General features: G+C 41.2%; 1 protein-coding gene across 2 annotated transcripts; it reads left to right on the top strand.

Moving 5' to 3' along the window:
- Window positions 1-27,074: 27,074 nt before the first annotated feature.
- LOC137294392 (transmembrane protein 151B-like) lies at window positions 27,075-91,803 on the top strand. Of its 2 annotated transcripts, none has more exons than XM_067825395.1 (2): window positions 27,075-27,140; window positions 89,408-91,803. In XM_067825395.1, the coding sequence occupies exons 1-2, from the start codon at window positions 27,108-27,110 to the stop codon at window positions 91,226-91,228; spliced, it is 1,854 nt and encodes a 617-aa protein (XP_067681496.1). In that variant the 5' UTR covers window positions 27,075-27,107; the 3' UTR covers window positions 91,229-91,803. The 2 variants fall into 2 exon arrangements, with proteins under 2 accessions (XP_067681496.1, XP_067681495.1); XM_067825394.1 differs by lacking the exon at window positions 27,075-27,140 and adding an exon at window positions 86,754-87,094.
- Window positions 91,804-127,328: the final 35,525 nt, after the last annotated feature.

The following is a 127,328-nucleotide window of genomic DNA, read 5'->3' on the forward strand; positions in this document are numbered from 1 at the left end:
TGCCCCAGAGAATATACTAAATTTGTGAATGTAATACAGAATCTGATTACAGCCACAATAATCACAACTCCATTATTCAGAATACTGTTAGTCTGTCAGATATCGGGAGATTCTCCGCCACCCTAACACCAGCCGGAAATGTGCGGTGCTATGACAACCCCAAGGGACATTGCTCAGTGCGATCGGCAGTACTGTGGGCGCCATGTGGAGCAGATTAGCTGACTATTACCATTAAAGGTCGAGCAAACTTAAGGGATCACATATACAGTAATTCGAGATGCTGAACTTCACGGGTTTCCTTTCTTGTTTAGGCTCCAGGAAAACTAAGTTACGATCACTCATGTTTTGTGTGGAAATATCGTGAGCTTTACCACTATGATTACACAGTGACATTTTAGAAAGTGGTCAAATGTGACTCGCTCAGCCACAGCCATGGAAGTCGCCACAGAGAAAGAAGTGCTAGAATTTGTACTTTACTAAGACAGTGTAAACTCAAATTGTTGATGAAGAAAATCCAGCACTTCTCTTATCAGATGGCGATATGTTCATTCATGTTCTGATTTAAAACAAGCTCAGCCCACAAGAACAGTGCCTGACTTATTTACGCATAATACCCCCTGTAACGTGTTAGAAATCTTTCTGCCCCATAGCTTAATCCAACAGCATGGTATGCAGCATTTATTGCCCATATATCCTGAACAAGTCGCTGCACAGACAAAACATATGAAATATTAACGAAATATCAGTAGGCGGTATTTTAACCACCGACGTCTGGCGCCGAGAACTATTATGTCTCTTTAAAGTGCTGGTGAAAGTAGCAGTTCCTCCAATGGTTTAGGAACTCTGATCAACCAATATGTATCGCTTTTGTACACAATGCCAGTGTATTTCGTTACGATCATATGAAATTATGAGTCATCGATTGGTGTCCGTGTCTCATATAGTGCTGAACTACTGACCATACCATGGTTGCGACATTCACGCCTGGGGTAACTCCTCGTCTAGGTACAGACAACCACAATCAGTGCGACCATTAATAATCTCTCTTGCATGTCACGCTAATGGATTGCATGTTTGAGAGCACCTCAAACTTTCATGTTTTTCGTTGCCAGCGCAATGGATAGTTGTTGAAAGACTGAGCATAACGATTTCCCTTTACTGTGCACAGCTGAGTGATTACACACCAAATGCAAGGATGGACAGGCATGTTTTGATCTCATGCATATCGAAGCGAGTGGATAGTTTTAAAACTATTTCCATTCTCTTTTATTCGACTTTAATCTGAAACCTACGCAGAACTATTAAAACTCTTAGAACACAGGCTTCTCTCTGATTGTCAGGACACTCAAGGATGGTGCGTTGAGAATCGTGAGGGTGGACACTGAAGGTTTGCATTAGCGGGTGGTGCCGAATGATTGATACAGGTGACGTGTATTGGCGAGTGGTGCCCAGTGACTGATGCTGGTGACGTGTATTGGCGGATGGTGCCGAATAATTAATACAGGTGATGTGTATTGGCGAATGGTGCCGAGTGACTGATACTGGTGACGTGTATTGGCGGATTGTGCCGAATAATTGATACAGGTGACGTGTATTTGGCAGTTGTGTCGAGTGATGGATACTGGTGCCTTGCATTAGCTATTATCAACATGCACAATGTATTTCAACTGGAACATTGAATCGTAATGAATAATACTTTGACTTCGTCTGGCAAACAGTGGTGTATGTCTGTTGACTCAGGCGAACACTTGCCGCTTGTATTACGTATTTTGTTTCAACTACCAATTTGTCGAAATTACATTTTCTCACTCGACATGGAAGCACTGTATGCAATGTTACAAATACGTAAATCAGGAATGTCTGCTTGGAATGCAACAGCCCAAAACACAGGAAAATGGAAACAGAATTTGTCTTTGATTATCGTTAGATTGTACATAAATACAGAGAATACTCTAGGCACCAGAGCGATTTCGTGAGGATTTCTTCAGTTACTTTCAGAGTTACTACAGACAATCATGCATGACTAGTTTTGCCTTGACAATGAATTCATGACACAGAGGACGTTTCAAAATTGCTTTTGTTTTTTCAGTTCTGATTTAATCAGTTCTCCCAGGCTTTGAAGTACAATATTGAAACCTGGCTACCGTGTGTCAGACAAGGGTATGTTTGACCTGATGGTTAGATCAACAAGGAAATTGGATTGTAAGTCTTCATTAAATGTACAGCGAAGACCTTGATCTGTTGGAACATCAATTACGTCGCCCGAAAAACTCCGACCGAGGATGTTTCATCGATTTGTAGGTAGACTGCGTTGATATTCAAAATATAATCCGTGACATATTCAAAAATCTTTTGTAACAGCATCTCCAGATCCTAAGTTGTTCACAAGTGTTTTAATACTAACATAAATCAAGGCGTCTAGTAGTTTGAGGAATATTTATCACACTTTGCATGTTTAGAACAACTGAGATGACCTCACATTTTGGGGGAACCTACGTCACCATCGGTCTCAGAACTGACTAATGCTGCACACGACGCCACCGTTGTAAAGGACAAGCTTCATATCAGTTGCGTGAAAGAAAACAAAAGCCAAAATATGAGATGAATAGTTGAGAGAAAACTGTTCTTCGTTACACATTGAAGAATTAGTCTGTGTCTCCTCCCGAGATGTACCTGTCTAACCATTGTGGATCTTCTAATCATCTACCGCCATACCTTGCCACACAGTCTGTTGACATACTAACACTGTCTGTAATCTAGTAGCATGACAACATTGTTACTGGCAACATAAACATCAGAGAAGAGAGTCTGTCCCGACTCCCTTCCGGCAACTAGATGTTGAGTTCAGCGGCGTATCACTGAAGTAGATTAAACCAGATCTGCACCTAGAATTCTCGCGTGGCATGAAGCTGTCTCTGGTTGCGTGACATAGCTTCGTTACGCATGTCACATAAGAGAAGGAAGAACCACACGTCAATATAGAATCCTTACGGAGTCCTTCCAAGAAAACTACATGCTGGTAATGGTTAAAAGAGACAGAACTCATGGGCAAAACCGAAAAATACAATAAAAGTGGTCCTAACTAACCGTGACAAATATATCATAGCTGTGGTTTATCGTTACGGGAAGGGTCGCCATGACAACAAATGGCAATGAGGTCATTTACTTCTTTACGGCTTATTTGCTAAGTTTAATTCAAACTTGCTTACTTATTTGAGTGTGCGACAGAAATGTTTTACAATTGAGGGAATTCACAATGGCAGCAGAACACGTTCTATGATCCTGTATGAACACCTCAAAAACATGTTCTATCATCCAATATGAACACCTCAAGAACATGTTACATGATCCTATATGATCCTAAAAGATCACTTTCTATGATCCTGTATGAACGCCTCAAAAACACTGTCCATGACTGACGTACTATCTTGCATCATCCTTCCAAAACAGATCACAGTTGATAATGTTGAATATATTTCAAATTAACATTCCCATACGTCAACAAACAGGCAAACAGCTTAAGGTGGGGACCAATGCTGAACAGTCGGCAAATAAGAAACGCTGTAACCACAGCCATGCAATGCGCACCTAGCACTACCTTAGGTTCCCCGGGATGAAAGGTCACTTTCCCTGATATACACATAGTTTGGCGTATATATGTGTCTCTTTCACTATGATACATAGCCTTATGCACACATCTTGTACCAGGATTTCAAAGAGCGTCTTATGACTCTTGACTTCAACATTCGGGGCCTCTCTACAACCTTCAAAATATTTTATGTGGAGGACATTTAATAAATTTATGAATCAGTGACAAAAAACATGTCCGATGCATATCGTTATTTTGACTTGTAATGTACGTTCCCGAGTTGCTTCAGGCAAACGTTTTACTAGTTTTCACGTGTGGGTGATGTCAAAGGTGAGGCACGATACGCTCACCGTTTCTTTGTGGCTATATTTAACCAGCCGTTCGGGGTATTTAGGTGTACTCTTTAGTCTACTAATCAAAAGTTTAGTGTGTCTGAATTTTGTATACAATGTGAAGGAACAACTAATTATAACCAGCAACTATACTCAAAGACAAAAGTCACGACACACAAACAACAATCAGTGTTAAACCTTAAGTGGCCCGAAGAAAGCGTTACGGACATTCAGATGTTTCAAGGTATGCCGAAACACTGGCATGTATAAATGATGCAGGAGTGTCACCTCCACTTCATTCGTCTTGACGTGGATTCGTAACAAGTCGACGGTCCCTAAGACAATTAATGCTCAATAACTTTAATGTTTTACTGAAAACGTCGCCAAAAGTACCAACCATTCTATGGATGGTGAATCGACGAGTAATGTCACGCACGGGGATACCGGACCACAGCTGCGAGCTACTGGGGTTTAGCTGAGAGGTACTTGAATATCGCTGCGACCTACTGGACAATAGCTGCGAGGTACTGAACTATAGCTGCGAGGTACTAAACTATAGCTGCGAGGTACTGAACTATAGCTGCGAGATACGGAACAATAGCTGGCAGATACTGGGCTATAGCTGCGAGGTACTGAACTATAGCTGCGAGGTACTGGACTATAGCTGCGAGATACGGAACAATAGCTGGCAGATACTGGGCTTTAGCTGCGAGGTACTGGACAATAGCTACGACATACTGGGCTATAGTTGCGAGGTATTGGACAATAGCTGCGATAAACTGGACTATAGCTCGAAGATACTGGGCTTTAGCTGTGAGGTACTGCACAATAGCTATGACATACTGGGCTATAGTTGCGAGGTATTGGACAATAGCTGCGATAAACTGGACTACAGCTGGGAGATACTGGACTTTAGCTGTGAGGTACTGGACAATAGCTACGAGTTACTTTGCTTTAGCTCCGAGCTACTGGACAATAGCTGCTAGCTACTTGGTCTTTATCTGCGAGCTACTGGGCTATAGCTGCGAGGTACTGGACAATAGCTGGGAGCTACTGGGCTTAAGCTACGACTCACTGGACAATAGCTGCGAGGTACTGGACAATAGCTGTGACCTACTGGGCTTTAGCTGCGAGGTAGTGGGCTATAGCAGCGAGGTACTTTGCTTTAGCAGCTAGGTACTGGACAATAGCTCCGAGCTATTGGGCTTTATCTGTGAGGTAGTGGGCTTTAGCAGCGAGATACTGAACTATAGCTTCTAGGTACTGGCCTATAGCAGAGAGGTACTGGGCTTAAGCTGCGAGGTACTGGACAAAAGCTGCGACCTACTGGGCTTTAGCTGCGAGTTACTGGACTATAGCTGACATCTATTGGGCTTTAGCTGCGAGGTTCTTGAATATCGCTTAGAGCTACTGGACAATAGCTGGGTGCTACTAGGCTTTAGTTACGGGGTACTGGACAATAGCTGCGAGTTACTGGAGTTTAGCTTCGAGGCACTGGGCTTTAACTGCGAGTTATTCCACTATAGCTGCAAGGTACTGGTCTATAGCTACGAGGTACTGGACAATAGCTGCGACCTACTGGGCCTTTGCATGCCAGGTACTGGACTATAGTTGCGATGTACTGGGCTTTAGCTCCGAGTTACTGGACAATAGCTGGGAGATACTGGGCTTTAGCTCCGAGCTACTGGACAATAGCTGGGAGATACTGGGCTTTAGCTCCGAGCTACTGAGCTTTAGCTGCGAGCTACTAGTCTTTAGCTACGAGCTACCGGACTATAGGTGCGAACTACTGGACAATAGCTACGAGTGGGCTTTAGGTTCCCATCTGAGATTCCCTTGATCTACTCTGCAGCGTATGCTGTACATCAGCAGAAACATTGTTCCAAAAGGGATAGCCTTGTCCTCATAACAATACAAATATGTTTGTGGCCAGCCTGTTTGTTTACATCGATTGTATGAAACAATTAACATACTCCATTCTGAAACAAGCGCAGCAAGTATATAAGATAGTAAACGGTAACTACACATATTATTGAGTTAAGAATCGATTTTGGCTGAACATTTAACATTTATGATAGTGAAAAAGATTAGATGGATGAGCGTCACTAGACTTCATGGAGATATTCAACCAACAGATCGCGTGATCTTACATAAACTTCCCATCCTACTTAAAATCGCCATGGCAACGCTAAAGGAAGCTTTTAACTTAAATTTGAGGATTGGGTTCTTGACGTAAAGTCATAATTAGATAATGGATATGAGTGTGAGGGTCTGTGGATATGAGTGTGAGGCTCTGTCGTACGCTTTAAACGCGTATTCTGAAAGGCTTTATACAATGAACTAACGCGTCAATCTAAATATTAGGAGATGAGGTGCGCCATATGTTCTTCATAGAACATGGTTGACACGATTTATAGAAATACATAGAAATACAATTCAACTTCAAAATGTGTACAAAACACCCAATGTTTGCCCAGTGTTGTGTCGACCTAGGTATACCTGACTGAAAAAATATGTTTACATGACTGTGTACAGTCAAAGACGATGACCATATCCGTGGTAATTTCTTGCCGTCATAGTTTCAGATAATTACTAGTACGAAATGCAAGTGGGAGATATGTGAGCGGTTGCTTGTAGAGAGTTGCCCTGCTTTGCCCTAATTTTGGGTTACCATTCTAGATTCACAATGATTACCATCCTTGGTTTGTTTTCAACATGCCCGCTGTCATACCGCTGTCACACCCGGGTCAGCGACTTGTGGATTTCTGCTTCAACGGCGACTACTCCACATCTAGCTGATGTTACTAAACGTCTGGTCAGAGGGGCATCACACCCTAATCACTCCTCACCCAAGACCTCTTTATCTTGAAACACAAGCAAACTGTAGCGCAAATAGGCTTGTAAACAGAGAGAAAATGACCAGTCTTCTTATATTCGCGCGAAGCATATATGAATACAGATCATTTTCTCTCTGTTTGCGGAACAGTTTGCCTGTGCCTTAAATTAAAGCAATATGCTATCTGTGTGACGCGTGTGGGGCGGTGTCAGTTTAGCATAGTTCTTGGAGTTCAAAGCCATGTGCTCGCTCGCTCGAATCTCGGACTGACCATGTTTATGTTTCTTGAGATGTCAGACACTTAGTTGTTATCATGGGCGTCAGATAAGTGATGCACGCCTGCTGGCTGTATCACGTCTGGCGTGATACAGCCAGTGCTAGGCTGCCACGCCGTGGTATATCTGCTCAAAGCGGCGTTAAAACCCAGCTCATCCAGTCATTAGAATTGCGGTGCTGTGCTCAGTCATAACATATGGCCAAATGCCATAGCAATTCAATACACTTGTCTACATATACATTACACCAATTGCATTCATTTCATAATGAAGTTGCTGGCGAGATGCTGCTGCTTCTCCTGCCGTGGACAATGATTCCACCCAGCACTATCATCATGAAAAGCCCAGACAACACTATCAGACAACCGATTTTCTCTAAGATCCCCAATATCAGTCGTCATCTGACTGGGTATCAGTGCAATTAGGTGATTTTATTGTGAAAGTGTCTACAGAATGCAAGACGTTTTCCACCATCCTCATTTGTTTAATATAGAATAATTTCGACTGTCATTGATTCGTCTGGGGAAACGTGCTTGTATTTGCTGCACTGACAAGTTCTTCGGGAGCACGGCAAAGTAATTGGAAAGAAATGAAAGATCTTAGAGCACGACGTCGAGAGGAAGGGTTGAGCTACGAGCGTTTATTCAGTGCTCAAGGCGTGAGGAACTTGTTGTCATATAAGTCCTTGTAGGGATGGGGTTGTAAATACAGGCCGCTGGAAGCACCCTTGAACCGCGCTGGATAGTGGAATAGACGACTGAAAGTTTAATAGGCTGTTTAAACACTTCCGTACATTCCCGATTACAGAACCCTTAACTTTCACCTGTGTTTGTTTTGGAAGAAAAATTTGTCCAAGGGTCACGCCTATAACATACATTTCCTGGTTTATTTAACATGGTTCAACGCGAGTGGGGCTTAATGCTGCTTTGTGCTCTACTTCAGTTTGTTTGTGCATGTCATTTTAGTTTTAGTAATATGTCTAAGACTTTTATCACTTTAGTGACTTGACGGGTGTGGCAATAGTGCACATGCTCCAGGAATCCTCGCCCACCTGAAGAGTAATGCGAAACAATGACTAAGAGAATTACACCATTTATCTCCCGTGACCACATGGGAAGGCCAATGAGCTATATCTGTAATCCATGCATGGAATAATACGACAGACAGTGTGTTCGCCCAACAATAATGTAAGAGTGATGAGAATATTTGTAACCCGTCCTTTCAAGAGTAGATATCCTGCTCAAAGCGCACAATCTGGTCACTATTTTCCTGGATAACCCAAGCTGCCTGTTAGCGCTAGAAGCCCAATAGTCTCACGACGTATTTAAACTGGCACACAGTTTCAGATGGATGAACACAGGCAATTTTAAACAAAGTCACTTTCCTGAGAATGTGCTTTGTTGTGGGGAAGGACTGACGGCTCTCAGGAGTCAAACTGCCAAACACGGTCACCAGTGTTTAAACAGTTGAATGTGGCCGTTAGTGTTGCAGGTATTGACTGAATCCCAGGTCTCTCAAGAGCACAGTGTATTCTAGACTACACCATCGCTACGGAATCTGGCTCACTGAAACAATTATCAGCGACTGTTTAGATCATTTAGGCTCTACAGCTGGTTAAAATGTAGTTGATTCTGTCTGTCAAACAGGCGTATCCGTTCACAGTGACATGGCTTTTTCACGTGAGGAATGAAGACGAAGAAGGGTTTACTTTGTATAGAGGACATTGTTCAAGGTGGTACAATACTGATTTTAGTTACCATTTTCACACAGCAACATTAATAGAAGCGGAATAAATATGTTCAAAGAACATGACACCATTATTTATGATGCTAATGTGTGATGGTGTGCATATGCTGTGGAGAGATCTATAACATTCATTGACAGTTTCCGGAATACAACGCTTACGAATATCTTCATAGCGTAAAGTAGGAATAAGTGTTTCTCTACACGTGCGAGTGTAATTAAACCAACAGAAGCCACGTTCACAGTTCGAGTTAGAGATCCTGTAGTTAGTGTCTCTGTATGATAGGTATTGTTATAGTGTTTGGAACTGAGCGGGACCGCATCCATCCGTCTGCCAAAGCTTCCAGTAAGAAAGGCCTCATCAAACAGCTACAAACTGGTTCACGAGAGTTCGCCCAGGGCTTTAAATTAAAACATTTATCAATTCTTCATACCACATGCTGAGATAATATTGTGCAGAACTGAACCTTAATTTAGTATGTAACACGCTTCTCAGCAGAGTACTACGTTAGTTGTCTCTCCTCACCGCCTCCTGATGTTCCTTCTCATCCCTCACGTGATGAATATTTCACATTTGGAGAAGAAGTAATCAACGAAAGTGTTTTCGTAAGACTCTGAGTCGTGGTTAAACCATGCTAGATACTTCCGGTCTCATCTGCTCAAATGACGTCCCTGTTATCAGAAACACCGAATATGCTGAATCTGAACATTGGATCCCCGGGCGGGCGTTTGGGCAGAACAGGTCGTGACCTGACCTTATTGTTGGTGTGAAATTCTACACCCTCCAAGCTCATCGATCCTCTACGGCACTTCAGAAAGTAACTGTATGTCCGGACTGTGGAGAACGTGATAGCAGCTTACATTTCTGACATTTGCTTTTCAGATAACTAGTATTAGAAGCAGAGAGCATTCCTCAGTTCATTTCTTATGCACAACCACACAACTGTAAACGATCCCCAGGATATACACACACACTATACCCGGTATATCCAGACTAAACGCACAGCACAAACTCACAGGACAAATACCCTACACAACACATACACAGTAAACACACCAGAGACCACACCCTCGAGCTCCATGTACACAACACACATGCACACAAACATCTCTCTTTCTCTCTCTAACACACATTAGACACACACACATACACACACAACACCTTATACACATACACCACTCACACACACCATACACTATACACGTCTCTTTTTCCTCACTACACACACCATAGTCTACACAATACCTTTGTCCTCCCTCTAACACACACTCCACACACACTACACACTCAATGCACACTACACACAGAAACACACACACATACTCACACTACCCATTCTGTCTGATCACAGCCCATTATGCAGTGTCCTTGATGCAATTCATCGACCCATCGACCCGTGCACAACCAGCAAAATATAACACTGACAAGTCTAAAATATTCAATATTTTGTATTGGGCAGCAAACAAAAGCAAGATAAAAAGATTCACAATATAGGTTTCATGTTCAATGCAAAGTAGCCAAATCTAAAGTAATGGGTCACAAATATGATTTCAACTCACAAAAGTCTTGGTTTGACACGGTGAGCGGTCAGGTCGATCGTTGACAGAGGCAGGCAGTTTGAGGTACTCCAGTAATCCACTTGTGTGTGTGTCCCGTCGTCAACACACTAACCAACCTTCATACTGATTCCTGAATATTCGAGCACATGTGCCACCATCGCCATTAACGTACCTAAAAGCATGCTGCCAAAGTGCGAAAAGCACTGAACATTTATGACATAATGACAATCACTCATAACTCCAAACATTGTGAACCAATCACAGCTATCACTTTATCAATAATGCAGTTTACAGAAAACACACTCTTTTAACAACAGTTAGCATAATACAAGACACGTGGTCAAAAATAAAAGTTTCATGCAAACAGGGCGATGTCTACCTTTAAGGAACTCGTAGAAGATGGTAATTTCAGGATCTCCCTGAGCAGGCTTCAATAGAGCAATAAATATTGTAATTATACGTCCAAGTATAGGCATTGCGAATCTGTTATCCCCTAGAGTGGTTTGTGAAACGAAGCTATGGGACCTAACTGAAGACAGTCAATACTAAACACGGTTTTTACACACCACTAATTGAGGATCGACTTCAGGTTGGCCATAACCAGTGCCAACTCCTAATGAAGCCTAATGAAACCGTGGTTAATCGTTGATGACTGTTTCATGGACCGCAAGCAGCCATAGGATGGCTCAGCTATTGGTGTTCAGCACGGTTGGTGACACACAAGCACGAATGTGTCAAGTCAACCAGATTGCAATGAATGATTCGTGATTTTTCTTCTGTTTCCAGAGTTCGTACTTGTAATAAACTTGTGGAGTCGCGGAAGCGTTATCCTGGTGTGGGAAAATCCACTTTTTGGTTCGATTTGAACATTTTATTACTCGATATTGAGTGAGTAGTGTTTAGTATTACACAGTGTAGCGTTTACATAGCGAAGTGTTTGTTGTGTAGGAGAGAAATGGCCGGGTTGACATGTTCACCACTGAGGTGCGGGTATACCGGCGACCAGGGGTCGTACTCGGAGCCAATAGTGACAAAGGCCTCTCTGTGTATATGGGACTCAGTTTTCTCTGCTCAAGGAGATTTTAACTTTATTGCGTGCATGTGATTAGGAATTACTTTCAAATAGAGAACATGGCGAACCTTGAAAATAATGTATCCTGTGGCAACTCATTAAATATCTAGTCAAACGTTAACCTGAACCTGCTAGACCATGCGACAGACGACAGAGTGAGTGAGTGAGATTAGTTCTACCCCGCACCCAGCAATATCCCTGCTATATGACAGCTGGTTTGTAAATAATCGAGTCTGGACCAGACAATTCAGTGATCAACAACAAGAGCATCGATCTGCGTATTTGGGAACGGATGATATGTGGCAACCAAATGAGCGAACCTGACCACCCAATCGCGTTAGTCGCCTCTTACGACAAGCACAGTCGCCTTTTGTGGCAAGCATGGGTTGCTGAAGGTCTATTGTACCCCAAACAGAGAATTCCATAGGATGTAATCTGAAAATTTAACATACAGTCTGCCATAATACGTTTTGAGCCACGTGGGTATTTCAATTGCAAACTTTAATTCAAGCAAAGCCTTTAGGTATCACATGTCAAACTTGGGATTACTCTCTCTTAGTAAAGTACAAATTCTAGTACTTGTTTGGGATTCGGGATTTGAACCCGCACCCTCAGAGTCAGGCACCTAATCGCCAGCACACAACGTCAGCGGCGTAGCCCACTCAGCCACCGCGACTCCCACTAAGCCGCGTTTAAGGTTAGTCGGTTTGTTTAACGCCGTACTCAGCAATAGTCCATCCATATGGCGACGATCTGTAAATAATGGAGTCTGGTCCATACAATCCAGTGTTCGCATCATGAGCATCGATCTACGTGATTAGGATACAACGATTTGACTTATATGTGGCATTGCTAGATCTGTAACATTTCAAATCACATAAGGTGAAGTAGTGGTGCTTACATCAAATGCTTAATATATTATTTGAGACCTTGTCACTTTAACTAGTTATTCTCCGATTTTGTTTGACGGTATACATACCATAGGCACATATGTATGTGACAGTTCACAAGTATGATAGTGACAATATACATTCTCCAAGGCATTCTCCAAGGCATCCGTATGATAAATAAGCAGGCACAGAATGTACTTTTGTTGGTGTTTATTGATTGTGGCAGGTATCTCATTTAATAGATACGTTTTTCCAGTAGTCACACGTCTCTCTGGTAGCAGCTTAATCCTCAGTTAGCATCATAAGTATCTTGTAGCACATACAAGGTAACAATGACGTTGCCCCCTTTATAACGTGATCATGTAAAGGAGAGTTTCATGTGCACATATTGACTGGTGCCGCCCTGCTTCATTATCTTCAAACCGCAATAGTTTCCATCGAAGTCTCACTAACATACTTCTATGCTATAATAAAGATATATTTCTGGTTTGAACATCTATCAAACGTTTATATTCGATAAAGGGTTAATCTTAGACTGCTAATAACAGTGCGTATGAAGCAAAATGACACAATCCTTCAATATACATTTTAAACATGATTCTTGTTTCAAAGTATTACTGACAACTAAACAAAACCTGAAAGATCAGCTAATTCAGGCCGAGCAATTATGCTTGAAAGTTTCATCACGAAATATAGTTTCAAGAGAATGTTTGCTCTGTAACAAATGCTCTTATGACTATAACAAGCGTATGATACGGTATTATGAAAATTATTACAGCTTTTTCTCATCTCTCATCTATTTGATGTTGAATCTCACGTAAACTTTGAAATGTTAGAAGATGCTGGAATGTTGTCAGATGGTGCAGATACAGAGTTGACCTAACACATGTTCTGGACACATATTGTTACAAAAGTGTATTTTCTGTAAATCGTATTATTGATTAAGTGATAATTATTATTGGGTCACATGGCTTAGAGTTTGAAGTGATAGTTATTGTGGGTCACATTTCGTATCATAGATGTTCAGTGCAATTAGTATTTAAGCTTCAAGCCTTTCGGATAGTTTCCTAGAGTAACCTCCCTTTAAGAACGTTTTGAGTGGGGCAAACAGGAGGTTGGTCGAGAAATTTCTAAGTTAATCGTCGAATTGAGCTCGAATGTTCAAGAATCAGTGACTGTGTATATAAAGGCATACACGGACACACAAGCCTTGACTTACATGACCGCTGTCTGGACGCTCGCCGCGTTGCATTCAGTATAACCGTTTCTCACTGTCAAACCAAGACTTTGGTGAGTTGATGTTATATATGTGACCCGTTACTTGACCCGATTTGACTCAGTTTCATTGTATATGAAACCTCTGTTGTGAATCTTTGTATCTTGCTTTTGTCTGCTCAATACATATCTCATGAATATTTTAGACTTATCTGTGTTATATTTTACTGGTTCTGGGGGAATTTCTTATGCTTTTTGTCACGGTAAATTATTTACCGCATCAAAATCATGAAGTCATGGTAAACATAGTTATCATTTGAAACCATGTCTTGAGTTTGCATTCTTATGTAGATGTTTGCAAGTTTATGGTGATGTTTGTATTCTAACGGTGCTGTTTGTATTCTAACGGTGATGTTTCTATTCTTATGGTGATGTACGTTTTCTAGTGTAGATTTTTGTATTCATATGGTGATGTTTGTATTCTAGTGGTGATGCTTGTATTCTAATGGTGATGTTTGTTCTCTTAGGGTGAATGTGTATTCTATTGGTGATGTTTGTATTCCAGTGTAGATGTTTGTATTCTAACGGTGATGTTTGTATTCCAATGGTGACGTTTATTTTCCAGTGTAGATTTTTGTATTCATATGGTTATGTTTGTATTCTAATGGTGATGCTTGTATTCTAATGGTGATGATTGTATTCTAATGGTGATGGTTGTATACTAGTGTAGATGTTTGTTTTCTTAGGGTGATGTTAGTATTCTAATGGTGATATTTGTATTCTAGTGTAGATGTTTGTATTCTAACGTATACGTTTGTGTTCTAATGGTGATATTTTAGTACATTTCTGTACCTATCAAACGTCAACTATGGGTCGAATATCAACTATGAATGACCGTACTCTATGTAGAGGTGTCCGTTACATTCTGTTAAATTTTACATCATTGTCTATAAGTGAACTGATACATCTACTGGGTAAAGGTCAAGCCATGAACTGCACCATAATGTGTGAGTGCGAGACGTAATGTCTTCTTGAAACGTCTTAAACCACAAAGTGGACATCATCAGGCCATAAGTACGGACAAAGTCCCCTGTTGTCTTATTAAACAAAGGAAGTAGGAGCCGCATGCTGATCACTACAGTCAGTGTGTTTTCAACTCCAACTGATTTTCCATAGTTTTTATTTGTAAGAGCGTTATGTCTTTCTTCAAATGCTGTAGAAATGTCTGAAATGACCTCCTCGCCCACACTTTTCTGCCCAGGTCTGTCACTTCATTCTTTATTTTGAAAAGAATATTTTATCAGCTTAAAAATGATAAAAACCCCATCACTTTCAAAATGCTTCTCGACTTGTTCCCGTGTTACTTTTACTCAGTTTTCTGTTGGCGGTCACGTTCCCAGTATCTTCAGATATTTGTTACTCGACTTACAATGACTTACTCGTAAAGCAGATATTCACAAGTGTCATGCAGAGCAGCAGCACTTTAAATGAAAATACGTATTCAAGAGATGTTTCATTCCAGCTAATTGATTGTACATGAAGAATGGTATTAATACCATTTTATGTTTAAAGGTCTGATTTGAAATGTGAAGCCTGTCTGAATTTCCTTAAAAATACTAGCGAGCGTTACTTAATTTCAGAACTTGAGCCAGGAGCACCCCAATGCGGAAGACTAAGTATTCTAAAGAAAGCGATATTGGAGAGGAATTGCATGTTTATTTATCCTGCCTTGCCCGAGAAAGCCTATTCTAACAGCCGTTTCTGTTGAAACGCCAATATGTACTAAATGAGCCAACGTTTTCAGTTAAACAAATTAGAATATATGAGGAAATTAGCAACATTTTGCAAAGTAATAATGTCTCTGTATATGCGCCGCCCCCACAAAAGATAACCAATAACACAAGAGTGAAACATTGTTTTCTTCAACTGTTTAAATATATTGTTATGAATATACATAGATGAATAAATATTGAAACAATTTTATAGTAGATAATAATATTTTTTCCTGGGGCGAAACAACCTCTAAATGGAGTGCAACAACCCGAATGAAAGGACTTGGGGTGAAACTGTGCTGGGATGACCGTGTTTGGGGTGAAATTACCCGTTACCATTGTGCAGCTACCGAACACGGACCGATGGATACAAGCAGGTATAATCTGCCATTTGTAGAAACCAGTGAAGTTATGTGAACGTGAAATACCCCTTTTGTAAATGTTAAGTGTATATTTTAAATGCTTCCTTGGATACTACTGTGACAATTTCCTCCTTCCATCGGAAATGAACGCCATTGCTTGACAATCAAATACTTTCAAATCTCATTCAAAAATACTTCAGCCAGATAATTCTGTCAACCTCATGCGTGGTGTGCACACGTTTGATGATCGTCACTCACTATTAAATGATTACCAATATAATCTATGTAAACCTTTAGTTAACACTCATATGTAATTAGCAGAAATGAACGACGAGGAAACTGCCACGCGATATCTGAAGATCGAGATGGTAGTGACAGTCTGTAATCACGTTGTCGGCACTTAGCGAAACATCACCTAACACCGCAATTTGTCCATGGGACTCATTTCAGGTTTCAAGGTGGCGAGGCCGAACAGGCCTGGCCATGTGCAAGTAATCACCTTTATTTTTGTCCCTCTCAGCGTCACGTTGTGTTTCTTATTAAATATTAATGCCGTAGCTAGGCTGTAAATAAAACATGAACGACAGTTAAGATGTGTGTTTTTATTGCCCGCCAATTCACATATTAACGATGATCTGCTGTGCAATATTTTCAAGGCATGAAATCATGTTCTCGCCCATTGGCTGCCATTCAGCCAAGATAATTATAAGCTTGTTCTTTGGTTGGTTTACAGCAAAGAGGGAGTGTTGACAAGTATTGGAAACCAAACTCAGTTATGTTTACAAGTATATCCCTCATGTTGATCTTTCACCTTGCAGAGACAACACAGAGAAGGATGGCACTGAGAGAATGAAAATAGATGGTCTTACAAGAGTGTGTTTTTTTGTAATTTTGTATTACCATTGATTAAGTAATAGTTATCATTAGGTCACAATATCTAGAGATTTGAGTGTATATTTTGGGTGACTTTTATTATCATATATGTTCAGTGGAAGAATATTTTTAGCGGCAGGCCTTTTTGATAGCACTCCAGTTACCTGCCCTTGGCAAGTCATCGTTTACTTCCTGTTCGCGAACGTTCTGGTTGAAAACTCACAGAGCCATACTCTGATCGAATGTTCCCTATTCTGTGTCAATATATGTAAAGGCTGGTTGTTGCGTTGACGAACAAACACTGACTTACACTCGAAATTAATGCCACGATTCTGGTGAGTTGATATTTTATTTGTGTAACCCATTACCTTAGACTTGAGACTCAACTGCATTGTACTAGGAATCTGTATTGTAATTCATTGAAACTTGCTCATTGTTTGCTCGATATATTATTGAATGTTTTAGACTTGTCTGTGCTATATTCTGCTGTTTCGTGTGGGATTTCTTATACCTTTTGTCAATTTATTAACCGTAACAAAACGGCTTTCGATAATGAAGACGAGGAGGATCTAGGGTTGTTGGTTGTGAAGAGGATGTGATACTGATGATAACGATGGTGGTGGTGGTGTAGTTGTGGTGTTTCAAGATTATACTGATGATAGCAATTGCCATGTTTATAGAATGTGAAATGATTGGACTTACTGAACAGCATACCTAAGCAAATACTTGGTAATAATGGTGATCTGCAGGTGGTGAGGATGGCACTTGAGGATGGCACTTGAGGATGGTGCTTGAGGATAGTGCTTGAGGATGGCACTTGAGGATGGTGCTTGTTAGGGATGCTGGAGATGATGATGGTGAGTATACAGATGCTGATGTTGTAATCATCGGATGATAATGCTCATCATCATCATCATCATGACAAATATGCTTCAGAAGAGAACGATAATAAGAGCAATAAAAAAGATGCATGTTGGAAACACTCAAATCATACTGATTACATGACGACATTGGACGTCCAAAGTATACTTCAGAACAGCAGGGAACACAGACAAACACGTCAGCCTTCCCCTGACAGCACGCTAACGCAAAGACAGGGATTGCTTGTGATTGGATTAAGTACTGACTTCAGTATTAGTTCAGGTTAAGGAAGACACGATGTACATCACATCAAGCATTTGTGATCAATAATCCTTAATGCTTATTGGATATGTAATGATTTGTGGTAAAGTGATTCCTCTTAACATAGACCAGCAGCATCGCAGAAATTCTGCTGTGGAGGCATATAGCCAGTAAGTCTTACAGTGTTTGATCCTGGCTGAGGAGTATCAGTATGAAGTACTGCACAACCTGACAAAGCACACCTAACAGCTGCTATAAAAGAAATCAGGCAACAAATGTTTTCTCGTGTCATGTGGTTTTAATTCGAACGAAAAGGAAATAGTATGAAGCACAGTCCAAAGATCTCTCTGATTGTCATGACGAAATCGTCGTCATTGGTATCAATATCAAAAGCTGCTCTCAGCTCAAGCGCCATCGTGTCTCCGCGCTGAATCCTTGTGTTGCCCCATGGCTCCAGATGAGAAGCCACTCACAAAGCGTACAAGAGGATCAAACTCGTATTACTTAATACTAAAGGCAGGTATTACATCTTATTATACTCTGTAGTCGATGTGTCTCCTCCGCACACTGGGGCAGATGAAAGAGGTTAAATTGATCCAAATATCATCAAAGTTTCTTGTCGACATTGGACAGCAACTGGTTGGCGTGAAACTCCATGACGATACTGTCTGATGGATGCAACGTCCATTGATTGATCAAGAGAGTGATCGTGTGACAGTGAGTGATGGTTCAATAGAATGAGTGGTTGAGAGAGTGATAGCGTGAAACAGTGAGTGATAGCATGATGGCATAAGAGTGAGTGATAGCGTAATAAAGTAAGTGATAGCATGATTGATAGCGTGATAGAGTGAGTGATAGTATGTGTGACAGCGTGACATAAACTTGATATGAAAGGGGAACGAGTCTTGTATCCTATTTATTATCCACGTTCTGAAAAGTGAAAATATCGTTAAAATAAAGCAATATTTTGCTTTCCTATATAGAACCATGTAAAGCGGATTAATACATCATACTGGTTATTGGAATGTCAACTGCTTCACTCCAGAAAAACGTCCGCTGCGCAGAGGCAATGTATTTCCTATACGGCGCCTAATCACAAGAAAAAAAATAAGACAGAATCAAGTCGTAATCAAAATTTAATTCTTTTCAGTTGAGGATTTGGTTTCAAAAGCAATAATGTAATTCATCAAAACACTTGTGAAGTGTAAATATTTTGAACCTGACTACGTGACCTAAATCTTGCCTGAACATCAGTCGGCCATCACCGTCGGGCTAGTCGTCATGTTGAGAAGTGTTCACAAAGAAGAAGATTATAGGGAGCATTTAATTAGGAGCGGCAAACTCAGCAACAAAGATGAATGTGAATAACAGGGAACTGTATGTCTCAAATAGTTGAGCTAATGTTCTTCATCGGAGGAAGAGTTACTGCGCTTTGCGCAGGATGCCAGTGACGCCTTCGCATCTCGGCTTTGAATTCACTCTTGTCGAGATTCGATGTTTATGTTGAAGACTCCACCGTAAATAGGATCTGAAAACACAGCCTACAACCTCAAACGAAGACGATTTCAAGCCTATTGTGTTCAGATTCTGGGAAGTGCCCAGACCCCTACATATTAAGAAACAACGGGAGGCATGGCAGTGACATGGAGGACGCGAATGGATGCTGCCGACAGTGGCAGTGATAGAGATACAAGAGCGCCTCTAATCCTTTGATGTTGTGTGTTACTGTGCAGTTCTGACAACATATACGCAGAAGGTATTCAATCTCCTGATAATATTCACAACTCTTCCAACCAATTGTCCATCAATTTTGACAAAATCAATAACTTGTACGGGCGACGCCATATTTCTTTACACCCATGAGAAACCTACCAGACGTATTTGTTTACTTATTTTTATAGATTGTTTTATTTTCGTTTTTATTACAGAAACTTGAGTTATTATAGAATTGAAAATAAATAATGCTTGTAACCACACTAAATGAAATAATTTTTTTTCTAATTCCGTAGAAGTGTTTTCGTTTTACATGCTCTCAGGTGTGAAAACTTTTAATGAAAATCATGAGTTGAATGAGGGATGAAAGTAGTACCAGTAAAGTCAAAGATCACGTATTAGCCAATCAAATCACTCACTTTGTTAGGAAACACCTTTACAAAGTACCGCGTGGGTAATAATGAATGTTAGTATGAGTGATAGCGTGATGGAGTGAGTAGTAGCATGAGCGATAGCGTGTCAGATTGAATGTTAGTGTGAGTGATAGCGTGATGGAGTGAGTAGTAGCATGAGCGATAGCGTGTCAGTTTGAATGTTAGTATGAGTGATAGCGTGATGGAGTGAGTAGTAGCATGAGCGATAGCGTGTCAGTTTGAATGTTAGTATGAGCGATAGCGTGATGGAGTGAGTAGTAGCATGAGCGATAGCGTGTCAGTTTGAATGTTAGTATGAGTGATAGCGTGATGGAGTGAGTAGTAGCATGAGCGATAGCGTGTCAGATTGAATGTTAGTATGAGTGATAGCGTGATGGAGTGAGTAGTAGCATGAGCGATAGCGTGTCAGATTGAATGTTAGTATGAGTGATAGCGTGATGGAGTGAGTAGTAGCATGAGCGATAGCGTGTCAGATTGAATGTTAGTATGAGTGATAGCGTGATGGAGTGAGTAGTAGCATGAGCGATAGCGTGTCAGTTTGAATGTTAGTATGAGTGATAGCGTGATGGAGTGAGTAGTAGCATGAGCGATAGCGTGTCAGATTGAATGTTAGTATGAGTGATAGCGTGATGGAGTGAGTAGTAGCATGAGCGATAGCGTGTCAGTTTGAATGTTAGTATGAGTGATAGCGTGATGGAGTGAGTAGTAGCATGAGCGATAGCGTGTCAGATTGAATGTTAGTATGAGCGATAGCGTGACAAAGATAATTGTAGCATGAGTGAAAGCGTGATAGAGTGTGTGATAGTATGGCTGACAGCGCAAGTGAGTGAGTGAATAAGTGAGTTAACCGCCACACATTGGTAACCGAGGTTGTGACTGGTTCACTGGGTGACTATGACTGGCTAGTCAGTTACCGGAAACTGGCGAAACGGCATTGCAATCTGTACACCTCGTACAGAACTGAAAACTATCAATACATACCCGTTCTCTCATCTTGTATGATCATTTCAAATCGTCACATGTACCAATCCCAGCATCTGTATCATCATCTCAACGGGACATTGATGATATTGATAACCTTTACTCGAACATGCCCCATAAGTATAACCTACTGATACGAGGACAGGATCATAACAGCGAGACATAGCTGTCTGGTAATAATACAACAATTGAGTCTCATATTCAAGCAATGTGAACATATGCAAAAACAATTCATCTGCCGTCAACCCGCATATACGTAGCGCACAAACTTTCAAACAAGACGTACACAATAACTGTATACCCCAACGTACACACAATGAACATAAACTCTATATAATTGAAATGCAAAACACATCTCCCTGTCACGGGATGTCGTTGCTTTTACATTTGTAGCGCTCAATGACTGTAAACTAGAAGGCCCTCTGCCCTCAGCTCACACAAACATCAGTGAGACACGGAACTAAAGCTACAGCTACCACATGTGGTCTTGTAACGTTAACGTACAACAAATACAACCTCCTGAGTCAGTCTCTGGTATATCTTGGCTGGCATGCGTGACCTTCAATGTTTTACATTGACCTTTAGATGGTAAATGACGTTGTGTCCAAAACATACATTTGTATCTATAGGGACATCTATAGGGGATCTTCTGGGCTGCTTCCAAGTCCAGAGGTGGACAATTAAGAATGGAAATTGTTCATGGGACAGCCAAAAAGGCCAAGGGTCTTCTAAACCTAGCATCAATGTGTTCTGATTCAGCCGCTGTCTGAGTCCAATATACAACGTGGAATGAGGCAAACCCTTCAGAGTTGATAAGAGGTGACAAACTTATACCTACATCGGCCAGTGATGGTGTTGGAAATCTGTACTGGATGACCTCTTGATTCAGGATATAAGTACATATCTGAATTGTGACTGTCAGTTTGATATGATTAGCTGAAACCCATTGTTATTGTTTCTTTGTACACATCTTCAGTTCCTCAATGATGTATGCATCAAGAATATGTCTAGATGAGTAAAGGAAGGATTTTCTGAAATTCATTAACTGATCACCATAAAAGTAAATTTAGTATAACAATATTTCTACCATGATTTCAGTTACATAACTCTTTTCAACACAGTGTGATTTTTTAACCGTAATATTACTGTTATGGTAGAACACAGTACGTTCATCTTCTAATCATCAAAATTTGTAGTGTGTAATTGGTTCTGTGCCCTACAACAACACCACTGAAGCCCGTTCCCTACCTTATCCTCCGGTATACTGATATGTTTGTTTGAGATTTCATGGACTAGACCGTGCCTAATGTTACGATGCTGTTTATAATGGCAGACTGCCGTGGTAAATTCCTCTGTCCAATCTAACTATGTCGTCGGTGCGAATGTAACACATCAGCTAAACCCGATACTCACGTGTCAGCCATCTACAACATCGCTGACATCAGGCGGTTCTAGATCATTAGAGCCATAAAACAAATTAACCATATAAACGTCAGGCTACCTCGTCTGCTTAATGGCGTCCAGTTGATCGGAACTACAACAGAATACGTCACTGGCAGTCATTCCAGCTGAACTGATGTGTATCACGCTAAAGTCCTTTTAATACATTATCACGGTTGACCTTTTTGATAAATAGTACTTATAGTGAAAGCGACTGAAAATCTGTGTGATTAGCACACTTGAATATGGGAAAATAGACCCGTCAGGCTATTGGGATCAATTTGAGGGTGACACACTGTAATCTTCTCGTCCGACGTGTTGAGAGATCATCTGTTGCAGTTATTTATGTCCAGGTTTCAGTGTGACTAAAGGTTAGCGTATCGACAATGTTCATGTCTCTGCAGGTAATGAGGAGACTCAGGTTTGTTCTATATTTAGGAATGCATTCATGCCAGTCTGTCTGACCTAAAAGGTAAGTGTGAGGACGTCATGCTGAAGCGAGTAAGCCGAGATACGGTCATTGAAGTGGGCAAAAGAACTGACAAATGCAACACGCTGGCTGGGCTGCCATCGTGACACATTGGTTCGACATCAGACTGGAGGAATCCAGATGTATACACGTGTACTTAACAGGTGAGGTAGGGGGTGTGAGGGTAGTTGTAGGGGGAGTGCGTGATGGTTTGGGACCATCATTCATAGATACGCAATCAGTATCTAAGTTTTATCTCATTGTCCCGAACTAAAGTAAATACTTTTTTTCAACAATTGTAAAAGTTCAAATCTAAATCTATATACATATATATATAACCACACACACACACGCACACACATACATGGGTACATATATTATATTATATATATATATATATATATATACACACACACACATATACATACATACATACATACATACATACATACATACATACATACATACATACATACATACATACATACATACATACATACATACATACATACATACATACATACATACACACACACACACAGAGATTTTTACGGAAAATGTGAAATACGCTTGCTAATCACCACCTTTCATTACTTCCAAATGGAACACTCACTAACGTTCTCGTCTGTGGAAACAGCAAAGTATTTAATGGCATTTTTAGATAACCTGATCTTTTATGCTAAAATCAAACTTTGATTTTCTAAGAATATTATTACTTGTGAGAAATATTATGCAACGTCATTGCATTTGAGTGTTTACATATCAACGTTGTTATAAGAAATACCAACCATATATAGCCTTGTGTTGCATTTACATCAATTGGCAGTCATTGAAAACTGTACTCGTTGGTAAAGCAATAGAACACCACTCAAATTACCACAAATCACGAAGTAAGCCCTACACAAAACCATAAACTTCTGTTCATCTAGTTTGACTAGTATTTAACACATAAAATGTTTTCAACACATTTGTAAAAGACAGGTCAAAATGAATAAAAATGGCCTCCTGTTTTTTCTCCCATAAGCCTGATTTTAATTAAAGCTATATTTAATCATGTTATATATAATCCGTCTCACTTGTGCAGAAATAGAAAAGGATCGTAGTGCTAAAATGTTATGGGCCTAAACATGTTGTGCACACGTTTCGGTGGAATCGACAGTATACATTTCAGGTTGTTGTTTTGACTTACGTTGTCTACCAGCCATAACTATTCATGCATTTCTTTCCGTTAATTATTGAATTGTGTTGATTTTATATGACCATGCCATCATTGACTCGGTGTAATTTCCCCGTGTACATGGCTTTCCGTCGTTGTGTAATGCCGCTTTGTTCTAGCTTCCATGTATATGTCACAGTCATTTTGTGAAATCAGTCTCGTGAAATGACTAAGAGGGTCAGCCATTTGGCGTCATTTTGTGTACCAACAATCAATATACTTCTGTCATTTCATGAAATTTCATGTCATCTATATGTGGTGGACAGGGGTTTGTGAGGTGTGGCTGCACTGGACACAGCAAGTGGCAAACAAACAGGTGCGAATGCTTCAAAGCTAAGCTGAAATGCAACAGTCGCTGTTACAATAGATTTGTTAGTGACAATAACTTGTGATGTGGACCTTGTGATACACTTTTGTAGATTAAGTTATGAAGTGAAATTGCATGCTGATTGCTTATGATATTGTATTAGTGTCGCTTTCTGCAGTTCAGTTGGATAAGTTGAAACTGGATAAGTTTGCAATACCTGGGGTTTGGAAGTCCGTGTTGATGAACCCAGTATTGTTTAGAAATAATGCTGTTATTGCATGAGTTAAAAAAGTGATGCTATGAAATAGAGATCTGAAACATATAAAATACAGAAAACAGAGTTACGAATACAGACACGAAAATGAACATTTTCAAAATTGTGAAAGGTGACAGTTTCTGGTGAGTGAATTCTTGACCCAGTGATCAGCAGCATGAGCATCGATCTGCGCAATTGAGAACTGATAACATGTGTCAACCAAATCGGCGAGCCTGACTACCGATCCCGTTAGTCGCCTCTTACGACAAGCTTGGGTGACTGCTTGTCACAATTCTAACCCGGACCTTCACGGGTCCAAGTTTCTAGTAATAGTTGTATGGTGATAATGACCATATTAGAACCGACCGGAAGTAAAGTGCTATGCTTTTGAAAAGTGATATGAGTAATATTGGTCATTTGAAACCTTTAGGTACATAGACAATGCATTACTGATCAATAAACATCAAATAGCAAATGGCCGTCCAGTGATCTACACACCATAACAACAAATAAGAAGGCCGGTGACACATTTCACATTAAGATCATTGAATAAAGATTTCGAGTGACAGGACACTCCCCACAAGACTACCTAATTGCTTTTGCATGTGTTTATGATGGTGCCAATTATAGGGAAGGATACGCCGTCGCGAGCACCTGCACCATCACTGGACAATGTTCAAAATCACATGCACGCGATGCAGTTTGGGAGCACAATGGACTTCGTATCTTACAGAGTTTGTCTGTTTATTATTTTGGACAGACGTCGCCGATGTCGTCGTTTTCTTGACTATGATAATGTGTACTTAATCGAGGCATGTCTTTCAGAATGAAGCCGTCTGTACGGTGAGTCTTAGAATCAACAGACATGATCTGAACCGTGGTAAAAAGAACATTTAGGAAAACAGATTTCTGTTTGCCCCTTCGACGAAAATATTTCATGAACAGTAACAGCAGCCGTCGTCGACGTCCACGACGACGACGACGAAGAAATTATAACGTAATCATGTGTATTCATGTGTGTATCAATACGTATATTTTAGATGATACTATCTTGCTTTCACATGTTTCACATGAAACGTAATAATAACATTACGTGAAACTGCTACTTAACAAAGTATATACCGCTCGCCAATGTCAGATAATAAGTCTCGGATATTTTACAGAAACAAATTTTAATAAATAAGGCGTGCGCTGATCCACTATACATTAACATGGTAGTGAACAGTAATTACAATACTTACTATATGCTCAAATATCAACAATACTGAATATATTACTGACACGTTCTTATCATTTGAACACCTGCTTAAATGGTCTAAGATGCACGAGGTGTCAATGCTTGGGTATTTTCATACTGAAGAGGTCGACAAAGGTGATAACGCACTCCATGTTGCCACTACACAGTGCATTGCAGGGCTCAAATACACACCTGTGCGTTCAGGAAGGGCATCATTATAATTTATATGCTATACATGATAGTAGAAGGACCCTGCAGGACATGGCATACACATACGGGCTACTTCATATCGAAATTCCTAATTATTGATTCTGTAACGATTACTCCCGTTGTAATGCATAACCTCATTTTATTATAAGGTTGTACGATGAATGTAAACTAGTACCATGTACAGAGTACCGAACAAAACCTTGTACACAACAGGCCTGTGAAGCCAACATCTCACATCTCCACGCTAAAACTATCTAGAGAAAGAAAACGAGACAGCGATCTAAAGAAAATTGAATGTTAAAAACGAATTGTACGAAAGATGTAGAACTATAAAAACAATGCCGAGAAGATGTTATCCAGGTTCAACCATTGACGGTTTGCCTGATGGAATTTGCTGCTCTACAAACACCCTTCTTCCAAATTTCAATTAGTTTTTTCAAGGGAAACAAATAGTGATTATGTGCTTTTAATCCCGTTTCGCTCGATGCAGTCAGCAAGGCCGCAAAGCTAAGAAGAGAGCTGATTCGATCCGGACTCACAGCGTTCCGATGAGAAGGCTTCCGTGAATGGCCAGCTCAGTAAATTTGTTTTGAGAGGAGGTAGACAGTTGTGGGGCTTCCATCACTGTCCGTGGAGATTCTAGCAGGCTAGAAGCCGAAAGGCAAACCCCATGACTACATTTACCGCCAATTTAGAGAGGTAATCAATGAAATATCCGTGACATCCGTCAACAGTACATTATAAAGATCAATATGGATCGAATTTTATCGTTTACATTGCCAATATAAATGATCACGCTTAACATGCTTGTATTGCCTGGCGAACCATTAGGCGAAATAAGGCGAGCCAGAACGAGCTCAGAGCGCCCTCACTTTGTTTCCCTTTGCTGCCTGAAAGGGACCGTAAACGATGATGCTTCTGCGAAGAGGGCACGGAAGAACGCTCAGTAGGACTGCCTGCTTTAACTCTGTCATCATCCGAGGATTACCTTCAGACATGATGTGAAGATAACAGTGATGACTCCTTTGGTCAAAGGTTAAGACCTTTTCAATGGATTAAGTGCTTCCGGGTCATGGTAAGCCTGTGGCAGACGACCAAGTGTTGTGCGCGGGAAACTTGGCTCTGCTGTGTGTGAGTATTGATTGAGAAAGGCAGTTAGGAGAAGATGGGCAACAGCATGGCTTGAGAGGAGGGGTATGCACTATGCAGACGGAGTTGGGGGCACAGGAGAACGAGGTAGGTGTCATTAGATACCAGAAACTGATTCCCAGAGCACCAGGCGACAGGATTAGTGTTATAACATGTGTAAGCTCTGCTGAAGGCTTATCTCCGGCTACCCGGAAAAAGCGAGGCCGTGCTCTATAATGGCCTAGCTAGCATTATCAAATATTCATCGAATAGTTTATATTTCTAACTAATCGATGGTATCGGCAGTTAACTTACAATATGACTGACTATAGATGGCATGTCAAAGGGTTGTGGTTTGACAATTACGTCACAGTCGCACAAAATATAGTTCTCAAATTACCATTGAAAATTTAGACAGAAACATTTTAAGTTCTAAATAAAGGATAAACACTGTCAGTACATACTATACTCTCTAGTCAGTAACATGTAACGTGCAGGATTTTGTTGAGTAAAAATTCCGTAAATAACATTTTAATCTTACACCTTCATTATATACCCGAGAATATAAGGATGTCAGCCAAAACCATACCCTTGTATGTACGGAAAGAACAGAATTAAAATGTTATAATATATATATCTAATGCAGTATGTTATATGATATATGGGACTTGTCATAGAGTACGAATCAAGTAGTTGGGGTTCAAAGGAAGCGTTGTCTGGTTTGTTTACAGACCGGAGATGCATGGTTACAGTTCAGGTTACAGCGTCAGGCATCCAACATCGAACTTTTGTCTGAGCGCTGGGTACTCCCGGGCGGGTGGACGCGCTTACCATTTTGTCAAACACCCGGTGTCATCGCTGACTTTCAGTGATCCATGTCTGCAACTTGTTCTCTATGCTGCATTGTAGTCTCGATGGAACCTGTATCCACTGATAATAGTTATTATGGTTATTCAAAGGAAAAACTTTTGCATATTTATCTGCCAGGTGGATGGAAACATATAGGCAATAGGTATGTTCTAGATGGGAAGGATTGGGTATTCAGAATTTATTATACAACCAGTACTTGTTTCTGATTCCCAGCACTTCCATTTGTGGGTGTTACAGGTATGGAGTACATACCTGCAGCCATTAGACCCTCTGTCAGCCTCATGATGTACTTAGCTGTGGTGCTATTCACTGGGCCGTCCGTGTATATATGGAAACACAAATGGCAACTGTCAACATATGTCATTGTTATGACAGTCTGTGTGTTTGTGGCGCTCTGTTGGTGATGATTATGAAGTAGTGTATAGAGATATACAACCGATCGATACAGGGGTGTATGGGCCAAGAGCACTTCATAGAGGACATCGAGTCTCTATCTTCTCTCGGGATCTTGAAGAATGTGGGAGTAGATCTTGATGAAAATATAATTTACAGAAACAAACGGTTGTTCGATTGTCTGAGTATGTCATAATATAAACGACCAGAGATAGTGGCTTCATTTCTGAAACCCATAATATTGGCATACAATCTGTCAAAGACGCATATAGACGGAATTGAATATGAGTGTTCCAGGGTCGGTATGTTCAGCAGAATGTGTTCCTTGTGTTATGAATAACGATAACTTATAAGCAGATGGACTCTTAATTGCCATCAATATGTACACCACACATGCTCATTGAGAAGGGCGGCGTGTATCTTAAATATGAGATCGATATGAAAATGTTTCATGACTTAGATCAGTTCCAATGAAGATGCAAAGACATCACTTTTGACATACGAACAAGAACAGAACATGTTTATCTTTTCCAAGCAGCCCGTCGGAGTGGTACATATCTTCTTCTGTTATTACATACACATTATCTACCTCTTCAATACAGCACATCCCCAGCCATCCTATCTCCCACCCGACGTCATTACTCCAGCCACCCTATCTCCCACCCGACGTCATTACTCCAGCCATCCTATCTCCCACCCGACGTCATTACTCCAGCCATCCTATCTCCCACCCGACGTCATTACTCCAGCCACCCTATCTCCCACCCGACGTCATTACTCCAGCCATCCTATCTCCCACCCGACGTCATTACTCCAGCCATCCTATCTCCCACCCGACGTCATTACCCCAGCCACCCTATCTCCCACCCGACGTCATTACCCCAGCCACCCTATCTCCCACCCGACGTCATTACCCCAGCCACCATATCTCCATCCCGCAACCTAATGCCCCCACCGTGCGACTGTGATATCATGTGTCAGTTACACTGCAACCTGTCAGCATGACTAGACACATACTTATATAACTGTGATATCAGGTGCCGGTTACACTGTAACCTGTCAGCGTGGCTGGACACATGCATATATAACTTTAATATCAGGTGCCAGTTACATTGTAACCTGTCAGCATAACTGGACACATGTATGTGTAATGTAACTCGGACATCAGATGTCAACAGTCAACATAATTTGACATGCAAATGCAACTGTGATATCAGGTGTCAGCTACATATATATATGTCTGTAACTATGATATCAGTTGTCGGTTACACTGTAACCTGTCAGCATGACTAGACATATACAGCTGTAACTGTGATATCAGTTGTCTGTTACATTGTAATCTGTCAGTATCACTAGACACATACAGCTGGAACTGTGATATCAGTTGTCTGTTACATTGTAATTTGCCAGTATCACTAGACACATACAGCTGTTGCTGGTGCATTGTGATTCAATACACATACTCCTGTAGCTGTGAGAAATGGTGATCTCTACACTGTAATAATTCTGTATTCGTCATGTATCTCTAACAGGATATCTAACGCCACGGAGATATAAAAGTGTTTTGTAATCAAAGAAACTCAGCAATGTTCTATCGCTCAAATTGGAAATACATTGACATATGCAGTAAAGATCATATCACCCCGCTTAAGCGCTGCCCAGAGACCATATGGGGTCGTGCTTTCTCAATAAGATCACGACAAAACAATTTTGTTGCCATGTTTATTTGTATATTTACGGGATGTGATACACCAGCATCCAAATGGGTAAGTTGATAAAGGCGATAAATCTATATTTCCGGAGCTAATGGCAAAGATAATCTGGAATAGCTTGCTGTCGCTAACATGTAGGTGGTTTGACATAAAACATGTCAATATGATCATTTAGAGAAGGATCTTTTTAACGTGATTATACAGTAGGCCATTACTGATCGGTTTATCGAACCATTAAGACATACACAGAAGTAAAGCCACATTTCGGTCATTTATCTTTTAGTTTGATCGTCGCATGCCCCCTTGACAACCTATATTCTTTCACAAGCTGAAAAAAAACGTTTAATTTCCTAACGCTACAGTTTGTTTTCCCCAAAAAACATGTGTTTCCGTCGGGACAAACACATATCACACGTTTTATTGTGCAATGAAGACGAAGGTAATGAGAGAGCCATGGATTGCGACCAGACACGGTTTTCCACACCACTGCTTCCATTCAATGTGGCAGACGAATCTATAGCAAAACAATAGTTGATATATGGTTTTCTTTTAAGAGAAATGATTCATCCACTAATTTCACAGGAATCCATATCAGATATTGACATGATGGCGTATGTGAGTTTATCACTCGGTGAAATGACGTTATCTGTTATATATTACAAATCAATACTGTTTGATTGTTTAATAGCATAGTGTTTGCATTACGGTCACATTCGCATCTGCATCTGACACTCATGTGTTACATGTAAAATATATCATTATGCATATGCTCCTATATCTATACAATAAAAGTAGATCTTTCGTGGACCATGACAAAACCTAATACTGTGTTTGAAGCTAGCGGTGATAAAGGTAAAGTCATGTGTTGTCGGGGAAAGTATATCCTGCCTGATGTCGCACTAACAAGAAGTGCCGAACTGGTAGCTGGTTAAAAGAAAAGTGTCTGGGATGTTATCTAAAATACGACTCTTGGTAATTGCATCTCTTCTTATAGCGAAATCCCATCCCGTTGTGGTATTTCCATTAAGTTAAAAGGTGATAAAGCTGTGTGATTTCGTTACGTGGCAGTCTCAGCGGAATTCATGTGAGAGTCTTGGATGCATATTCCATCCTTATTCCATCCTTACCTTAAGTCCGATACCACTCACACCATATATCAACCATAGCATACAAGCATTACTGAATACCCACGTACACTGAGGCCATGACAACACTATTACAAAATGCGTGTTCACTGCACATGCAAAGAGAAATCTAGAAGCTGTTCATAGAATGAACGAAGGGATTTGTAATTGCGCAGAAGCCATTGCGTCATTAAGCTGATATTACAGAGCGTGGAGTGACGAGGTTGGACTTCAACAGCCTTTAGTTATCACTCTGAATGCGGTTTCCTTTGATTAAAAACTCCTTGGAGCTGTAATGAACGCGTGCATTCAGTGCTGCGCTTATGGTTGTACGTTGTTCCTGAGCACGTCTATGTAATCTGCGCCTAATTACTGTCCTGCTGTGATTTCAGGGAAGAGGCATTCTGTTTGGCCATGGGTTAATCACGATTTTGCGTATGATTTCCTCTTTGCTGGCAGATATACACAGACTTAAATAACCAGACCCCTTAGATTCATTTCTTACAGTGGCCGCACTCTGCAAGGAAACTTCAAGAGGGACCAGGGACCAGCTCACTGACAGTCGTAACAGGTTTCATTGAAGCAATGCCCTTGGTAGTTCAGTCAGCTCACATTGTATGATGTTGATCATTCCAGCTTTTAATGATGAACATAGTTAAATTGCCACAATTCCACACAAGGTATCAACGTCAGACTAGAAATATATACGAGACAAATAATGGTGGATATCTCAGTCTTACACATAGCAGGGGGTATACGGACACGTGTTGTGGTTTTTAAACGTTACTGTATCTTGCTTACACTGCAGTAGTTGCCACGCGTTACTGTTGTCGTGCTATGTCGCCATAAAGCACAACTATGGTTTTATACACGCGTGAATGTGCTACTTTTCCACTTAAAGACACGCGCTGGAACTGCATAACAAGCAGAGAATAATTCTGAGGGCGAGCGCATGGATAGTTTTGTGTGAATAATGTGCACGCTATGTCGACTTTTACTGTGGTCTTTGCAGATGAGATACACATTACATTATGGCCGAGATTCAATGGCCTTTCAATGCAGTTTTGTCAGTCAAGTACAACATAAGCAAGGCAGTATGTCACCCAAAACACATGCGGCAATCGACATAATGAACATAATGTGTAGAGCGCGTACTATATAATCAGACATTGTTACCTCAGTTACCCCAAGCTGCTTTTGAGGCATTAGGAGGTTTACTGTCATATGATACCTATCCCACCGGTACTCATTCACTGATGGACAAACAATCTTATAGGTGCCATCACACGTGTTGCCTTGTCGGAATCCCTAAAAACCTCAGGAATAAATCTGTCTGCACAAGACTACACACCATCACTGATTTCTGTTTAGAATCAAAACCTTGTTGATATATGGAAAGATAAACAAAACAATTGTTGTGTGTGGACTGATCAACATTGCTAAAACACAACAGCGTCCATTCGTCCTGTGGTCCGCAGGTTCTGTTGGTCAGGTACAGGCTACAGGAGTCCCTTTATTGCTAGATGTCCGGTACCACATAAACGTGTGTTTTGGGTTAGCACAAATGCACTAAATTATGATCACTGATCTGAAAGATCTAATACTAGTTCCATCAAGGCCAGTCCTTGGGACGTAATTATGCAATAACTACTTCAAAGATAATGACTGAAATTATTGGACCGCCATTTTGAACTGCATTATGTCTTGTCGCCTTTGAGAACAAGCATGAAATATGAATGTGGTGTTGTAGGCAAATGAACACAAACAATGACAGAATGAAAACTGATGTGATCAATAAACGATTTAGCAACCTAATGCAGTCAAGCTAAAGGAATACAAGAAGTATTGTTTCCGCCACGGTCCTGGAACACGGGAGAACTTCTGTATGTGGGGACTATTGATTGCTGTGTGAGCTACAGACCTTTCCTAACCAGGAGAAACAACAACTTACGTCACACATAGGTAATCCTGAGTAAAGACACATCTAGTAGACAATTATTTCATAGGTTAAATATATGATTTGATCATTGAAGATGACATACAGAATTTCGACTGTTTCCATTAATGGAACTTTACACTGAGCAATATTGGAAGCTCTCTCTCATCTGCAACCCAGAAGCTGTTTCATGTCTTTCCTCTGATAATGTATACTGTTTACACGAGGTACACATCGTGATCAAGTCACATTTAGAGCTTTAGAGTTACTCCCTACTCAATGACAAGGAATCGCTCGCAGACAGAGGACAAGGTCAGCCGATTTTCCTAAATACGATGACATTGCACTACCGTAGCAAGGTGTCTTCTTCTGTTTCCATGTAAGACTCTTCTTGCATCTGCACCAAGCAGCTTTATATCCATGGTCATTCAGCTACAGCAATAACCCTCTTGACGTGCTTGGATGTTTCCTAGTTACTGTAGGAGAAACAGACAGCATATCGTCCATCTGATGGGAATGAGTGGACAAAGTGGTCATTCTATTTCATTAGGTTAAATAATATTGTCACTAATTCCCCACGGGGAAGGAGAAGCACTGATTTTTAGACGGCTAACTACGGTTTCTACATGCCGTTCAGGACTCAGGACTCATCAGAAAGACCACTTAGATAAGGAAGATATAAAGCCCAGCACGTTATTCTATTCTTATGTATGTTCTTCAGGTATGATTACTATGTTTCTGACAAATATCTGTTATGTATTTCTGAACGGATTTCCGGATCATTTTGTGATGTAATTTTGCTTTGCGTGCACTGCCGAGTCCAAATGCCGTGTATAGGGTATCAGGGTATCCCAAGTCACCTCAAAGCGTAGGGGTTTTGACAACGTTTGAGATAAATAAGACATGCTCTTCCTACCAAGATTTCAAACAGAGCCAAACGCTTTCTCAAAAGGTCTTGCAAGGCAACAATAAAGCTTTCCTTTCTTTATGACGGAAATGAGGAGGACACATCAATGTTGGCCAGCTAACACCTTGGAATACATCGCTTTCTAATGACCAATATCCCAAGTAGAAAGTTTCCCAAATATATATTGTTGGCAGCTACATAACACTTTAGCTTCTTTTTTTTCTCAGTTTTACATTGCCGACTTTAATTGCTTTAATTGTAGACCTGTTTCATTCAGTTTCCAGTCGTAAGAGATCCGAAGGTAACTCAGACCAGACCTTTGTTGTACAAAACATGTTGGGTCGAAAAATTGGTCTCGAATTGGTCAAGCAGAGAAAATGACAATACAATACCTGTACATTTGCTCTATACCTGTACATCTTAGATGTGTGTGGAAGAGTACAAGAGAGACAAGTAACTGGTAGAAGTACTGACAGTCGGCATCTACAGCTGGGACCAAGGCCAAGGCTTAGAGATAGCTTTATGTCTCTACATCTCGAATTCGGGATTCGCTGTATATACATGTATCTATATGGTCGGGGCTGCGTATTACGTTCGAGATATTCGGATATTATAGATATGGGTTCACCTGTAGCAGTCTAGTCTGTATGAACGACGAAGCATGGAATATTGAAACTTCCAACTATGAAACACACGAACTATTTGCGAATAAAGTGCCACGTGTCTAGAGTTCTGTGTTAAGTTACAGTCATGTTACAGATCTGCTTCAGGGTAGTGTTACAGTCAAGTTACATGACATGTTGTTCACTGTCATGTTACAGTCATGCTACATGTAAATTGATTCGCAACTGAAGCCCAGATTTGGATCGGAACGTTTCTACAGTTTTTCAGAATTCTAGTCTGTTAACTAGCTGATCTTGATGCGTTAGAGTAACGTGGCACTATGATGTTCTCGTTAGATACATCACGCAATACACATGGTGGGCAATTGTCTGTATGATGGCTTAACAGCACCGATTCATCACAGGCGTTAATCAGTAACCCCCTCTGACAGCTGAGCTGGAGTTTGTGGTCTCTACCTCAGTTACACATGTATCATCCTTCCCACCCAGTGTCTTCCCATATAATAGTATTGCAGTACTTTGTTTTGTGAGTATTCTTTTAAGCGTCCATGTTGCCGCTGCCACGAAATTTCCTAAGACATCGTTATGAAGGATAAACACTCTTCGTCATGTCTGTAGGTCGTGTTATCATTACTGTAGAGAAAACAGGTCGTTACATGTTGCTTTTAACGCTAATGGTGATTTTCTTGTATTTTCAATGAGGATACTTTCTGCTTGGAAAACAATTTTCATCATCGATTTTCCCTCACTGGGAAATAATTCTGTATTTAACTAAGTGTGGACCAATTTGCATCGTGGTTTTATCTAATTCGCCAGTCTAATTCACTTTCCGTGGCCGGTCCGTGCACAGGACGTTCATTAAAACCTAGCATGACACATTTGTCCCGTCCCATTTCATCCATTTTGTGACCACATCTCAGGATTATTTTTTAACAATTTCGCTTTTGTAATTTATTTGGAACTATCACGCGGTGTTGTGCCTGCCTGGATCTGCATGCAAAGGCTTGGTCTGGACAAACCGCTTTCACTGGATGGATCGATGTGTTTGCACTGCAGGACTAACACACACTGTTCAGTCAGGATTCCATGAGGGAGTAATCGCCGTATAATGGTGTATGTGCGATGTAGATAATACTGCCGCTTTATGGCAATTGCGTGAATGATCGATTCCCGGTTTTATCGTAGTTGTTTTAGTGATGTGATTTCTCCCACGTTAACTCAATAGCCCGGCAGAGGGGATGTACGCGGTGCACCTCTGAAGTAGTTTATAAGTGAATTGTACACAACAACTTGCCATGATTCGAAGATCCTTGACCACGGCTAAAGTGTTCAGATGAGCACCTGTCAGAACAGTTAAACTCTACTGCCACCCATACGTATTTCAGTATGTACCGAATAGTCATGTTTGGGCGGCTACATTACAGATTATATTTTCAAGTCCAAATACGTCTTTTAGCAGGATGTACATAAATATCCACTAGATTCACATTTAAACTTGTCACAAAAGTATGCTGTCAAACTTCGTACATATGATATATACCTATGTCACTACTGGAATACAAAGGTACGGTATTTGTTAGTAACGCGTATAGATCATGACGGTTATGATCACAGGTCCTCATAAGCATTATGATCGACATTACCAAGTTACATATAAACTGTTACACATGTGTCTTTCCGGCAGAGAAATTACTAGTAGTCTTTACTCTACAGTACTAGTGTTTCATCAACAGACATTTGCTGGATGTCTCATGACTGCTGTTGAAGATGTTATTGCTCAAAACCTTATCAGGAAAGAACACTAATATTTTCTGTGCCCAGGGCAAATTGGCAGACCAATAATTTATCTCATGACACCAGTGCATTACTTGAACTTAATTATCGCGGTTTCAGACCCCAAAACAAATTTCACGTGGCCACTGCCTACTTACAAGACAATAATAAAATGCGCTGTTTAGAGCGAACGACATGAAATCTGTTTACCACCAGTAACCAAACCGATCGCGCTACGTTTATTTTAAAGCCATTTTGCTGTTGTTAAGCGTCTCTCAAGGTTTTGTATTTCGATTAACACTTCAGTCAATAACTCTGAAGACTTCAAATGACTTGTTTGCCCACCACTTGGGTTTTGACAATGATAAAACGGGCCATGAGACGTCCCCGGCTGATCAATTGCGTCAACCTGAGTTAATTCATGACATGTTGGCAGGGCGAGTTAGCTGTAACAACTGTTATTACAGTGTGTTAATCCACCTTACCAAATTGAGTATCTCGCGAGGAACAGGAACTGATTTCCATGCGTCGAGCACAACATACTCTCAGAGTTTAGGGCTATACAGCACGTGGTGATTCACCTAAGATCATATGACGGGTTCATGTACCATTCACGAACCTTACGATTTCATTGAACTAATTCGTTGTCCTTTGTGACCAACATATGCCAACGATCATTTTACGCATACCAATGCTCATTACGACATGTTGCGTCGCATAGAGCGGAAAATTATCACACCCTTAAATGAAAACTACTACAAATAGTAATGTTCAGTAAGTTGTATATATGATATCTTTCTGTTATGTACACTGAACACTGTTTTCCCACTCCTTCATTCAAAATATTCGTTTTCACTCTGTCTGGCTTAAGAGGCGGTAGTGTAATGCAGTCAATATTCCGGACCTTCGGGTGACGAGCGAGTCGGCTACTCCTCACATTCCTTCAGAATAGGTGGTCAGAATATAGTGATAAACATCTACGAATTGCATCGCTTTTACATCCAGAAATAAGAGAGTTTTATGTGTTCATCAATGAGAAAGGTGAGCTACAGTCCATTTGAACCCTTCTGTTGATTAGTGTTATATAGCTGGAGGAGGTTGTGGATGTGGTTCTCGTGTAGGGAATATTCAGGACAGCATCTGGCATCCTTGGATCATAAATGTATTGGATTAGAAAGGACGTTTTGTTTACAGTGCTCGTATTGTGTTCCGAACTTCAAATATTGGCATGTCATTTTAGAGATGAACAATCCTTCACTTTGGAGAGACATAAGCAGGACGTGGTGGTTGTGTTTATAATTCCTAGGGGAAAGCAGGAACGCTGCAACAAGCAGTAATTCTGAAAAATTATCCTTCAACTGGGTTTATCGTTTCATTATCAAAGCGCATGTTTGGTGGATGTCATTTCATCCCGTTTGCGCACGTCACATGGTCCTTTCTGGTGAGCTACGGCTTTATGGCATGATTGGATTTGCTCTGTGCTTGAACAGTTTACAGCGTAACTCTATTCTCTTTGTCGGACTGTAATCGATTTGAATTAAAACGTTTAGGTGATAACAGTAACAATGTTACACCAGTGGACAAGAAAGGCGTACTTGTATCTGATGGTTTGCTTCTACAGAATTATGTGACTGCTGCTCAACACACAGCTGATGTCATTCTGGCAGTCAGATATCTGTGAGACCAGTATCGCATCGACAGTCAGATATCTATAAGACCAATGTCATACTGACAGTCAGATATCGGTAAGACCAACAACATACTGGCACTCAGATATCTATAAGACCAATGTCATACTGGCAGTCAGATATATGTAAGACCAATGTCATACTGAAAGTCAGATATATTTAAGACCAATGTCATACTGACAGTCAGATATATGTAAGACCAATGTCATACTGGCAGTCAGATATATGTAAGACCAATGTCATACTGACAGTCAGATGTCGGTAAGACCAACAACATACTGGCACTCAGATATCTATAAGACCAATGTCATGCTGGCAGTCAGATATATGTAAGACCAATGTCATACTGAAAGTCAGATATCTGTAAGACAAATGTCGCACTGACAGTCAGATATATGTAAGACCAATGATGTCGCACTGACAGTTAGCTGTCTGTAAGACCAATGATGCCGCACTGACAGTTAGCTGTCTGTAAGACCAATGATGTCGCACTGACACTTAGCTGTCTGTAAGACCAATGATGTCGCACTGACAGTTAGCTGTCTGTAAGACCAATGATGCCGCACTGACAGTTAGCTGTCTGTAAGACCAATGATGCCGCACTGACAGTTAGCTGTCTGTAAGACCAATGATGCCGCACTGACAGTTAGCTGTCTGTAAGACCAATGATGCCGCACTGACAGTTAGCTGTTTGTAAGACCAATGATGCCGCACTGACAGTTAGCTGTCTGTAAGACCAATGATGCCGCACTGACACTTAGCTGTCTGTAAGACCAATTATTCCCGTCATGGGCATACTATTTGGTTTGCTGTAGAATGTGACTGTAGAGTCAAAAGGATTGATCTTGGACGTTTGGATCCTAGATGTCTGTGTATCAAATGCAATATTTGGTATAAAGTTCATCATATATGTAATGTGTTTAGCAGTATTGTCTTCCTCATTGCACATTATGTTCCCTGTAATATTTTAAGAGGGAGTGATTCCCGTCTCCAGGCAAGGCTGTATTCCGTTCCAGATCTTTCTTATGTCAAAGTCTAAGTAAAAGTGTGGCGCTAAGGTCGACACGTGCAACATGGTTCTTGGTGTGGATATTTAATTTTGTCTGATATTGTCCTCGATTTCACACACACACACACATTTCATTATAGAAGTATATTATGATCGGGTCGTTTTCGTTTTGTTTCAAGTGCCAATCATATCATTGTCGTCTATTTACCATCACATTTATTTATACACTCAGTGGTGTGGATTTCGTATCTTCTCCTTATCGGGTGGTGTTAAACATGTCCCCATGTCGTTGTTTAATGTTATATGATGATCTACATTTATCATTTACATTTCGTGAGTAAATACCACCGTATAGAGTAGCTGCTTTGTAAATGTCTGTGCTAAGTTAAAGGTAAAGTAGTTGAAACGAGAATCAGTACGAGAAGCACCCTCGCGACGTGAGCGTTGAGACGTTAACATCTAAACAGTGAAATGATGATATGTTTTTACTTTGAAAAAAAAGATAAGAGTAATTGTACTTCAACAAAAGAAACCTGAAGGTACGGCATCCGACCAAGCAGTTGTCACGCACAAAACCCATTTGTGCTGAACCACTTTAAATGAGCAGAATGTATGACAATATAGGAACACATATCGCCATCAACACATAATGACATGAAGGCTCTCACAACCTTGTATTGCGCAGGGAAGTTGCCCATCTATAGCTGTTGTGTAGCATTATTTGCAAATATAAGCGACAAAACCCTTTCCTTTTGCAAACTGAGACGGTGAGAAAAGCGCCCATTTATGAAATGAGGTCATGATATAAGATGCACGATATCATGTGCCATCTTTTACAGCCGGCACAAATAAATGCCAAGGCGAGTCATGTTTTTCTTGAAACGACGTGAAAACATATTGTTCAAATCAACGCAAGGAATTAAATCGGACATCATTTTCGTCTCTGATATATGAACATTGGAAAAGTCCTCCACATATATAAAACAATGTTCGTGTGTGAAAGCTATCCTATAATATCATCATTAATCTTGTAATGAGATCGAAGTCAGTTTCTATGGGGACTATTGTAACTAGACAGAGGTCAGTATGAAGTAATAACGGTAATTATCGTAACCATACGATAAACGACACTACAGCTAAATAATGTTACTGTAAAGTTTGTGTAGATTTGATGTGAAGTACTAGTGTGTCACATACGACAGAGTGTGATAATGGTAGTTGCTGGTACAGGGTAATGTGGAATTAATGAGCGTCTGTCTCCTGTGTCTTGGGTGCGTCATCTGTCCACTTTTACAATGTAGCACTGAAACATTGCATCGGTCAGCGCGTCATCACGAACTGTTGGAACTGTCACCGTTTAAGTTCTTATTATACGTTCACTCTACCGTTGTCAAATGTCATTTATCACGGATGTCTAACGTCTTATCATTATGCCCAGGTGCCTGATGTCTTTGTAGCGCTCTCATGGAAGTGTATAATCCTAACGCTGCTCTCAAATACTGATGTTTTATGCAGTAAATTATGCGTAGTGGCATATATCGTAATACCACCCAACTGACATGTTTAATTCACACCCTCCTAAGGGACTGTCCTTAGCAGCATCTGAATTATGCTACAGTATCCCCTTGCGAGTATTGATTTTGTCACTCCATACAATGTAACTTGTTATCAACTCTACCAGACAACCTGCCGGGACAGTACTCCAGCAATGAGCGTCTCCATGTGGCAGAAATACATGGCGGAGAGGACAAACCAATAACCCGACACGAGGGCCCGACAAGGTGCAGTGTGAAACACATGCAACCGTCGTGTCCAGATTGGTGGCCTTCCACGATCCCTATCTGTTTACTCAGATTGCATACTTTATGTCTGCTGGTATGTCAATGGCAGGATCCAACGAGTCAAAACCAAATCATACAATCAATGCTGGGATGAATGTGTTAATATTTCACCAAACTGGATACTGAAGTAGTTGACATCATGCCTGTATATATGTCTGGAAACATTGGATGACATTAATCTGAAGTAGTTTTTCCACACTGATTCGTTTACTGTTCATCAAGATGGCCTGAATGTCCCAATATGTTTATCGTTTGTTCACTGACGATTTTTTAAATGTTTGTTTGTTTAAATGTAATTGTATAAGCAAATCATCCCCGTAATATGGTCAATCTGTGACTGACCTACATCCGGTCATATTTCAGCTTTTATTGATCTTATTTATTTATCTTTGGCCAACGTTTACTGTGGCTCTTGAAAGATAACACTTTGATAATTACCCGTTGTATCGCTAATCTACCTCATCTGTCCTTTTCCCTCCTACTGAGTCCCCATAAAGGGCGCATGTCCTCATCTGCATAGATGTAAATGCTAGGATTAAAGCATGTGGTAGGTGAGCACTAGCTACGTGCTCATGTGTGAACAGCATTATCTTTATTCAATTTCGAAAGAAATGCAAGTTAAGCTAACAAGTTATCGCAACGGTGAACAGATGAGCGTTTCAGGACAAATTAAATAATTGTATTTCTTTGTTGTGTAATTTATGTGCACTTGTATTGCACTGACGGTGTTTTTACTCAATATATCTAAGGTTGCTGGTGGAATTAGTAGAGCGCACGGTTTACTCAGAGTCCTACGTAGATAGGATAACAAAATGGGTTCCGGTTTTGTCATGAATAATTTCTCAAAAATAAACTGACTGATCTGCAACATGTATAATAGCCTGGGACCAATTGATTGCTTATGCGTGTTCATGATCGCCCATAGTTGCTCATGAATGCTCATGGTTATCTTTGTTCAGGAATGATCACGGTGACTCTTTGTTGCCCTTGAATGCTTATGTTACTCATGGCTGTTCATGAATGCTCATGGCTGCTCATGCTTAGTCATGTTTCTCAAGACTGCTCATACCTGCTCTTTGTACTTGGACACTGTTTTTCTAAGGAAGCTCTCGTGGTTATCGATATAGCCTTGCCGCGTTTGATTCACCCAGTACTGTGATTCGGTATGCTTCAAAAGTATCTATGCCAGCACCCGGGAGAATACATAGCCCAAACAGTCTTTGACGTTCGAACAACCGCACCATTCTAGCCGGCATCCATTACTTCTGGCTGAACACAGGAACGAGAGGAAGGGCATTTTCTCAACAACTTCAATACGACCGAGCCATGGGAACTCTCAGTAGATAAGCTTGTCGAGTGTTGTCTTCCTCACGTCGGCGCCTGTATACTAGTCAGTGTGGAAACAGGATAACTATAGACTTTGTAATCTTCATCTCTGTCACCTAAAGGAAAGTAATCGCAATGGCACCTGGTTTGCAAAAAAACCAAGGATACTTTACAGTAAATTATATCAAGTTTCGTGTAAGTTTTCACGGTGTGGCGTTTTCGTTTTCCCTGTTTTCTAAATGTATACTGCGTTAATTTGTTTGAATCGTTGAAAATGTACGTTTCCATGAACCTTTTAATATGCATGTTTGCATAAACCGTTTGCTCCATGCTTATGTTTGAACCCTTCAGGGTGTATGTTTCAATAAACCATGTCTTTCTAGATTTGTATGAACCATCGGCTGTTACACTTGCAAATTGTATGCACCGTTTGCTGTGGGGTATTGTGGGAAGCGGTTACTTGTCGACTTGTATGCACCGTTTGCTGTGGGATATTGTGGGAAGCGGTTACTTGTCGACTTGTATGAAGCATTTGCTGTGCAGACAACTGTCCCGCGTTTCCTGTGGAGGTTTCCGTGAGCAGTTTATTGAGCATGTTTGAATGAACATTTCCATCTTGTACAGATTCCCCAAAATGGGGATGGACACTTTAATGCACCCATGCGTGGAATTTGAATGTTTTACAGATGATGTACCAAACTAATAAGCTGATATTAGAAATGACTACGAAAACAGAAGACCAACACATAGCGTCCATGTGAAACGGGAAACGCCTTTTTAAAGACTTCATGGGGTACCGTATTAATACCCCACCAAAGACCGCAAGTCCAATTAAGTGTATTGTAGGCCAATGTGGTGTACACACTTTTAAATACAAGGTTGATGCTAACAGTTTGTTTTAACGTTTTAGATATTTACAATGACATGAGAGCAGTGCGGTAGCATGGAGTAAACCTTTTTGGGGCTCTGCCGAGAACTAATACCTCGTGAAGTTGATAAATTGGGTTTCAGCTGTGATCTGACAAATGCCCTCTTCATTCGGCCATTTATCATTAGCAGAGGGAGCCGGAGTGTTTGGAATACTTGGCAACATCTGGTTATGTTCATTGTGAAGGAACATTGGACAGTTTTCTCATTGAGCTCAAAGAAATCGTAATTTGATTTTATTATCTGCACTAATGTTATATTTCTCTTGATTAAGCTTAAATGCATGAGACATCAAGGTGATCAGTTTATTTGTCTTTTTCTGGAATGAATATTTTGAAACCCGTTATCCGGATTGATTCCAGACTCAGGCTTAATGCCTCGAGAACGAAGGCAAGCTGCGATCCGGTATAGCTCTTGGTATATATAATGCTCTCTGTTTGCGATCCAAGTGGCACAGAACATAGCAGTTGTGTCATGTTGACAACATTAAAACATACTGATATATTTCAACGCAGACTGTATGCCACTATCGATGCTTGCGGAATCAGAAGAATAAGTTTATAATCGACGTAAAAAGTGATCACATGATCTTGGTTTGCTTTCAAATGTCCTTTTTCCTGTTGCGTATACTTGGAATATATGTACAGCATTCCCAGTGGAAAAACGTATTGAATGCTTGGGGACTGGGTTAACATGTGTGGAGTTTAAAGAGGCTGTTGAAAAGCCAGGGTGTACATGAGTTTGGTGGAGGGAGACCATAAACTGAGGGAGACTGGACCAACATGTAATATGGTGAGGGAGACTGGATCAATATGTAATAAGCTGGTTGAAACTGGACCAACCTGGAATAATTTGGGGGAGACAGGACCAACCTGTAACAAGCTGAGGGAGACTAGACCAACATGTAATAAACTTGGAGAGACTGGACATGTAATAAGATGAGAGAAGACTGGGGGAGAGTGGATCAACATTTAATAAACTGGGGATGACTGGACTAACTTGAATAAGCTTTGGGAGACTGGATCAACATGTAATAAGCTGGGGAGACTGGATCAACATTTAATAAACTGTTAGAGACTGGACCAACATGTTAGAAGCTTAGGGAGTCTGAACTAAATGTAATAAGTTAATCGAGACTGTCCAGCATGTAATAAGCTGCACTAACATGTAATATATTGAGGCTGGACTAGCGTGAAATAAGTAGAGACTGGACTATCGTGTAATAAGTTGAGAGAGACCGAATTATGGATCTTTCGCCGTGGCAACATGCAACAAGACGCAGGGCTATAGGTTCCGTGACCGGGTAATGAATTTAACACGCCCTCATTGATCACCCATTCAATTACTTAAAGAATCCATTTTCGTTCCGACTGTGTTCTTACTGAACAAAGGTTAAATCTTCCATACGACCAACTTGTGAGTCATTAACCTTTTCGTTGCGCGTTGCATACGACTAACCTCCACATGCAGTGAGAACCAGATAAAGTTTTATGGCACGTTTGGGTACACTGTTCCTATTGATGGAGGCAAAATACATGAAACGGTGTTTATGCTATCTTGGGAAAGATAACTTCAGGTTTGGTAAGTGATAAAGGATCTGGGATATAACTGTTACGTAACCCTTGAGACCGATTTCGTTAAGACTACACTTACTAAAAGGCATTTGCAAAGGCGTTTTAGATCTTACTTCTAAACGTTCTGTTATGTCTTGAGCATAGACGGATCCAGATCCTGCGGGTATGTAATAACACCACCGTCATACAACAACAGCAGCTGGTTAATTCCCCTTCATAGTACCAGGATGTTCAGTGTTGGGCTATACGGAAGTGAGGGGATGTTGAGTGTTGGACTGTACGCATGTGTGGGGATGTTGAGTGTTGGGTGAACGGATGTGTGGGGATGTTGAGAGCGAGGTAGTATGCATGTGTGGAGATGTTGACATTTGGAGTGTACGGATAGGTGGGGTGTACGGATAGGTGGGGATGCTGAGTGTTGGAGTGGGGTTTCTGAATTCTATGTCCGGGATTGCTGAGTGTTGACAGCGTGTGAGAATAGGGGAGAAAATGGCACAGTCGCCTTAGACGCCGCAATTAGGAAGTCGCATCTCATGGACATGCCCTTGCAATAGGATTTTGGCTTGGAATCTTAATTCAACCAGGTTATGTTTCTTGATTTGTTAGCTTTGTATCCGTTCTCGTGGTTTTTAACAAGGGCTTAAACGCCTTACATCGGTATCACTTTCCTCCCTGCAGATAGTGCTGACATAATATGATGTAACTGGAATATTGTTAACAGCCCATTCACTCTCTCAGTCATTAACGCCTTAATGTCACTGACCCATCACACAAACAATGTAATCCAGTGTTTGTCATTTGCTACTGGTCTTATTGAATGTTGTCATTAGGGTTAATGTTTGTGTAAACGCTAGTGTGTCTGTAACGCTCTGTATGGGGTATGATCAACATAATATAATGCTATATTTACTGATCAAATCGTATTGTGTTCATTCTCGTAACCGGCGTCCTCATTGCGGGACATCTGGAACATATCCAGTAAGACACCACTCGAGAAGAACCACTACACGATCGTCAATATGTTAGTCAATAGAATGAACGCTGTATTAATAAGGGATCCCACTACAGTATAGATATATAAAACAAAAGAAATGTGTTTCCTGGGTGTAGACGTGTAAACAACAAATCCAGTCAATCGGTACATCGGTTTATTGACACACATCTAGGTAAATACAATCTAATAAAACCTGTTGAACCTCACTGATTAGTAAACACATCTGTAGCTTGGAGTCGATCCTCACATTGTGTGAAAGTATATTAACACTCGCCAACTCTAGGGTTGTCTATCTAATGGTTTCATGTACATAATAAGGGAATCGATTGATACAGATCAAAAGGATGGGTGGATAAAAGAGTTTGTATGGGCGAGATTCCATCAGTGACAGTGGGGGATTTGCCGTACAATCACTCATCGGTATCCATCTGGTATGGGAATCTTCTGGTTTTGTTTGGAGGAAGAGTGGAAGTTCATTTGTTTATAGGAGAAGATAAAATGTCAGCTAATACAGCTGTCGTGTTGGTTTCCATTCCAAATATTATCACTGGCACAAGTCTTTTCATCCTCCAGTGCTTGTGACTGAGATGTCTGAGGGTATAGGTTCAAGCTTCATACAGTATTAATTGACATGTGTAAAATACAAGAGCGCTTTGTTAACATCAACATCACGGACAGAGGGGACGTTTTAGGACTACTTCATGAGTTTTATGCATTGTTGCTTAGGTAAGAATCATACCAATTTTGGCAGTAGCTGCTGGTCCTCATCTGTAATTTTCATATATCAGTAATATGTTAACCTATGTAATCCCAGTCTCACATCAGCAGGATGTAACCCCACATTGTTAACATACAATGCTGACATTGACAGGGTGGTTCCATGACAAACACGTCGTTTGTGGACCTTGTGACAGAACAGCTGTATATTTTGAGAGTATCGATAGCCACATAATACTAGTCCATTTGCATCTGTGAACCAGTATGCTGCTTGGAGCCAAATTACTGCTTCATGTGCTTAAACTTATTTGATTTACACACACAAGAAGTGTCATAGGCTCCTTTCTTAATCATTTGGCTTCAGTTACAGTAGATGTCATTAGGCGACTTACTCTATCATGTTTTTATTTAGTGAGCACACCTTGATGGAAAAGTACATGTATGGATATTCTTGTGTATCAGCCCAACGTCACCACACCATTTACAGTATGTTAAATATGACTCACAAATGACCTAATATTTGCAACTGATCTTATTTTGTAATATTTTGTTGTGTTATTACATCATTTTCAAAATATGGCTTCGAAGTACACTGAGTAATACGTTTAGTTAATTGTTAATAATGCATCACTGACATTCACTGTGATACCTCAAAGGTGCTTATTAACCCTTTGGTCTGGTGCTAGAAACTCTATATTCCTTCATCATCAGGAAATGAATTAAGACCTAACCTGTTCAGGACAGAGAAAAAGGCGCTGTCATAGAAACCCATTACAATTTAATAAGTTTGGTCGTTTCTGGCAGACTGCTCACTGAATCACAAATAGAAACAACAATACCATAGCGTATTACACTTTTGTAATTAGGAGAACTCTGGCGAAATGGAACCTATTGATAACTTTGTTCCCCAAACGAATTATATTTATGAGTGTATGAAATGCGGACTGTCTTCTATTTTTAATGCTATTGCTGTAGAAGCGTCTTAGAAGGAAATTGCATTTGTTTCGCTGCTGTGAAGAAACATATTTGCCTGATAATTTACAGAATTAGAGGGGACAAAGTGACACTTCAGTGACTGCTCATTTGGCTTTCCAGTCACAAATGGAAAACAATTTTGCACGAGAATGGCTTTAATTTAGTTTTTATGTCCTTGAGGCAATACCGTCTCCTTCCTGTTGACCGACAGCAGAGATGAACAGGTTCTTGTAATGTAGGAAATCCACAATGAACATCGATCCTGGATGCATGTTTCCTATAACATATTCTTTACAGCTCTATATATTAAAGATCCCTAAGATGCCTACAGTATTACTTCGTCCTGAGCAGATTATACCCTTCACAGTCTGAAGGACTCAGGCTGACTGCGGACAAAGTAACAGTTATAACGTGTGAATGTCCAGACCCCAGCAACGGGGAGAAACTGACGCGTGGGACTCGATCAGCTCTCGTAAGCGCATCTAGTGATGATGACATTATAACAATGTGATCGAGCTGTTAATTGTTTTATTTAATCTATGTCAGTAGGTATATTGACACCCTGATTCTTCATTGAGTGACAGGTGCTGCATGAAAAGTAGGACTTTCCTCTGACCCACTGATCAACACCTACTGTCATCGATGTTAAATCCAGAAACACATCTGTCACTCACACGCCCCATAGAATGTGTTTTGACAGATCATCGAGATAAATAATGGTTCTAGTGTTTTCAGTATTTTTAATATCAAAGTACAAGACTTGGAGTTTTTCTAGGTACACTGGTACTTAAAGTCCCCGCCAACACTTTCTCAGTAAATAGTATAGTACTGGAATTTCATATCCAACAAATCGCAGTGCACACTGATCTTAACAGTTTGCTGAATTGTCTCCATTCCCAAAACACTAATAGTGTAATCATATTTGAGGAAGCCACATTACTGTAGCACTTTAAACACACGTCTAAAACAGTAATGACCTCAGGTGACTGATTGAAAGCATGGTGTTTTGAGTACGGCTCCATTGATTCGTCACTCCCTCCTGACACGACACATCAGCTGTTAATGGCGTCCATTTCACATCAGTACACACAGCACAATGCATATCAGTCGAGTCACCTCGTGCTCACAGACTCCCATGGTATTAGATTCCTGCAGTCAACGTCCAAAGCATATGTCTACAGTGTTGGAAATGGTACTGACATTAGCTTTATGTTGTGTTATACCTCTTGGACCTCTTGACCTTTGGTGTTGAGATCTGGAACAGCAGACCATCAGTCAGCCAGTCTGGATACGTACATACCGGACCGTCTAGTGGAACACCTGGTTCACAGACCATCAGTCAGTCTGGATAGTCCTATACCGCACCATCTACCAGAACACCTGGTTCACAGACCATCAGTCAGTCTGGATAGTCCTATACCGCACCATCTACCAGAACACCTGGTTCACAGACCATCAGTCAGTCAGTCTGGATAGTCTCATACCGGACCGTCTAGTGGAACACCTGGTTCACACGGGATGGATAGTGAGTAGATAATGTGTACATTGTGTGTACACCCTGTAGTTGGCTAGTCCACATTGTTGTCACAATACAGCCTATCTGTATCGTCATAACATCATGAGTGTTGAATACTTTTATGCTTGGAAGGTCATATCAGACTACAAGCTCAGTATATTTTTTCATGTTTGTGAATAGTTTTAATATAATTCGCCCAGCAAACAGTGTGTAATACTTATTACTAACCACCTGTTTACGGCGCTGTCAGAATTCTACTATTGCACACTGGACAATGATAATTTGCTGATTGAGTTTCTGCCGCAGTTATTTCTCTGTTGGTATATGTTTCTGATGTGAAACAAATTATGGAAGCATCGACGAGGTCATAGACGTTGAGGGTATATTAAGACAGGTGTTGGACGGGACACCAAGAAGTGCCAATAATTCACGTAACTTGATTAAGTGTCTGGTACAATTTTTCATTTAACAACATCAGCAGCAATACACCCGTATCAAAACAATACCAAGTACGTGTTTTCCAATAAAACTGTCCATAACATAAATGTAAACATTATGCATACCAGACATATGCCACAAACAGCGGCACGTCGTTGCGTAGGACGCAGATGGGACACAATACATGAACGGCAATGCCAGTGTATGTCCATGTTGTCTGGTGCATGTAATTTAAATGATCGTGGTTTATTTTCTTGAAGTTTGGTTTTCTTGTCAGTGTACTGCACTCAACTCTCACGTGGGTTCATTAAACAAAGGTCATCGTAGAGCATCCACACTGCAATGTAAATGAGTGCACATTCTGTTGTTCCCTTAACTCGTCATTGGTTATCTCAATGAATTATTCACAGCATGTACCAAACAAATCATACAGTCTCACTCAAAGTTGGAAGTTGTACTGACATATCTCAGTACAGTTGTATCGGCAGAAACATCTTGCCATCATGAAGTGCCCGTTAGCCACTAAAAGCCCTTGACCCTAATTCACTACCAGATTACACTGCGACATAACAGATGGGCGTCTCCTAAAGATGGCCACAGCAGCTCTCAAGTACTTCATCTCCCTCAATGTTTCTCCAAAGGAGATGTGAATGAGACAATACCATCAATTCCAGACTTAATCAGATGGCACCTGCCATGCTTACACTTGTCTGGAATGGTCTCTAACTAACTGCTCTTGCTTTATCTAATCCCCCACTTTCCACAATCGACTCTTTCCAGACTGTTAAAGAGTAACAACATTCACGGAACTGGTTGTAATGGTGCAATTACAAGTGAATTAAATAAGATTAAAATAATTCTATATCAAATAATCCAAATGTTGATAGTGTGATGGACGTTCTATTATCGTGTATCAGCCATGATGGAAACACTGCCATAATGTCATGTTGCATGTGTAGAGTCGTGTCGTCGTTTTATCTATTTCTTCATTTGTTAATTCGTCCGTACGTTTATCTTTTCATTTATTTATTTATTTATTTATTTATTTATTTATTTATTTATTTATTTATTTATTTATTTATTTATTTATTTATTTATTTATTTATTTTCCCAACTCGGGGCATTACGATCAGGACGTCGATGTGACGACTTTAACAGCAAGGTTACCCCTTATTATTCTGAAACATAATCACATTACGTGGACCCGGAAGCGATGGTACATGAATGTAATTTGTGTCCTTACGTGATGTTATCGTCTTACCTGTGAAGGATCCTATTAGTGAATCATTTCGTGTCTTTCTCTATAGGGACCACACATATTTTTGTTCCTTGTCTAACGATCGGGGGGAGTCCTCATGGAAAACGTTGATTCCGTGACTTCGTTTGATGTAGAACTTATACACCGGCCGCTTTGATTATCGACTCAAAGAGAATGACGTCTCTTCATTTGTCTTGCTTATGGTCGGTGTTGGGGATCTTCAACAGCAGAATAACCAAGTGTAATTACTCTTCCGCATCAGCGGGTAATTATAAAAGAACAGATTTAACACCCGTGATTGTGCTCTGTGAAAACAGAATTTCAAAGGAAGCTGAGAATTATTTGACTTTATTGATCTACTAAAACCAGGAGTTACAAAGAAATTCGTTCAAAGAACTATGTTCAGAGAACATTTCTGTAGTCCCACTTCTAACACGAACAATGCTTGCATTGTCATACTGCCAACATGCACAATGCTTGCTGGACCATCCTGCCAACATTCATAATGCTTGTTGGGTCATCTTGCCAACATCCACAATGTTTGCTGGGCCATCCTGTCAACATTCACAATGCTTGCTGGGCCATCCTGCCAACATTCACAATGTTTGCTGGGCCATCCCGCAACATCCACAATGATTTCTGAGTCATCCTCCAATACACATTACTTGATCTATCTTCCTGCTAACATCGGCAATCCTCGATGCGTTTCTTCCGGGGTAAATGGCAAGGTGAGTGTATCTGTGTCATGTCTGTCAAACAAGTCGTCCACAGGACAGAGCGTGCAGAATTTACATGCGGGACCTCCACCAGGAAATATTAATATAAAGACCAATAAACATCTGCTCGGTACTAAAGATCTCCACATTTCACTTCCAGGTGCCGTCAGGTATTGTTGCGTATGATTGTTGGTTGTTTCCGATAGGGTAGCTTCATAGTTCATACCAAACATGGTTCTGTTCTTCAGATTGATGTAATGTGTCAGGCCCATGTTTGCGTCCCCACCGTGATGCTCAGGATATTGCTAAGACGGCGTCCAGCACGACTAACTCGCTTTTTAGTCTCAAAATGTGGTGCATCTCTGTACCGATTTCAAACTAGGGTTAACAGCGGCTCAACCATCTAAGATGTCATCATGCCCCTTAGTCACGCTAGTCATCTAGGAATCGAATCCCAGTTCGCCCCACTTATGCTTCTAGGTTTGTCAGCCTGACACGTGTGCACGTGCTTTTATAAAAGAGGCTGGTGCGTGTGCATCTCTTCCCATCTGTTTCACTCATTCTGCTGACAAGCCTTGATATAACTGGAATAATGGTGCCGTGTGACATTCAACTCACTCACTCACTTCAAAAGCTGATGTCGAGTTTGTTGTTTTTATCCACTATAAAAAGGAAATTGGTTGCTAAGTCCAGTTAAATCCAGTAGGCTTGTCAATATTCCTAGGAAATATATTACACTATATGTCAATTTCAGTCCCATCGTCTCCAACCGTACTCACATAGATCTTGCTGCGGGAAACGACAGAACATATTGGGATGTTGTAAATCACGATAACGTTTAGTTCACAAATATTGATTCAGAGTGTTCACTACTAATGATGGTGGAGAAGTGATAATTCATCAGTATACATAGTTAATGAGGATATTACAAAATCAATGTTCATGTCACAGACATCCCAAGCAACATGCGTAAGACCTGTTAAGAAATGCCTCGCGTAAAAAACTTCTTTTCTGTATGCAGTTCGAATCAATATCTACGAACATACTCGAGGGTTCTTGGTTGAGGTGAGCCCAGACAAAGAGCTCTTGAGTGCCATTTCATCAACAACGGTCTCGTCAGGAAAGCTCTTCCTTCCAATGCTCTTAATTAAACCGAAAACTCCAACACCCTTGTGCAACCGAGTAGAAAACCGCATTTCGCATCACTTGCTTTTATGTTCCAGAGAAAATATTTTTCCCCTGCAATAATCGGAAATTTTGAGACAACACGTTGAGACCGAGTGCCAACTGTCGTGAAACATTGTTTGAATTTGCCTGTGGAGGTTTGGTTTAAAGGATCTGTTGTAAATAGAATCACTCAGGCGATTAGAACATTATTAATTTTGAAGGAATAAAAGATTCACTGTAAATAACTGCAGATTTATTCACCTGTTTTCTATTATGTTCTAAAAATAGGAACTCGAAATATTTTGAACTTTGAAGTAGAAGAGCTATTGTTTAAGATCACGTTAATGTGGCATTCACATGGAATCGACACCGACTGATTAGCACATATGCTTTTGATAGAGCTAAAATTGTACACTGGATTATCAGCTGAGCTTATAATTGCAGTGGAAGTGTCTTCAAAGGCCAACAATAAGTATGCTTTATTTAGTGCACTAGAGTACACAGATTCATCAATGTTAATGTCATTGCAAATATCATATACACTTCCTGTAGCTAAGAGATTTCTTTAAGAAACAGTATTCTCATTCCTTTCTACAGAATTCGCTTGAAATCTGTCAAAATCCTATTCGTTATCATCCGTCAAATTCGAAGAAATTGTTTCCGTCTTTTCGGATATATTTTTTATTTTTTTAAATATGTATCCAGGCAATATACGTTTTCAGTTTCGTGACAGGTTGACATCAATCCTTGAACGTAAGAAACAAATGACAGGAAATGTGTAATTTCATCTTATTCCCTTGAGTCGGCAAAGCACACAATGTGCAAAAAGTAAATCGAACATGCACATCTTAAAAACAGATCGTTATGTTCACTTTTCGTAACCAAACACAAGGAGAGGCATAAAAGCTCTAGTCTATCTTTAACTGTGCTGATAGAGTTAGCTGCTAATTATTTTGCAACAAACTGCCCTCCGAGGTCCACACACTCCTACCACCGATACTAGAGTGAGTGTCTGGATCCAGCTGGTGAAGAACGCCGCCTCCCGGTGCTGTAAAAAGACTACCACAGCAGAAATGACGTCATCGCCTGTGTATAACGCCTGTCAGACAGTTCCTTCTTTTGGTTGGGGATAGATGAAAATCTGACAGCGCCAAATTATGTGAAAACGGAGGACATTCATTGTGTTCAGTCATGGAATGCAGTCATCCAGACACGTGCATGGTTGCATTGTCCTGGTGAAGTTGGAACCCGGTGTTGTGTAGTCCAACACAAGGGTTCTTCTGGAATCCCAGAATCACCACACCTACCCTCGCGACCATCACTCCTCGGAGGAGGCATAAGGCGGTACCATAGGTGTAAACACAGAAACTATTTACTTCCCAGCACAGGGGCGTGTCTGGCTTAGAAACAGCGTTAGGAAAACATAAAGGTGTATAGACCAAACCATAAAAGCGAGACGCGCTCCAATGCTTCTCACAAGAAATGATTACCCTGGAAACGGCCGGATCGGAATTTAGATACCTTGAAACCCGATGTGATGGAACCATGGTCATAGTAGTTCCTCCTAAGATGTTCTGAACTTTACCTGAGATGACTGTTGAACTGACTATGTGACATGACTTGATTCCCGGATCATACATACTTAGGATAGCGTTGGAAGTCATTCTTATCTTTGGCAATTTTCGAGGCTGAGATGCGTATTCGTGTACTTAAAGCATGTGACTGTTATGGATACACGAACGCAAGCAGTTAGGCCCAGAACATGTCAGCCACTCCTCGTGAAAACAGAATTCAGCTGATCAGTTTTTGTCAGTTTACATGCACGAACACGTGCGTACGTGAACTCGTTTACCTCCACACAAGTCTACTTACGTTTATATATATGGTATGGTTACAAACACGGACAAATTTGATCACGTTGCTCTTGCGAACCCCACACGGAAATGGTCCTGTAATTCATATAGGCACTGGCCATGCTCTTTGTAGACTGGGAACCAGGTTATCATGGGCACGTGTTTATAGAGACACAGTACTGTGTTGAATGCAGACATTGTTGTTCTTTTAAGGGAACTGCACCCGTCATCCTCGCCATTGTAAATTCAAGCACCAATTAGCCTATAGCCGCGAGTAATCCAAGGGTAATGAAGCTGGAGGTTATGAGACGCGCATCCGAGCGGAATGAAGGCAGTCGATAAATGTAAGCTTTGCTGGACATGCCGGCGAATGTTTGGTACTATAACAATTCATCTACTGATTTTATCGATTAGTTGTTGATGCGGAACAAGCATTGTGAGCCTTTGAGTGTTGTGAACTTGCGTGGTTCTCTAACTGAGGACATGTTACTGGGGATTATGTGATGTATTTATGCAATCTAGGTCTCTTGTTCACCATCACCGTGCAAACAAACACATGACAGTGCTTCATCAAGTAGTGTTTACGACATGTATTGTAGTTGGAATGTGCTTTCCCCATGTGCTTGTGATGGAGTGGGCGTCGATGTGGCGGTACCGTCACCCACCTGCAAACCCTTTTCATCATCTCTTTCAGACAGTACTTCAGAAGTTCATGATATAAACTTCATCGTACAGTGGATTCTACTCTTTTGCAGACCTTTCTTATGAAAATTGAAATATTTCTTTTCCCTTTCATTTCGGTAGATTTTGTGGGTAATAATGCTTGATTTATCTAGATCACAGCAATTGAGTTGGCAGTCTAGTACTTAGAAATTTGCCTGATTGAAGAAATCGCTAGTGCTGCCCACTCACTTGAGCTAAATCTTACAGGAAAATCACAGTGCCATATAATGACAGTACGCGCTAATTGCACTTAATCTGAGAGTAAAGTCCACAGTTCTGTGCATAGATATATGTGTATGTTATCTTCTGTAACAGTTTCCAATTGTAGTTTGTCAAGAATTGTCTTCAGTCGTATTTTACAACATTTCATTTGGCGTCACAGCAGAAGAGGGACGTCATTGCCGGACGTCCGCGCCTTCCTTCAAGGGAATCAAATGTTAGTCTTTTTTCCCTTATTTCTATTCAGTTGTCATTATTTCAATCGTATGGGCAACGTTATGGTCTACAAAGAAATGTAAGAAAATTAAATGGACTTGAAACTTGTGAGTTTCACATTTATCAGTGCGTTACTTAGATTTGGAAAAATGTACCTAATATACACATGTAGATTAAATATGTAAGCTATGTTCAAGCATGCACGTAGCTGGATGAAAATTAACAGCCTCTACTAAAATTATAAGCGGTATGGCCTTAACACTTATACTATGTTTGGTTCACTCTTTTTATACCAATTCCAATTCAGGTCAGCTTTTGCATATTTAGCTCATTTATTTCGTCACAGGCTTTTTGAAAAAAATACCATTAGACAGTAAAGGTTAAACTAAACCAAAATTTATTTTGTTTAAATGAAACAATTTGAGTCAATCAATCAATGACTGTTTGGGACCCTGAGAAGGTGCTCTGCTATCCTATACGAGGAGATCTCCAGAGGAATTAGTGTTCGATAATGACGCGTATTTATTTTCATATTCCTCATTATCTCTTGTCAAGTGTGGAGGTTGTGACGTGAACCTATTACTGCAAAATTAGAAATACTTTTACAATCCTATTGTGCCTACCTTGTAAAGTGATAAATCATTACAAAACAATCTTTCATTCTCAGAAGCAATCACTATGATCCTCCCTGTTATAAGGCTGTGTCATGTCTGTTTTTTCTCTTGTTTAAAGTCATCGAAAATACAATATTCAGGTTCAAGCGTGAGGGAAAGTAGCACAAACCGACAATCATGGCTATTTCTGGACAAAGGTCATACATTATGACGTCTTACACTTTTTGTGGGTGGCCGTGTGGGTGGTTGTGTGGGTGGATGTGTGGATGGCCATGGTTAGTGTGAACGGTGTGAAAGTTCAGAACGGAGAGAAGTAATAATGACTTGCACGAGACGACTACAACATGTTTATGGTAATCTTTTACACAAAAATAATATATCCAAGAAAGCCCAATGGCATGGAAATCTAGAATACTCAAGTCTGGCGTACCACAGTGTCTGAACATGAAGAAAGTCTTTGGACACCCTTCCGATATATCTTATGATTATAGTTTAGGAAGCAGTTCCTCTATAAAATGCGTTCTTCGAATCGGCTGGATGTTAGTCTAACTGGAGTTGTGGATCCCTGCCCCAGCCTCTTTCTCCCTTACAATAATTTCCTGTGAGGAGAATTTCCCCCCAATGTTTACACGTGATGATGGTTTATGACGGTATAGAGAGCTGCGGAAGTTCTCCATGATGGTATCAAAGGCCATTACATGAAGTCTTTAGGCCTCAAAACGGTTATAAATATTTCGTGGATATCAAAATGGTTTTTGTTACCTGTACGGATGCCATATGCTGTTGTTCGTATGTGAGCCATTGCTGGAACCAACACACCTCGTGGGATTACAGGACTGTACACGTGCCATTAATTACTTCAGTAATTCTATGTATGGTGAATCACATCTTCACATACGTAAATGAAATATCATGGAACCTAAAACGGTCTCAGTAACTCATGCCCGAAACTGATGTCCTCGTATTTAAAGAACTGCCCGAAACTGATGTCCTCGTATTTAAAGAGCTGCCCGAAACTGATGTCCTCGTATTTAAAGAGCTGCCCGAAACCGCGTAGTAGCGGTTGCCGAAATGGCCACAGTTGCCGACTGGATGGGCGTTGAATCCACAGGACGAACGGCGAATGAGAGAGGTGAATCTCGTAAGTTTGTAGACAGCCTGGGGAATCAGCAATGATACTTCATTATTTCCACTCACAATATATTACTCTCCCTCTCAATGCTGAATCACATTTTGCCTTTTCACTGAAGCGAAATGATCGAGTTAGTTCGTCTTAATTCAGAACCTACTGTGAATATCTCGTCCTCCCAGCTGCCAGCTCACAGACGGGTTTGCTTATGTCGTTAGTAAATTGGATATTATATGAGTATGTTGTGCCACATTTGTTTACAAATTTCAGGTTTGCAGGAAAGGTTTGTAGGAATTTTGGAGTTGTTAGGATGCTGCTTCGTGACATCATTGTTACTGGACAGCGATGCTAGGAAGACATTGTTTGTGGCTGAGTGTTGTATTTGGTAGTATGGAGACATGCAAGTATATTTGTTTGGGATTCTTATATTAATGGCACGATCAGCATCTATTGTCAGTGAAATCTGACCTATAAGGGGCTGTGGGGAAAGCTAGTGGTTAAAGCACTGAAGCCCTGAACCCGGGTTCCATTCTCCACATGGATATAACGTGTGAAATCCCCTGCCGTGATATTACTGAAACCCAGAGGAAAGTAGGTTTGTCATTCTAAACTGGAAAGAAGTAGTGCAATCAAGGTTTTCATTCAAAACTCGAGGGAAGTAGAGTGTAATGGATTGTCAATCGAAAAACGAGGAAAGTGGTGCGTCAAGCCTCCGTGCAGGTTCTAGGTGAACGCGTTTGTCTCAAACCAACACAAAGATAGTGTGTGCTCGTGTTTTCCTCGAACACCGAGGAAAGTGTGTCCCTTTTGTATGATATATGTCATTGCTTACAGGAAGGTTTCAACAAATTTTACATTTTGTAAATAAATACAGTTATGGGGATTTAATTACAAAATGTACTCTGTGAAGACCCGTATGTAGACGTGAAGACGAAGTATGTATGTATATATGTAGACGAAGATGCATGTTGGTTGTCATTTTCATTTGAATTTCAACTATATCACAAAGTGAAAAAACATTAATATGCAGATTACTGACGCCAGTTACTAGACACGGTAGGGTTACCGACAGTTTCAATTCATGGTCAATTTATTTGCAGTGGGAAATTAAATTCATTTTGATCATTCTAGCAGAGACTAGACAGAGATGGCATGCCGGTCCAGTGACATGAAATGTTATTCACAGATGGAAACATCAATGGTGCCATTCACAGATGGAAGAATCAATGGTGCCATTTTGTTTTGAGGATTTTTTAGTAAATTACCTCTTCCTAGTGTCTGGTAGTTGCAGCTGCTTTTCTCTGATTGGATTGAAGCATGTGGTACAGTTTATGTTTTGAGAGAGTGCACGGATAATATAATACTATTATTCATGAAAACTGGCCAGTGAATGGTCTTCATCAGTGTTTGTTTCGATCTGTGTCAAATGAAGGCGTTGAGTATGATGTGTTTAATGTGGTTTGCATACCTGTTATATTGGGTTGAATATTTTTCTAGAAAACGAGGTGTTGATAGTTTGCAGGTTGCGTCATAATACTCAACTGGAGTGATACATCGTCAGGGATGCCTCTCATAGTCTCAACAATCTCTGTTTATTTCCACTGTTCCATTGTTTCTCCAGATCCTTCAAAGAAACATTCTACTCCATGCCTTCAGCTAGATCTTCGAAGATTGCTTCATTGTTTGTCTGCTGGTCCTCTTTGTGGTAGCACCAAAGGTCTTTACATGGTTTAAACCAGGTTTCTTTAGTGAAACGATCTAAATGAGATCTCTTCCAAGCGAATTGGGAGGGTATGGAAGGCCATGCTGGGAGGTCTGAAAGCTAAGGAGACAAAAGAAGCTTACATAGCGGTTGTGCCCAAGCTGGCAAATGGCTGACGTTTCGCTACCCAGGGACAATAGGGAGACATGCTGAGTGTAATGTATTCTGACATCGGAGCTCACAGTGTGATGAGATGCAGGATAGCTCTGTCAGGTCTGGAGTCATCCTCGTGGAATGAATATGTTTAAGCAGCGGCAAAGAGTAAACGTACTAACAGACGGAGGAATCTCAAGCAAACCTGAAACACTACTAAACATGTCACCATTTTTTGCATTGTAATTCCTACTTCATAACACGTGGCGCAACAATTATTATTTTTTGTCCTTACAGCAATGGAAAGAAGACAAATGGATGTTGGTGACTGAGATGTGTACGACAATACACATTATCTGCACTATTTCACGTCAGTATTGCAGAAGCCACACCCAATCCATTTCTTGACGTCTCCACGGCGATGGGAACGTGACCATCAGGCAATTGGCGAAGGATTTACGACATCAGCGGAATTACACTTTGCTCGGGCTTGAGCTCGATGTTCATTTGCTCCAATCTTAAATAATCAAATAACAACATAAGTTATCTTAGATAACGAAACGCTGTTGTTAAGCCCATATTGATTGTGCAGACAAGGCACACCTGCGTCGGTCTGGGACGAAGTTGCAATGCATAATATATGAGCAATTTACTTCAACTAAGCTTCAAAGGATTCTTTAAACAGACCATACGAACAGAATTATTGGCAACGTGCTCAAGGTGATAAAACCACACTAAAAACCTATACGAGGACGGAATACGTTTCGGATTGCGATCATAAAAGGCATGCAGCATATTCGTTTGTAAGTTCGACATCGATAACTATTCTAACACGATCAATAGACACACTTTGACAATCTCATATTCCCTGAAATATTCCTTTTTGAAGTAGTTCGCGTTTCGGAGATATGATGTGGTATTTCAGCAACGTGGCTAAAACCAACACACATAGTACAACGTAAATGGTTACTGTATCATCTTACAACTCAACCAGATAGATTCATTTTTCAAATGTCAGAGTGGTATGTAGTTCTTGTATATCTAAACTATTGTCAGATGATTTCTCTCAGTAGTAGGCTATTATGAAACAATGTTTGCTTGGGTTTTTTTCACTACACCCAAAAGCCAACGCCAGTCATACACTTCGCACTAACACTGTCGGAATCACTGGAAGCTGGAGCTAGTGAGTTCATGATATGCCCAGTAGAGACTTTCAGACTTCCTGCAGTATATATCAGTATATATCAGTATATATCAGTCTATATCAGTCTATATCAGTCTATATCAGTCTATGTAGGTGTCAGTGCAGGGACGGCTTCAGCAACATCAGATACTACACCATGAGAACTTCTAGACGTCATCCACTTTAAGCAACCAAAGACTTCATGAACAGTGGGATATTATTTTAGTCGTTTTGAGGTATCAAACATGGTTTTCATGAGGATTAATTAAAACCTGCTTTCAAACTGGTAAAGAAATTCTCAGATCCCGTTCATGCAGTACATACATTAGCTCATGCCGTCAAAGGTTTAATATTCAGAAGAGAGTGTCCGTAGTTCATATTACTCTTGAAAAGGGATTTTCGACCCGTTCAGTCAGACCCCTGACTAAATAAACCAATGCATAATACCCCAGATGACAACACATTGTGACTTGTTTACATGTATGTGACTTTACATATGGCGGAAATCTTTGGAGAGGTTAAACATAAAAATATTCTGTATGTTCATTGGAGATTAACATAATATATAAATGTCGTACTCATGGAACAACCACTGTATGTTACAGTCAACTTATCGCCACTTTGTGTACGAGCTTCTGGCAAAGCAGAAAAGTCAGTTAAATTCAGAAAGATCCCACAAAGATGAAATTATGATTTCAGTTTTATGCATTACACATTCGTTTAAAAAATATGGATCTGAAAAAGCAATTTTGCCCCACTCATTTCAGATTCTTCAGCCCAATTTACCATCATAGCCTAAATCATTGTGCCATGTGCTATCAGATAAAATAAATCTCGTTTATAATACAAAGTTTAAAAGAGGCCTGTTACACTATCATAAGAAGAGCCCCTTTAGACATTCATCATATCACAGGTGGTAATTAATGAAGACATTATTTAAGAAAATATTTCCACTTGTATTGATTCTAAAGAAGAAAGGCTATAAATTGTTTATCTCGGGCAAGAAAGCGATATTGTATTTCCAGGCAGTGAGGCAGCGGCTGTAATAACTCGACGGCGGCGGAAAATGTTTCCTTACTAGAATAATTCACCTTGTTATTGGCAATGTAGTCAGATTCTATAACGTATGGCAGACAGAGTCATTCACATCTTATTATATCAGATCATTAGTTGTCAAGACGCATCGTAAAGCATTTATGATGAGTTGTAAGGAAGATACCATTTTGTTGCAATATGCATTATGTCTTTATGGACAACGGCGTCCCTGAAGCAGAATACTCTTTCCGCCATGCTATTTCTAGTAGCCTTCTATTCTCGTGCTGTAAAGATATATGGCCAACTGGGACACACAATTAAACCCAGTCATCTCCAGATGACATATTATAAGAAACACCCATACACGAGCGAGATAATTATAATAGAACAAAACTAAAAACATTAATCTTGATTTGTTTTTATCATTTTTAAGCGTTAAAAGAACATAGATACGACATCATTATCGTCAGAGGTCCAAATAAATACGCACTATAAAGAAAAACGCCCTCTCCTTAAACAAACCATCATACTCACATGTGACAACATATCATAGTCATATTAACTCATATATGACAACACTCATGAAACACGCGTTCAGACACTGAAGCTTCGTCTAGATTGTAAAACGTTCATGTGACGCTCTGACTTGAAGAATGTATCCAAGTCTTAAAATAAGTGTCCACGAAAGCACTCGTTCAGACTAGTAATAAGTGTTGCTTGGACAATGAAATCAACCTCTTGAAGCATTCGTTCAGTGATTAGGCGTTTGGATGTATCCGGATGTTTGCACGAGCACTTTTCAACATTCGTTTTAACTGAAAATCATATTGTTATTTTATCTAACCCTAGTATTTCCTGTCCTACTCAGCCCACAGATTTACACTTTAACATTTCATCGATCGGCCTGGGAACTAAATGCGTGCTCATTCAAAAACTCTGAAATCCTGGCAAAAACAAATACACTGGCAGCATGGATAAATGTGAAGAATTGGACGTAACTTGAACGATGAAGTGTTCGAGATTAAACATGAATAATTTAATCATTGATAACAATTCCGTTTATGCTGCCATCCACACTGTTAAAGTGAGGACATCCGTGTAATTAAGCATATTCCTGCCTCACAGATAACTCGACGATGATGACGGATAATCCATGAGGTTATCACTCATTACATGAAAGCCCGTTCGTTCAGGAGGATTAGAAAATGAAAAACAATCAAGGATTCAACCAAATTTTATTTGGGCCCATCTGGGACCCATAGAGGTGAAACGTGCTGAGAATGTCGCAAAGGAAGAATAAAATTCTCAGTCATGATTAGAATTTGATTAACTGTCGAGTGTGCAGTGAGCAGTGGCATTATTCATAAGAGAAAAAAATTATGCTTCCCATGGGAAGTGCGTACTGTCATTTATATCCCAGCAATTGAAGTTTAGTTTATTTTGTATTAATGTGTTTTGCATGATTTGTCAGCATGCTACATATATGTGTGACAAAACACATTAATACAAAATTATATGCATATGGGTGGCCAGTGCTGCCTTTGACGGTGGTGATCTATGGTACTGTGTTACGGCCTTTAATGCCGCACTCACAACTGTTCAAGCTCAATGGCGGCGGTCACTGAATAACAGATCTTCGATACCGAGGATATAATTTGGTACCAGGATACATCTGTACCTGCGAGTCGGGAACGAAGATGTCATGGTTCGTGATAACGCACAAACAAACATTTCTGCAGGTCACCCAACTGGCCCACCCACTGAAGGACAGTGAGTACTGATTCTTCCTTTGGCGTTGACGTCAAAAATTGCAATGCAAAATTCAAATTACAAAACAAAATATATTGATGTATTCAGCTGTCAGTACAAGCGTCATGTGTCCAGTGAGACGAACCTGTAGCTCCGAGCATCACTACTGCTATATTGTGTTTGTGTAAAAACCTTTCACGTACCAGCAGTTTCCATATGGACAGAATTATCGATATGTGCGACCTGCTCCATTACAGGGAAGAAGAAGCGGCAGTCTATATCATTGATTACATCTATCCATGCCTCGTCCCGTCTCAATCAACAAGTTTTCTCCAACTGATGCCATGTCCTGAATCACGTCCTATCACTCCAAGCCTAGTCTGATTCTAACCACGTGCCTATCTATATAAAATCGAATGAAATCACAGACAAAATTCAACCATATTCCGAAACTGAACCAAAGCCTAATGCAAGGTACTGTATGCAGTATGTCTGAGCCAGACATTAGTTTCTATTGCGTATTTCACGATATGCATTTAAATCGGACAATCCCTGTCACTACATTCATGAAACGGAGATTAGATCTTAGAGTAAATCCTCCCTACAATGAAAGCATCGCACGAAAACCGCACAGCTATGATCCAGCATCACCTTTTTCCCCAGCGCTAAGTCTCGTGTCATGACCTTATTCTAATGTTATTGATTCACAGCTCGTCATTCACGGAGGTCTATTGCATACGTGACTCTGTCCTTTTCCATTCTTCCTACTGGTATTAGGAGATTCTGTTAGTGAATACACGAGCGTGCTTGTGTTAGACCTGTCTGTACATCAGTTCAGTGATGTACACTGTGTGAGGCACACACATGTGTAGGTGACCTCCAGCCACCCCTCACCAACCAGCATGTTACCCATGACATGCCCCCAGTGGTAACGCCTATACTTTCCGCGATCTCGCCACAACATCCTGTGTGGGGCAAACGTTTGTCCACCCTTCAGCGTCTGTATCTCAAAATCTTTCAGGAACAGTCGAAAATGATGAATGTATATATTCAGTATAGTCATACCTAGTGTAGCTGTACCTGAGAACAGGCTAACTTCTTCCTTTTGGGGAGTCAAATGCATGGTATGGTGAATTTAAGTACATACATCTGCATTATAAATATGTGAGATCAGAACATAGGTTTGCATTCTGAAAGTGCTCAGAAAAATACGCCCAGTTTTTCTTTGTTTTGGGATTTCACCAGCTTTAGAGTGGATAGTTTCACCTGGCGGATTATGCTTCTGAGCCAATCAGATGCCAGCTCCATTATTCTGTTCACATACGGAACTTACGATCGTGGCCATTTTCGAGATACAGAAGTTATAAATTTGGCTCTGAATGCTTCGTTCGCTTGTATTGAGACCTGCTGTACCTGAAAGCTGATTTCACTTTGTCTTCAGACAGGTATCATAATTACATGAGACTGGTTTAGAGGTAGACGCGTACATAAAACCGGCATATTGCTGACAGCAGGGTTAACTGGTAATCGCTACCAAGCTGAATCTTCTGAATTAATCAGCCTCATGGAAAATGTGTACAAGCACTTCAAGTTACTACACTGGCTTCCATGACGAACGATACATATCCAAAGGTCCTTCATGTGGACACGTTGCACACCGATTCAGCAACATATTTCTTTCACTGGCATGAATTCGCCCAGCCTAATGTTCCTCATCACGGATCTTTTTGACTCTCCGTTCTACTTCTGTGCCCATCTCTTCTTGTCATGGCGCCATGTATCTTCCATCATCTGCGTGTAGCAGCCTCCATCTGCCCTCCATCACTATCCGCTGCTTGAAGTGCGTGACTTGAATGGCAGCACGACTTCCCTCGATCTACAGCAATACATTCAGTACTTAATTCGATCCCCCGAAACGGTAACCCGTTTTGACCCAACATATTGTGACAATTACACAGTAGATCAGTATGGATATTTTATTGCTGGGAATATTTTTAAGTCAAATGGGTCTCTGATGTCATGGAAGTCAGACCCGATCCGTCTTTACGGATAGGTTGCCTTAATCAGTTTAAAATTTCATTTCTTTCACATTATGTTTGTTGCAAAGGTGATATTTCAATTGTTTGAATAAATGTCCGAATATGTGGTTTATGTTTGTAAGTCACGCACTGGATATTTTTTTTGTTGTTTATGAGTGGATGATGTTTTTGCTGTTTATGAGTAGATGATATTTTTGCTGTTTATGAGTGGATGATATTTTTGCTGTTTATGAGTGGATGATATTTTTTGCTGTTTATGAGTGGATGATATTTTTGCTGTTTATGAGTGGATGATATTTTTGCTGTTTATGAGTGGATGATATTTTTGCTGTTTATGAGTGGATGATGTTTTGCTGTTTATGAGTGGATGATATTTTTGCTGTTTATGAGTGGATGATATTTTTGCTGTTTATGAGTGGATGATGTTTTTTGCTGTTTATGAGTGGATGATATTTTTGCTGTTTATGAGTGGATGATATTTTTGCTGTTTATGAGTGGATGATATTTTTGCTGTTTATGAGTGGATGATATTTTTGCTGTTTATGAGTGGATGATATTTTTTGCTGTTTATGAGTGGATGATATTTTTGCTGTTTATGAGTGGATGATATTTTTTGCTGTTTATGAGTGGATGATATTTTTGCTGTTTATGAGTGGATGATGTTTTTGCTGTTTATGAGTGGATGATATTTTTGCTGTTTATGAGTGGATGATGTTTTGCTGTTTATGAGTGGATATTTTTTGCTGTTTATGAGTGGATGATATTTTTGCTGTTTATGAGTGGATGATGTTTTGCTGTTTATGAGTGGATGATATTTTTTGCTGTTTATGAGTGGATGATGTTTTGCTGTTTATGAGTGGATGATATTTTTGCTGTTTATGAGTGGATGATATTTTTGCTGTTTATGAGTGGATGATGTTTTGCTGTTTATGAGTGGATGATGTTTTGCTGTTTATGAGTGGATGATATTTTTGCTGTTTATGAGTGGATGATATTTTTGCTGTTTATGAGTGGATGATGTTTTGCTGTTTATGAGTGGATGATATTTTTGCTGTTTATGAGTGGATGATATTTTTGCTGTTTATGAGTGGATGATATTTTTGCTGTTTATGAGTGGATGATATTTTTTGCTGTTTATGAGTGGATGATATTTTTTGCTGTTTATGAGTGGATGATATTTTTGCTGTTTATGAGTGGATGATGTTTTTGCTGTTTATGAGTGGATGATATTTTTGCTGTTTATGAGTGGATGATGTTTTGCTGTTTATGAGTGGATATTTTTTGCTGTTTATGAGTGGATGATATTTTTGCTGTTTATGAGTGGATGATGTTTTGCTGTTTATGAGTGGATGATATTTTTTGCTGTTTATGAGTGGATGATGTTTTGCTGTTTATGAGTGGATGATATTTTTGCTGTTTATGAGTGGATGATATTTTTGCTGTTTATGAGTGGATGATGTTTTGCTGTTTATGAGTGGATGATGTTTTGCTGTTTATGAGTGGATGATATTTTTGCTGTTTATGAGTGGATGATATTTTTTGCTGTTTATGAGTGGATGATATTTTTGCTGTTTATGAGTGGATGATGTTTTTGCTGTTTATGAGTGGATGATATTTTTGCTGTTTATGAGTGGATGATGTTTTGCTGTTTATGAGTGGATATTTTTTGCTGTTTATGAGTGGATGATATTTTTGCTGTTTATGAGTGGATGATGTTTTGCTGTTTATGAGTGGATGATATTTTTTGCTGTTTATGAGTGGATGATGTTTTGCTGTTTATGAGTGGATATTTTTTGCTGTTTATGAGTGGATGATATTTTTGCTGTTTATGAGTGGATGATGTTTTGCTGTTTATGAGTGGATGATATTTTTTGCTGTTTATGAGTGGATGATGTTTTGCTGTTTATGAGTGGATATTTTTTGCTGTTTATGAGTGGATGATATTTTTTGCTGTTTATGAGTGGATGATGGTTTGGTACTTAGAACCTACGATGGGATATCAACCAGTCCGGACATTTCAAACTTCTGTTTTGGGCTTCAACACACAGGGTTGCTTTGGCTATGCGTCTTCCTGACACAGAGAAAGACAACCTCCCTTCCTAGTGGGTGTTACTGTGCAGTTCACACATCCCTCAAGTTATCATGCCCTAGTAATTGCGTATACAACTCACAAACAGTCATCAAGCTCATTTGTCGGAGGCACTTTCGTCTGATGTCATTATGCCAAACCCTAACAAGACCGGGATCCTTAATTAGGCGCCATTGTTTCAATTGATCAAGAAACTAAATCAGTTATTACCAGAAAATGTCGAACTTCTCCAGTCAGAAAGCGGCCATTGTTGGTCACTCCCCTCCTTCCACTAGGTTCCATACAGGACCATTCCTTACAATCAGTATAAGGCAGCGTCTGGAACATTGTAAAGGAAGATTGTAAGGAGCGTAATGTTCAGGAGCGCCTCTCCACGACCCCATAACAGTAGGTTTATGATCCTCAGAGGGGTATCCTCTGGGTATTAGCAAACTCTGAATAGTGATAGATATGTTGTGGCCACATTCCGGTCTCAGCCGCACAGACATGCACTGGTGTCGCATACCTCTAGGTGGCGGCAGAAACCATTGCTGTGACAGGAAATATATGAGCGGAGACGTCAACCCTGTCAAGTCGAGGTATTTTGACTGGTGCCTGGTCCATTAAACGATTTCTCTTAACCGACATCGTGATAGAGGTTGTGTATATGAATATATCATCTGGAACATGTACAATTGGTTGTGAGTGAGTGAGTGGGTTCAGTCAGCTGTAACTCTGTAGCCATGGAGCAGGATAAGCTTCATCAGGTATAATCTCTAACATCAGGTATAATCTAAAAAAGGCATGCTCATCACATAATGCTAATTGTAGAATAGATTCGTCCTCTAGCTATGATTATCCAAATTGTTTTGTCGCTTCCGCACGATTGTAATGTAATTGGAAAAAGCCAGCTGCCTTAACAGATTCGGTTGAGTGCAAAAGGCAAATGATAATACAGACTCTGTCGAAAAACAAGTAACTGTACTTAGTATAAAGTGGTGTTAAATTTTTCATGATGTTTTTCATCAAATCAACTTCATTGATTAAACTAACAGTAAATAACATTTGTGACACCCTAAAGGAGAGGGGAGTGGCGTAGTGTTACAACAGTTTTGATATAGACTGTAACCTCCTTCTTTGTTGGTGAAGGCAGGGTACTGATGGCGCATTGAAAACATCAAACCTGGGGATGTTGTTTTAATGTCAACAAAATATTGTCCCATGTAACAAAGTTTCGCATTCTGGCCCTGGCGTCGTCATCGCTCCATCTGATCCGAACTTAACCTGTTGGCGAGATTTGTGGAGAAGCAGCCCCTCATGACAGCACAACAGCATTGTGCTTCCTCAAAACATGTGTTTCAGAATGTGCAGCGTGTGTATCGAAATAACACTGCTGCTATGTGGCGTTACTTCCATGCATTTACACAAAACTTAGAACATGATCTCAGCCGATAATACGTCATTCAATTTATTGTCATCAAAAACTCTTTATGTTCTCCCGTGAGATATGATGCACACTCGTTTCCACCATTACTCTTCCATTTGCATCTGACGACGTCGTGTAACGTTAGGTTCGCTGAACCATTCTTCTTGACACCTTTAGACCTTTGCACAAGCATCAGTGCTGACCCGATGAAACGGTATCTGTACACATAGTGTTTACCAGACACGCTTAACCACCGCTGCCTGACGCTGACGTGGGGGGTATTGCCGACTAAATCTTTTGACGTTAGATCCGGATGTTGTGCATCATCAGCTGGTGGCTATTCTGTTACTATCTAGTCTCCATGGCCTGATAATGTTCCAGTTTGGTATTGATTCCGCACATGCACTACCGAAATATGGCTGTCTTGTGACGTGACGTCATGTGTAAACTACCGACAGGTGGCGTGTTATGAGTGTCGCTCTACCGCAGATTGTGTTTTGATGACCATTAACATGTTTCGCAACTTCGTTCTGCGCCATTGCTGTTTACAACATGACCACGGAGTGAATAAGTTGTTTTGAACCTCGCTGTGGCAATAAACATTATTTATGGTGAAACAAAGGCATCTGATAGCTAAATATTCTATGCCTTTCTTGTACGAGTCCCATGTTTATGAGTATCAGGCTCCAGGCACACACGCAAGTATGAACTGCATGAACTTTCACTTACAGACCATGGAGCGCACTTGTGTTTTACCACCGGCTAAAATTACATGTCTGAATCATTCAAACTCATTTAGGACAGCCTGGTTATTGGGCAAAGGTGTGTAAGGTGTGTGGCAGTCACAGTGTAGCATCATGTAGACAAGGGTGTGTAAGGTGTGTGGCAGTCACAGTGTAGCATCATGTAGACAAGGGTGGGTAAGGTGTGTGGCAGTCACAGCCTAGCATCATGTAGACAAGGGTGTGTAAGGTGTGTGGATGTCACAGCGTAGCATCATGTAGACAAGGGTGGGTAAGGTGTGTGGTTGTCACAGCGCAGCATCATGTAGACAAGGGTGTGTAAGGTGTGTGGTTGTCACAGCGTAGCATCATGTAGACAAGGGTGGGTAAGGTGTGTGGTTGTCAGAGCGCAGCATCATGTAGACAAGGGTGGGTAAGGTGTGTGGCTCTGACAGCGCAGCATCATGTAGACAAGGGTGGGTAAGGTGTGTGGCTGTCACAGAGTAGCATCATGTAGACAAGGGTGGGTAAGGTGTGTGGATGTCACAGCGTAGCATCATGTAGACAAGGGTGTGTAAGGTGTGTGGTTGTCACAGCGCAGCATCATGTAGACAAGGGTGTGTAAGGTGTGTGGTTGTCACAGCGTAGCATCATGTAGACAAGGGTGTGTAAGGTGTGTGGATGTCACAGCGTAGCATCATGTAGACAAGGGTGTGTAAGGTGTGTGGATGTCACAGCGTAGCATCATGTAGACAAGGGTGGGTAAGGTGTGTGGTTGTCACAGCGTAGCATCATGTAGACAAGGGTGTGTAAGGTGTGTGGTTGTCACAGCGTAGCATCATGTAGACAAGGGTGTGTAAGGTGTGTGGATGTCACAGCGTAGCATCATGTAGACAAGGGTGGGTAAGGTGTGTGGCAGTCACAGTGTAGCATCATGTAGACAAGGGTGTGTAAGGTGTGTGGCAGTCACAGTGTAGCATCATGTAGACAAGGGTGTGTAAGGTGTGTGGCAGTCACAGTGTAGCATCATGTAGACAAGGGTGGGTAAGGTGTGTGGCAGTCACAGTGTAGCATCATGTAGACAAGGGTGTGAAAGGTGTGTGGCAGTCACAGTGTAGCATCATGTAGACAAGGGTGGGTAAGGTGTGTGGCAGTCACAGTGTAGCATCATGTAGACAAGGGTGTGTAAGGTGTGTGGCAGTCACAGTGTAGCATCATGTAGACAAGGGTGGGTAAGGTGTGTGGCAGTCACAGTGTAGCATCATGTAGACAAGGGTGTGTAAGGTGTGTGGCTGTCACAGTGTAGCATCATGTAGACAAGGGTGGGTAAGGTGTGTGGTTGTCACAGCGTAGCATCATGTAGACAAGGGTGTGTAAGGTGTGTGGCTGTCACAGTGTAGCATCATGTAGACAAGGGTGTGTAAGGTGTGTGGTTGTCACAGCGTAGCATCATGTAGACAAGGGTGGGTAAGGCGTGTGGCTCTGACAGCGTAGCATCATGTAGACAAGGGTGTGTAAGGTGTGTGGTTGTCACAGAGTAGCATCATGTAGACAAGGGTGGGTAAAGTGTGTGGCTGTCACAGTGTAGCATCATGTAGACAAGGGTGGGTAAGGTGTGTGGCTCTGACAGCGTAGCATCATGTAGACAAGGGTGTGTAAGGTGTGTGGTTGTCACAGCGTAGCATCATGTAGACAAGGGTGTGTAAGGTGTGTGGATGTCACAGCGTAGCATCATGTAGACAAGGGTGGGTAAGGTGTGTGGCAGTCACAGTGTAGCATCATGTAGACAAGGGTGGGTAAGGTGTGTGGCAGTCACAGTGTAGCATCATGTAGACAAGGGTGTGAAAGGTGTGTGGCAGTCACAGTGTAGCATCATGTAGACAAGGGTGGGTAAGGTGTGTGGCAGTCACAGTGTAGCATCATGTAGACAAGGGTGTGTAAGGTGTGTGGCAGTCACAGTGTAGCATCATGTAGACAAGGGTGGGTAAGGTGTGTGGCAGTCACAGTGTAGCATCATGTAGACAAGGGTGTGTAAGGTGTGTGGCAGTCACAGCGTAGCATCATGTAGACAAGGGTGGGTAAGGTGTGTGGCAGTCACAGTGTAGCATCATGTAGACAAGGGTGTGAAAGGTGTGTGGCAGTCACAGCGTAGCATCATGTAGACAAGGGTGGGTAAGGTGTGTGGCAGTCACAGTGTAGCATCATGTAGACAAGGGTGTGTAAGGTGTGTGGCAGTCACAGTGTAGCATCATGTAGACAAGGGTGTGTAAGGTGTGTGGCAGTCACAGCGTAGCATCATGTAGACAAGGGTGGGTAAGGTGTGTGGCAGTCACAGTGTAGCATCATGTAGACAAGGGTGGGTAAGGTGTGTGGATGTCACAGCGTAGCATCATGTAGACAAGGGTGGGTAAGGTGTGTGGCAGTCACAGTGTAGCATCATGTAGACAAGGGTGGGTAAGGTGTGTGGCTGTCACAGTGTAGCATCATGTAGACAAGGGTGGGTAAGGTGTGTGGTTGTCAGAGCGTAGCATCATGTAGACAAGGGTCTGTAAGGTGTGTGGCTGTCACAGTGTAGCATCATGTAGACAAGGGTGTGTAAGGTGTGTGGTTCTCACAGCGTAGCATCATGTAGACAAGGGTGGGTAAGGCGTGTGGCTCTGACAGCGTAGCATCATGTAGACAAGGGTGTGTAAGGTGTGTGGTTGTCACAGCGTAGCATCATGTAGACAAGGGTGGGTAAAGTGTGTGGCTGTCACAGTGTAGCATCATGTAGACAAGGGTGGGTAAGGTGTGTGGCTCTGACAGCGTAGCATCATGTAGACAAGGGTGTGTAAGGTGTGTGGTTGTCACAGCGTAGCATCATGTAGACAAGGGTGTGTAAGGTGTGTGGATGTCACAGCGTAGCATCATGTAGACAAGGGTGGGTAAGGTGTGTGGCAGTCACAGTGTAGCATCATGTAGACAAGGGTGTGTAAGGTGTGTGGCAGTCACAGTGTAGCATCATGTAGACAAGGGTGTGTAAGGTGTGTGGCAGTCACAGTGTAGCATCATGTAGACAAGGGTGGGTAAGGTGTGTGGCTGTCACAGTGTAGCATCATGTAGACAAGGGTGTGAAAGGTGTGTGGCAGTCACAGTGTAGCATCATGTAGACAAGGGTGGGTAAGGTGTGTGGCAGTCACAGTGTAGCATCATGTAGACAAGGGTGTGTAAGGTGTGTGGCAGTCACAGTGTAGCATCATGTAGACAAGGGTGGGTAAGGTGTGTGGCAGTCACAGTGTAGCATCATGTAGACAAGGGTGTGTAAGGTGTGTGGCAGTCACAGTGTAGCATCATGTAGACAAGGGTGGGTAAGGTGTGTGGCAATCACAGTGTAGCATCATGTAGACAAGGGTGTGTAAGGTGTGTGGCAGTCACAGTGTAGCATCATGTAGACAAGGGTGTGTAAGGTGTGTGGCAGTCACAGTGTAGCATCATGTAGACAAGGGTGGGTAAGGTGTGTGGCAGTCACAGTGTAGCATCATGTAGACAAGGGTGTGAAAGGTGTGTGGCAGTCACAGTGTAGCATCATGTAGACAAGGGTGGGTAAGGTGTGTGGCAGTCACAGTGTAGCATCATGTAGACAAGGGTGTGTAAGGTGTGTGGCAGTCACAGTGTAGCATCATGTAGACAAGGGTGGGTTAGGTGTGTGGCAGTCACAGTGTAGCATCATGTAGACAAGGGTGTGTAAGGTGTGTGGTTGTCACAGTGTAGCATCATGTAGACAAGGGTGGGTAAGGTGTGTGGTTGTCACAGCGTAGCATCATGTAGACAAGGGTGTGTAAGGTGTGTGGCTGTCACAGTGTAGCATCATGTAGACAAGGGTGTGTAAGGTGTGTGGTTGTCACAGCGTAGCATCATGTAGACAAGGGTGGGTAAGGCGTGTGGCTCTGACAGCGTAGCATCATATAGACAAGGGTGTGTAAGGTGTGTGGTTGTCACAGCGTAGCATCATGTAGACAAGGGTGGGTAAAGTGTGTTGCTGTCACAGTGTAGCATCATGTAGACAAGGGTGGGTAAGGTGTGTGGCTCTGACAGCGTAGCATCATGTAGACAAGGGTGTGTAAGGTGTGTGGTTGTCACAGCGTAGCATCATGTAGACAAGGGTGGGTAAAGTGTGTGGCTGTCACAGCGTAGCATCATGTAGACAAGGGTGGGTAAGGTGTGTAACTGTCACAGTGTAGCATGATGTAGACAAGGATGGGTAAGGCGTGTGGCTGTCACAGTGTAGCATCATGTAGACAAGGGTGTGTAAGGTGTGTGGCTGTCACAGTGTAGCATCATGTAGACGAGGGTGGGTAAGGTGTGTGGCTGTCACAGCGTAGCATCATGTAGACAAGGGTGGGTAAGGTGTGTGGTTGTCACAGCGTAGCATCATGTAGACAAGGGTGGGTAAGGTGTGTGGCTGTCACAGCGTTGCATCATGTAGACAAGGGTGTGTAAGGTGTGTGGTTGTCACAGCGTAGCATCATGTAGACAAGGGTGTGTAGGGTGTGTGGCTGTCACAGCCTAGCATCATGTAGACAAGGGTGGGTAAGGTGTGTGGTTGTCACAGCGTAGCATCATGTAGACAAGGGTGTGTACGGTGTGTGGTTGTCACAGCGTAGCATCATGTAGACAAGGGTGGGTAAGGTGTGTGGCTGTCACAGCGTAGCATCATGTAGACAAGGGTGGGTAAGGTGTGTGGCTGTCACAGCGTAGCATCATGTAGCTAAGGGTGTGTAAGGTGTGTGGTTGTCACAGCGTAGCATCATGTAGACAAGGGTGGGTAAGGTGTGTGGTTGTCACAGCGTAGCATCATGTAGACAAGGGTGTGTAAGGTGTGTGGTTGTCACAGCGTAGCATCATGTAGACAAGGGTGTGTAAGGTGTGTGGTTGTCACAGCGTAGCATCATGTAGACAAGGGTGTGTAAGGTGTGTGGTTGTCACAGCGTAGCATCATGTAGACAAGGGTGTGTAAGGTGTGTGGTTGTCACAGTGTAGCATCATGTAGACAAGGGTGTGTAAGGTGTGTGGCTGTCACAGCGTAGCATCATGTAGACAAGGGTGTGTAAGGTGTGTGGCTGTCACAGCGTAGCATCATGTAGACAAGGGTGTGTAAGGTGTCTGGTTGTCACAGCGTAGCATCATGTAGACAAGGGTGTGTAAGGTGTGTGGCTGTCACAGCGTAGCATCATGTAGACAAGGGTGGGTAAGGTTTGTGGCTGTCACAGTGTAGCATCATGTAGACAAGGGTGGGTAAGGTGTGTGGTTGTCACAGCGTAGCATCATGTAGACAAGGGTGGGTAAGGTGTGTGGTTGTCACAGTGTACCATCATGTAGACAAGGGTGGGTAAGGTGTGTGGTTGTCACAGCGTAGCATCATGTAGACAAGGGTGTGTAAGGTGTGTGGTTGTCACAGCGTAGCATCATGTAGACAAGGGTGTGTAAGGTGTGTGGTTGTCACAGCGTAGCATCATGTAGACAAGGGTGGGTAAGGTGTGTGGTTGTCACAGCGTAGCATCATGTAGACAAGGGTGTGTAAGGTGTGTGGTTGTCACAGTGTAGCATCATGTAGACAAGGGTGTGTAAGGTGTCTGGTTGTCACAGCGTAGCATCATGTAGACAAGGGTGTGTAAGGTGTGTGGCTGTAACAGCGTAGCATCATGTAGACAAGGGTGTGTAAGGTGTGTGGCTGTCACAGTGTAGCATCATGTAGACAAGGGTGGGTAAGGTGTGTGGTTGTCACAGCGTAGCATCATGTAGACAAGGGTGGGTAAGGTGTGTGGCTGTCACAGTGTACCATCATGTAGACAAGGGTGTGTAAGGTGTGTGGTTGTCACAGCGTAGCATCATGTAGACAAGGGTGGGTAAGGTGTGTGGCTGTCACAGCGTAGCATCATGTAGACAAGGGTTGGTAAGGTGTGTGGCTGTCACAGTGTAGCATCATGTAGACAAGGGTGGGTAAGGTGTGTGGTTGTCACAGCGTAGCATCATGTAGACAAGGGTGGGTAAGGTGTGTGTTTGTCACAGCGTAGCATCATGTAGACAAGGGTGGGTAAGGTGTGTGGCTGTCACAGGGTAGCATCATGTAGACAAGGGTGGGTAAGGTGTGTGGTTGTCACAGCGTAGCATCATGTAGACAAGGGTGGGTAAGGTGTGTGGTTGTCACAGCGTAGCATCATGTAGACAAGGGTGTGCAAGGTGTGTGGTTGTCACAGCGTAGCATCATGTAGACAAGGGTGGGCAAGGTGTGTGGTTGTCACAGCGTAGCATCATGTAGACAAGGGTGGGTAAGGTGTGTGGCTGTCACAGCGTAGCATCATGTAGACAAGGGTGAGTAAGGTGTGTGGCTGTCACAGTGTGGTATCATGTAGACAAGGGTGGGTAAGGTGTGTGGCTGTCACAGCGTAGCATCATGTAGACAAGGGTGGGTAAGGTGTGTGGCTGTCACAGCGTAGCATCATGTAGACAAGGGTGTGTAAGGTTTGTGGCTGTCACAGCGTAGCATCATGTAGACAAGGGTGGGTAAGGTGTGTGGTTGTCACAGCGTAGCATCATGTAGACAAGGGTGTGTAAGGTTTGTGGCTGTCACAGCGTAGCATCATGTAGACAAGGGTGGGTAAGGTGTGTGGCTGTCACAGCGTAGCATCATGTAGACAAGGGTGGGTAAGGTGTGTGGCTGTCACAGCGTAGCATCATGTAGACAAGGATGGGTAAGGTGTGTGGTTGTCACAGCGTAGCATCATGAAGACAAGGGTGTGTAAGGTGTGTGGTTGTCACAGCGTAGCATCATGTAGACATGGGTGGGTAAGGTGTGTGGCTGTCACAGCGTAGCATCATGTAGACAAGGGTGTTTAAGGTTTGTGGTTGTCACAGCGTAGCATCATTGTAGACAAGGGTGGGTAAGGCGTGTGTCTGTCACAGTGTAGCATCATGTAGACAAGGGTGGGTAAGGCGTGTGGCTGTCACAGCGTAGCATCATGTAGACAAGGGTGGGTAAGGTGTGTGGCTGTCACAGCGTAGCATCATGTAGCTAAGGGTGTGTAAGGTGTGTGGTTGTCACAGCGTAGCATCATGTAGACAAGGGTGTGTAAGGTGTGTGGTTGTCACAGCGTAGCATCATATAGACAAGGGTGTGTAAGGTGTGTGGTTGTCACAACGTAGCATCATGTAGACAAGGGTGTGTAAGGTGTGTGGTTGTCACAGCGTAGCATCATGTAGACAAGGGTGGGTAAGGTGTGTGGCTGTCACAGTGTAGCATCATGTAGACAAGGGTGGGTAAGGTGTGTGGCTGTCACAGCGTAGCATCATGTAGACAAGGGTGGGTAAGGTGTGTGGCTTTGACAGCGTAGCATCATGTAGACAAGGGTGGGTAAGGTGTGTGGTTGTCACAGCGTAGCATCATGTAGACAAGGGTGTGTAAGGTGTGTGGTTGTCACAGCGTAGCATCATGTAGACAAGGGTGGGTAAGGTGTGTGGCTGTCACAGCGTAGCATCATCTAGACAAGGGTGGATAAGGTGTGTGGCTGTCACAGCGTAGCATCATGTAGACAAGGGTGGGTAAGGTGTGTGGCTGTCACAGCGTAGCATCATGTAGACAAGGGTGGGTAAGGTGTGTGGTTGTCACAGCGTAGCATCATGTAGACAAGGGTGGGCAAGGTGTGTGGTTGTCACAGCGTAGCATCATGTAGACAAGGGTGGGTAAGGTGTGTGGCTGTCACAGCGTAGCATCATGTAGACAAGGGTGGGTAAGGTGTGTGGCTGTCACAGTGTAGCGTCATGTAGACAAGGGTGAGTAAGGTGTGTGGCTGTCACAGCGTAGCATCATGTAGACAAGGGTGGGTAAGGTGTGTGGCTCTGACAGCGTAGCATCATGTAGACAAGGGTGGGTAAGGTGTGTGGTTGTCACAGCGTAGCATCATGTAGACAAAGGTGTGTAAGGTGTGTGGTTGTCACAGCGTAGCATCATGTAGACAAGGGTGGGTAAGGTGTGTGGTTGTCACAGCGTAGCATCATGTAGACAAGGGTGTGTAAGGTGTGTGGTTGTCACAGCGTAGCATCATGTAGACAAGGGTGTGTAAGGTGTGTGGCTGTCACAGCGTAGCATCATGTAGACAAAGGTGTGTAAGGTGTGTGGTTGTCACAGCGTAGCATCATGTAGACAAGGGTGGGTAAGGTGTGTGGTTGTCACAGCGTAGCATCATGTAGACAAGGGTGGGTAAGGTGTGTGGCTGTCACAGCGTAGCATCATGTAGACAAGGGTGTGTAAGGTGTGTGGCTGTCACAGTGTAGCATCATGTAGACAAGGGTGTGTAAGGTGTGTGGTTGTCACAGCGTAGCATCATGTAGACAAGGGTGGGTAAGGTGTGTGGCTGTCACAGCGTAGCATCATGTAGACAAGGGTGGGTAAGGCGTGTGGCTGTCACAGTGTAGCATCATGTAGACAAGGGTGGGTAAGGTGTGTGGCTCTCACAGTGTAGCATCATGTAGACAAGGGTGGGTAGGGTGTGTGGCTGTCACAGCGTAGCATCATGTAGACAAGGGTGTGTAAGGTGTGTGGTTGTCACAGTGTAGCATCATGTAGACAAGGGTGGGTAAGGCGTGTGGCTGTCACAGTGTAGCATCATGTAGACAAGGGTGTGTAAGGTGTGTGGCTGTCACAGCGTAGCATCATGTAGACAAGGGTGGGTAAGGTGTGTGGCTGTCACAGCGTAGCATCATGTAGACAAGGGTGGGTAAGGTGTGTAACTGTCACAGTGTAGCATCATGTAGACAAGGATGGGTAAGGCGTGTGGCTGTCACAGCGTAGCATCATGTAGACAAGGGTGTGTAATGTGTGTGGCTGTCACAGCGTAGCATCATTGTAGACAAGGGTGGGTGAGGCGTGTGGCTGTCACAGTGTAGCATCATGTAGACAAGGGTGGGTAAGGTGTGTGGCTGTCACAGCGTAGCATCATGTAGACAAGGGTGTTTAAGGTTTGTGGTTGTCACAGCGTAGCATCATTGTAGACAAGGGTGGGTAAGGTGTGTGTCTGTCACAGTGTAGCATCATGTAGACAAGGGTGGGTAAGGTGTGTGGCTGTCACAGTGTAGCATCATGTAGACAAGGGTGGGTAAGGTGTGTGGCTGTCACAGCGTAGCATCATGTAGACAAGGGTGTGTAAGGTGTGTGGTTGTCACAGCGTAGCATCATGTAGACAAGGGTGGGTAAGGCGTGTGGCTGTCACAGTGTAGCATCATGTAGTCAAGGATGGGTAAGGTGTGTGGCTGTCACAGCGTAGCATCATGTAGACAAGGGTGTGTAAGGTGTGTGGTTGTCACAGCGTAGCATCATGTAGACAAGGATGGGTAAGGTGTGTGGCTGTCACAGTGTAGCATCATGTAGACAAGGGTGTGTAAGGTGTGTGGCTGTCAGCAGCGTAGCATCATGTAGACAAGGATGGGTAAGGTGTGTGGCTGTCACAGTGTAGCATCATGTAGACAAGGGTGTGTAAGGCGTGTGGCTGTCACAGCGTAGCATCATGTAGACAAGGGTGTGTAAGGTGTGTGGCTGTCACAGCGTAGCATCATGTAGACAAGGGTGGGTAAGGTGTGTGGCTGTCACAGCGTAGCATCATTGTAGACAAGGGTGGGTAAGGTGTGTGGCTGTCACAGCGTAGCATCATGTAGACAAGGGTGGGTAAGGTGTGTGGCTGTCACAGCGTAGCATCATGTAGACAAGGGTGGGAAAGGTGTGTGGCTGTCACAGCGTAGCATCATGTAGACAAGGGTGTGTAAGGTGTGTGGTTGTCACAGTGTAGCATCATTGTAGACAAGGGTGTGTAAGGTGTGTGGCTGTCACAGTGTAGCATCATGTAGACAAGGGTGTGTAAGGTGTGTGGCTGTCACAGCGTAGCATCATGCAGACAAGGGTGGGTAAGGCGTGTGGCTGTCACAGCGTAGCATCATGTAGACAAGGGTGGGTAAGGCGTGTGGCTGTCAGAGTGTAGCATCATGTAGACAAGGGTGGGTAAGGCGTGTGGCTGTCACAGTGTAGCATCATGTAGACAAGGGTGGGTAAGGTGTGTGGCTGTCACAGCGTAGCATCATGTAGACAAGGGTGAACAATTATAATGCATCATGCCAAATTAGAAAACGATTGTACTTTTAAAGTAACCAAACACCGTCAAGAAACGTTTTCTGTGAGATTATGTCTCCTTGTCATTGGGCGACATTGCCACAGACTGTTTGGGTGTTCCTAGAAACTGTATTATCCAATAAATGTTTACTTGTGGCAGTGTCACCCTGACCTAACAAAGAAAATGCTAATTTGGGGACCCACGGGAATAGCGGTTTAAATAAATCTCTTAGCATGAAAAACTCAATAAACAGTCGCTAGTACGGACCAATGAAACTGAGGCGTTGTGAGCTCTTGGAGGAACAGGCAGTACGACCAAACCGCATTTCTTTCCGAAATTTTAATTCCTTTGGGAAACTCACTTGACTATCTTGTGCAGGATAGTCATCAAGGTGACATGTCCAGTCAATCACGTCCCCCTTCATTGGCAGGTTTCACACATAATGCATGTCAACGCGTCACTGTATACTTAGACAGAGGCTCAGAGTAATGCCCTGGAAAGAATCCTATACGAAAGGTCTAGACGGGTATTGTTAACTACGCGTTCGCTCAAGTCTAAGAGATTAACCAGAGGTCCAGTACTAACAACTAACCCAATACATATCACGTAAGAAGGACCCAGAGTCGAAATTCTCTGACTCTGATTCAATTGAAACGGACTCTGTTCGCTCTCACGTGTTCCAATAACCCCTCTCCAGCGTCCGTCATTAAAGTGTACAATACTTGGAAACAATCAATTTAGATTTCAGTGTGTAAATTGAAGACTTCGTGTCATTCTTCATTACGCCTATTGCCCCTTCTTTGGAGAAAATCTGAGTTCGTTTTATCACGCCATCATCTATTCCATCATTTTGACATTATCCATGGAAGATTCTATGGGTGTCCGTAAGGGGAATCAGTCATTGTCAACGATGTTCGTTTTTAGCTTGTCCTTCGTACACTCACAACATTTTTCTCATTGCCCTTAAGTTTACTTTTGACGGTCCTCGTTTGTTGTGACAAACTCATGTGTTTGATGTCAACGAGCGATGGATGAATCCTACGCAAAGACCGTCCTGTGGCGTCATGGTCTGGACGCTATTAGTTCACTTGTCTCTCACATTAAGCTGCTGTACGGTTATGTAACTGCGTGTGTGTATAAACCATGGAAACTCGTCGGGGGAACTGATTAACGGTGACTTTATTGTCGATAACATACTTGCATGCATGCTTTTGTTTCGCAACAGTGGTAGAATCAATATCAACTCACTCACAACAGATTAAACAAATGACCTTTCTATACCTTATTAAAGTTATTGAATGGAATCTGTTAAATTTGGGAACTCTTACTATTCGCCATTGCTATTTGTCATAGCAGCTTCAAGCCAAGGTCTTGTTCAGCCAGCTGGTTATTTGGAGTGCGGTATTTGCTTGCCCATTATGTGTATGTAAAATTGTCACGTTAGCATCTATTTAAAATACAAATCCAGGTCTCCTCTACGAATATAGTAATGACCGCTCAAGGTTTAGATTCAACGGTAACCTTAGCTGGGGCCCACCACAATATAGGGTAAAACTTAGACAATGAGTGACAATGTCCCCTTGATAATAATGACACTCTCACTTCACAAGAGGTGAAGACACGTCGTGCAGGGTCGCAAATCATGTTACTTGTCTCAAGTCAAACATTATGCATTGCTAGGTTCAAGCACAATGACGCAGATAAAGTAGAGATTAACAATGGATGTCTTGGCGTGGGATTACAGAAAACATGTATACATAACAGAGGACGGTTAATTGCAGATTTGAGGGTAGAAAATTCCGTAAAAACAGATTAGGATCTTACATGAAATAGGAATGGTTTGCCTCAGGATGAAACAGATGGTAATTAACCTCAGGAAACAACGGTATTTCTGGATGCATCTCAGCTCGGAGAATGTGTGTGAAACCACTGCTGCTCCACTGGTTTCTTGTCGTAATGGTCCGTTGTGATTATGTGATCTGCTTTTTGTTGTGCTCATGAATAAAGCAGAAGGGCGATGCTTGGGCCGTTTCATCCACAAGAATGAATACATGTATGACTTTCTTTCGGCAATTACCCTTCAGTTTGCCTTTTTGCCGACATTACGTTTTAGTTGGATGTTGACTCCACATTGGGGTCAGGTAGCTCTCATGATTTTCCGTTGACCGAACGGCCACTGTCTGCCCTAATGTACATTATGCGAGAAGAATGACTGAAATGGATCCACATTTACCGCGAGAAAGAATTAGAAATGAGACGGCAAGTGCAGCTGATTCCCATGGAGATGCTATATGCCATATAGCAGGTTACAAGTCAAGCATTTTATATACTGAGTTTTCATTTCTAAGCCTGTCAGTTAAGAAGTTATGCTTTAAGCGATGGACATGAAAATGAAAGGTCGCGATCTCCAGTTATTCATAAATCATTTTTAATGGTTGTCACTGTTTTGTACATATGGAACATGGCTGCTCCAAGACTGGGAGTTACCTCTCACCTTCAAAACATAGTTAATTAGTTGAAACAGCAAACCGAATTGTATGACTGGTGGCTATTAGGAAACATATACAAATAACATACGATATTTGCTGTGAACCGCGGTTCAAATATGGATGAGGGATAACACCCACCATCAATGCTTCTACTCTATGTAATGTGTCCGCCACTTTTAGTGCCTGGCTAATGCAGCCTTCTTTCCAGAACCCCGATTGTTCTTTCAATACGTCAAGTGGAAGCAGGGTGCCAAACATTTCCATAATACGGTTTGTATGTCTGATACAATTCATCACCAAGACGCATTAGGAATCCCCCTTCAGAAAGCTTCTTCCATCTCTTTAATTCAGAAGCAAGTGTGTAAGAATAGGCGTTGTTGCAGAGTATTGTAAGTGGTGCCGTGGCAGGTATCATTCATCAGCCCGTCCAGCCTATAGTGCTAGGCACAACGCCCACAATATAAGCTTTATTTCAGTTCATGAATCATAAACTACTTTCGGACAGTGGTTATATGAGGCCTTTAACTGGGATGAAATGGGAGGTCTGTTGCGGATTGGAAATAGTTAAGGCCTACCAAACGGGTCTCGCTGGCCAAATACTTAGGATATATGTACTCTACTGAGGACAGCGCAGACTTGCTGCAGTTACAGGTCTATACCATATATGTTCTGCAGCAACACACATGAATATGAGCGTTTAACAGGTCCTGCGGTTGTGTATAGTTGAGACGAGGTTTAATATATGTTAGAAAGAAGTATCAATGGATGGCAGGTTCAGTATTATAAGGAACACTACGTGTCTTGCTATTTAAAGTTTGAAAGCTCAGATTTTAATATGTGCTTGATAAGCAAAAGTGACAAAGGAGGGTATTTGACAAAGGTACCCAGTAGGTAAATGAGTGATCATGGCAGCAAAGGGGTGGAAGGTCTGAGTAAATCTAGGCATAAACTACAGCTGACAGGTAATAAGCACCTAGTTGGCAAAGGACAAGAAGGAGCGAGCGATTTAGTTTTACGCCGCATTCAGCAATGGTCCATCGATCTACGCAATATCCAATATCCAACCAAGTCAGCGAGCCCGTTAGTCACCTCTTAGGACAAGTATGGGTAACTAAATGTCTTTACTCTAACCCTGCCTTTCACAGGTAGCAAAGGATAAAAGGGCGGAAGTGGGTAATTAGCACCGATTGGTTACATGAAACAATTTGTTCGCGTCCTAGATTACATTCACCCTATAAAGGGCTGAGCATATGCTCGAGAATGTTGTGTGCCTGTGTTACAGAAGGTAGCATCCATGAAGTTAGAGAAGTACGCCTCAGGCACGGCAACAGTCTGCTGGTCACAATACTATCTTATGGCAGGGATGTTCGTCATACGTATCCAGTGTCTTGGATATATCGGAAAATACAATATTTCGCAAAAACTAAGAAATTAATATTATTGTTGCGCAGTGGAATTGTTAAACAAATTTTGTAAGTACTAAATATGATAAAAAGAAATGTGCTCAACTAAATGGTAACCAAACAATGTTATTGCCACTCCGATCACCAAACTTAAAATTGACACCTTTTTCCACTCCGTCCACCAAACTAAATATTGACACCTTTAATGACTGTCCACCAAACTAAGTAAACTAGATAAGTTATCTGAATTTACACAACTGTTTCGAACTATGAACAATGCCCGAATATGGCAACTATTTGTCTTAATTCACAACAGTGCAGACCCACACTCTATTTTTCGACCCTACAACTTGCCGTCCAAAGCGCATATACACGACCCTGCACATGCAAAAAACTCAAAATGACGTGACGGTTGCGTTTTGATGCGATATTCATGTTTCTTGAAAAGGTGTGTTTTGGCTATTGTTTTTCACATATCAAAATTATGAACTAATGTAACCAACATTCTCTTCAGAACAATTATTTTTCTCCCGTTTTCAGATAAATAATAACTGTACCCTAAATAGCTTCAAGAAGGGAAAGTAAATCTTGAAGCAAAGTCCTAAACACTGAGCCGTGTTGAAGCGAAGTTCTGTGAAAAAAGATGCTTTGAAGCCTTTGGGGCATTTTTACCTCTGTAAATGCTAAAGATTAACGGTTACACCGTAGTATATCTGCTTGAAGAAACTTATAATTTGTTCATGTTGATAAAGTGAGTGAGTGAGTGAGTGAGTGAGTTTAGTTTTACGCCGCACTCAGCAATATTCCAGCTATATGGCGGCGGTCTGTAAATAATCGAGTCTGGACCAGACTATCCAGTGATCAACAACATGAGCATCGATCTGCGCAATTGGGAACCGATGACATGTGTCAACCAAGTCAGCGAGCCTGACCACCCGATCCCGTTAGTCGCCTCTTACGACAAGCAGAGTCGCCTTTTATGGCAAGCATGGGTTGCTGAAGGCCTATTCTACCCCGGGACCTTCACGGGTCTCATGTTGATATAGATAAAGATTTGAACACATCACTGTATTCCATATAAGAGATATGTAACTGACATGGTGTATTCTGTACGATGCCACACGACCCAACAGTTAGCTCAACCGAGTTCTTCATCCGCTCTGACATATTTACGCTTTCAGTCAATACGATTATATTTCCGACTCCACCGTTTGTTCTAATCCAACGATCAAACAATGAAACCTCATTTAACCTCATTAAACCCCCAATAAGCTGACCAATTCTTTGAAACCTAAGACATGGTGAAAACTGTTATTGATTATGGACATTCCCAATTCCACCGAGTCTTTGAACAGTGATAATACGTAAATATATTGATAGCATTAACTTCATAAAGAGCACTTCTGTTGCCGATTCCACTGGGCTATTATACATTACGCGACCACAGAAAAGCTATAACTCGGATATCGAGCCTGGGTCTGGAAAGAATTGGCCCGAAACTGCAACTGATTTAAAGACAAGTGGTGTCATATTTCTAACATTTATTAACGGCGGTGTTATAAACCGTCCCTCTGGGAGATGAACCAGTTATACATCCTGGGAATGAGTGTCTCAAGTTACGATAGTCCAAGGTTCAAGCGTCACTTCAAGGGAATTCGTTGACGGTAATGACAAACTTTTGGTCGTGCTAGCACCTAACTAAACAAACGGTTCCAACAAGCACTGACCGGCCCATTAATTACTTCCTTTCATACTGGGTGTGTGGGATTATTTGAATGATTATTCATCCTGCCATCATTCGAAATTAGTCTGGTAGGAAGACTAATTTGCTGGAGATGTACTTTTTTCCATGACCCACTTCTCCAAGGCTGGTTGTGCAGGTTGTGAAGACCACACACTGCTTGCATTAGTTCCTCATCGGCAGTAATTAAATTCCAGGGAGACCAAGTCAACCCAAGAAACTGATTTCCCCTAGACTGCTTGATAAATGTCACACACCCGTGACAGTAAGTTTTCAGTAAATTTATTTTAAGCCAAATTCAATGATACCGTTGATGCTCATATTCATGGGAATATTGTGTTAGAACACTTTACATCTATGGGTAGATTAACGGGTAATGAAATCGAATAACTATATGAAGACCTTTGATGTTTATTTGCAGGTAGCTTTACATGACAATTCAAAATTGTACTAGATATACGTCATTGCCATTAAAAACAAACATCAGGTACACGGCTTCGTGAGCATTTGATTCACCTTAAAAACATATTTGTCGCCGTTTAGTGAATGCCGATCGTATGAATCGGGGTACGCAATTGCAAGCAAGGATCAATACTGTTTCTGAAGTAGGTGGATATTTTCTTGTAAAAAAGACACAAGCACGTCCTTGTCTTACCTTTTAACCAAATTGATGCAAAATTTGTTGGTTAATTTAGAAACCTTTTTCCGAGCTATGTGTTCACAAACATGAAATGTCGTTTACCGTTCGATGACTGCTAACAGCGTGCGCCTAATCAATATACCTAAGCAAACCAGTTGGAAAGCAAAAATGAAAGGGAGAAAGAGTTCTTTGAAAGCGTTTCCGGTTCTGTGGGAAGATAGAGGGCTAATGACATTGGCTATTTTATGTCTATTTCAGACTGTAATGTCATCAGTTCAGAATTAGAGGTCATGATTTACTTTCACAACATTGGCATTTTATGGCGTGGTAACGAAAGGGTTTTTTTCCTATTTCAATCAATTTCTGCAAAATCAAATCGGCGAATTACTTCCCTCGTGGGCGAATTATATTCCGTCACATGGTTCTTACAATCAGGACTCAGTAATTTGTCGCAGATCTAACAACGTTTGTTAAAAATGTTTTGATCGGTTAGTTTTTTCCCGAACCCGAGATTCAGTTTTCATGTTCTTTGATTTGCGTTGGTGAGCCTTGTTCATTTGTTAAAACGTGATTCCTGACGGTTAGTCATAGGTGTCCGTTTTCCCCTGTCACACTCGATACAGTTTTCATTAATCAACCATCAGGTGTTTTTTGTGTCAATATCTTTAAGATAAAAGCAGCTATGCACGTTATACAAACACGCTTCTACACATTACGAAGACTTGTTCAGATATAAGATCTCTAACGGCAAGATTTGTACGGCTCTGACCTCTGGACGGATATACTAGGTTTATGAACGTTTCTACCTATATGTCATTTGTGTACACCCGTCTCTCTCGGCTTTCATCATCTCCTAACGTAGGTTGTAAACAGCTCTCCTCATACACGAACTGTGAACAAGCCTAACTGAAGTAAACGACACTATCTACAGGTCAGATGAGATCAAGACTATCTGTAGTTTAAGATAACCGACAATATCTTCAGGTATCTTTAGGACGATCATTTTACGCCAGGTGAGAACGACACACGTGAGATTTGTTTGTTCGTTGTTTAATGCCGAACTCCGCTATATGACGCAGTCTGTTTGTAATTGAGTCTGGACAAGGCAATCCATTGACTAACACCATGAGCATCGATCTCAGCAGTTGGGATACGATGACATGTGACAACCGAGTCAGCGAGTCTAATCACCCGATCCCATTAGTCGCTTCTACAACATACATGGATTCCAGAATACCAATTCTACCCCGGATCTTCACGGGGTTCATAAGAATGAGCGACGCTGCCCACATTTGAATGACATTACCGACAGGCCTGAACGCGGGTCGTTTCCAACATGTAAGTAAATACCCATTTCTACGTCCTAGGTTCTTCACAGTTGTGTCATTTGTCAATAAAAATGGGTATTAAATTACAAAGATACACGCTCCTGAATTAACTTGCGTAAATGTCAAAATGTCGAGTGTAAAGTGACGCAGTTTACTTTACCTTTTACATGTTATAAGACTGCTTTAAAAAGTTATGAAGTTTGGCTTTTCAATGACGTCATTTAACTGTCTTGGGAATAGTCGCAGTCATGTACATCCAGAATATTTGTCCTTAAGTTGTACTTGTCATTGTTTGAAATTGAATTACTGCCTTTTAAAAGTTTTATTACATAAATTAGTCAATCGAATTATCAGAAATTTCCACCGGCAAGACATCTTTATAATGAGTTCAAAGTAGGACAGGAATTAGCTTTCGTAATACATAACTTGCAAGAACTGAGCTAAAAAACAAGCTGTTAGCTTAATTGAAGAGCTCTCCTAGCGACCTGAGCCAAGGATGAAGAAACAATAAGATCATTATTTGACGTTTGCACAACTTTTAGACATGCGTCGACGTTTGTTTTAGCCAACTGATCAGATTCCTTTGGAATGAGAAGGAAAGAAGCGTTCAGCTCGTAAATCATAAGCATCGGTATCAAAGATGGACATTGATTATTTTCATCACTTCTCGGCAATAAAGCAGCCTTAAAGTTGTTCCTCATTTCTATTTATTGAATTGCCATTACGAAATCAGCCCCTGTTCGTGTCGGCGGTCTTGGGACTGAGCTTTGAAGGCGATGTCATACAATGAAGAAAGCCATGCTCCAGGGTCGGGTTTGATTTAGGTAAATTTTATTCTTTCGAGACTTGAGTAGCCTTATAAAAGACTTTCTGATGCTTCGATAGAAGTTATCTATTGTCGCAGACACGATTGCTGGTAATTTGATAGATTTGATGAGGCGATAACAGGTTTTAGTCTTTGATGTGGAAATACGCCTTGAAAGGCCGCTATGACGCTACCGCCAAACCGTGATTACTTCATTGTTGAAACCAAGGCAAGGACGTTCTTAAATCTATTTCATGAAGATTGATTTTATAAGAACAAATGACATGTTATGCGACATGTCAGAAGACATGGAGGCAATACGTTTCCTAGATATTGAGACATTACAGGCAAGGCATAAGCCTCCGTTTGTAAGACATGCGTAATGATCCCAAAACCATGAGACACCGCATGGATCTCGAGATGCCACCATCTCTGTGTGATTGTCCCTTACAGGAGCTGCTACTCTTCCCGTGTGTATACCTCACATGTATTACCCAAAGGGGTAACATCTCTAGACTGTCGTGTGGGCGGTGGGGTAGCGTAATGGTGAAAGCATTAGCTAGTCACGTCGAAGACACGGGTTCCATTTCTTATATGGGTACAATGTGTGAAGCCCATTTCCGGTGTCCCACGCCGAGAAATCAGGTGGAATAGGATCAGGTTTGGGTGAAACAAACACATGATGGTCATGCGATGGTGATGTGTTACAAATGGCTAACATGTCAATATTATGTTCCTGCTGTTTCTTATTAACTTCATGACATTTTCAGCACAGTAACGTTTCGAAAACGTTTATAATGTCTTTCACATCCCGATTTCAAGTTCATTTCGTTTGCCCGGAAGTTTATGTGCTTCTAGATTTGGCATTTTTCACAATATCATGAGGCTAGTCCAGTCCACGCCGATTTTTAAATCTCACGTTAGATCAGTGCCATGTACGCGGATCGGCCGAATTCATTGTTAATATGGCTGGGTATAGAGACACAAGCTCGCAACACCGTGTAGCGGCTTATCTGTCCCTAGTGAAAAATGTTAGAAGTTTCTCAAAATAGATATTGAATTCTTTCTCGACAGCCCATCCGTAATTCTACATTATTTTCTCGATTTTAAGCGCTTTAAGCTCTGCTAACAACACGACCTGACAAGGAGGTTGACCGTGGTTGACCATAGCTTCACGTAGAGAAACAGTCCAGGATACAATATCAGGGTTGGCAAATATCAGACAGTAGCGTACACAAAACGACAGAACAGCTAAGAAACTGTATACAATTTTAGTCTGCTTTAGCAATACATGTGCCTCATAGTGGTAATTCAGGAAGGCTCTTAGTATTAGCAAATGTACCTGTTAATCACGACCAGTGATCAGTGAAGTTTTATGCCTGTTCCAAAGCTTATGAGAATGGAGGGATGTTATACTAAATGAGCATGCTTTGTGTAGTAAGACATTGATCTGAAGCTATATTTGTGTGGGTTGTTATTTTCCTGTCTTGGTTGATCATGTGTGTCTTCTCTTTCCAGCAAAGACCGATCAAGCAGTCTTTCTGTGGATCCCTCCGCCGGGATGCCCACTGGAAATGTCTCATTCTGACCCTTCTCATCTACGGGTGTCTGTCCGCCATTGCTTGGTGTAGACTGGCTGTAGTCAAGCGAGTCATACAGGAGTACTACTCCTTCAGCCGGAGCCACATCGACAGAACCAGCCCCTGCAACGACGGTTACATCTACATCCCCGTGGCCTTCGTCATTATGTTGTACTTGGTTTACCTGGTGGAGTGTTGGCACAGCCATACGCGGATAGAACTCCAGTACAAGGTGGATATAAATTCTGTGTACGATAAGGTCCTGCAAATGAAAGATGCCATTCCCATTATATGGTGGAAGGCTATATGTTACCACTACGTGAGGAGGACGCGACAAGTAACGAGATATCGCAACGGGGATGCCTTTACGTCCACGCAGGTTTATTATGAAAGAGTGAATTCGTGTACCGCAGGGTCTGCGTTTAATTTCACCCATTGTGGAGTGAAGGATATATCAAAGTCGCTGGTTGGGTTAGAGGAATACCCAGCCACAAAGATCCGATTCACAAAAGGATTCTCTTTTTCAACTATAGAATCTGAGTGTGAGTTTGAAGATCAGAGAGCGCAGTTCTTTCAGGAGTACGAATCCAGAGATGACTATATGGAAGGAAGGGAAGGAATGGATCTACTCAATGTCAACTTCAAAGAATACATGATTGCATTCGCTGACCCTGATAATCTGCCTTGGTATGTGTCCCATGTGATATTCTGGCTGGGATCCTTTCTTCTTCTTTCTTGGCCCTTGCGTGTGATTATTGAATACAAAACAGCCCATTTACATTATCATGTTCACAAGTTGTTTGGGACTAATTTAGTTAATCAGCCAAACCCGATATCAAGAGTGAGCACAATGAACAGCACAGACCTAGAGATGAATATACGTAATAACAACGCTATTGTGCCCAGCTATTCGGAAGCAATGCTTCTTGAGCCGTCTTTACAAAGGTTCACATCCGATGCAAATGGAAATATCAGTTCGTCAGGCTCAGCGACGCCAAGGAGTTTAACGTTCTCCGCATTACCGCCTTCAAGGAGTAGTGGCTTCATTCGTGCTTTTTTTTCTCGTGATGTCCTGTCGAACGTTCGGAGATACAACAGCTGTACGGCGATTAACGGAAATACACGAGTGGCTAGTCGTGAAGACGATAATCTGTCCGGAAATGAGGACGATGACATCAACAATTCCGGCTCCAATCGACGGAGACGGAGAAGAAAGAGGCGAAAGCGTCCTACAAGTTCAATCACATTTGCTCCTGCTATGCGTAACTCAGTACTTCCACCCACCCCAGAAACACCCGATGATCACATCATTACCATGCGACCATCTGCGTCTTCCGTCTCAGTGTCAAGGTTTAGTTGCCGAGGTGGTCTTAACGACAATCCCTCATTCGTCCAGGACAGTCCACATCACGTGACCAATAATTCTGTTAATGCAGACAGACGACCAACAAGCCCTGTGACCGCAGATCACAGCAGGACTGTTAGACCATTACCACATAGTCACTCTTATGACAATCCTTTGGTGTACAATGTTGATCAGATCAACACTGATGATATGCAAACCTCGGGGACGGGGGACGATGAGCCTCCACCGCCTCGGTACGAGGAAGCCCTACAGATGCAAAGGGTAAACGATGCAGACCCGTCCCGACACCCACACGGGGAGAGGGCAGCCGGGCAGGAACACCGCCGTCTTCTGTCCCCCAACACAGCACAAAGGCATTACCGGACAATACACTGTATGGAAACTTCGCTGTGAACTTCAGAGACTACAACGCTGAGCGGTACACTTGGGTTGTAACGATGTCGAATCAACACTGTTCATGTCCGCGATTTCAGTTTCAGGAACTACTTAATGCTTGGAATTATTAACCAGTTTCTGTTACTGTGGATGATTCTTTCATCATGTGTAATTGACACTTTCTTCAACTGTACCTCTACACGACGTTGCTTCATTGCACCAACAAATCAAGGAAGTGAACAAGATTATATAAAACTCCACAAAGTCAACACGTAGTGTAACAGTTAGTGATGCAAGGTGATCAGCATCTGCACTGAAACGTGGCAATAAAATACTACAGACGCTTAAGTGGTGTTCATAAGTTAGTTATACAACTTGAAGTCATTCTGTGATTGACCATCTTTATCAACACTCATGTGAATCAAGTCGAGTAGTCGAGGTGCTGTTCTCTGCACGCACACATACACACACGCACACATACACACGCACACACACACACACTCACACACACACACACACTTAAATGTAGGACAGCGCCTTACCATCTGTACAATTGTTGGTTTGACATTGCGATAAAAAGACAAGATATTGCATTGTCCTTTATGATTAGCTATGTGGAAATCTGAAAGGTTGTTCTGCGGCTGTATACAAATTTATATAGGTGGATAGACCGATTGCAAATCTCACATTGCCCTTCCATACGGGAACATAAGCAATGACACTATTAAAATCAGTAATATCGTCCAATATAGCATCATTTTTATCCAACGCAAAAGTTCCAACATATTTGTGTCATTATTCGATATCACTTTCATCTTGTAGAATTATAAGACGAATACACTAAATGATAATGTGAATAGCATAATCGATTTATGATACTGGTTAGCAACACGTGTATATAGATTATAATTCACGCCATCAGTTTATCGATATGGTTTCATTTTATATCTGGAAACCTCTTAACTGACTTTACATATTTGATGAAAGCCATTTACGTCGGCTTTTGGGAACTGCTCAGAATCTTTTTGAAGCTCAAACAAGCTACATGTATATACAATATTATGTTTCATTTTTTAATGATCTCTTATGCAAGTGGAACTAGTGCATCAATTGTGTGAAGCAACGTCATCTTCAAGGGTTGCTGTCGTATATCATTCATGTCCAACTATGTACCACAATAATTGTCTTAACTCTATGTAGCGGGATGCATCGTACCATCAGGTGTCATCCAAAAGGTCGCCTGATCATGTGTGTATGAACTATTGTCCAGTGGAGAAGCCGTATGGTCATGCGCCTACAGGTCATCCCCGATGGTATTATGTTATTGGAACAATCTGAACATATACCACAACACCAAAATGCGTGGTTCCCCGGGCCTAGTGGTTCACCAACAGTGGTTCCCGGGAGTGAGCTTTGTGAAACGCTGCTGAAGTCTCCCCATAGATGCCCTCTCAATGACGCAGTAATCATCCGGTGTTAACCGTCAACACACTGGCCAGCCGGAACAATGCATTTTGGTGCTGTGAATGTTATACAAATATGACGTTTCATGTTTATTATTGATCTGGGCAATTGTGATTAATTGCACGCTAAATGTACAATGTTGCCTTTGAGGTATATTTATGCAATAAGGTGCAGATGTGCAATAATATTTGCACTTTTCAATAAACGTGTCATGGAGCAATTATTATACAGTAGTGTGCAATATTGCGAAAATATCAAAGTTGACAGCGTCAGCTACAAAGGTCGATCCTGGTAACTCAGACGTTCACTTATCACCATTTCATTCTTGAGATGCATATTGCCTTTATTTGTGACTGGCAGCCATATACATAGAGGAGTGTCTAGGTTATACTGAATGATGTCATTGGTGACTGGAGAACACCTGTGGACATCTTTCTAAATAACTAATGGCCGTCATTCTTGGATTTGCATAGAGAAGGTACGAGTAGTTTGTTTTTAAAGATTGTTTTGTAAACACTGTGTTGACTGGACTACAATATTTGAAGATGATGATTCAACGAATATTCAGAATATTTTGGTTCCCATTGCTCGGAAATGGTGTTCGACCTTTCCTACACAGTACACAAGTAGTCACTTTGGTCGTGTGAACATGGTGCTGTAGAGGCATGTACGTATGTTAACATCAAACAAAACACAATGGATTTTCAGATTTTATAGGTGGTTCAACCTTTTTTCGAAAATGCTGTCTTTGAATGATGCATCCCTGTATTAGGACAATTGGATGAGACATTTAAATTTTCAAAGTGTCTCCCGAATGACAGTCTGTTGACACTTTGTACGTGACAATATGCAAAGGCTCTGGAAATGGACATAGTCCGTTTGACGGTAAACATTTCGATTACTAAGAGTCACCTACAGTTGACGTAAACAGTCTTGTGTCGGATCATCAATATTAAATATAACCACTCACACAGTTTAAAAGAAAACGTCGCGTGATGTCCCTGTGTCAGTGAGAATAAACTACGTCACTGTCACTACGAATAGGGGTTAGCGTGAGGTTTAGAATTTAACAATCGTTCATTCTGGCCGTACGTGCACGGGGCAAGGCAGAACAACCAAATGATACATCTTTGTCAGTAGTGTGGGGGATTTAGATAAAACAATAACTAGATCTATTAAATCTATCTATTAAATCTGATCGTCCTTAATTCTGAAACACAACCAAAAGGCAACTACGATCGGGACTGCCAAATACGAACCTTTTCAATTCGTCATGATTGTAAATTTGTACATTCGGTTGTACGACTCTGCCTATCTCAAACATAACACTAGGTGTTCGCGTAAAGGTGAACGCGGCCCCCACTCTCTCCCTAGCCCCCAATCACAGTATGTCGCTCATACCAAACACATGCAGAGGCTAGTCAACTGTACAAATAGGAAAGGACATTAAAGGGAAGTGCCGTCACGTGGCAAAGGTAAGTAGAGTCCTTATCGTATCTCCTCATATGGAAATTATCAGAGAGTATTCAATAGAAGTAAAGGGACTGACTATTGACGGTTAATGGACAGCTCCGGAGATGTCACATCTTGTTAGAGAACTCGGTAGTCCGTGTACAGTTATTGTGATCCTATTTTTAAATGGACTGTCATCACGGTTTGAGTGATGACGTCTCCTCATTGTACTGTGATGACCTCAGATTTTGGTGTCCGATATCCCAAATGGAAACTGTTGCTTGTGGTTGTATTGTGATGAATTGTGTGTAGTTTAGTGGTAAACTGTTTGTGAAGTTGAAGAAGATGAGGCCTGGGTATTGAAAGGTGTTTAAATCATAACGTTGTTATTTATTTTTGTTGCGAGTGAGAATCAAAGTGTTATTGATGGTAAATATGCACCGATTGGAGACTTTTGATCGATAATGAAAAAATGCACCGTTTCTTCACATGAATTATTATACTGATTTTTACATAAATAATAAAATAAACTTTCAAACAGTCTTTGTTGTGATTTACGGCTTCATCCTTAGAGAACAATGAACCATATGGTAAATACAGCAGCAAATACAAGGTTTCCTGTCTTGGCACGGCACAGAAGCATTAAAAGAATAGGTTAAACTATCACCACACACAGGAGCAAGTTAGATGGAACTTCCTGTAGGAGGTCAAATGGTAGTTTAAAGTTGCGCCCAGCTGGTGTGCGTGGATGCTTGTGCTTGTACCGGCAAGTGCCTTTATTTATGATAGTTCACTGACACTCCCGGCTGACCCGGCTATGGTTTACCCCCTTAATAGCTGGCGCCAGTCAAGGTAATAACAACTGCCTTCTTTTAACACCTTCTGTGTTACGCGGCCAGAGGACCAACCAGCCAGATACAACACAGACCGAAGGGGGTAGTTTATGTAATGCGAAAACGGGCATGAAGGTTGTTTCGATAACATAATGGAGAGCGGTTACAGTAATGAAATTTCCTGTTCCAAGTGCTAGAATTTCTCTGTTCATCGTACTGTGGGTGTGTAAAGTAGTTTCAGCCATTATGAGGAGACCAGAAACTCTGGCCTCACACAGATTGTACCCATGTAGGGAATCGAGCCGGGCCTACGGTAGGACGAACGAATATTCCCGGTTAATCTAATTAAGAGCGACAAAAAACGCCTTCCATAATTGTAGGAAACATTTCTGGAAGGGCATTTTACAAAACAAAACACCATTTGATACTGATTTCCTTAAGTGTAGCCATAAATCGATGTGTTCTAGCCGTCTACCGTTATGATAAACATTTTCTAACAATTGCCGTGCAGCGTGACTGGTATCACGTGTGTCTAAATAGCTAGAGGAAACTTACAACGTCAGTTAAAGACAATAAGATACATCGTGACTCAATGCAGGTCTTGCAATTTTCAATCTTGAAAAAGTGACACTAAGAAAAGCTGTAACACAAAAGAATGGAAATAACGGCAAATTTTAGGACTGTGTTTGACATGTGTCTGATTCATTAACACAAGTTCCGATCTTCGCTTTTGACTGAAAGCTGTTTTTGTAAAAGAAAAACTGAGTTTGTGATTGACACATTTCTACTCATAACCATTACAGGTCCTTGCAGCTGTCACGTATATTCTACAAACATGATCTTGAAGATATCCCCAGGAGAACCATACAACGAGGACCGAGTATTTGTGACACTGATCTAGGCCCGTGGGAGGATATTCTGTCACTGCAATTGTCATTCTTTGATTGACAACTGCAATTGTCTTTAGTTGACTGACGTTCAGGTGCATGAAAACACTGCACAGTATACTGAACTAAAGAGGTTAGGAAATCATCTATATTTCTAACGGACATTGTGTTCCCAACACCTTCACACTATGAACATCCCACAAACATACATTTTGAGTGTATAACTTGCGTATTATAGAAATGTTTCTGTAATGAGTATATAACCCTAGGTTATAGGTTTTCCAGTTTATATTGCAGGGATTGTTGTACGCATGCACAACATACATAGTTATATGTAAAATAGACCCACATGTGATATTGACCATCTCCTGTCAGTTCGTTCTTGTTGACAAACGATGTCAGGTGAACAGTCAGCAGCGAGTGGTTGACAGTGTGAGTGTCGTGTATTTTCCTGGAGGAGAAAATAATTAATATTGAATCTGTTTTTAACCTCAATCAGTAAAGAGTCAACAAGTATGTTGACAACATCCTCAAATATCAGCAATGCTTCCTAGTAATATTTGTAGCTGAGATTGTCCCATATTATGTAGCTATAATCATGCACCAGGGATCCTTTTCATTTCAGGTAAACATCGGTTGACAGCAAATCAACTAATTGAAAAGATTTGATTTTATGAAAGCTTCTGTCAACCTTTACAGTGTCGATGTCTGGGTGAACACCTCTTTGCCAACAGCCGACACATTATGCTGATAAACAGAGTACATTAGAAATGACATCATGCTGATAAACAGGGTACATTAGTAGTTGCATCATGCTGATAAACAGGGTACATTAGTAGTGGCATCATGCTGATAAACAGAGTACATTAGTAGTGGCATCATGCTGATAAACAGAGTACATTAGTAGTGGCATCATGCTGATAAACAGGGTACATTAGTAGTTGCATCATGCTGATAAACAGGGTACATTAGTAGTGGCATCATGCTGATAAACAGGGTACATTAGTAGTTGCATCATGCTGATAAACAGAGTACATTAGTAGTGGCATCATGCTGATGAACACAGTACATTAGTAGTGGCATCATGCTGATAAACAGGGTACATTAGTAGTTGCATCATGCTGATAAACAGGGTACATTAGTAGTGGCATCATGCTGATAAACAGAGTACACTAGTAGTGGCATCATGCTGATAAACAGAGTACATTAGTAGTGGCATCATGCTGATAAACAGAGTACATTAGTAGTGGCATCATGCTGATAAACAGGGTACATTAGTAGTGGCATCATGCTGATAAACAGGGTACATTAGTAGTTGCATCATGCTGATAAACAGGGTACATTAGTAGTGGCATCATGCTGATAAACAGAGTACATCAGTAGTGGCATCATGCTGATGAACACAGTACATTAGTAGTGGCATCATGCTGATAAACAGGGTACATTAGTAGTGGAATCATGCTGATAAACAGGGTACATTAGTAGTGGCATCATGCTGATAAACAGGGTTCATTAGTAGTGGCATCATGCTGATAAACAGAGTACATTAGTAGTGGCATCATGCTGATAAACAGAGTACATTAGTAGTGGCATCATGCTGATAAACAGAGTACATTAGTAGTTCCATCATGCTGATAAACAGGGTACATTAGTAGTGGCATCATGCTGATAAACAGGGTACATTAGTAGTGGCATCATGCTGATAAACAGAGTACATTAGTAGTGGCATCATGCTGATAAACAGAGTACATTAGTAGTGGCATCATGCTGATAAACAGAGTACATTAGTAGTTGCATCATGCTGATAAACAGGGTACATTAGTAGTGGCATCATGCTGATAAACAGAGTACATTGGTACTTGCATCATGCTGATAAACAGGGTACATTAGTAGTTGCATCATGCTGATAAACAGAGTACATTAGTAGTGGCATCATGCTGATAAACAGAGTACATTAGTAGTGGCATCATGCTGATAAACAGAGTACATTAGTAGTGGCATCATGCTGATAAACAGAGTACATTAGTAGTGGCATCATGCTGATAAACAGGGTACATTAGTAGTGGCATCATGCTGATAAACAGAGTTCATTAGTAGTGGCATCATGCTGATAAACAGGGTACATTGATAGTGGCATCATGCTGATAAACAGGGTACATTAGTAGTGGCATCATGCTGATAAACAGAGTACATTAGTAGTGGCATCATGCTGATAAACAGGGTTCATTAGTAGTGGCATCATGCTGATAAACAGAGTACATTAGTAGTGGCATCATGCTGATAAACAGAGTACATTGGTACTTGCATCATGCTGATAAACAGGGTACATTAGTAGTTGCATCATGCTGATAAACAGAGTACATTAGTAGTGGCATCATGCTGATAAACAGAGTACATTAGTAGTGGCATCATGCTGATAAACAGAGTACATTAGTAGTGGCATCATGCTGATAAACAGGGTACATTAGTAGTGGCATCATGCTGATAAACAGAGTACATTAGTAGTGGCATCATGCTGATAAACAGAGTACATTGGTACTTGCATCATGCTGATAAACAGGGCACATTAGTAGTTGCATCATGCTGATAAACAGAGTACATTAGTAGTGGCATCATGCTGATAACCAGAGTACATTAGTAGTGGCATCATGCTGATAAACAGAGTACATTAGTAGTGGCATCATGCTGATAAACAGGGTACATTAGTAGTGGCATCATGCTGATAAACAGGGTACATTAGTAGTGGCATCATGCTGATAAACAGAGTACATTAGTAGTGGCATCATGCTGATAAACAGAGTACATTAGTAGTGGCATCATGCTGATAAACAGAGTACATTGGTACTTGCATCATGCTGATAAACAGGGTACATTAGCAGTTGCATCATGCTGATAAACAGAGTACATTAGTAGTGGCATCATGCTGATAAACAGAGTACATTAGTAGTGGCATCATGCTGATAAACAGAGTACATTAGTAGTGGCATCATGCTGATAAACAGAGTACATTAGTAGTGGCATCATGCTGATAAACAGGGTACATTAGTAGTGGCATCATGCTGATAAACAGAGTTCATTAGTAGTGGCATCATGCTGATAAACAGGGTACATTGGTAGTGGCATCATGCTGATAAACAGGGTACATTAGTAGTTGCATCATGCTGATAAACAGAGTACATTAGAAATGACATCATGCTGATAAACAGGGTACATTAGTAGTGGCATCATGCTGATAGACAGGGTACATTAGAAATGACATCATGCTGATAAACAGGGTACATTAGTAGTGGCATCATGCTGATAGACAGAGTTCATTAGTAGTGGCATCATGCTGATAAACAGGGTACATTGGTAGTGGCATCATGCTGATAAACAGAGTACATTAGTAGTTGCATCATGCTGATAAACAGAGTACATTAGTAGTGGCATCATGCTGATAAACAGAGTACATTAGTAGTGGCATCATGCTGATAAACAGAGTACATTGGTAGTGGCATCATGCTGATAAACAGGGTACATTAGTAGTGGCATCATGCTGATAAACAGGGTACATTGGTAGTGGCATCATGCTGATAAACAGGGTACATTAGTAGTGGCATCATGCTGATAAACAGGGTACATTAGAAATGACATCATGCTGATAAACAGGGTACATTAGTAGTGGCATCATGCTGATAGACAGAGTTCATTAGTAGTGGCATCATGCTGATAAACAGGGTACATTGGTAGTGGCATCATGCTGATAAACAGAGTACATTAGTAGTTGCATCATGCTGATAAACAGAGTACATTAGTAGTGGCATCATGCTGATAAACAGGGTACATTAGTAGTGGCATCATGCTGATAGACAGAGTACATTGGTAGTGGCATCATGCTGATAAACAGGGTACATTAGTAGTGGCATCATGCTGATAAACAGGGTACATTGGTAGTGGCATCATGCTGATAAACAGGGTACATTAGTAGTGGCATCATGCTGATAAACAGAGTACATTAGAAATGACATCATGCTGATAAACAGGGTACATTAGTAGTGGCATCATGCTGATAGACAGAGTTCATTAGTAGTGGCATCATGCTGATAAACAGGGTACATTGGTAGTGGCATCATGCTGATAAACAGAGTACATTAGTAGTTGCATCATGCTGATAAACAGAGTACATTAGTAGTGGCATCATGCTGATAAACAGGGTACATTAGTAGTGGCATCATGCTGATAGACAGAGTTCATTAGTAGTGGCATCATGCTGATAAACAGGGTACATTGGTACTGGCATCATGCTGATAAACAGGGTACATTAGTAGTTGCATCGTGCTGATAAACAGAGTACATTAGTAGTGGCATCATGCTGATAAACAGAGTACATTAGTAGTGGCATCATGCTGATAAACAGGGTACATTAGTAGTGGCATCATGCTGATAAACAGAGTTCATTAGTAGTGGCATCATGCTGATAAACAGGGTACATTGGTAGTGGCATCATGCTGATAAACAGAGTACATTAGTAGTTGCATCATGCTGATAAACAGAGTACATTAGTAGTGGCATCATGCTGATAAACAGGGTACATTAGTAGTGGCATCATGCTGATAGACAGAGTTCATTAGTAGTGGCATCATGCTGATAAACAGGGTACATTGGTACTGGCATCATGCTGATAAACAGGGTACATTAGTAGTTGCATCGTGCTGATAAACAGAGTACATTAGTAGTGGCATCATGCTGATAAACAGAGTACATTAGTAGTGGCATCATGCTGATAAACAGGGTACATTAGTAGTGGCATCATGCTGATAAACAGAGTACATTAGTAGTGGCATCATGCTGATAAACAGAGTACATTAGTAGTGGCATCATGCTGATAAACAGGGTACATTAGTAGTTGCATCATGTTGATAAACAGAGTACATTAGAAGTGGCATCATGCTGATAAACAGGGTACATTAGTAGTTGCATCATGCTGATAAACAGGGTACATTAGTAGTTGCATCATGCTGATAAACAGAGTACATTAGTAGTGGCATCATGCTGATAAACAGAGTACATTAGTAGTGGCATCATGCTGATAAACAGAGTACATTAGTAGTGGCATCATGCTGATAAACAGAGTACATTAGTAGTGGCATCATGCTGATAAACAGGGTACATTAGTAGTGGCATCATGCTGATAAACAGAGTACATTAGTAGTGGCATCATGCTGATAAACAGAGTACATTGGTACTTGCATCATGCTGATAAACAGGGTACATTAGTAGTTGCATCATGCTGATAAACAGAGTACATTAGTAGTGGCATCATGCTGATAACCAGAGTACATTAGTAGTGGCATCATGCTGATAAACAGAGTACATTAGTAGTGGCATCATGCTGATAAACAGGGTACATTAGTAGTGGCATCATGCTGATAAACAGGGTACATTAGTAGTGGCATCATGCTGATAAACAGAGTACATTAGTAGTGGCATCATGCTGATAAACAGAGTACATTAGTAGTGGCATCATGCTGATAAACAGAGTACATTGGTACTTGCATCATGCTGATAAACAGGGTACATTAGTAGTTGCATCATGCTGATAAACAGAGTACATTAGTAGTGGCATCATGCTGATAAACAGAGTACATTAGTAGTGGCATCATGCTGATAAACAGAGTACATTAGTAGTGGCATCATGCTGATAAACAGAGTACATTAGTAGTGGCATCATGCTGATAAACAGGGTACATTAGTAGTGGCATCATGCTGATAAACAGAGTACATTAGTAGTGGCATCATGCTGATAAACAGGGTACATTGGTAGTGGCATCATGCTGATAAACAGGGTACATTAGTAGTTGCATCATGCTGATAAACAGAGTACATTAGAAATGACATCATGCTGATAAACAGGGTACATTAGTAGTGGCATCATGCTGATAGACAGGGTACATTAGAAATGACATCATGCTGATAAACAGGGTACATTAGTAGTGGCATCATGCTGATAGACAGAGTTCATTAGTAGTGGCATCATGCTGATAAACAGGGTACATTGGTAGTGGCATCATGCTGATAAACAGAGTACATTAGTAGTTGCATCATGCTGATAAACAGAGTACATTAGTAGTGGCATCATGCTGATAAACAGAGTACATTAGTAGTGGCATCATGCTGATAAACAGAGTACATTGGTAGTGGCATCATGCTGATAAACAGGGTACATTAGTAGTGGCATCATGCTGATAAACAGGGTACATTGGTAGTGGCATCATGCTGATAAACAGGGTACATTAGTAGTGGCATCATGCTGATAAACAGGGTACATTAGAAATGACATCATGCTGATAAACAGGGTACATTAGTAGTGGCATCATGCTGATAGACAGAGTTCATTAGTAGTGGCATCATGCTGATAAACAGGGTACATTGGTAGTGGCATCATGCTGATAAACAGAGTACATTAGTAGTTGCATCATGCTGATAAACAGAGTACATTAGTAGTGGCATCATGCTGATAAACAGGGTACATTAGTAGTGGCATCATGCTGATAGACAGAGTACATTGGTAGTGGCATCATGCTGATAAACAGGGTACATTAGTAGTGGCATCATGCTGATAAACAGGGTACATTGGTAGTGGCATCATGCTGATAAACAGGGTACATTAGTAGTGGCATCATGCTGATAAACAGGGTACATTAGAAATGACATCATGCTGATAAACAGGGTACATTAGTAGTGGCATCATGCTGATAGACAGAGTTCATTAGTAGTGGCATCATGCTGATAAACAGGGTACATTGGTAGTGGCATCATGCTGATAAACAGAGTACATTAGTAGTTGCATCATGCTGATAAACAGAGTACATTAGTAGTGGCATCATGCTGATAAACAGGGTACATTAGTAGTGGCATCATGCTGATAGACAGAGTTCATTAGTAGTGGCATCATGCTGATAAACAGGGTACATTGGTACTGGCATCATGCTGATAAACAGGGTACATTAGTAGTTGCATCGTGCTGATAAACAGAGTACATTAGTAGTGGCATCATGCTGATAAACAGAGTACATTAGTAGTGGCATCATGCTGATGAACAGGGTACATTAGTAGTGGCATCATGCTGATAAACAGAGTACATTAGTAGTGGCATCATGCTGATAAACAGAGTACATTAGTAGTGGCATCATGCTGATAAACAGGGTACATTAGTAGTTGCATCATGTTGATAAACAGAGTACATTAGAAGTGGCATCATGCTGATAAACAGGGTACATTAGTAGTGGCATCATGCTGATAAACAGGGTACATTAGTAGTTGCATCATGTTGATAAACAGAGTACATTAGAAGTGGCATCATGCTGATAAACAGAGTGCAATAGCCTAGACATCATGCTGGTCAGTAGAGTGTAGTGACAAGTACTGCTGTAGAAATGAGTCCTATCAAGGATTGGAAGCCTCACCCTCAGAGTCAGACACCTAATCCCCACACACAGTCAGCCGTCCAACCCAGTCAGCCACTGCAGCTTGCACTATATATTGTCACTTTACGATTCAGCGGTGCCCGCACGTTGTGGACCAACTGATGATGGTGGGAGAGCGTGTTTGTGTGAATCCTATTCAAACAATAACATATTTGATATAAGTAGCCTTAAGCAGCTGTCCTACCTAAACTAAGCAGCAGTTGGCCTCGTTAACAATGGAGGAAACACCCTCTCATCAAACTAAGTTTGAAATGTTAGTGTGCACCGTTTCTCTGTTCGTGAAGAGTGGTATGTACCTACCATCGTCCTTCACTCGATGTGTATTCTAGAAATACCGAGATTCTGGGATTCTCTATCAATGTACACAAACGTCTGTGGCATTATTATTCCTCTTATTATATCTCTCTCTCTCTCTCTCTCTCTCTCTCTCTCTCTCTCTCTCTCTCTCTCTCTCTCTCTCTCTCTCTCTCTCTCTCTCTCTCTCTCTCTCTCTCTCTCTCTCTCTCTCTCTCTCTCTCTCTCTCTCTCTCTCTCTCTCTCTCTCTCTCTCTCTCATCACTCAACATTCCAGTACCACGGCTATCACGTACATCTCTACCTTGGTGCACCAAGCAAACACAATATCAACAACTCTCTAACACTCATTAACATCAGAAAGGATGACACATATAGCTTCTCAGATTTCTATAAAACAAGCAATCTAAGCTCCTCACTCCGATGTTTCCTTTGTGACTACACAATTGTAGTTTTCTTGCGTTTCATTTCACAAATGTTTGCACTTGACAAATTTACAACACTGAAAGTGTAAACTGGCCCCTGTGAGCTTTCCTTGTGAGATAATTTAATCAATTCTAAGCCTTAAGAGTAAAATCAGTTAACTTTCAGAGAACATGTCCAACGTTTTCCCCAAATGTCTCAAAACAAAACAGTTGTGTCAGCGCGAGTAAAAGGATTCCCCCCAATTACATTAGATCGACAAAAAGCTTTGCCAAATTACAATGCTGTCTGAAATAATACCAGATATCGCCCGACTTAAGGTGGAGCCACTATGATCTATTACAATACTGTACTTAATGATCAATACTTCATAGCAGAGGGGTTTAGTCCTTGATTTTTCAAACTAGAGAGGACATTATCCGCGTGAGGTCGAACGAGAATTGCGTGTTTCCTGGATTGAAAATAATCAATTTGATGAAAATAGATGACCGAGAAGAAGAAGTTCAAGATTTACAGTCGTGAAACAAAAATCCAACCTTTCGGTAAAATGCTGTAACGTGTAGAGGGGTATTTGTCAAAGCGATCAGGCGTGATAAGAATCACAGTCATTATTCAAACACAATGACCAATTTGTACTTTCAGTAAGCTTATTGTGTCGAACATATTCATCATGTTTCGTGATAACGCTCCCGACCTCGGCCATTCTTCACAAATGTAACAACTGATGTTACTGTGAATCGCAGCACATTGGTCCTGTGGGCTGGTGAATCTCAACACATTGGTATTGTGTACTAGGGAAGCTCCACACACTGGTCTTGTATCCTAGGGAAGCTCCACACACTGGTCCTGTGGGCTGGTGAATCTCAACACATTGGTCTTGTGTACTAGGGAAGCTCCACACACTGGTCTTGTATGCTAGGAAAGCTCCACACACTGGTCCTGTGGGCTAGTGAATCTCAACAGACTGGTCTATGCACTTTGCATCCAGCATACACAAGTGACCATTTCACTGTCTAAACATTTGCAATTAGCTGAAAGAGTTCATTAAATGATTCTGTTTACGTACTCTGTGTTACCACTATTTGGTTCCAGAAAGTATAGCTTTGTGTTTTGATAGGAATGACCACATTGTGCCACTGGTCAGGATGCCGAGGGTCACCCATAAGAACCTCTGATCTTGCAGACGGGTCAGTTAAAACTGAAGTCAGCGCTATTGAGTACACATGCCTGCTGAGTTAAACTATGAACAGATGATGACTAGCTACACTGCCTGCTTTCTTCTCATTTCCAGTTTGTATTTTCATTCAGTCTCGTAGGGGTACGGTGGGTTGTTTGATCTTTCATTGAGGCAGATCATGTTCGTGAACTATCCTCACACACTCTTCCCTGTGTTGTAATGATAAAGTCAAGTACGTTTACACTAACATGCGTACAACACACTGACGTATAATATGTCTCGGTCCAGGCCATTGCTGTATATTGGTCACTAACTGTGGCTATTGCTGTATATTGGCCACTAACTGTGGCTATAACAAACTAACATTACTGGTCGTTTGAGTTTGTTATAGTTAACTGAACTTTCTAAATCCAATGACAATGAACGAGAGACGTTTGAAACGCTGTGGGCAAAACTGTGATGGACTGCCTTGATTAAGCATTTAACATAATACCATTGAGCTCCACCCAGTTCAGACCTCAACGACGGACTTCAGGGATCCCACTGGTAAGGACGCTTTTCCTGATCATGAAAGTTTTCCTCATCAGGAATGGCATCGTCATCATTATGTTTGCCAGACAGCTGTTTTGTTCAATGGAGAATTGGCAGTTTGAATGTGGTGAATAAGGAGGACGTTCAGTGAGCAGAAAGCCACATTCAGACATTGTAGCCATGGAGTCCACTAGTGTAAGGTGAATCCAGATAAATCTAGGACATTTAACTCGTGTATTATCACGAAGTATGTTGGCAAAATAATGCCCATTCGCAGCCTGGGGAGATAGTCCGCCAGAAGCATCCCTTGGAATCCTTGAAACTCAGGGTTTCAACATGCTAGGTGATGGAAAAGACTTTCCCACAGAAATACTGAAATGGTTTAATCTCCACATGGACATCCGTCCAGCTGATCAATGTCTTAGTTGGGGGAATTTATGACGTTGGTGTGGAATTTATTTCTGATGAAGGTTGCCAATGATCCTGTGGGATTAAGGGCGAGATGGCTCCCAGTTGGCAATCATTTTGCATCGTTCTCTTGAGCTCCTTAATGATTGTTAATATGACTTCCTGTGAGCCATGAATATGGCAAGGAACTGTGGGTTTGTTTGAAGTACAGACAAATGAGTCTATCCATGATAACGAATCCAGATGGATATGGTGAGGCTCATCCAGTTTCAGCAACAATTATTATGTATAGAATCGCGTGGTCAGACAAGAAGTAGATAAACACTTATTCCACCCAGAGAGGACAATTCGTATTCATTAACATTGATTTTCAAATCTACCAAATTGAAGTCAGTGCTTTAAATTAAACATGTGGGTCCCCATTGCGAGTGTATACGATTATCCGAAGGGCAAAATGTTACAGTTGATGTCTGACTGGTTTAACATTTCTATATTTATCTCAAACATATCACATAAAGGCCTTATGACCCAGGTATGCACATGTAAGTACATTGTATATGAAAAGGGATTTGTGGTGGAAATGGCATATTCAAAACAACGGAAATATGCTAAGATTTAATTGGTCTGATATCGTTTAATAATGATCCTGTAGTCAGTTCCGACTGACAGATTTACATCCTTGAGCTAAAAAACACCAAAAAACACTTGATTGTTTCATCTTTCTTCTTTTTCATCAAACGATTTTAAAAAGGACCAAAACGTCCCATCTATCCACAACGTTCTCTGCTGACACTAGCTTACCTCTTATGTCGAGCAATATTTAAGTTGGTCCAGTGTTTTGGTATCTACATCTCGCAACCGTCTAGGCACAACCGACTCTGCTCTTTTAGAGTTCATTTAAAAGGAAAGTCGACTCTTGCTGTTTGATCAGGATTTCAGAGATCATTACCTTTGTAAAGCTTTTATATCTGGAGACATATAGAAGTAAGAACTTTAAACTGCTCTGCGATTTACAGATGCTGGACATCCCCAAATATGATGCATTATTACCCAATCCCCTGTCCGATGCTGTTCTAAAATGCTCACATGTTTGTTCCTGTGAAGAACCGACTTACCAGTTTTTGTGACTGCTGCCACATGTTGACACTGACACGAACACCTTTCACAAACGACCGTCATCACTATTTGTTACTGATTCATAAAACTGCTTTTAATATAGCTGTCGTAAAATAAACTTGGCATTCACTACAGATTTCGTGACTGTTTATACGCAACGGCCCCGACGGGTTCATTTTCAAGTACCGTCTTTTCGTCTAATGTGCCTCCATTTGTGCTGCAGTTGAAGTTGTCAGCAGTGGACCTCATCTCTCGCACTTCAAAAGCCGACTGATTGCAGGGTTGTGACGTGGTTATAGACTGTTTCCAGAAGTGAAACTGTTCACACCCTTATGCACTTTGTAGGCCTCAAATAGTCTCTAAGCTTTAATTGTGGTAATTTCTGTCAAACGCTTGGACGTGTTTAGTTAACGCTTTCACTAAAGATGTGTGTCCATGCTGTGGAGCGAATGCTTGTAAAGAATATCATACTATGTATCAACATCAGAAATTTCAGTCACAAATGGATCAAAATGCTAGCATCAAGGATGGTAACCCTGTAGCAGAGTAACATCTTGTTTTATCAAGCGAGTCACCATCGATCCAAACACATCACAGAGTTTTACCGTATGCGTTATGAGGTCTGTGTGGTTTATTATACCAAAGTCATGTCATGGGGTTCATGCGTTAGATGCGCCCACTGTGAAAATATGACAAGACATTTTCTATATTTAGATCTTCTGATATCGGTAGGTACAGAAATGGTTCTGGGAAAGGCCAACACAGTTTCATATAGTACAAGGTCCCTACAGACTTCATTTGACCATTCCGAAGGCAACATAATGGTAATTCTCTGGGATATACATTAGTGGGCTCTCTGATGTGTGAACTCCTGTTTATCCAAATAGGAGCGACAAAACTACCCTTCATAGTCAAAGAGAAGGCTTCTTTTTACGATTTCTATTATATCATGAGCATGTGTTTATAAACCGCTATCACGCCACCTTCTGAACCGTTATTTCATCAATCCTCAGTGCGAATGCCCATTCAACATAAATGGAATTGGCTGAATGACAAATAATGTGGTGTGAACTTGAAAAGAGTGTGTGGGCTCACATAGAGCCGATATCTGTACATTCAACTTGTAGGAGTAGCTGCCCGTTTGATAAAAAAAAAACACATATAGCGTTGAGTGTGACCAGGAATTATATAAATAGACAAGTTGCGATGCGGTATGACCTCCTAAATTGCACTGAATCGATACATAGTTTTACTTTGGGGTTACAAGGTCCATAGTCTGAAGTCCCTATCTCTGTCCAAACGAAGGGGAGCCGCAGTGACATGCCGTACAACATATATTCTCCATAATGACCTAACCCTAACCCAAATCAGTAATTCACCTCAGACCCCCTTCTGCGGAACCTGTGGAAAATATCTTTATTCATTGGTACACTGGACATTTACTCGTAATCACTTCCCGTCCTCATGCATCGATTCCCGCCCTTCTATCATCTCGCGTTGTCATCCTGTAACGTAATTGCAAACATGAAGAGACGTTGAGTGAAAGAGTGAAATTGTATCAATTACATGTAATTTGGGTCTGTGGCTTATTTCAGCAAGTGGTGTTGTTGAGGCCTCTGGCCTTTAAGCACACACTCACACGTGTGGTGATAGATATGAAGGAACTGTGATTGAGACTGACATGGTAGACAGTCGTGTGCTGGCATACGTCCATGCCATCTAGGGCCTCACTTCAATCAGGGGAGGATTTGCGTAATGCTTCAACAAGCCTTTTTCGATTGAATCAAAGATGAACACGATTATGGGGCGTTGATGATTAAATATGTAGCTACAATCGTTTCCTCCTCTAGGGCTACCACCATTCTAGGACAAAGAAAACAAAAAAAGCAAAAACGGATGTCTACTGCACGTGTCATCGTATCCCAACTGCGTAGATCGATGTTCATGATGTTGATCACTGGATTGTCTGGTCCAGACTCATTTACAGACCGCAGCCATTAGGCTGGAATATTGCTGGGTGCGGTGTAAAAGTAAACTCACTCAGTCAAACATAAAAAAATGATGACATATAAAGCACAGACTGTAACATCAATATGACGCTTTTGTGTGTAACAAACATATTCGAATCAAACAGCGAGTGAATGAAATGTGTTTATTTAGGTTCAGTTTTAAGCAACTGTAAGTGTTTTAGTTATGATGTGAAGGTTGATTAATGAAAGCTTTTCAATGTCCATGTGTTAAAACGATTCCAAGTATGAGCATGCGTTTCTGAATTACTATCAGACAGTTGCGACACCAGGTGTCAGTAGATATGTCATCTATCGTCGACCCAGTACTAGACATAAAGGCAAGTCAACTGTTCATCTGTCTGTTTACTCAAGTTCTAAATTTGCCTCTTAATATCGTGAGAGAACGAGCATAGTCGATATTACCTCAAGTACAGTGCAGTGTGGGAAATGCATGTACTAGTTCCTGGAAAAGGAGCTGTCAGAAATATCAGACAATGGTAAAACGACAACCGGACAACACAACTGAAGCAACAAATCCCGATCTCTGTGCTTCTTTCTACATGTAGTGGGTCCGGGAGTCAGGCAGAGTACTCGACAGGTGGCCAAGGTTCATTACTGCTCGCCCGGCACATATAACTGTATCTGTATGTCTACCTGGTTTTGCTCACATTGCACATATAAGTGTATGTCTACATGGTGTTGCTCACCCTGCACAAATAAGTGTATGTCTACCTAGTGGTGCTCACCCGACATATATAAGTGTATGTCTACCTGGTGTTGCTCACTCTGCACAAATAACTGTATATCTAGCTGGTGTTGCTTACCCTGCACAAATAACTGTATATCTACCTAGTGTTGCTCCCGACACAAACAACTGTATATCTAGCTGGTGTTGCTCACCCTGCACATATAAGTGTATGTCTACCTGGTGTTGCTCACCCGACACATATAAGTGTATGTCTACCTAGTGTTACTCACTTGACACATATAAGTGTATGTCTACCTAGTGTTACTCACCCGACACATATAAGTGTATGTCTACATGGTGTTGCTCACACTGCACAAATAACTGTATATCTACTTGGTGTTGCTCACCCGACACAAATAACTGTATATCTACATGATATTGCTCACCCGACACAAATAACTGTATGTCTACTTGGTGTTGCTCACCCGACACAAATAACTGTATGTCTACCTAGTGTTGCTCACCCTGCACATATAAGTGTATGTCTACATGGTGTTGCTCATCCGACACATATAACGGTATATCTACTTGATAGGTATTGTAATCAGCAAACAAATCTCACAATGTTGAGCTTCTGAATTTTGGCAAATGACACACATTGATGTTTGGCGCTTACATGTGCATTTACATAGCTATCAATGTCCAGGCAATACATGCCATGACTTGACTGCTCATCGATTCCTCACAGGTCACTCAACTTGTTTGGCTGACTCAATTACAGACCAACAGCCGCACACCGTGTGAATGAATCATAACAATTCGCCTCGGACACTGTCACCATTACAGTTCCTGATAGTGTCGGTGAAGAGAGTAACAAGCTCTTGAACTCTTTCAGGAATCGGTGCTGGCGTAGTGTTTACCCTCTTCTATTTACCATGTTGTTCCAGCTTTCAAAGTAATGTTGTAACCCCTGCAGACGAGCTAAAATGTGAAATAGCGAAACATCGTCCAAATGTGTTTGTGTGGGTGGTCTCGTGACTACGCCACTGGTACAAAGTAAATCATACTGTAACAGAAAATATGCTCGGTACTGGTCGTTACCAGCATGTGTGCGTTATATAACAGATGGTATTCTCCTTGAGTCCTCGTTACGGTTTCGTCACAAACTACATTCAGGCAACTGACATCACTAATAACTAATACGGGCCCTGATACTAATACTAACTAGACTAAATACGTAATGTTCCATGTAAACGCAAACACTGTCAAATATTGTACCTGTAGATATAGTGAGGGGGCAGTATTGATTCAGATTTCCATATTTGAGAAAGCGGCCAAATGGGTTAGATCGCTGCCAATGTGTGCTGTAGGGTTCCATTCCCTTCTGGGATTCACCCTCAAAAACAGAAAAGGGCATACTTTACTCAGTAAATGTAATCATACATATCACACATGATAACAAAATATACCCGGGACTTGATTGAAAGTGGAAGTAACATATACCGTCATTTAACCAGAAACACCATCATGTCTTAAATATAAATGATCTTGTAACACTTTCGAAGAGCTTTCATCCTTTCCAGACAGATTATTCCTCCTGAAATTTGTCAGATATATTGGTCTAAACCTTAACCCCGTAATGATCAGTAGTGCTAACTTAGATCTTTCCCGAGATTCAACATGTTGGGACATTTGGGACACGTGACCAGTCTAGCACTACCCATCTCTCACAATAACTGCTGACAAGGTCTAGACCGGATCTACTTAATATGTTGAGTGTAGCTAGTGGGGAAAACATACTTGCTTAAATCCTTACTGACGTCACGATCTAATGCCAAAGGCTACTCACATGAAAACATATTTATTCCATGTCCTTCGATCTGGTGTCTACTTTTACGGCTTAGACTACAGTCAACTGCCACTCAAAGTCTTTGTAGTAATCTTTGTCAGCCTCGGCATTTTCTGTTTTTGAAGTGTTTTCCTTAGAAGAGTCAGGTCGATAAAATGCACCAATACACCCAACACGTTTTATATTTGGGATTACGCGTTCTCAGTAAAATTCTGATTTCAGTATGTTACGAGAGTGTATTTTCTGTTAATTGTGCTATTAATTCAGTAATAATCATTATGGGTCACATTTCGTATATTAAATGCTCAGTACGTTTCGGTTTTTTTTTTTTGGCTGAGGGCCCTTTTACGAAGTGCTCTAGAGTAGCCTCCCTTGATTAATTGTTGACTTCCGAGAGGATCGCCTACAAGATTCTACGTTGATGACGATGGTCATAAGTGCTGGAACGTTCAGGAATTGTTGACTTTATATATAAAGGCTAGTTGCCGTGTTGTCGGACACGGAAATACACACAGATAACTGGAGTATATCTACCAATCCCTATCAACACTTGATCTACATAACCGCTGCCTGACCGCACGCTGTGTTACATTCTGCATAACTGTTTCTCACTATCACATCAAGATTTCGGTGAGTTGACATTATGTTGTGACTCATTACTTTAAATTTGATTCATTTGTATTGAACATGAAACCTCTCTTGTGACGCCTTTGTATCTTGCCTTTGTTTTTGCTGAATACAAATTATAGAAAATGTCAGACTTCTTGCTTGTTTGCGGATTATATTTTGCTGGTTCTGTGGGGATTTCTTACACCTTTACACGGCAATTTTTAACCGTAACAAGTACTTTTGTTGGATTCTGGAGTGTCATCGCAAGCGAGAACCCAGTGATCTAACCAACTCAGCCACAGCTGCTTCCTCAAAAATGGATGTAGGACATCCAGAAACGTGCCATAATCTGAGACTTTTGGGACTTATCAAATTCTGCTAAAATGCATAATCAATGTTTGCATAATCCAAACTTTAATATGAGCAAATGTGTGTAGACTGACATTTGAGTGAGTGAGTATAGGTTTACCTCGCAAACACTTACAGCAACCCTTCGGCTTTATGGCGGCGGTCTGTAAATATTCGATTCTGGCCCAGACAATCTAGTGATCAACAGCATGAGCATCCATCTGATCCATCCATCTTGGGAACCGATGGCAAGTGTCAACCGAGCCTGATCAATTTAATCTCAAATGTTTTGCACAAATACAGATATGTGGTATAAGCGAATGAAATGTTATTGAAATAATTTATTTCAACTGATCGGAACCATGAAAAGTGACATACTTACCCTTCATATACTTTGACACACATATAGGTGTCTGCAGCATTACAGGACATCGTTCAAAACACGGGTTGAAACACAAAGCGCATATAACAGATAACTAATTTCCTTATTACTTCATTGCAGAATACCATGATAGAGATGGAAGTCCGCGTTATCATTCACAGATAAACTCCATTACCAATTATGTCGACCGCAATCACACCCGACAGCAACTACACACGTTTGACCAGCACCAGCGAAACTGATGACAACTACGAGAAATGAACACAACCGTAAACCGGTTCTTAGGAGATGGCAACGTTTTGTTGCTAACATTCTAAGCGTGAAACTATGTCTTGTTGCACGAGATCTAAATAATTCATTTTTGTTTTCAGGTAAAGATTTGTCCAAGTACTGACCCAAGGCACAGGACACGAACCAGCGGTGGCGTTATCTAGAACACGATTTCATAAACTCAAGGATGATAGATTGAATTGTGGGTTTTCTGTCATGCGATCTTACAAATAACCGGGATTGGGAATAGATTTGATGCTAGATCCAACATCTTGTTCACGACTGAGGACGACTGTAATGCATTCAGGCGGATGTTTAGATTTAATATCCCTACTTTAAGTTTTCACCGCAAATAAGGTCGTCAGTAGGGCACTTCAGCTTATGATAATTACTACTGCAAAGGCTTCTGGCAGTATTCTGTGGTGAACGTATGTGACAGAACATAGTGTATTGAACAGTGTTTACAGATGTATTTGATATTTAAAATATCAGAGGACAAGAACGTTTCTTCTTCTTATGGTCTGTTTCAGTGACATGCTATTTTCTTTACAAAACTAACAATTTATGAAACAGATCAACTTCCCACAGGTTATTTACGACCAGATGCCCGTTCACATGGGAAAACAGATCTTTCTAGCAAAATAATGGGTGTTCCTTGCGGTCGAAAAGTCCACACAGCAAAATATGCTTGATGGTGAACATTCAATCGCAAGAGACACACATTGGAGGTCCATCCCCATCCGTTTTCAACAAACAGTCATAGGTAAGACGTCTGCAGCCAGTACGACATCGAAAACTACTTCATCGTAACTCAAACATACTTGGAGTATAGAATATCACTGCCATGGGTTTACCTGCCCAATGCCTGGGAAATCAGTTAGACACGAGGCTTCACCAATCATCTGCTATCCACCGTTACAGCATCATTCCACCCTTAGTATCTCAGCTTTTGTAATTGTTAGTCTATCATCCCCCCACCATTGTACACCTATCCATACATTGACTTCTCCTGATTAATCCATTGTAACAACACCATACCAGCTTTTGTATATTTTAATCCTCTTTGTCACCTGCTATGTTTCAATTGTATATACATGCTTAAATCACCTCTCTGGCTTCATGTACATTGCTAGTATATATATCCTGTTTAACTGTTAGTTAGCATCCACCTGACGAAGGGGCAAGGAATAGCCCAGAAACGTTGTGAAAACAATAAAGAAGAAGTTGACATCCATAACATTTTGTCGTATACTCAGGCATATTTGGAGTATAGAATATTTTTGTGAGCTGTCACTCAACTGAGTCGAGTTGGGAGTTGGACAAGGATATCGCCCGTCCCCTACGTCTCCAGGACAACGTGGGAAGAACTATTAATAGGTGCTAGGAACGAGTGACCTTTCTTAAGGAGGTCGAAAGCTTTGTTGCGAGAAAATTTAGATATGTAACACAAAATCAACATCTGACATCACCAACAACCTTGTGTTGAAACGCAGCAGGGGGCTTGTATAATATACTGAATATAATGGTTAGGGACTTCGAAGGTTGATTTCTCCATGAACTTGGAGAACCAACACCCAGCCTTATACAAATGAATTGCACGATGATCATGAATCAAACTGCTTAAAAGCATATGCAGATATCGTGCATGTGAACGGCTGCATTGTGGTGTACCTTTTTGTGAAGAATTCGCAAATGTTCACTGATTTTATCATTTATGGAACTCACAACATATCTTTTTAACGTTATGAATTTGTTCTACAATACATCAGTTCTTGTGTAAACAGTACCTTGAAACAATATGGAATATGTTACACAATTCGAATTAGTACAATTGCATGAAGTATGTGGCTATATTTATACAAGTGAGTCTGAACTTGTTATGGAAAGTATATGACTGACTTCCATGCAAACAAGTCACCAGCTCAGAGATGTTAATAATGAATATACGGTTGACGCCTGTGAAAGATACGCGTGGTATTGACATTTATGAAGGTGTTAGCCGTGTTGCTTAGAAATCAAACATCTTAACACTTCCATGATTCTTAGCTTGTGTATATTCAGGCTTCATTCTTACAGTGTGTTGTTGTGAGTTTCCAGACAGGATCCCGTACATTGCCCAGCTTCCATCAACCACAAAGTCAGATTCCTTGAGCCATTATCAATATGCAGCAGTAAATTGTGGCCAAATAGAAAAACAACTGCTTCACTGGAGCTTTACTTTCATCCTAGACGGCTACATCGTGGCTGCCTCTTTGAAGATTGAATGGTCTGCACTGAACGTAATCTTTAGAAGGAAATCCTATTATTATTTTAGATTTTTTTCTAAAGTTACATTTGCTCCGTCCGTGCAGAGACTTGATTTCACTTGACTTGTAAGGGCATTTTCTTTTCTCTATTAGTCCACATGAAGGGTTGCATTTTGTGGCCAGCACAGAAGCAAAGCATTGTATGTGTCTGAGTGAACTCACCACGCTCAACCACCAGTCAGTAACACGTTCCAGTGATTTACATCAAACTGAAGGAAACGAGATCTCCTGTTGCATATGTTCTACATAAATAAAACTTACCCCCTCGGTGTTCGTGATTTTGTTTGCGATGATGTGAGATTGAATTTGTAATATCAACCAGTGACGATTATACGGCAAAACACCTAATTGAGAATAGAGTGTATACTGTAACAATTCAACTACCGGGTAAAACAAAGTTACCACTATTAAATTAATTTCTAAAGAACAAAAAGCTGGTACATGTTTGAACACAAACAGAAAACATTCGCCAAAACACAACATGATCAGGTGCCCATGCGAATCGTGCATTTTTCAAAACGTGGAAAACATCATCGGTGGAAATTGGTTCAAATGCACGTGTATGCCAACGTCAGATGGCAGGAGTCTTCAACCGCAGCCAGAGCACCTTCTGCTGACGGGAAGAGAGGGCTATTTACAAATGAAAGTCAGTTCCAGTGGTCAAGCAACAATGAGTTCGAGATTTTTATTGTAGAGGAGAGTGACTGGCGGTAAACTGCGTTGATGGTTGATGGTAGTTCATCCTTTTGATGGAGGGGGCGTCATGAATGAGAGAACACGACCGGTTATGCCCAGCGAGACAGGGATGAAGTGGTGCCCTATATACAACAGTCGGTGGAGTCATAGGTTAGCTCGGCAACGTAAGACTTCAAACCGCCAGAATTCTTCGAGAAACCCGCACAACGTTAACGTCAACGGATTGCCTTGCCCAGAGCGTTCTCCAGACATAATCGAAGTCGGTGATAACTTTCCTTTGTCAGGTTCCTTGGAGTTATTCCTTCTTTTCGTGAGGTTTTTTGAAAAGCTGTATCATTCCTTTATTCTCCTAAATCACCAATCACTTAATTCGCAATTCACAGAGCCAAGTTACATGGGGAACATATGCTATGTAATCATTCTGTGCTCCTCATTACAATTATCACTGCTTCGTACTACACCATACAAATAGCTGTATTAATAGCTGACATGACTTATATTCCTAATGCAGATATATTATTTTGCAAACAAAGAGTTTTGTGTTTTCATAGCTCGAACCCATTATGGTAGTGATGATTTAAAATGCGGAGTAAGAATGTAGGTCACTACCAACTGAAGGGGAGTAGACTCCACCTTCGTGCTGCAAGCTACTTGTAGATACAGCCATTGCTTACAACCCCATGGCATACGTGCCCTGACAACATCTACTCATTACATACTGTGTTCCAAACTTAGTTGATTGTCTGCCGTGCCTGACGCTTCTTCTCAATTACAGTCTAACAAACACACACGCAGTGTTGTAAAAACGGCAACGAATCGAAACACTTCGTCTCAGACATATTCTCCATTACAGAGCGGCCCTGGCGAAGACGGATTTACTCCTTCTTTTCTGCATGTATACTTCTTCAGTGAAAGCTCGAGTGAAGCAATAAAGCATCCCGATCCATCTTTGTGCTCACAATTCTCGTGTTCAGGCCGAATGGTCTGTAAATATCACATTCAAATTCATTTGTGAAATCAATATGCACTGATCGGTGGCCTCCGTGTCGAAATATATTTGTGAAAGTGTTTCCAGATATTCCAGTGCCGAGGTATATGGACTGAAATGTTTTGTAAGATAATGTCATATTTACGGTTTTGTAAGCATGCCTCATAACAGGACACACTAAACATGATCCCCACTAATCACTATGACCATACGCTTGTGTTTAAGCGTCTGGAGGGGACCTTTGTTGATGTCACAGCAGCTGTAATTTCTTTCTGCACGTAGTACTTCAGTTCAACCTCCACACATCAACGGAGATAGTAGTTGACAGTTGAGACAGTTGGCCGTCTAAAGTGACTATTTAGATAGGTGACCTGTCTACCTACCTCCAACCACTGACAGGGAAATGACCGCTGCTAGACGCAGATTATTGTAATGGGACCAATTTTCCATGGAAAGCATGGCTACACAAACTGACCAAAACTCCAACAGTAATTCAGCTGGAGAAAGTCCGAGCTTCTGCGAATATTAGTTGGAATGTAGATTTATTTATATACTGAACTGAAAAAATATGTACAACGAACTTTAGCAGAAATTCCCCTAATGCTGCAACTGCTTCTGTGAATCACTTTTCGTGTGCATATGTTTCTTTGTCATACTCATCGTAAGGCATTATAACCACTTCAGATTCAACAAATAGCGTTTGTTGGCACCCAAGAACGTTCGTGTTATAATTGGTCTTCTGCACACAAAGAAAAGCTGACTGGATCGGGAAGTCAGGCACATTTTCTTGGCTGATACATATCATCGTGTCATGTATGTATGTATGTATGTATACATGTATGTGTGTGTGTCTCTGTGTGTGTCTGTGTCTGTGTGTCTGTCTGTCTGTCTGTTGTCTGTCTGTAGGTAAGCATTATCTAATCATGGGCAACTGACAATACTGATCAAGCGTCGAGTGTCCATAAGCTTGAACACCACGTTCAGTGCAGTTAAAATGAAGAAGTGGTCAAAAACCATTTGCACTGAGCAGGAATGAAAACCCTTGTTTTGCATTGTGAATGACAACAGATGAATGGTAACGATCGCAGCGGGTTATGCGACAAAGCCAATTGCAAGCTGAGAGGGTATAACTCTTGTACCATTTGCAACCCGCGTAACATGTGGCCAGCTCGGCCAGTGGAAGAACCGGGGAGGTGATGACAGATGATGACAGACGTTGACAGGGATCGATGGGAAGTGACAATAAGTAATCAGCTGCCAACGTCTTGGCTCCCATGAATTAAGAACTGTTGACAATCTAATTATATCTGAGGAGATCCCAAGTTAAAGCTTTGATAGATTTGTGCTGAGGGGAGACACAGTACTATAGATTATTATTATTCATCTCGCTACAACCGAGATTGCCTCACTGCAAAGACAACTATTATTCGCCCCATTTCACGGAATACGGAGACGTGTGGCATATATGTAAAGGTGAAAATTGGACAGTGTTTGATGAATCACATACGAGAACACTGAAACCGTATGCTTATACATGCATAGTTTCATATATAGACCATAGTTATTATTGAAAAAATATATGCTTACACTTCAATGCTATTCCTTGGATGCAATCTTTTGTCTCCCCTAGATTATATTTTGGTATTTCACACAACGAGAGGCTCTGTGAACGAACCAGATATGAGGTCTTCATGGCTATTGTATCAGAGATAACCCAGCAGTGACGTTAGCAGGGATATACGATTCCTAGAGCCAGTTATAATCTAATGGAACCTGATTGTTGACACACCGAAAAACACAACTTCAGTTGGTTTTTACTTTAATCTTTTAAGGTTTGTATCGTGACTGGTGAACAGTCCCACACGGAAGATTCAGTCTGCGCTATGGCTATGTATATGGATGGATATGTATGTTCACCGTTGGCGGTCTGTTTACACGAATGGCCGTCACAAGTTAAAGTTGTATAGCAAAAGATCGCATGTACACGTGAGTCTATAGGAGAAAGTGTTACGAGACTGTGTTTTCTGTGGATTTTGCTATTGATTGAGTGATAATTGTTGTTGGGTCACAATGTTTAGAGTTTTGTGTGATAGTTATTTTTTGTCACATTTCGTATCATAAATGTCAAGTGCTAATGGTGTTTTAGCTGCAGGCCTATAAGTTAGTGCTCGAGTTGCCTCCCTTGACTAGTTGTGTTTACTTCCGGGAGACTGCGAGAAAGTTCTAATTTGGTGGCGGTGTGGTCGCAAAGTGATCGAATATTCAGGATTCAGTGACTGTATTTGTGTATGTATATAGTTTGATGTTGTACATCTTTCGGCCAACATCACCCTGCCTGCCTTCGCCAACGCTTGACTTACATGCCCGCTGTCTGACCTCTCGCCGCGTTACTTTCAGTATTACTGTTTCTCACTCTCAAACCAAGACTTGGTGAGTTGATATTATATTTGTGACCCATTACTTTAGATTTGACTCAGAAGCATTGTACAGGAAACCTCTGTATCTTTGTATCTTGCTTTTGTTTGCTCAATACAGATTACTGAATATTTTAGACTTGTCAGTGTTATATTTTGCTGGTTCTGAGGAGACTTCTTATACCTTTTGTAACGGCAAATTATTCACCATAACAAAACTGATTATCCACTAAGATCAAATGAAGATAAAATGGATGAGGACTTTCTCTGTCTCCACAGAAAGTATCGAAGACTAGCTGAATTATATCATGTAGACATCAAAGAATGTTCTTGATTGTTTTAGAATCTCAGAGACAAACCGGGGTCTTCTGAGGTTCAGGACATTTTGTCAAAAATGAAAGCAAAGCTAATTTGGCCAAGACGTTTAAGCTTCTGGTTTTTCGATGGTATAGGTATAATATCGTTGAATATCCATCAAAAATCCAATTCTTTACCACCAACATCTACGTACAATTTGGGTTAATCTCCATGGCGCCAGTGGTGATTCATTCGGATCTGTTTCTTTATGCATATGACATGGAATTTCTGCTCTGCTTGACAAATTCAAGCTGATTGATCGGTTATTCTTCAAGAGCTATCACAGAGCAGAATCCATTCCACGGATTAAAGAGACAAGACTTAGTGAGGCTACCTGAACTGTTTCATGTTTAGATCTATGCATTTATGATGAAACAGATGGTTTCAACTTTCCTATAGTAAACTTTCCTTTCATGTCGAGCAATATTTCAACATCCCCAGCCTTGTGTTTGTTACATGTGACATCTTTTGTTGTACAATGCACTTTGCATCAGTATTTTAAAGGGCGTCACACATCTCGGCTAGGCCTCAGGTTTTCAAAAACATTTTTGATAGACATGTGGAGGAAACAAGTCAAACAAGAAGCAGGCATACACATTGATTCCCCCCTTCTTGTTGAACTCTGATATGAATATAAGAAATTACTACAAGCGATACTGTCCAAGATGTTTAATATAAACTTCAGGCATATCCCGTTTCTTTTGCAGATGTACCTGCGCGACCAGGCATTAAGACACCTGCGAAGCGGACTGTTTGGTTTCAGATTAACAGATGAAAACACAGAGTGACAAAACATATTTGACACGAAGGATGTCTTGAATCTCTAAACTGTCAAACATTTCCTTCCTGTGGAGCAATATGTCATCACTCCCAGATTATAAAGACCGTCATGCGACTCCTCCTCATATGGACATCAGATGAGGAAGAAAACCATGACAACCTCGGTCCAGCATTGTTCCCTGTTTGACCTGTACCATGGATAACCCTTCCTCGTATGAACAGTTGTCAGGGCTTTGTAAGTGTTAATAGGAGGTCGGAAACACCTCATCTTCGGGAGCACATTGTGACATCACTATTTGATGGCCGACTGTGACCTTGTAAATAGGCTCTGAGTGTTATCTTTTTAGCAACCACTGGATTGTGTGACCCCATTGTTATTACAGTCTGTGATAATATATTAGACCGTTGCTGGTCAAGGAGTAAAACGACAATACAAACACAGACACACAAAGAAATACACACTATTTATCCTATCTAGGTACTTGGCCTATGACATCACTGTTAATCTGTGACTCTTGAAGAACTACAGAAATGCAAGAATGACATGCCCTGATGCTTAGTCATGGAGGTATATGTGTGATGTCTTATCGGGTATGTATAGACATGACCGAATAACTTGATTTACTCTTAAACCATTGCAGACATTCCGGCCATGTTGTATGTAAATTGCCGGGCATGACACTTTGTGTAAACGACCCCAAAGAAGTCAAGTGTTATTATAATGAAGAAAGCATAGTATACAGGTTTTCCTTGGTAATGAAAACCGTCCTCATATCAGAACGAAGCCCGTGCGTGTTGCACTGGGCAATGTCCTACTACAGCTCTGTTTATATAGCGAAAAAACCCTCTAATTGGATTCGAGGCAAAACATTCATTGCCTCGAATTGAAAGCATGCATTAAACTCAACTGAAGGATCACGAAGTGCTGTAAAACCACCACATGTACTCAATTGATTCACCAGTTTCTTCTTACAGACACAGTGCCTCGGATACAGTAAAAACATAAAAGTCATTAAGAGACTTGTTTGTGGCCACGAAAAAACTGTCTCCGCTGTGACACTGAGCGGAAGAGGGAAGAGGTGGCAGCTTCACGTAACCGTGTCAGGATAGTGCAGTGTCGTGTTGTAACCTACTCACAGTCAACAATATTACTTTATGGAAATACACAGCCTAAACATACGATCTAATGAGCGTTTTGTTTAGTTCTTTGTATGTGCGTGCGTGCGTGCGTGCGTGTGTGTGCGTGAGTGCTTGCGTGTATATAACAGGCTATGCTTACCATTTCCACAAACACCTAGTGTCATCGTTGATTTAAAGTGATCCACCAATACAATCTTCTTCGACTCTAGCTTTTCCCCCTTAATGTTTCATATCTATATCGTAAATGTGTACCGACTATACCTGTGTTTCACAACTCGAGGAACGTATCCTACTTACTGGTGACACCAGCCTCACAAATTCATGCAAAGGGAAATCAGTTATTCACCTAACACTGAAGTAGAACTGAATATAAGAAATTCCATGGGACGTGACGTTTTATGGATGACTCGTTTGGCGCTCCTTCACATGACATCACATGGCGCTGTTTGTTGTTGCTCACAAGCTGCTGCCATGATGTTTGTAATGAAGGGAAAACCGACCAATGAAAGTTGAAATCATTTGACTAAGATGAAATCTTGAAATATCATTATTAAGCTAATGGTGTATGTAAATCGCCGGGTATTGTGATATGTATCGAGTTTCAACTTGAAATTATATGACTAAAATACAGTACTGACGCCTAAACAAAAAGAGGCGAAGCATATGCTAAGAATGTTTCCGTTTAACTCCTAAGTATTCATTTACATGTTTGTTTTGGTTTGGTTTGGGTTTGTTTTTTTTTGTTTTGTTTTGAGTTTGTTTGGTTTTTTTTTTTTTGGTTTTTTTGTCTTGGGGTTTTTTTTGTTTTTGATTTTTGTTTTGGGGGGGGTTTGGGGTTTTTTTTGTAGTTATTTTTTACTATTTATACATACAACAAAAACATGTCCTCCAGTGAGGCTCTTCCAGACAGCAGATATTTCAACAGAACGATGGGGCTCTCCAAGGTTATCATAACAACTACAGGACGTGGTGCACGACGTCGCTGGCAACCATCAACAACAACGTTGACATAGATTCCCAAAGCCATTACGGAGAACAAGCTTTCGCAAACATACTGGCAAAACGTATAGTTCTGTTTCCACCGATGTTTATATCTTACATCGTGACTGTATCTTTGGAGTATGGTGAGGTTATATATTTGATATATTTTCTGAATTCATAGAAGGCACATGAAAAGGAATATTTGCTCCGTTCATATAGATATAGGTATTTTCAGCACGTGGCCATTTGAAACTACACAAATTACCAACATTCCATGGAGAAGAATAACCTGAGTGTATGGGTCTTTCGACGCATGAAAGTGTATCCGTGCACCACCACCACTAATCAATACGGATCTTCCAGAGATTACATCTCAGGTTACTTCACTTGATTCAGTGAAAACATCTGCTACTGATCAAGCTAATTATAGCCAGAATGCTGAAGTAGGAAGACCAGGTAGTCACTGGTGTAGGAAATAGTAAAGACAAGACCATTACTATATTCACAGGGGATGTCAGCCTGAAGCTGTGGGGAGTACCGTACCGACTATTAATCATTATGAACACTATGGTGTAACTGTCACAGATACACAGTGGGTTACGACTATTTGCGCACCTGCAAATGACTGGAACACATAGTACAAGTCAAAATACGGATGTGTATGTGATCATTTTGTGTCACTGCAGCGTCAACTGCAACACCCCCTACACAGCCACCGTGATATCTTCAGAGAGCTCGACTAAGGCCTTATTACTGCACTAATTCATAAAAGACTGCCCTGTATCACCCCATGCACGTGCAGGATGCTCCCACGTTGTGCACGTGCTTTCCATTCATTGTGTTTGCGTGTTGTGATGACGTGAAATGATGCAGCATACACAAGATGAATGTCACTGTAACGTTCCTCAGTGGGTGTTCTATCCACAAGACTTCTCAGTCGCGGTGGCTTAGCGGGTTAGCCGGCTGACCTGTGTGTGCTGGCGACTCTGAGGGCGCGGGTTCCAATCTCGGAAGGGACTCAACCCCAAAAAATGTACTGGAATTTGTACTTTACTCAGAAAGTGAAATCCAAAATATGATATATGTTGCAAGACTTGAAAGTTCAGGTTCCCCTACTTTTTTATGAGTATGTATCATATTATATGACATCAGTATTCATTGGAGTTCAGTTTTCTGCATAAACTGCAATGGTGAAACAGTCATTTGCTTTTAGCTATAATTCTGAAAACCTCTATCAAAGTAAGGGGAGATATTCAAAGAAAAAATGTCACAGACATATATTTTATATCTTCAATGAGAAAATTAGTTTAACATTGGAAAGGAACATTTAACTGAGATTTGCCTTTGTCAGTGCACGTTACGTAACTACAGATTTTGTGGATGATTGGCCAAATCGCTCTACTGTTCATCACGGCATTGTCCATGAAACCTCAACCTCAGACACATCGCGTGAAACCGTCTGCACTCTTATGACAATCCCGCCGAGTCATACGCGTTTGTTATCAGCGTTATTTGTCTGTTGATGTCGTGATTGTAATCGGCTAAGTACTAACCATGAATCGTTGAGATATCATGCCACAGTGCTCTGTCTTGTTACAGCTTCAACATGCTCCTCCTGGCAGACACCTACAGGTACCAAAACGATTATATCAGTTTAAAGGAATATCAGAAAATGTTTACTTTTATCACTGAAATGTACACCATCGTGACATGTTTCATTGTATTGTTTGTTTGAATGTTACCCAAACCATGTTCACGCTTGCTCGTAATTGTGTGAGCGTGTTTTCACGATATTCACATGGCAGTGTGAATGGAATACTCTTTTTCTAAATCCATATACAAATGTATAACTCGTTTCCCATATAACAAATAGAATATCCCACCAAATGGAATATTCAGGAGCAATGACAGTAGCAGATTTGATTGGAATTGTGCATATTGAACATCATAAGAACCAGTTCTAGGTGAGAATTCCGTTAAGGTTTTCAATATATAAAATCACATATATACTTTTGTCATGGTCATAAACTGTAGTTGCCAGAACAGTAGTGGCCAGTCTCTGGCGATGCCCAGTTTTATACACTGATGTTCATGTTACATGTAATTAGCCCCTGCGTAGTCAACGGAGACCAAATAGCAGTTGGCAATGGCTCGCCATGGCCTACTTTGTATGCCAACAGTAACTAGGAAGAGATGCATGCTTAATTATGTACTTGCAAACGTTCGTCAGATCTCAGTATCGTGAGATCAGTGGGTCTGTTTCACCATTTGATGTTACGCTTTCTGTTGTCCACTATATACACCCTATACATGCCGTTTGTAATAGGGCTTTTTATTCCCTACAAAACGAGACACATCTTAGGAAGGTTCCTATTCACAACGATGATTCACCCAGGGATCTCTGCTAGCATGGACAGTATTGCGTCGCTTTTATCCCACTTTAAACATAACCTAGCTTTGTCCTTTGATCATCTACAATTATAGTGCACACTATTTTTATTTATTGCAACACTGCAAACATAATCATATCAATGACTTCAAAAATGGTCGAAAGACAGTCACTCTATTAATTACATCACCGTCGCTCCTTCTGTACTAGGTCCCTCAGATGCGTTTCAATTCGGCACGCCACACAAACACTGTCCAGATCAATTCACGTTAATCTCCGCTGATGCTCTCCAACGTTCCTTTCATGTGGCTCCAAGGAGGTACTGATGTATCACTGGCTTCCAGTTAAACACAAAACTCGTTATGATCTAAATCTAGCATGATTTCATTTTATATGTTTCAAGTTTGAATTGTAAGAAAATTCAAATCGAATTCAAAAACAACACTTGTATACCGTGTCCATTATGTACTTCACATGCCCACACAAAGGAAGAGGAAACTATGTTATTGTCACGACTTATTGAGGTCAGTATAAAGTCTCTGCTGTTCTTGTTATGTCTCGAGTGGGTAATGATGTATGCTGTTATAGCACTCATATTTTGTCGGGCGAGAGCATTGAAGATCTGGGGTCAATACTGCCGCCAGAATAGACATCTCGTTTAAGAACGAGAGTGACGTGCCATTCCCAGGAGGCAGCCATGTTTGTGCTGGGTTGGTCAGCAGAATAAGATGATTTAATGATAACGGTGTTGGTTGTACCGTTGATACCTTCAGTACAGTCGTATCATTGCCAGGATTTGGTGGCCGAAACCATCGCCATTTGTTGTCTAGAGTTGTGTCCTTGTTCCTGTCAGGATCCACTGTTATAATTCACGGTTACTGGTGACGGTGAAACAACCGCTGAGATAGTCTGTTATAACATACTATTGTAACAAGTATTGCAATGTTATTGCAATATTTGTTTCTCCTTGAATTGTGTTGAAATAGTTTCAGTCTCTTTCTATAACTGACAAGTTGAAACCCAGATTAAGTAAACAGTTTAAACATGTTATTCATAATTTCAAAATCCGAGAAGTGGATGACGTATTACCGCCATGTTTGCTTAAGGGGTAACAGGGACGGATAACTCCAAATCAAAGGAAACAAATCTCGAACTTCCTGTGTTTGCGCTGCACATTTATCAACGGAAGTCAGTTACTAAACTATCGATCGTCCAACATGGTATCGATGCATCACATTTTTCGTTTCTATCATCGATTGACTCCATTGCTAGTTTGATGCATCGTTACAGCACTAGTTAATATTTTCACATTCACAAATCTCTAGTAAGCTTGAGATTTCATTTCTCTAAAGTAAGTATATGTTTCCTTTATGAAAGCATCGTCGGTTGAATCCCAACTATCTGGTAGCGATCAGTGAATCCAGAATCACAGTGATATTGTTTGAAACTGAGAGACCTTGACTTCGTGAGTTTATGTGAAAGTTTGGATTCGGCAGGAGGGTACGGATGGGATGCAGCAGGTAGGTACGGATGGGATCCGGCAGGTGGGTATGGATGGGATCGGATAGGTAGATACGGATGATGGTCCACGAAATCCATAGTATTTTTCCGTGCTTGACGTTTTACTCACATTCATCACACAAACAAGTGTTTGAATGGCACACGGATCCCCGTATCAGTTTCACCACAACGTCAGTGCTTGTTTACGTCAATCATTTTAACAGTAACCATTTTGTGTAACTATTGCAATTAGATACAATTATACCATGTTCAGCAATTATGCGACTTTATTCAAGAACTAACCGAAGTGAAATAGCATGCACATCAATGATAGGTTTAGCTGCATTCACATTCGCATCAT

This window comes from Haliotis asinina, chromosome 8 (assembly GCF_037392515.1).
Source record: "Haliotis asinina isolate JCU_RB_2024 chromosome 8, JCU_Hal_asi_v2, whole genome shotgun sequence".
Lineage (NCBI taxonomy): Eukaryota > Metazoa > Mollusca > Gastropoda > Lepetellida > Haliotidae > Haliotis > Haliotis asinina.

Bases quoted from the DNA above. Each gene is read 5' to 3' on its own strand.
- LOC137294392 (XM_067825394.1), top strand. From the start codon at position 87,053: ATGACATTACCGACAGGCCTGAACGCGGGTCGTTTCCAACAT. The intron at 87,095-89,407 runs GTAAGTAAATAC...TTCTCTTTCCAG, and splicing joins ACGCGGGTCGTTTCCAACAT to CAAAGACCGATCAAGCAGTC.